The sequence below is a fragment of the Pongo abelii genome, chromosome X (genome assembly GCF_028885655.2).
Source record: "Pongo abelii isolate AG06213 chromosome X, NHGRI_mPonAbe1-v2.0_pri, whole genome shotgun sequence".
NCBI lineage: Eukaryota > Metazoa > Chordata > Mammalia > Primates > Hominidae > Pongo > Pongo abelii.
The window spans coordinates 54,710,627-54,854,805 of NC_072008.2; the positions used below are offsets into that span (position 1 = coordinate 54,710,627).

General features: G+C 42.0%; 1 protein-coding gene and 1 long non-coding RNA gene across 12 annotated transcripts; one reads left to right on the plus strand and one right to left on the minus strand.

Annotated features, from left to right (window-relative positions):
* Nucleotides 1–11,381: 11,381 nt before the first annotated feature.
* On the minus strand, nucleotides 11,382–28,608 carry LOC112130756 (uncharacterized). The gene is made up of 3 exons (XR_002912956.3): nucleotides 28,521–28,608; nucleotides 27,420–27,523; nucleotides 11,382–13,036 (listed from the first exon to the last, which is right to left on the minus strand). It is a non-coding gene; the product is annotated as an uncharacterized LOC112130756 (long non-coding RNA).
* A 99-nt stretch (nucleotides 28,609–28,707) lies between these two features.
* GNL3L (G protein nucleolar 3 like) lies at nucleotides 28,708–119,850 on the plus strand. Of its 11 annotated transcripts, XM_063721428.1 has the most exons (18): nucleotides 28,735–28,933; nucleotides 30,080–30,169; nucleotides 31,038–31,103; nucleotides 39,487–39,548; nucleotides 40,582–40,689; nucleotides 41,729–41,845; nucleotides 43,414–43,497; nucleotides 43,666–43,801; nucleotides 44,682–44,785; nucleotides 48,672–48,816; nucleotides 51,397–51,484; nucleotides 52,002–52,176; nucleotides 52,266–52,408; nucleotides 52,723–52,859; nucleotides 54,997–55,124; nucleotides 58,869–59,088; nucleotides 60,961–61,088; nucleotides 119,129–119,850. In XM_063721428.1, exons 3-17 carry the CDS (start codon nucleotides 31,085–31,087, stop codon nucleotides 61,041–61,043), a joined length of 1,749 nt encoding a protein of 582 aa, XP_063577498.1. In that variant the 5' UTR covers nucleotides 28,735–28,933; nucleotides 30,080–30,169; nucleotides 31,038–31,084; the 3' UTR covers nucleotides 61,044–61,088; nucleotides 119,129–119,850. The 11 variants fall into 11 exon arrangements, with proteins under 11 accessions (XP_063577494.1, XP_063577496.1, XP_024096245.1 ...); XM_063721424.1 differs by lacking the exon at nucleotides 30,080–30,169 and having other exon boundaries at nucleotides 28,708–28,820; XM_063721426.1 differs by lacking the exons at nucleotides 30,080–30,169; nucleotides 119,129–119,850 and adding an exon at nucleotides 67,771–71,922 and having other exon boundaries at nucleotides 28,708–28,820.
* The last annotated feature ends 24,329 nt before the right edge of the window (nucleotides 119,851–144,179 follow it).

Below are 144,179 nucleotides of genomic sequence, written 5' to 3' on the forward strand. Positions count from 1 at the left end.
CTAGGTATATACCCCAGAGCAGCAGTTCTCACAGTGTGATCTGGGGATCCTGTGGAGGGGGGTAGTGGGGAGAACCAAAACCATAATATAGTAAGATGTTACTTGCTTTTTTACTCTCATTTTCTCAAGAATGTAGAGTGGAGTTTTCCAGAGGCTACATGACATGTGATATCACAACAGACTGAATGCAGAGGCAGATATGAGAATCCAGCTGTCTTCTATTAAGCCATACAGTAAAGAGATTTACAAAAATGTAAAACAATGCCACTCCTTACTAAATTCTTTTTGTTTTGAAAAACAGTCATTTTTCGTAAAAATATATTGTTAAGTGTAATTGGTTTATTGTTATTTTAATGTATTTAAACTTTTTCAGCTTTAATTTCAAATACAGCAAATATCAATTGATATAAACCACATAAATCAAAGCTCTTTGGGGTCTGCAATGCTTTTTAAGAATATAAAGGGGTCCTGAGACCAAAAAGTTTGAGAACTGCTCCTTAAAGCAACCCTTGCACATGTATGTGTATTGGGAGTCATGTACAAGAATGTTCACAAGTCTGTTTGTAATAGCAAGAAACTGGAAACAAGAGTAGATAAATACACTCATACTTTTTTTTTTTTGAGATGGAGTTTCACTCTTGTTGCCCAGGCTGGAGTGCAAGGGCGCGATCTCGACTCACTGCAACCTCCGCCTCCTGGGTTCAAGCAATTCTCTGCCTCAGCCTCCCGAGTAGCTGGGATTACAGGTGTCCGCCACCACGCCTGGCTAATTTTTTGTATTTTTAGTAGAGACGGCTTTGACATGTTGGTCAGGCTGGTCTCGAACTCCTGACCTCAGGTAATCCACCCGCCTCTGCCTCTCAAAGTGCTGGGATTACAGGTGTGAGCCACCGCTCCTGGCCCACTCATACATATTCACACAACAGAATACTATAAGGAAATTTTAAAAATGAATGAACTGTAGCTACATGTATCAACATGGATGAGACTCAGGAGACCTAATACTGATTCAAAAAAGTCACAGAAGAATATGTTTATATAAAGCTGAAAACCATGCAGAATTAAACAGTATGTGGATGCAGTCATATATTATAAAACAAGAAAAGCAAGGAATGAAAAACGAAAAATTCAGGATGGCAGTTACCTGTCACAGAGGTGAAGGAGATATGACTGGGGAGAGTCATACAAGGAGTTTTGTCATTAGTAAATGATCTCTTATTGAAGCTAGGTGATAGGGACACAGATTTTTAAAATTGTTTATTCAAACTGTACAGATATGCATATTATAAAATTTATAATGTATATCATGAAGAACAAATATATTAATTAATTTAAAAAATATGACTAATTGCCTAGAGGGCTGGAGGGAGTGTAGATTGTTATAGGATCCTCACTGAGGTTAGAGGGAACACTTCCTCCCACCCCAGTGAAGTGGGGTTATGTGTGTATGCAGTTCTCTTGAGAAACATGGCTGTGAAGGGAAACAGATCCTAGGGAGATAGCATGATCATAGGAAGAGGGTCAAATAATGATTTTTTTTTTAAGATGAGAGATGTTGAACTATGTTTTCTTCTGGGAATGATCCAGTAGAGAGAGAGAGAGAGAGAGAGAGATAGAGAGAGAAAGGCACTAACACAAGGGAAAGGAAAGGTTGGGGTTGGGATCTAGGGTACTGAGCCTCAGAGGGTCCCTGGACCCTTAATTGTAACAGGAAGGAATGAGAAAAAGACAAATGCAAATACAGGTAACTTTACAGATTGAGTGGTGGGAAGATAAAGGCCCTGTAAAAAATTCTCAATGTTTGATGCCTTCTATTTTGTCACTGATGCATGAAGTAAGGTCATTTGCGATAGAGAAAATAGAGGGCCAGGTGCAATGGCTAATGCCTGTAATCCCAGCACTTTGGGAGGCTGAGGCGGGAGAATGGCTGAGCCCAGGAGTTGGAGACCAACCTGGGCAACATAGTGAGACCTGTCTCTACAAAAAATTAAAAAATTAGCCAGGCATGGTGGTGCCTGCTTGTAATTCCAGCTACTTGGGAGGCTGAGGCAAGAGGATCCCTTGAGCCCAGGAGGTTGAGGCTGCAGTGAGCCATGATTGTGCCACTGCACTGCAGCCTGGGTGACAAAGCAAGATCCAGTCTCAAAAAAAAAAAAAATAGTCTTTCTTAATAGCATGGTTGATAGAAATTTGTTTTTTACTATTGACAGTTTAGCAAAGTTTCAGTTTCATATAATAATAATATTTTATACATGTTTAGGACTGCTATCAAATTTGGGAAAACCCTTGTCTAGTTTCTTTCATATATGAGCTGTAAGATTTCAGGACATTATAATTTTTTTGTAGAATGACAAATCTTCAGTACTATGATTGTTCACTGTTCATTAAACAGGGCCTTGGAAGAGACCTGTGCAAAGGAGGGGCCCTGAAGCTTAAGCTTCATTGATTTCTATGTAAATCTACCTCTGGCCTCTTTAAATTACCTCCTCTTCCAGGAAGCTTTCTCTGATTTTCCCAGGCCGAGTTTTTCCCACAGGGCTTTATTTCTGCCATTTCCCCAGTCTCTCTGAGCTTTCCCAGTCTCTCTAAGCTAGGTAGGTCTGCCTCGTCTACTAGGAGGGAGCTCCAGAGTACAAGGAGTCAGGACACACTTACCCTAGAGACCGCAGTCTTCCATTAGTCTGTCAGCAAACCTTCAATTGAAGCAGTATGGCATTGTAGTCAAACATGTAGTCCTTGGAAGCAAGCATACTGGAATTTGGCTTTTTGTATCTTCAGTGCATGGGAAAGGATTCATCCCAATCCTTGGTTTATGATATACTCTCACCATTGGTCCAGGCAGGAGCTTCATTCACTCCTAGCTCCTCTGTGTGATGCTGGGCAAGTTATTCATTGTTTGGAGTCTCAGTTTCCCCATGTGTAAACTGTGGATGATAATAACACCTACTACATCAGAGCTGTGAGGTTCTGATGACATAATCCACGAAAAGGCATGCACAGGACATGGTGCCTAATGTTTAATAAATGGAGCTCTCCATGTGACTGGCACTCTATCATGAGTGTAGGATACAGTAAGGAATAACAAAGGCCTGGGCCTTGCCTTCCTGAATTCATAGTCTAGTGGGCCCCATATGGCCCAGTGCTCGCCCTGATATAGCCAAGAGACTTGTGAATGATTGTTGGATCAGAAAGATTTAATCCTTTTTTCTCTATTTTTGTCTCTCTCTCTTTTTTTTTTTTTTGAGACAGAGTCTCACTCTGTCACCCAGGCTGGAATGCAATGGCACAGTCTCAACTCACTGCAACCTCTGCCTCCTGGGTTCAAGCAGTTCTCCTGCCTCAGCCTCCCGAGTAGCTGGGATTACAGGTGCCCGCCACCACACCTGGCTAATTTTTGTATTTTTAGTAGATACGGGGTTTCACCATGTTGGCCAAGCTGCTCTCGAACTCCTGACCTCGGTGATCCACCCACCTCAGCCTCCCAAAGTGCTGGGATTACAGGCATGAGCCACGGTGCCCGGCCACTATTTCTCTTTCGTGTTTTTGTCTCTCTTCCTCCCAGTTAGCCATTACTGTCACCACCTCTCAGACATCCCGTATCTCTGTCTCTATTTTGCTTTTTCTTGTCTCTCTGTTTACAATTGTCTGCTTCTTTTTCCTGTCTCTCCTATTCTCTTTCTCAAACTCTCTCACCTCTCACTCTTGTTCTCTCATTCTATTAGTTATGTTGCTGGCTACCCTGTCTCCATCCTGTCTGAGTCTAACTCATGATCCTCATCTTGGTCCATGTCTCTGTCCTTATATATATGACCACATTGTTCTCCCTCATCTGTTTTTTTTTTTTTCTGAGACGGAGTTTCACTCTGTCACCCAGGCTGGAGTGTGGTGGTGTGATCTCAGCTCACTGCAACCTCCGCCTCCCAGGTTCAAGTGATTTTCCTGCCTCAGCCTCCCGAGTAGGTGGGATCACAGGCATGCACCACCACGCCCAGCTAATTTTTGTATTTTTAGTAGAGACGAGGTTTCACCATGTTGGCCAGGCTGGTGTCGAACTCCTGACCTCAAGTGATCTGCCTGCCTCAGCCTCCAAAAGTGCTGGGCGTGAGGCACCACACCCTGCCTGTTTCTAAATTTCTATGTGTTCCAGAATTTGTCTTTTCTGTTTTCCTTTCAATTTCCCTTGGCTCCTTGGCCTCTTTTATGTATTTCCAGAAGTCTCCATCACTCTGTCCCAATTTATCCTACCTCTGGCTGTCTCTCTCAGTCCTCATCTATTTGCGTTGCTGCATTCATCTGTCTCTGCTCCCCGCTACCACTGTCTTTCTCTATTCTCACCTTTCTGTTCCGATCTCTGTATCTCTGTCTTCATTTTTTCCCTCTTAACATTTACATTCTTGTTTCTGTCTTTCCCTCTCTCACACACACCCCTATGTTGGTCTTCTTGCCTCCTTCTCCCTGTCTGATTCTCTCTCATTACTCTATATCCAATTTTTACCTCTATTTCTCTGTCACCATCTCTCTTGTTGGGCTGTTTTCCTCATGTGTCTGACTCTTGTCCCCATCTCTCTGTCGCTAGGTGTGCTTCATCTGCTATCTTGTCCCCAGCTCCATGTCCTTTGTCTCTACCTGTGTCACTGACAAAGTAGTCAAGAGTATGGTCTCTGGTATTTGACTATTTATTTGGATTCCAGTCCTAGATGTGCTATTGACTTGCTGTGCCTCAGTGTCCTCATCTGTAAAATAGGGCTGATAATAGTACCTGTGCTTCATAGTGTTATTATGAGGATTAAATGAGTTAATACATATACACCTCTTAGAAGATGTTTCAGACAGAACAAACGCTCAAACATGTAGACTTTGACATCACTGACATTTTCCTCCCCATTGTCATCACCATCTCTGCTTCCATCTTTGTTTATCTAATCCTAGTCATTCCCCCTCCAACTACCTGGCTATTACTATTGCTTTTTCTCTCTGCCCACAATTGTTTTGTTTATAATTAATTTTATTTATTTATTTAGAGACGGAGCCTCATTCTGTTGCCCAGGCTGGAGTGCAGTGGTGCGAGCTTGGTTCACTGCAACCTCCGACTCCTGGGTTCAAGTGATTCTCCTGCCTCAGCCTCCCGGGTAGCTGGGATTACAGACGCGCACCAACATGCCAGGCTAATTTTTTTTATTTTTAGTAGAGATGGGGTTTCACCATGTTGGCCAGGCTGGTCTTAAACTCCTGACCTCAGGCGATCTGCCCGCCTCGGCCTCCCAAAGTGCTGGGATTATAGGCGTGAGTCACCGCACCCAGCCTAATTAATTTTATTTTAAAACAATTTTTAATTGAGGCATAATACATGTACATATTTTGGGGATACATATGATTTTTTATTTTATTTTATTTTATTTTTGAGACGGAGTCTCGCTCTGTCGCCCAGGCCGGAGTGCAGTGGCGCGATCTCGGCTCACTGCAAGCTCCGCCTCCCGGGTTCACGCCATTCTTCTGCCTCAGCCTCCCAAGTAGCTGGGACTACAGGCAGCTGCCACCACGCCCGGCTAATTTTTTGTATTTTTTAGTAGAGACAGGGTTTCACCGTGTTAGCCAGGATGGTCTCAATCTCCTGACCTCGTGATTCGCCCGCCTCGGCCTCCCAAAGTGCTGGGATTACAGGCGTGAGCCACCGCGCCCGGCCTGATTTTTCTTTTTAAGATGTAGTTTCACTCTGTCCCCCAGGCTGGAGCGCAATGCTGTGTTCTCCACTCACTGCAACCTCTGCCTCCCAGGTTCAAGCGATTCTCATGCCTCAGCCTCCAGAGAAGCTGGGATTACAAGTGAGTCACCATGCCTGGCTAATTCTGTTTTTTTTTTTTTTCTTGAGACTGAGTCTTGCTCTATCACCCAGGCTGGAGTATAGTGGCGTGATCTTGGCTCACTGAAACTTCTGCCTTCCTGGTTCAAGCGATTCTACTGCCTCAGCCTCCCAAGTAGCTGGGATTACAGGTGCCCGCCACCACGCCCAGTTAATTTTTGTATTTTTAGTAGAGAAGGGGTTTCACCATGTTGGCCAGGCTGGTCTCAAACTCCTGACCTTGGTGATCCACTTGCCTTGGCTCCCAAAGTGCAGGGATTACAGGCATGAGCTACTGTGCCCAGCCTAATTTTGGTATTTTTAGTAGAGATGGTATTTCACCATGTTGGGCAGGCTGGTCTCGAACTCCTGACCTCAGGTGATCCATCCACCTTGGTCTCTCAAACTGGTGGGATTACAGGTATGAGCCACCACGCCTGGCTGGGGTACATATGATTTTTATCAATGTTTATTATTTTTTCAGATAGGGTCTCACTCTTTTGCCCAGGCTGGAGTGCAGTGGCGTGATCTTGGCTCCTATAGCCTCTACCTTCTAGGCTCAAGCCTTCCTCCCACCTCAGTCTACCAAGTAGCTGGGACTATAGGTGGGCACCACCATGGTCTGGCTAATTTTTTATTATTTATTGTGGAGATGGGGTCTTGCTATGTTGCCCTGGCTGGACTCCAACTCCTGGACTCAAGCAATCTACCCACCTTGGCCTTGGCCTTCCAAAGTAGTGGGATTACAGGCATGTGCCACTACACCCATCCACATATGATATTTTAATACGTTTATACAATTTGTAAAAATCAATCAGTGTGACTGGGATATCCATCACCTTAAATATTTGTCTTTATGCTAGAAACATTTGAATTATTCTCTTCTAGCTATTTTGAAATGTGTAATAGGTTACTGTAAACTAGTCACCCTACTGATCTATCGAACACTAGGTCTTATTTCTTCTATCAAATAGTATATTTGTACCCATTAATCTCTCCCTCATTTTTAATGTAGCTGCTTCTCTGACCCCAATCTCTTTCTGTCTCTGTCCCCATCTCTTTATATCTCTCCCTACATTTCTGCCTCATTTCAGCCAGTCCCTCATTCTCCATTTTGCTCACTTCATCTTTCCATATATCTGTCTCTATCCTTCTGTTTCTTCATATTTATACAAAGAAATATTTGAGACAGGGTCTTACTCTGCTGCCCAGGTGGGAGTGCAGTGGCACAATCTCGGCTGACTGCAGCCTCAAACTCCCAGGCTCAAGCAATCCTCCTACATCAGCCTCACAAGTAGCTGGGGCTACAGGCATGTGCCACCACACCCAGCTAATTTTGTCTTTATTTTTGTAGAGACAAAGTCTCACTATGTTGCCCAGGCTGGTCTTGAACTCCTGGGATCAAGTGATCTTTCCGCCTTGGCCTCCCAAAGTGCTGGGATTACAGGTGTGAGCCACTGTGCCTGGCTTATTTAAAAATTTTTTTTTTTTGAGAGATGTGGTCTCATTATGTTGCCCAGCTTCGTCTCAAACTCCTGGGCTCAAGCGATCCTCCCACCTCAGCCTTCAGCCTCCCAAAGTGCTGGGATTACAAGCACGAGCTACAGCACCCAGCCTCCTATTTGTTTTTTTTTTGACACAGGTCTAACTTTGTCACCTAGGCTGGAGTGCAGTGGCGTGGTTGTGGCTCACTGCAGCCTGGACCTCCTGGGCTCAAGTGATCCTCCTGCCTCAGCCCGCTAAGTAGCTGGGACTACAGGTGCACACAAACATGCCCGGCTAATTTTTTGTATTTTGTAGAAATGGGTTTCACCATGTTGCTGAGGCTGGTCTCGAACTCCTGGGTTCAAGTGATCTGCCCACCTTGGCTTCCTAAAATGTTGGGATTACAGGCATGAGCCACTGCACCTGGCCCTCCTTCTGTTTCTTTATCTCCATTTTTTACTGTCTGTTCTCACCCTTCAAACCCTATTTCTTGGTCTCTGTCTTTCTGTCCCTCTATAGATCTTTATTTACTTACTTAATCTTATGCTGTTTCTTTGTCCCCATCTCCTTGTGTTTTCCTCTGGCTGCTCTGGACAATTTAGATTGGAATTGTTTTGGTAGATAATGTGGAGCTATAAAAGGGTTCAAGAGGAAGAAGTAGGCCTGGCAAGAGGTGAGTGGCAGGGTGTGGAATTTCATGGGTCTGCCAAATCCTCCTGAAAGACGTGGCCTCTGAGGTCAAGGTTAGCATAAACCCCCTCAACTCAGTCTCCTGAAAGACAAAGAATGCTGCATTTATTGGGAGGACCAGGAAGGGGTATTTTTCTGAGTGAAATTCCATCCGGAAGCTGGAATCCAGAGCATTTCCTGTTGTAATGTTTCTTCCAGACTTGGAGAGTCTGAACTTACCACGTAGCATGTGCACTCCATGCATATGCTTCTACAGCGAAAGACAGGGATGCATACAGAATCCTCTACCCTTAGAGACCCAGATGTGTGCAGAGACATAGAGACACACATGGAATCAGACTCTCACAGATGCAGATACTCAGAGACATGGAAAAGCACACAGAATGAATCACCCGCTGGCAGAGATGGAGACATGCATAGGGACATTGAGAGACCCCCGGAATTACCCCCTCTCAGCTCAGGAACTGTGTGAACAGATACAGAAGAATAGCTACACAGAGGATAATTTAACCAATTCCCTTTTGAAAAATTGTTCTTGCCGGGCGTGGTGGCTCACGCCTGTAATCCCAGCACTTTGAGAAGCAGAGGTGGGTGGATCACCCAAAGTCAGGAGTTTGAGACCAGCCTGACCAACATGGTGAAACCCTGTCTCTACTAAAAATACAAAATTAGCCGGGCGTGGTGGTGCATGCCTGTAATCCCAGCTACTAGGGAGGCTGAGGCAGGAGAATCGCTTGAACCTGGGAGGCAGAGGTTGCAGTGAGCCAAGATCGTGCCATTGCACTCCAGCCTGGGCAATAAGAGCAAAACTCTGTCTGAAAAAAAAAAATTGTTCTCTTTCAGTCTTATATTTTCATATAAACAGAAGCACAGTAGAGCATCATGTATAAACATACACATTCCTAGAAGTATGCATAATCACATACAGTCACAAATATCCAAAGTCACAGAGAATCCCATTCCTTTGCTGGAAGTACAAAGGTAGGCAAACTCCCTCTGTTCCCCAAATGACAGGCATGCTGCTCCTCTGCTGCCCTCCTCTCTGTGAAGCCACCATCAGGCACTCAAGTCAGAAACCTGACCATTAGGAACTAGATGGGCTGGGTGCGGTGGCTCACGCCTGTAATCCTAGCACCTTGGGAGGCCAAGGAGATGGGGGATCACTTAAGGTCAGGAGTTCAAGACCAGCCTGGCCTTGAACGTGGTAAAACCCTGTCTCTACTAAAAATACAAAAATTAGCTGGGTGTGGTGGTGCTGTAGTCCCAGCTACTTGGCAGGCTGAGGCAGGAGAATTGCTTGAACCCAGGAGGAGGAGGTTGTAGTGAGCCGAGATTGTGCCACTGTACTCCAGCCTGGGTGACAGAGTGAGAGTACGTCTGAGAAAAAAAAAAAAAAAGAAATATAAAATAAGAAAAATGGTATCTGAAGAAATAGAGAATTTGAATAGACCACTAAGTATTAATGAAATTAAAATCGGCTGGGCACGGTGGCTCACGCCTATAATCCCAGCATTTTGGGAGGCTGAGGCAGGTGGATCACCTGAGGTCAGGAGTTTGAGATCAGCCTGGCCAATATAGCGAAGGCCAATATAGCGAAACCCCATCTCTACTAAAATTACAGAAAATTAGCTGGGCATGGTGGTGCTTGCCTGTAGTCCAAGATACTTGAGAGGCTGAGGCAGGAGAATTACTTGAACCCAGGAGGCAGAGGTTGCAGTGAGCCGAGATTGTACTATTGCACTCCAGCCTCTGTGACAGAGCGAGACTCCGTTTAAAAAAAAGAAGAAAGAAAATAAATTAAAATGGTAGTCAAGGATGTCCCCCCAAATTCAGGCCAAGATGGTTTACAGGTGTATTGTGCCAGATTCTCAAGAGAACCATTAATTCTCTTCTTGCAGAAATTATTCCAGAAAATAGAAAAGGAGAGAAAGCTTCCTGGCTCACTTTATCACTCTAGTACAATCTTGAAATCTTGATTCTAAAACCCGATAAGGACAACAGAAGAAAAGAAAATTTTAGGTTCATTTCACTTACAAATATAGATGCACAACTTTTTTTTTTTTTTTTTTTTTTTTGAGACAGAGTCTCGCTCTGTCGCCCAGGCTGGAGTGCAGTGGCGCGATCTCGGCTCACTGCAAGCTCCGCCTCCTGGGTTCACACCATTCTCCTGCCTCAGCCTCCCGAGTAGCTGGAACTACAGGCACCCGCCACCATGCCCGGCTAATTTTTGTATTTTTAGTAGAGATGGCGCTTCACCGTGTTAGCCAGGATGGTCTTGATCTCCTGACCTCGTGATCTGCCTGCCTCGGCCTCCCAAAGTGCTGGGATTACAGACGTGAGCCACTGTGCCGGGCCAGATGCACAACTCTTAACTGCCTGGGCAACATGGTGAAACCCCACCTCTAAAAAAATAATAATAAGGCCGGGCACAGTGGCTCACGCCTGTAATCCCAGCACTTTGGGAGGCTGAGGTGGGCAGCTCACTTGAGGTCAGGAGTTTGAGACCAGTCTGGACAACATGGTGAAACCCCATCCCTACTGAAAATACAAAAATTTGGCTGGGTGTGGTGGCTCACGCCTGTAATCTCAGCACTTTGGGAGGCCGAGGTGGGCGAATGATGAGGTCAGGAGATTGAGACCACGGTGAAACTCCGTCTCTACTAAAAATACAAAAAATTAGCCGGGCGCAGGGGCGGGCACCTGTAGTCCCAGTTACTTGGGAGGCTGAGGCAGGAGAATGGCGTGAACCTGGGAGTCAGAGCTTGCAGTGAGCCAAGATCACACCATTGTACTCCAGCCTGGGCGACAGAGCGAGACTCTGTGTCAAAAAAACAAAACAAAACAAAACAAAAACAAAAATTAGTCAGGTGTGGTAGTGGCCACTTGTAATCCCAGCTACTTGGGAGGCTGAGGCATGATAATCGCTTGAACTTGGGTATCAAAGGTTGCAGTGAGCTGAGATTGTGCCACTGCACTCCAGCCTGGGCAATGCAGCAAGACTCTGTCTTAAAATAATAATAATAAAAAAAAATTAGCCAGGCATGGTTGTGTGTGTCTACGGTCCCAGCTACTTAGGAGGCTGAGGAGGGAGGATCATTTGAGCCCAGGAGGTCAAGGCTGCAGTGAGCCGAGGTGATGCCACTGTACTCCGACCTGGGAGACAGAGTGAGACCCTGTCTCAATAAACAAAACAAAACAAAACAAAAACAAAAACAAACAAAAGAAGAAAATACAGGCCAGGAACAGTGGCTAACACCTGTAATCCCAGCACTTTGGGAGGCTGAAGCGGGAGGATCACTTGAGCCCGTGAGTTCAAGAGCAGCCTGGGCAACAAAGCGAGACTCTGTCTCTATGAAAAAAAAAAAAAAAAAAAATTAGCCGGGTGTGGTGGCATGCCCCTGTAGTCCCAGCTACTCCAGAGGCTGAAGTGGGAAGATTCCTTGAGCCCGGGAGGTCAAGGTTGCAGTGAGTTGTGATCATGCCACTGCACTCTAGCCTGGGTGACAGAGTGGAAACCTTGTCTCAAAAAAATAAAAAAGAAAAAGGTAATTAAAAAAAGATACTTAAAATTAATCAGCAGACCAAAATATAAGCTTTTCTAAATGTCAGGATAATTACAAAAACAAGCAAACAAAACAGACTATATAGTGAAATGCTTTTAATATATAAACATATAGAAAGACATTAAAATAATATGACAGGCCGGGTGCGGTGGCTCACGCCTGTAATCCCAGCACTTTGGGAGGCCGAGGCGGGCAGATCACGAGGTCAGGAGTTTGAGACCAGCCTGGCCAACATGGTGCAACCCCATCTCTACTAAAAATACAAAAATTAGCCAGCTGTGGTGGCATGCAGCTGTAATCCCAGTTACTTGGGAGGCTGAGGCAGGAGAATTGCTTGAATCAGGGAGGTGGAGGTTGCGGTGAGCCAAGATCGTGCCACTGCACTCCAGCCTGGGTGAAAGAGCAAGACTCTGTCTCTAAAAAAATAAAATAAAATAAAATAATATGGCAATACTATCACTAAACATCTTTCATATATATAAATACAAACTGTCTTAGCTCAAGTGTTTAAGGAAAAATATTTTTCTATTGGATCACTGAGCAAAATTCAACACTAAAACAAATTGACTCAGAAAGGCTAAAAATACAAGAAAGGGCAAAGGCGTACCAATAAAAGGCAAACAAAAAAAGCAAAAATGTTGCATCTTAATTTCCGGTAAGTTAGGAACTCATAACAAAAAGCATCGACAAGGTCATCAGAAACAAGGGAAGACTGGGAAACTGTCACAGATTGGAGGAGATATGGCGACTAAATGCAATGTCACATCTGAATTGAAGCCTAGGATAGACAAAGGATATCTAGTGGAAAACTGGTGAAATCTGAATAAAGTTTGGATTTTAGTTAATAGTAACACACCAATGTTAATCTCTCAGTTAGCTCAGATGAAGGTAGTCATACAAGATGTTAACATGAGGGGCAACTAGGTAAAGGGTGTATGGAAACCCTGTACTATCTTTGCAACCTTTCTGTAAATCCAAAATTAATCAAAAATAAAAAGTTTATTACAAAGAAGCATTGAGACAAAAAAGGCCACTGATATGGTTTGGCTGTGTCCCCACCCAAATCTCAACTTGAATTGTATCTCCCAGAATTCCCATGTGTTGTGGCTGGGACCCAGGGGGAGGTAATTGAATCAAGGGGGCCGGTAGTTCCAGTGCTATTCTCGTGACAGTGAATAAGTCTCATGAGATCTGATGGGTTTATCAGGGGTTTCCACTTTTGCTTCTTCCTCATTTTCTCTTGCCGCCACCATGTAAGAAGTGCCTTTTGCCTCCTGCCGTGATTCTGAGGCCTCCCCAGCCATGTGCAACTGTAAGTCCAATTAAACCTCTTTTTCTTCCCAGTTTCAGGTATGTCTTTATCAGCAGCGTGAAAATGGACTAATACAGCCACAATCCACAATGAAGATATAAAGTTACTAATATTTTTGTACCACATGAAATAGCAATTTTCACAAAGCTGAAATAATAAGATACAAGGAGAAATAGATTATAAATTGAAACACACTAAGAACAGGAGAAATTAAACTTACCTTTCTCATTCCGAACAGAGCAAAGGATCAAAAAACCTAGTAAGAACCAGAAAACCTAAACAGCAAACTCAATATTAGGACAAGAAGAAAATCTCAATAAATTCCAAAAAGTAAAACCAATATAGACAATGTTCTATGATCACAATTGGATAAAACTAGAGATCAGTGTAAAATGGATCTGAATACGTGAAAACTCTCAAACAACTCTTGGGTCAAGGGGAAACTCAAGCTGGTTTCAGTGGCTCATGCCTGCAGTCCCAGCACTTTGGGAGGCTGAGACGGGGGGATCACTTGAGGCCAGGAGTTTGAGACCAGCCTGGGCAACACAGTGAGATCCCTGTCTCTACAAAAAATAAAAAAGTAGCTGGGTGTCGTGATGCATGTCTGTAGTCCCAGCTACTTGGGAGGTTGAGGTAGGAGGATCCCTTGAACCCAGGAGTTTGAGGCTGCAATGAGCTACGATTGCACCACTGCACTCTAGCTAGGGCAACAGAACAAGACCCTGTCTCAAAACAAACAAATGAACAAACAAAAAACAAACCAAAATTGCTGAACTTCTAGACAATAACGGCAATAAAAACATTCCGTATCAGAATCTATGGATACAGCTAAGGCAGTGGTCAGCGGAAAGTTCATAGCCTTAAAATACTTATATTACAAACAAAAAAACTAAATGAATAAGCGTCAGATTGAAAAAGTTAGAGAAAGACAAAACAAATACAGGGAAGCAGAAGGAATGAATTAACAAAAATAAAAGTTAAAATAAAGGAGTTAGAAAATAGACAACAGTAGGACGAATAAATGAGTGGGTTGATTCTGTAAAAAAGAATTATATAAGCTATTAGATAACATAATCAGGAAAAGGAGAAAGCACAAATATACAAAATAAATGAAAAGTTGCAGATAACTATAGTAAGAAGACATTTTAAATATCACAAAACACAACTCAATAGAAATTGTTTAAAGAACTGGAAGAAATGGATAATGTCCTAGGAAAATGTAATTTACAAACTGACCCTAAAAGACAAGTCCATGTAGATCAATTTTCTTTTCTTTCTTTCTTTTTTTTTTTTTTTTTTGAGATGGCATTTTGCTCTTGTTGCCCAGGCTGGAGTGCAATGGCAGGATCTCGGCTCACCGCAACCCCCGCCTCCCGAATTCAAGCGATTCTCCTGCCTCAGCTTCCCGAGTAGCTGGGATTATAGGCATGTGCCACCAAGCCTGGATAATTTTGTATTTTTAATAGAGACAGGGTTTCTCCATGTTGGTCAGGCTGGTCTCGAACTCCCGACCTCAGGTGATCCACCCGCCTCAGCCTCCCAAAGTTTTGGGATTTCAGGCGTAAGCCACCGCACCTGGCCTTGTAGATCAATTTTCATGGAAATAGAGAAAGTTATAAAGAGCTCCCCAATTCCTCAAAGCACCAGATAGACCAAGATCCTTTCACAAGGGGAAGTCTTTTCACACTAGAAAGCAGATAATTCAAATACTATTCTTATTTTCCTGAGCCTAAGGAAGGAACACTTTAAAAATGTTTTTATCAAGTGAATAATAACACTGATACCAAGATCTGACAAAGATTCCACAAGAAAAAGAAAACCATATAGACTAATTCTCACTTAGGAATATCGGCACAATATCCTAAATATTAACAAATAGAATCCATGACTGTGTGGGTTTTATTGCAGGAATGCAAGAATTGTTCAATATTAGGAAATCCATTAATATAATCTAACCTATTATTAGATCTAAGTAAAAAATCCTATCATTTTATTCAGAGATACCAAAGAGTTGTTTGTCAAAACTCAACACCCATTCTTTTATTTTTCTTCTCCTTCAGTAACTTTGGTATCAACACCCATTCTTTATAAAAACATTCAATAAAAGAGGAATATGTGGTTTCTTCCCTGATATATTTTTTATCTCATTCTCTATAGATAGATAGATCCCCCAAATCCAGCATTTCACTTAACCAGGAAATACCACCAGTATTTATATGCTAAAATCAGAAACCAACTAAGGGTACCTACTCTCTCCACTACAATTTAGCATTTTATTGGAGGTTGTCTGGGCACTGGGGCTCACGCCTGTAGTCCTAGCACTTTGGCAGGCCAAGGCAGGTGGCCAGGAGTTTGAGACCAGCCTGGCCAACATGGTAAAACCCCATCTCTACTAAAGTTGCAAAAATTAGCTGGGTGTGGTAGTGCACACCTGTAATCCCAGCTACTCAGGAGGCTGGGGCATGAGAATCACTTGAGCCTGGGAAGTGGAGGTTGCAGTGAGCCAAGATCGTGCCACTGCCCTGTGGCCTAGGTGAGAGAGAGAGACTCTGTCTTAAAAACAAAAAACAAAAAAAAAATTGCATTGGAGGTAGTAATCATTACAATTAGAAAAGAGAAATAAATTAAATATACAACTGAAATGGAAGAAGTAAAGCTATCACCATTTATAGATGATCAGATTGTATAGCCACAAAACCCAAACAAACCAATAGAGAAACTACTACAAACGAGAATTCTGTAAGGTAGCAGGATATAAAATTAATATATAGAAATCATTCAGTTAGAAGATATATGGAAGAGAAGGCTCCATTTATTAGAGCAACAAAAAAGATAAAATACCCACAAACAACCTTAACAAGAAATGTCTAAAACCTTAATGAGAAACATTCGTAACACTCTGAAGGAACTAATGGAAAGACATGCCATGTTCTCAGATGGGAAGACTTAAAATCATAAAGATGTCAAATTAATTTATAAATTTAGTATAAGCCCATTATCATTTTTTGGCTGCACTCGGTGGCTCATGCCTGTAATTCCAGCACTTTGGGAGGCCGAGGTGGGCAGATCACGAGGTCAGGAGTTCGAGACCAGCCTGGCCAATATGGTGAAACCCTGTGTGTACTAAAAATACAAAAATTAGCTGGGTGTGGTGGTGGGTGCCTGTAATCCCAGCTACTTGGGAGGCTGAGGCAGAAGAATCGCTTGAAGCCAACAGGCGGAGGTTGCAGAGAGCCGAGATCGCACCACTGCACTCCAGCCTGGGCGACAGAGCGAGACTCTGTTTCAAAAAAAAAAGCATATCATTTTTTTTTCTTTTTCTGAAACTAGATAAGCTGATTCTAAGTTCATATGGAAAAATAACAAGCAAACATAGCCAGCATACCTCTGAAAAAAAAGAACGATGATGGGGGACTACTGCCACAATAATGCTCTGTTGTAAACCAAAGTGAATAATTATGTACCAAAACTTAGAGTCTATGGGTCAGCTGGGAGGTTCTATGATCTGGACTAGGCTGTGTTAATCTCAACTGGGCTAGCTTATGTGTCTGCACCAAGTTGGTGGCTTGGCTGGAGGTTGGTTGGCTGCTATAGGACACATTGGCTGGGATGACCAAGCTCATTTCTACTTGTCTCTCACATCTCTCCAGGAGGCTAGTTTGAATATGTTCTCACAGCTGTGGCAGGGGTCCAAGAGAGGAATCAGAATATGCAAGAGCTTTTTCAAGTCTTTGCTTATATAAAGTTTGCTACTATCCCATTGATTAAAGCAAGTTGTATGGCCAAACTCAAGAGTCAGTGTGGGAAGGTACTACCTTTACCAAAGTTAGATAAAGAGACACATGAAAAATTGGGGTCATTAATGCAATCTATCACAAAACTATGACTCAGTATCTAGAATCCATGAAAGAAAACATAAATTTATTTATATAAATATAAAATCTGCAGCTGCGTGTGGTGGCTAACGCCTGTAAGTTCCAGCACTTTGGGAGGCCGAGGTGGGCAGGTCACCTGAGGTCAGGAGTTCGAGACCAGCCTGGCCAACATGACGAAACCCCATCTCTACTAAAAATACAGAGGCCGGACATGGTGGCTCACGCCTGTAATCCCTACACTTTGGGAGGCAGAGGCGGGCAGATTGCCTGAGGTCAGGAGTTCCAGACCAGCCTGGCCAATATAGTGAAGCTCTGTCTCTACTAAAAATACAAAAAATTAGCCGGGCATGGTGGCAGGCATCTGTAATCCCAGCTACTCAGGAGGCTGAGGCAGGAGAATCGCTTGAACCCGGGAGGCAGAGGTTGCAGTGAGCCGAGACCATGCCACTGCACTCCAGCCTGGGCAAGAGAGCGAGACTCCGTCTCAAAAAAAAACCAAAACAACAAAAAACCAAAAAAACAAAAACAGAAGTTAGCTGGGCGTGGTGTCAGGCGCCTGTAATCCCAGCTGCTCGGGAGGCTGAGGCAGGATAATCGTTAGAACCCAAGAGGCAGAGGTTGCAGTGACCTGAGATTGCACCACTGCACTCCAGCCTGGGCGACAGAGCAAGACTCCATCTCAAAAAATAATAATGAATAAATAAAATAAAATTTGCTTTGGAAAAAAGTCCATTAGCAGAGTCTGAAGAATGATGAACTGGGGAAAAAATTGACAGCTGAGATCATTGACAAAGGTCTATCTCTCTATTTATTTAATTTTTTTTTTTGAGACGGAGTCTCACTCTGTCGCCCAGGCTGGAGTGCAGTGGCGCGATCTCGGCTCACTGAAAGCTCCGACCCCCCAGGTTCACGCCATTCTCCCGCCTCAGCCTCCCGAGTGGCTGGGACTATGGCGCCCGCCACCACGCCCGGCTAATTTTTTGTATTTTTAGTAGAGACGGGGTTTCACTGTGTTAGCCAGGATGGTCTCGATCTCCTGACCTTGTGATCCGCCCGCCTGGGCCTCCCAAAGTGCTGGGATTACAGGCGTGAGCCATTGCGCCCAACCTATTTATTTAATTTTTAAAACTTGTATTTAAAGGAGTAGAGTTTATGATCTAATTATATAACAAAGTTCTGAAATGAATGAAAGGCCAGAGACCAAACAGAAAAAGGGACAGAGGACATAAATAGATAATTAATAGAAAAACACATAAAAAGTCCCTTAAACACATGAAAAAATTATCATCACTCATAATAAATGAAAATCAAAACTACACTGAGATACCATTTTTTTTCTTTTTTTCCTTTTTTTTTGAGATAGTTTTACTCTTGTTTCCCAGGCTGGAGTGTAGTGGCTCTATCTCGGCTCACTGCAACCTCTGCCTCCTGGTTCAAGCAATTCTCCTGCCTCAGCCTCCCAAGTAGCTGGGATTACAGGCATTCGCCACCACGCCCAGCTAATTTTGTATTTTTAGTAGAGACGGGGTTTCCCCATGTTGGCCAGGCTGGTCTTGAACTCCTGACCTCAGGTGATCTGCCTGCCTCGGTCTCCCAAAGTGCAGGAATTCCAGGCGTGAGCCACCGTGCCTAGCCTGAGATACCATTTCTATCCTATCATTGTCAAAAATCCAAAAGTCTCACAATACACTCCGTTGCTTGTGAGGCTGTGGTGAAACAGATACAATCACATTTGGCTGGTAGAAATGCAAAATGATACAACACCTGTGGAGGCAATTTTGGCAATATCTCCCAAAGTTACAAATGTAATTCTTGGAATTTATCCTACAGAAATATTTGCATATGTATGAACTATCTATCCTTTGTGGCACAGTCATTAAATAAATGTGCACATAACATACATTCACATTACCTAATACTCTGAGGTAGTAGTCCTATGTGCTTTCATACAGAAAGCTTTGTACTTTCATGCTTTCTACTTATCAGAAACTCTCTAGTGCTCTGATAGGGAAAGACCTCCAGGATGTATTAATTAATTAATTAATTAATTAATCTATTTATTTTGAGACGGATTCTAGCTCTGTCACCCAGGCTAGAGTGCAGTGGTACAAACTCGGCTCACTACAACCTCTGTCTACTGCGTTAAAGCGATTCTCCTGCCTCAGCCTCCTGAGTAGCTGGGATTACAGGCGTGTGCCACTACGCCTGGCTAATTTTTGTATTTTTAGTAGAATCTGGGTTTCACCATGTTGGCCAGGCTGGTTTTGAACTCTTGACCTCAGGTGATCCGCCCACCTTGGTCTCCCAAAGTGCTGAAATTACAGGCGTCAGCCACTGCACCTGGCCTCCAGGATGTATTATTAAGTGAAAAAAGCAATATGTATAACAATATACATAGTATGGCACCTTCTGTGTAAGGCAGAAGGTGGAACATGCTATACATTTATATTTGTTTGCATCTGTATAAAGAAACACTAGAAGAAGACAAAATAAACTAACAAAACTGATACCTGTGGGGGTGCGGGGGAACTAGGTGGACTAGATGGGGATAAGAAATCTCAAAGTATAATTTTTAAATAGTTTCAATATTCAAAATATGTGTTTTATCTATTACAAATGATATATTCAGGCTGTGCGCGGTGGCTCATGCCTGTAACCCCAGCACTTTGGGAGGCTGGGGAGGGTGGATCACTTGAGCCCCGGAGTTCAAGACCAGACTGGCCAACATGGTGAAACCCATCTCTGCTAAAAATACAAAAATCAGCCGTGCATGGTGGCACACAGCTGTAATCCCAGCTACTCGGGAGGCTGAGGCAGGAGAATCACTTCACCCCAGGAGGCAGAGGCTGCAGTGAGCCAACATCACGCCACTGCACTCCAGCCTGTGTGACAGAGCGAGACCTGATCTCAAAAAAAATAAAGTTCACAAAGTAACAAAACTTGAAGGCAATTAGAAATCTAATAAACATACAATTCTTTTTTAAAACTTACTTGTTAATGTATTTTAATGCATACGTAATTCCTGAACACATCTGGAGGATTTTTTTTGTGTGTTTTTTTTGCGACGAAGTCTTGTTCTGTTGCCCAGGCTAAAGTACAATGACGCCATCTAGGCTCACTGCAACCTCTGCCTCCTGGGTTCAAGTGATTCTCCTGCCTCAGCCTCTCGAGCAGCTGGGATTACAGGTGCCTGCCACCATGCCCAGGTAATTTTTGTATTTTTAGTAGAGATAGGATTTCACCATGTTGGTCAGGCTGGTCTTGAACTCCTGACCTCAGATGATCTCCCCGCCTCTGCCTTCCAAAGTGCTGGGATTACGGGCATGAGCCACTATGCCCAGTCATGGAGTATTTTATCGCAAATTCCAGACCTGAGGTAATCTCACACATAAAAACCATGTTTCTCTAACACACTTTTTTTTTTTCAAAAAAAGCATAATTACAATAATGTTGACATACCCAACATTTTTTTTTGTGTGTGAGACATTGTCTAGCTCTGTTGCCCAGGCTTGAGTGCAGTGATACGATCTGGGCACACTGCAACCTCCGCCTCCCGGGTTCAAGCAACTCTCCTGCCAAACCCTCAGGAGTAGTTGCGATTACAGGTGTGCACCACCACGCTTGGCTAATTTTTGCATTTTTTTTTTTTTGAGACGGAGTCTCGCTGTGTGGCCCAGGCTGGAGTGCAGTGGCACAATCTCGGCTCACTGCAAGCTCCGACCCCCCAGGTTCACGCCATTCTCCTGCCTCAGCCTCCCAAGTAGCTGGGACTACAGGTGCCCGCCACCATGCCTGGCTAATTTTTTTGTATTTTTAGTAGAGACAGGGTTTCACTGCATGAACCAGGATGGTCTCAATCTCCTGACCTCATGATCCACCCGCCTTGGCCTCCTGAAGGGCTGGGATTACAGGCGTGAGCCACCGTGCCCCGCCTAATTTTTGTATTTTTAGTAGAGACGGGGTTTCACCATGTTGGCCAGGCTGGTTTCGAACTCCTGACCTCAGGTGATCCACCCGCCTCAGCATCCCAAAGTGCTGGGATTACAGGCGTGAGCCACTGTGCCTGGTCTAACATACCCAGCATATTTAACATTTATTCCTGAATATCATCTAACACCCAGTCCATGTTCTACTGTCCTTCATTATCTCAGAAATACCTTTTTTAGCCTGGCCAACATGGTGAAACCCCGTCTCTACTAAAAATACAAAAATCAGCTGGGCATGGTGGTGTACCCCTATAATCCCAGCTACTCAGAAGGCTGAGATGGGAGAATCGCTTGAGCCTGGGAGGCAGAGGCTGCAGTGAGCCGAGATCTTGCCACTGTACCCCAGCCTGGGTGACAGAACAAGACCCCATCTCAAAAAAAAAAAAAAATCTTTTTATACTTCATTGGAATCTGGTTGTTAACAAGACCCACACATTGCATTTGTTTGCTTTATCTCTGAAATTTCCTTTCCTTTTTATTTCTTTTTAATCTTTTTTTTTTTTTTTTTTTTTTGAGACGAGGTCTCGTTCTGTCCCTCAGGCTGCAGGGCAGTGGTGCGATCTCGGCTCACTGCAAACTCTGCCTTCCGGATTCAAGTGATTCTCCTGCCTCAGCCTCCCCAGTAGTTGGGATTACAGGCATGTGCCATGATGCCTGGCTAATTTTTGTATTTTTAGTAGAGATGGGGTTTCACCATGTTGGCCAGGCTGGTCTTGAACTCCTGACCTCAAGTGATCCACCCGCCTCGGCCTCCCAAAGTGCAGGGATTACAGGCATGAGCCACCATGCCCAGCTTTATTTTCTTTTTAATCTGTAATTTTCCCTCTCTTTTCTTCCTTCCATTTATTTGTTGAATATACTGGCTCATTTGTCCTGTAAAATTTCCCAAGTTCTTGCTTTGGTGTATTGTTTCTCCCGGTATCATTTAACATGTTCCTCTTCCTATATTCCCTGAATTTTTTGTAAATGAAGTTAAATAGAGATGCTTGATTAAATTGTTTCCTTTTTCCTCCTTGTTTAAAAGTATACTTCATGAATAGTGCTGTATACTTCTTATTGCACAACATAAGAAGACGCATATATCTTGTTTTCTGTCTTTGATGATAAGTTTGATGAGTAGGGTCAGATGGTATCAGCCTAATTCCTGTGTTATAATTCCCCAAATGTTTTTCACCTATGGTTTTAGCAGCCATATTTTTTCTTAAATCCATTATCTCATTAGGGATTGAATTGTAATACTGCCATTTCTCTTGCATTTATAAGTTGTGAGTCTTCCATAAAGAAGTTCTTAACCTGCAATATGATTCATGTGGGAAGGCAGGAATAATGCCAGATTTTTTCCATTTGTTGATTAATTATCAGCAGAATCAGCTGATGCCTTAGCAACATCCAAGATAACCAATTCATTTTTATTTATTTATTTTTTTTTGAGACAGTCTTGCTGTCACCCAGGCTGGAGTGCAGTGGCGCAATCGGCTCACTGCAACATCTGCATCCCGGGTTCAAGCGATTCTCCTGCCTCAGCCTCCCAAGTAGCTGGGACTACAGGCGCCCACCACCATGCCCAGCTAATTTTTGTATTTTAGTAGAGATGGGGTTTCACTACGTTGGCCAGGCTGGTCTTGAACTTCTGACCTTGTGATCTGCCCACCTCGGCCTCCCAAAATCCTGGGATTACAGGTGTGAGCCACTGTGCCTGACCTCATTTTTATTTTTTAAAATATACAATTCTTAAGAGAAAACTTTAATAAAGAACACAGAAGAAGATGAACTGAAGAAATGAGGGTATGTTCCATGTTGTTGGATGGAATGAGTAATTATTACAATGATGGCAGTTCCTCCAAATTAATCTATAAATTTAGTGTGATCCCAGTGAAAATCCCAGTTGGATTTTTGAAGACCTTGATAGACTCATTTTAAAATTTATGTGGCAATAGATCTAAGACACCTAAAAAGAACACTAAAGAGGAGGAAATGCTCCATGTGATATTTAGACACATTACAAAATACTGAAACCAAGGTGGTATTAGCCCAAGGACACAAAAAGACGTATGTGTGTTTACGTGTGTATGCATAATAACATATGATAATGGTGGCATGGCAAATCAATGGGAAAAGGAGGAATTGTTCAGTATTTGATGGTGGGAAATCTGGCTCACCATGTGGAGAATAATAAAACTACATCCCCATGTATTACCACATATGAGGGTGGAATCTAGATGGATTAAAACCTATTCCACCTATTAGACTGGCAAAAATTAGCCATCTTGGCCGGGCGTGCTGACTCATGCCAGTAATCCCAGCACTTTGGGAGTCTGAGGTGGGTGGATTGCTTGAGGTCAGGTGAAACCCCATCTCTAATAAAATACAAAAATTAGCAAGGCATGGTGGTGGGCGCCTGTAATCCCAGCTACTAGGGAGGCTGAGGCAGCAGAATTGTTTGAACCCGGGAGGTGGGAGTAGCAGTGAGCCAAGATCGCACTACTGCATTAAGACTCTGTCTTAATATATGTGCTGCCGAGGAGAGCAGAAGAGAGACTCTGTCTTAAAAACAAAAAATAGCAAGCTAGAGAATGTCAAGTGTTAGTGAAGATGTGGGGATACAGAAATCCTCACACATGGTGAAAGTGTGAACTGATACTGCCATCCCAGAGAACCATCTAGAAGTATTGGTGTTCTTAAGTCAAACTAAGTATATGCATACTTTAGAATGTAATCATGTGGCTCTTGAGTGTATGTTCCAAAAGAAATCCTCACACAGGTCAATAAGGGAATATGTACAAGGATGTTCACTGAAGCATTATTGGAGAGCTGGAGGAAATCTATGCAGTGAAGGCACAGTATGGTTACCATGAGCAGATAGAAGCAATGGATGAGGTCAGGTTGGGCGCAGTGGCTCACGCCTGTAATCCTAGCACTTTGGGATGCCGAGGTGGGTGGATCACCTGAGGCCAGGAATTCAAGACCAGCCTGGCCAATATGGCAAAACCCCATCTCTACTAAAAATACACGGGCATGGTGGTGGGCGCCTGTAATTCCAGCTACTCGGGAGGCTGAGGCAGGAACCCGGGAGGCAGAGTTTGCAGTAAGCCCAGATAGTGCTACTGCACTCCAGCCTGGGCAAGAGTGAGACACCGTCTCAAAGAAAAAAAAAAGAAGCAATAGATTAGATGTACACACAGCAATATGGATAGACCTTAAAAACACTAGGCTGCATGGAAAACAGAATGAGTTTTTTTTTTTTTTTTTTTTTTTTTTAGACAGAGTCTTACTCTGTTGCTCAGGCTGGAGTGCAGTGGTGTGATCTCAGCTCACTGCAACCTCTGCCTCCCAGGTTCAAGCGATTCTCGTGCCTCAGCCTCCCCAGTAGCTGGGATTACAGGTGTGCGCCACCACACCCGGCTAATTTTTGCATTTTAGTAGAGACAGGGTTTCGCCATGTTGGCCAGGCTGGTCTTGAACTCCTGGCCTCAAGCAATCCGCCTGCTTCAGCCTCCCAAAGTGTTGGGATTACAAGCATGAGCCACTGCACCTGGCCAGAATGAGATATTTATGTAAAAGAAAAACAACAAGTACAAAGTATGCTCAATAGTGAGACAATCATATCATGTGCCTCTTGAGGTGACACAATACAAAATAAAGGATATCCCCTATGTACTGTTCTTGCTAAAAATATTTATTCTAAATCTATTCATGTGAAAAGAACAAATGAATCCAGAATATGGGACATATTATAAGACAATTGGCCTGCACTCTTCAAAAACATGTCATTTGAAACAAAAAATATAGGGGTATTATTCTAGATTAAAAGAGGTTAAAGGGATATAACAACCAAATGTAATACATAAACGTCAGGCGTGGTGGCTCATGCCTGTAATCCCTGCACTTTGGGAGGCCAAGGTGGATGGATCACTTGAGGTCAGGAGTTTGAGTCCAGCCTGGCCAATGTGCAGAAACCCTGTCTCTACTAAAAATATAAAAATTAGCCGGGCATGGTGGCGGGCGCCTGTAGTCCCAGCTACTCGGGAGGTGGAGGCAGGAGAATTACTTGAACCCAGGAGGCAGAGGTTGCAGTGAGCCAAGATTGCGCCACTGCACTCGAGCCTGGGCAACACAGCAAGACTTCGTCTCAAAAAAAAAAAAAAGAAATATAATACATAAACCTTGATTAGATCCTGGGATCAAAAAATGAAAGCTTTATTTTGGGGATAATTGGGCGGACATGTGAATATGGGCTCTACGTGATGGCATTATTGAATTATAGTTAAATCTTCTTAGGTTTGATAATGGTATTGTGGTTATGTAGGATGATATTTGGTGAAGTATAAGCGTATATGGGCTTTCATTATACCATTCTTTCAACTGTTCTGAATCTGGAAACAATATAAAATAAAAATTTGGCTGGGTACAGTGGCTCACATCCACAATCCCATCACTTCAGGAAGCCGAGGCAAGCAGATTGCTTGAGCCCCGAGTTCAAGACCAGTAAAAAAATCTTTTTTTTTTTTTTTTTGAGAGAAGTCTCATGCTTGTCCCCCGGGTTTGAGTGCAATGGCTTGATCTTGGCTCACTGCAACCTCCGCCTCCCGGGTTCAAACGATTCTCCTGCCTCTGCCTCCCAAGTAGCTGGGATTAAGGCGCCTGCCACCACACCCAGCTAATTTTTTGTACTTTTCTTTTTAGTAGAGACAGGGTTTCACCATGTTGGCCAGGCTGGTCTCGAACTCCTGACCTCAGGTAATCCGCCCGCCTTGGCCTCCCAAAGTGCTGGGATTACAGGTGTGAGGCACAGTGCCCAGCCGAGACCAGTAAAAACATCTTTAAAAATTAGCTGGGCATGGTGATGTGCGCCTGTAGTTCCCCAGCTACTCGGGAGGGTGAGGTGGGAGGATCCCTTGAGCCCAGGAGGCGGAGGCTGCAGTGAGTGGAGGTCACGCCACTGCACTCCAGCCTGGGCCACAGAGCAAGACCCTGGCTCAAAAAAAAAAAAAAAGGAAATACACATAAAGCAATAATACGTATTTCGTAAGAATGCATATATGCAAAAATATGCATAAAACACCTTTGAATGGCTGCCTATATGAGGGAAATGTAAGTGGGAAGTAGAGATGAAAGAGATTTTAAAAAATAACACAATCTCTCACTAAAGTAATAAATATTCATCAAATACATGGAAAACACAGAAAAGTACAAGGAAGAAAATTAAATTCACTGATAATGTCACTTTGATTTGTTAGAAATGCAAATCCTGGGCCCTAAACCAGACTTACTGAATCAAAACTCTGGGCATGAGGCCCAGTAATTGGTGTTCTAACAAGCCCTCCCAGTGATTCTGATGCTGGGGAAAGTTAGAGAACCACTAATCTAGATTTAACTATTATTAACATTTTGTTTCAGATCCTTGTAGTCTTTTAAAAAATATGAAATATTTCAGACATACAAATAAGTATAGAGAATATAACAAAAACCCACGTACCTACCACCTAGCTTAGAAAGTAAAATATTAGACAAACAGTTGAAGTTCCCTGTGTATCTCTCTCTCATTCTGTTCTTTTGTTTTCTTCCCCAGAGGTAATCAGTACTCTGGATTTGGTATTTCTCCTTAAAAATTATCGTTGGCTGGGGGCAGTGGCTCACACCTGTAATCCCAGCACCGTGGGAGGCCAAGATGTGGTTGGATCACTTGAGCTCAGGAATTCGAGATTAGCCTGGGCAACATGGCGAAACCCTGTCTCTACAAAAAATACAAAAATTAGCCAGGTGTGGTGGTACATGCCTGTAGTCCCAGGTACTTGGGAAGCAGAGGTGGGAGGATGGCTTGAGTCAGGGAGGTGGAGGCTGCAAGGAGAGGAAATCAAGCCACTGCACTGCAGCCTGGACAACAGAGCAAGATCTTGTCTCAAAAAAATTATTGTTTATATATCTATATAATCTATAAGCAACATTGTTTGCTGTTTTCTAGATTTTAAAACTTTATATAAATGGTTTCATACTTTATGTGTCCTTCTGCAATTTGTATTTTATCTCAGTATTTTGTTTTTGAAATTTAGCTGGGTCAATGCATACAACATGATTCATCCTTTTTCATTATAGTATTCTGCATAGTATTCTGTCATATGGCTATACCATAATTTACTTATTCATTCTCCTGTTGGTGGAATTTTGGGCTGTTCTCATTTTTTTCTCTATTACAAACAGTTCTGCAATGAACATTCTTCCACATGCTCATTGAGCAAATGTATAAGAATTTCTCTAGGAGTCAAAGTTTAGGGGTAATCTCTATCCATCTATCTACCTATCTATTAATCAATCATCTCCAATACTAGAACTGCTGGGTCCCAGGGTCATCTTCAGCTATTCTGGATACTTCCTAATTGTTTTCCAAAGTCGTAATAACTAGTTTCCACAAGATTTCATTGTATTTTTTCCCTTATATCTTGTGCATTTGGGATTTTGTTTAAAAAGTCCTTCCCCAGTCACAAGTCACAAAGATATTCTCCTGCATATATTAACTTCATAGTTTTACCTTTCACATTCACAGTCTACCCTCTTAGGTGGAATAAACAGAGATCCAGTTTTATATTTCTTTTCATGGAGAGCCAAATTTCCCAATGCCATCTACTAAACAGCCCATTTCCCATTTTTTGTGGTGCAGGCCTGTAAACTCACCCATTTAACAAACAGTTGTTGAAGCCTGCCTCGTACCAGTCTTGTGCTGGGTGTTGTTGAAAGCTTGAAGATACATGGCCCCTGCTCTCAGGGAGTTCACCCTCCTGTGGAGACACAGTCACATAAACAACTACAGTATTGTGATAAGTGCTAGCTTAGCTGTATAGGTAAGGTGCTCTGGGTTTCTAACTCATCTGGGAAAGTCAGGGAAGGTTTCATCGAAGTGACAAGAGTTAGGTCTTAGAGAAACAGAAAAAAATTGCAAATGCAGGGGGAAAGGTGAAAGTGGTCAGGGCTGGTTTGGGGGCCACAGGAATTTCATGTGTCTCTAGGATGAGAGGTTAGAAGCCCTCCAACGATGTAGAGAGGTAGTGAGTCCTGTTTATGTAAGGGATAAAGGGACAGAAGGAGTCATTTTCAGCCCGTCTGTACTTGAAGTGGAGAAACAAACCCACCCTCGGAGGCACAGAGTTCCACCTACTCTGTGCCCCACCCCAGGGTTTAGGCTTGAGGAGGAGGAGGAGCTGGAATTAAACCATCAAGAAGAAAACATTTGCAGACTAATATTTACTATTTTGTGGGGGGAGACCTCACCTCCCAGCCAGCTCCTTGACACGGCTTCAGAAACCCCTACTTGCCCCACTCCAGAGATATAAATTCATTCCCTTCTGCAGACGCTGCTCCGGGATTGAGGGAGGGATGGAGTAGGAGGGGAAGAAGGCAAAAGGGTGGGAGATGCTTCTAGTTGTTCTGGCTCCTGCTCCAGCTCGGGTTGGGTATGGCCATAGATCTGAACGTATGCAGAAAAAGCTGGGAGTGCTCAGGGATGGTCTGGGGCTCAAGGACCCGGGAAGGTGGTTGGGAACAGCTAATCAATTCACTTCAGGTGGGGAATACTCGGCCAGACATGTGACCCAGGCGGCCATTTTCTCACACTCTGCTGTCGCCATCTTCCAGGCAGACAAAGACACCATCCCCCACCCTTGTCTGATTCGGGCGTGGTGACTTCCTGGTTATTGAGATTTGGGAGCACGCATATTTAACCCCAGACAGATGCCCGCAGACAAAATTTTGGCTTGCAAGTAAGGTATATGGCCGCACCAGTAGACCCGCCGCTTTTTCCCGGTCACTTCGCCGTCCTCCTCCCTCCTCCGCTATTTCCTTACCAACGGGGCAGCCAGGAGGCGGGGCCAGCGTGGTCGCGAGGAAGGGACGGGCGGGCGTGAGCTGTCAGTCAGAAGCTCAGCCCCCCCCCCCCCCCCCGGGAGACCGCACGGTGGGCGGAGTCGGGCGCCGCCGGCCTGGGATCCGGAAGTCGGAGCCTAGCTGCGCGAGAGTTTCTGCTCACCCAACCGAGTTGTCTTGTTGCCCTCGCTTCTCAGATCCCCGCCGGAAGTGTAGGTAAGAAACTTCTTTCGTCTTTTCTCACAGTGTGCGCTTACCTAGACGGCCGGGCAGTTAGGATCGTCTATTGGATGTGAAACCAGAGATGCCCGCCAACCTGGAATAGAGAGGTAAACAGCCGGATCCCTTCCAGGGTAGAAGGGCCCGGAAGAGGGGCAGGGATCGCGGCACACGTGGAGACGCGCCGAATTGCCTTTTCGCGGAGTGGAGTTTGCCGGGAGAGGAGCATTGCCCCATCCCACCTAGAAAGGTGTAGACCCGGGACACACTGTGTAGCGAGGCACAAACTTCACTTGGGTGGTGAAGCGTTGATCGTCCTCAAGATAGTGAGGCTCCATTCTGCATTCACCCTGTATAGACTGGAGTCGACCCACCAAAGGCATGGGGGACATCCACCCCAGCCGTGTAGAGACATCTCCCTCCACCCAGCTGAGCAGTGCAGACTTCTCCCGACTTAAGGCACTTCCTTGGCTTGGCTCTAGACAGCCGCCTCGAGGCACCTCCTCAGGACAGACAGAGGCTTTGATGTATCTGCCCCCATACCAGTATAGAGGAGCTTAGAAACATTTAATATACAGAGGGAGGGCACCTCCTCCCCATTCGCGTAAACCTAGAGCCCTCCGTATCGCTCCCCAACTCACCCGTCCCCAGAGTGGTTGCGGTTACAGGCCTCAGCCTGTGGACAACTAAGCTGATTGATTGCCCCCTCCTCTTAGGTTGGAGTGAGTCCCCATTATGGAGAATCAGACCTGATCCCTACTTCCGTAGCCCCCGTTTTACCGAATGTGTAATTTTTCGAAGCACCCAACGTGCTTCGAAGCAAACAGGAACAGACCTTAATCCATGAAGAGACAGTGAGGGCTGCCCCTTGAGGGGCCGTGGGGGTAGAGGGGTTCAGATGTGTTCCTCTCCCTTTGAGGTAGACACAGATCATCCCCCTACCTCCCCTACCTCCCTCAAAGATTTAGAATCACTAAATGAAGCAAAGGAGATACCCTGTAAGGAGCAGATATGCAGGTCTCCCTCCCTGTAATGTTGAGAGGGAGTGACATCGCTGATTACCTGGCAGTTCAGTGCGTATGGTCTCTCCCCTTTACCCAAGGTAGTGGAGCTCAGATCTGTTTCTCTCCACCAAGGGTAGAATCACAGACGCCCCTACCCCCAAGTATTAGGGCTGATCTATTAATTTATAGCTGCGTTGCCAGCCCCCTCCACACACCACCCATGCAGAGAACCAGAGCCCCTATTTCTTTCAGTGTTAGTATGCCGCTGACTTCAACCAGCATAAAAGATGACAGCTGTCACAGTCCACCTCCCATAGAAGGGTCCAGAATAGCTCACTGCAGGTAAGGTGCAGACCCGCTTATTCAAAGCTGCATAGTTGTGGAATCAGACATATCGATCCTGTACCACAGTCCTCTCCAGGGTAAAGAGACGCAGGACCCATCCCCACAATCTAGAGATAAACAGATCTGTGATTCTTTTCCCATGCAGCAGAGATGCACACAGCCACTTTGTGGGTTTCCCCAGTTTCTCTGCACCCCAGAGTAGAGGGACAGATGGCAATCCCCCCAACCCACATCACCAAGGTATAGACCCCAGGCATATGCAGGCACAGATTTTTACCCCCTCCTCCAAGATTTTGTACTTATTTCAGTCCATATAGACACTCAGGTAAGAATCCCTGTTCTCAGGCCCCTTTTCCCCAGGGTAGACTCCTGGGATCTATTTACGCCCTTCCCCACCACCTCTCCCAGGGTAGATGAGATATGGAATCCCCTACTTGGGAAAAGAGGCACTATTATCACCCCATATAGAAATAGACCATCCTTGCATGTCCCTTTCCCCTCAGTGTGGAGGTGTTGAGCACTAGTCCCCTACCTAGAATATAACACTACCGTGTGGAGGAATAAAGACCAAAAACCCTATCTGACCCCATTTGATCCCACTGGGCTCAAAGCCCAGTGGCTTTGAGCCACTGACTCCACCCGGGATGAGGTTGAGACCTATTCCTCCCTTTGGGTAGTATGACACTGCCTTCTCTGTGTGGACTCAGCCACATGCGGCTTTAGCTCCAGCTTCTCCCAGTTTTCCTAATTATTACGCCTTCCTCATAATGTTCTTTAACATTTTACCTTTAGGGGACTTAGGAGGGGGCTTGTGGCATTGTGGTTCCCAGCTGTCTCCAAATTGCTTCTTCTCCCATTCTGACAGGAAGAGAGCAAGCAGATTTGAACCTATCTGCTTTCAAGCTGGTCATCATGATGAAACTTAGACACAGTGAGTTTCCTTTACCACCCCTCCCAATCCTGTGCTTTTAATGAATATTCATAGAATTTCACAGCAACTTTTTGTTTTTTTGGTTTTTGTTTTGAGATGGAGTCTCGCTCTGTCACCTAGGCTGGAGTGCAGTGGTGCAATCTCAGTTCACTGCAACCTCCGCCTCCCGGGTTCAAGCATTTCCTGCCTCAGCCTACCGAGTAGCTGGGATTATAGGTGTGTGCCACCATGCCAGGCTACTTCTTGTATTTTTAGTAGAGATGGAGTTTCACCATGTTGGCCAGGCTGGTCTCGAACTCCTGACCGCAAGTGATCTGCCCGCGTGGGCCTCCCAAAGTGCTGGGATTATAGGCATGAGCCACTGCGCCCGGCCTTCACAGCAACTTTTAAAAACTGTTGAATATGTTTCACATCACTCAGTCTGGATCTTTTTCATATGGTATCATTGCTGTCCTCCTGACTTCCTTGTAAGAGAATGTTTCCATTATGCCCCATTCTTAACTTACAGATGAGGAAACTGAGGCTTAGCAAGGTTAAGTGACTTGATCTGAGGTGAATTGCGATAAATAACATATCACACTGCCTGTAACCCCGACATGTCCTAACATTTTTCTCTATCAGTTGGTACCATAAGTTGTACTAGTGGTTAAGAGCGTGCCTGTAATCCCAGCTGCTTGGGAGGCTGAGGCAGGAGAATCGCTTGAGCCTGGGAAGCAGAGGTTGTGGTGAGCCAAGATCATGCCACTGCACTCCAGTCTGGGTGACGGAGTGAGACGCTGTCTCAAAAAAAAAAAAAAAAAAAGAAAAAAACCAAAAAAAGAAAAGAAAATGATAACATTTGGATAGCACACTGGCACTGGGCAGGCTGGATGAGGATTGTGCAACCCAGTGGCTCTGTTTTCTGTGTGAATACTGGCCCTGCCAGTGGACAGCTTGGTGGGAAAAAAATACATTTTTTATATAATCATAAAAATGTCATCAAGAATCATACTGTTAATACCAAAAGCAAATAATCATACTTTTATTTTATTTTATTTTTTATGTTTTTTTGAGATGGACTCTTGCTTTGTTACCAGTAGAGATGGGGTTTTGCCATGTTGGCCAGGCTGGTCTCGAACTCCTGACCTCAAGTGATCCGCCTGCCTTGGCCTCTCAAAGTGCTGGAATTGCAGGCGTGAACCACCATCCCCGACCAAATAATCATATTTATAAGTAACACAAGAAAGGTGGTAATTATACTTTATTTAGGAACATCTAATACTAGATGATAAAAATATTGATAGTGATGGAAAAGACAAAAATTACCTGGTTAAATAAAGTAAGATATATGCATACTTAAGAATTCTGGCTGTTTAAAAGATAAAGAAGTATTGTATAGAAAGATTATATGGAAAAACTGTATTGTGTGGAAAGACTATTAGATGGAAAGATCTTCAGATTTGCTAACTGAAAGAAGTTGGCCAACAGGACTACAGTATGTTATCTTTTATGGAAGAAAATGGGAGGAAATAAGAATATGTATTGCTATTTACATAAAGAAAATGATACACAATAAACTGATAAAGTGGTTTCTTGTGGCAGTGAGGGGACTGCAATGGATAGGGACAAGCATGGGAGGGAGACCTCTCAAAATAACACTTTTTGTTTTGGAATCATATGACTATCACCTGTTAAAAATAAAGAATAATTCTACACATTTACATTAGTGAGGAAAATGGTAAAAATTAAATAGAAAAACTTCCTATGTGCACACAAAACCAAGACCTTCACTGGTAAATTGCAATTAATGATCAGACTAACTGGGATGATTGCTGGGAAAGATGGGGGGAGGTACCGTGTGGTGCAGCTGTCTGCACTCTGGGCTAGGGATATCTTGGACCCAAATGATATTAAGTCTGGGAAGGTTTTCGAGGAGTGCTAAAGAGTGTTCAAATGCAGTTTTAACTGTTGTGCATTCTTTTAAATTTTTAATTTTTTTCGAGATAGAGTCTCACTCTGTCGCCCAGGCTGGAGTACAGTGGTGTGATCTGAGCTCACTGCAACCTCCGCCTCCTAGGCTCAAGTGATTTTCCAGCCTCAGTCTCCTGAGTAGCTGGGATTACAGGTGTGTACCAACACGCCTGGCTAATTTTTTTGTATTTTTAGTAGAGACGGGGTTTTGCTATGTTGGCCAGGCTGGTCTCCAACTCTTGACCTCAAGGGATCCACCCACCTCGGCCTCCCAAAGTGCTGGGATTACAGGCACGACCCACTGCGCCTGGCCGCTGTTGTTCATGTTTGAGTGGTTATTTTTTAAGGGGGGAGTGTTCTATCACTTAGAAAGTTTACAACTGGCCGGGCGAGGTGCCTCACGCCTGTAATCCCAGCACTTTGGGAGGCCTAGGCGGGCGGATCACTAGATCAGGAGTTCGAGAGCAGTCTGGCCAATGTAGTGAAACCCCGTCTCTACTAAAAATACAAAAATTTAGCCGAATGTGGTGGTGTGTGCCTGTAATCCCAGCTACTTGGGAGGCTGAGGCAGGAGAATTGCGTGAACCCGGGAGGCGGAGGTTGTAGTGAGCCGAGATTGCGCCATTGCACTCCAGCCTGGGTGACAGTGCGAGACTTTGTCTCAAAAAAAAAAAAAAAAAAAAGTTTACAACTATTGGTGTTGGTGGCACAGGTGTATACTCCATGGAACTTGCCTGCCTGCCTGCCTGCCTTGTCTGCCTGCTGGTCAGTTATCAAACACTGATAAAGATGTCATAGTAGGGCAATGGAGAGGCAAAGGAATTGCGGCTTTTTGCAGGAGTGCAATTGTAATAACAGACTGTGGGATGCTAGCTGGACAGGAAGGGAAGAAGGATGGCTGACAAATAAGGAACTGAGTAGAACGTTCAAGTCTCTAGGAGGTTGGACAAATGAGCTTGAAGATAGGAGAGAGGGGTGTCTGAGACTGCTTTCAGAAGTCCAAGCAGTTGCAGGTGGTTCCCCCATAGGTGTAACCACAGGAATGGATGGGTGAGTGGCTATGATTGAGTGGAGATCCTTGGAGATGAAGATGTCAAGGAAGTGGGAAACCTAGATTGTTGGAAGGGTTGCCCAGTGATCTCCAAAGTCACCCAGGTTGTTGGTGGCAGGAGTTGGGTCAAAAGAAAAGCAATGAACCAGGTGCTTCAATAGATGAGGAAAAGTAAGTCATAGATGACAGGCATAGCAGCCTAGTTGGGGCCTCAAAAAGAGCAGGGTTTTTATCTTATCCCCCTCCACACGTTTTTGAGATGGAGTCTCACTCTGTCACCCAGGCTGCAGTGTGGTGGCGCTGTCATAGCTCATTGCAGCCTCGACCTCCTGGGCTCAAGTGATCCTCCTGCCTCAACCTTCTGAGTAGCTGGGACTACAGGCATTTACCACTATGCCCCACTATTTTTTGTTTTTCAGTAGAGACGAGGGTCTTTCTATGTTGTCCAGGGTGGTCTTGAACTGCTTAGCTCAAACAATCCTCCCATCTTGGCTTCCCAAAGTGCTGGGATTACAGGCGTGAGCTACCAAATCTGGTTTTTTTTTTTTTTCTTTTCTTTTTAACGAGGGAAAAATAGTCTCAGCTTGGCACTGGTGAGTCTGGACGACTACGTTCTCTACCTACTGACCCCAGGATAAACATGTGCCAGTGAAAACAACAACCACCTTTTGAGAGGGCTGCAAGTGAAGCATTGTCCTTGGGAGAGCCAAGTATCAAGGCAGGAGCTTGGAGAATTGATCCCAGGGAGAGGTTGTTAGGGGGGAGTGCTGATCACCCAGGTGGGAGTTTCAGAGAATGTTGTGGGAAATTTGATGCTACGGCAGAGGAAGGATGAGGGGAATGAAGTCAGTGGCTGTACAGGGACATCTGTGGGTGACAGTATGGGAGATGAGGGATTAACGAATACAGAGATCTGCTTTTGAGTACTGATGAATTGGTGATTTTAGGCCTAGATGATGTTGGTGGATGCATTGAGGCTCAGAGAGGTTTTAAAAAATTCTTCAAGGTCATATAGCTAGGTAGTTGAGCCAGAGTAAGAATGTCTGCTGGTTGTAAAATGGTAGCTGTTTTTTCTCTGGAGTTGTTGAAAAACCTATGAGCAGAGGCTCCTGAGTGCTGGGAGGGATGACTGACTGCACCCCCTTCTCCTTTTTCCCTCCCCCCTTCTCTTCTCCCCTCTGAAGCACATTCTTTTTCTCTCCAAGTGATGTATTTTCTTTCATTGTGTGCTTGTATCCATTGCAGGTACTCAGTTTCCAGGGAAGTTAGGCAGATGGAAATTGTTGAGTAAAATGTCCAGACCCGGTTCGTTCCAAACCTCACATTTTTTTGTTGTTGTTGTTGCAACATGAGTACTTTAGAAGAAAGGAGACTGGGGGTCTGTTTTGTGTTTATTTAAACTGTGTTTATTTAAATTCGATCCATTCACATTTGTTAGTTTATGTCTGGTCAGATTTCTACCGTCTTATTTTTTATTTATTTATTTTTTGAGACGCAGTCTCGCCCTGTCACCCGGGCTGGAGTGCAATGGCGCGATCTCAGCTCACTGCAACCTCCGCCTCCTGGGTTCAAGCGATTCTCTTGCCTCAGCCTCCCGAGTAGCTGGGATTACAGGTGCCTGCCACCATACCCAGCTAATTTTTGTATTTTTAGTGGAGACAGAGTTTCACCATGTTGGCCAGGCTGGTCTCGAACTCCTGACCTCGTGATCTGCCCACCTCAGCCTCCCAAAGTTCTAGGATTACAGGTGTGAGCCACCGTGCACGGCTCTCTACCATCTTATTTTATATTTATTATTTATTTTGTTTCCTCTTATTCCCTTATTTGTGTTTTGCTAACTTGATGAAGTTTTTAAACAATCCTCTATTGGTAATTAAAGTTATGTTGGTAATTGTATTCATATTTATATCAAACATAATTAATTCTGTATTTATCACTTTACCAAAGTTAAATAATGACTATTTTGTAACCTACCCTTTCAAAATGAAACCTTTAGCATGCTTTCATGCTTTTGCTTTTCCAACCCCCATTACTTGATTCCTGGATTTTGTTGAAATAATTTGGTATTTCAGTTCTGAGCTATTTCCTTATGATATGCTTCTTGGATTTTAAGAATCCTTTTTTTGTTGTTTTTTTGAGACAGGGTCTCACTGTGTTGGCCAGGCTAGAGTGCAGGTGTGATCATGGCTCACTGCAACTTCCACCTCCTGGGCTCAAGTGATCTTCCTGCCTCAGCCTCCTGAGTAGCTGGGACAACAGGCATGTGCCATCACACTTGGCTAATTTTTTTTTTTTTAAGAAGAGTCTTGCTATGTTGCCCAGGCTGGAGTGCAGTGGTGCGATCTTGGCTCACTGCAACCTCCACCTCCTGGGTTCAAGCAATTTTCCTGCCTCAGCCTCTCGAGTAGCTGGGATTACAGGCGCGTGCCAACATGCCCAGCTAATTTTTGTATTTTTAGTAGAGACGGGGTTTCATCATGTTGGGCAGGCTGGTCTCAAACTCCTGACCTCAAGTCAGGCACCCGGCTAATTTTTGTATTTTTAGTAGAGACGGGGTTTCACCATGTTGGGCAGGCTGGTCTCAAACTCCTAATTTTTGTATTTTTAGTAGAGATGGGGTTTCACCATGTTGGCCAGGCTGGTCTTGAACTTCTGACCTCAAGTGATCCACCCGCCTTGGCCTCCCAAAGTGCAGGGATTATAGCTGTGAGCCATCGCTCCTGGCCTCAGTGATAAGTTTTAGTAGATTTCCTGCCCACCACTATTTGTTTCCTTTAGCTTGGGATCTTTATACTGATTTAATTTTTATTTTGCCAGTAGTTTTATCCAAAAGGAAAAACAGGGCCAGGCGTGGTGGCTCATGCCTGTAATCCCAGCACTTTGGGAGGCCAAGGTGATCCAATGACTTGAGGCCAGGAGTTTGAGACCAGCCTGGCCAACATGGCGAAACCCCGTCTCTACTAAAAATAAAAAAATTAGCCAGGCACAGTGGTTCACGCCTGTAATCCTAGCTACTCCAGAGGCTGAGGCAGGAGATTTCCTTGAACCCGGGAGGTGGAGGTTGTAGTGAGCTCAGGTGGCACCACTGCACTCCAGCCTGAGCGACAGAGCGAGACTCTGTCTCAAAAAAAAAAAAAAAAAACAGAAAGAGAGAGAGAGAGAGAGGGAGGGAGGGACGAAAGAAAGAAAGGAAGGAAAGGAAAGAAAGAAAGACAGGTGGTAATCTTTGCTCACCTGAAAATGTCTTTTTCTTACCTTCACATAGTAAGAGTGATCTATTGGTTAGAATTTTATCCCTTTATCTTTGGAGTTCAGAAATTTCATCAGGATGTGTCCAGGGTATGTCTTTTTGGTTGTTAATATATATATATATTTTTTGAGACAGGGTCTCTGTTGTCTAGGCTGGAGTGCAATGGTGCCATCATAGCTCACTATAACTTTGAACTCCTGGGATCAACCAGTCCTCCCGCCTCAGCTTCCTGAGAGCTAGGACTACAGGTGCACGCCACCATACCTGGTTAAACTTTTTTTTTTTGTATAGACAAGGTCTCACTATGTTGCCTGGATTAGTCTCAAACTCCTAGTGTAAAGCGATCCTCCCACCTCAGCCTCCCAAAATGCTGGGATGACAGGGTGAGCCATGGCACCCAGCCTTGGTTGTTAATCTTGCTGCTGCCTGTGTCTTTCCAATCTGAAACCTCAAGCCTATGTTCAACTTAAGGAACTTTCGTCTGTTATTTCAGAAAATTATTGCTTCTCCATTTGTACCCTTTTCTCTTTCAGGAACTCCTGTTGTTTAGATTTTAGCTCTCTTGGCTCTGTTGTCCATTTTTTCTTTTATATTTTTGCTCATCATTTCCATTTCTTTGAATTTTTGCTCTAAGTAAGCCCCCTCCTTTGGTCTTCCAGCTTATTAATTTGGTTGTTAGTGATGTCTTTTTTGTTTTTCACTATTTCTATTGAATTTTTTTAAGAGACAGAGTCTCACTATGTTGCCTAGGCTGTTCTCAAACTCCTAGGGTCAAGTGGTCCTCTTGCCTCAGCCTCCTAGCTAGCAACAGGCAGGTGCTACTGTGCCCAGCTTAAGTTTTGACTGTTAAAGCAGTCTGTGTTTGTGTATTTTTTTAAGAGATGGAGTCTTGCTATGTTGCCCAGGCTGGATTAGAACTCCTGGGCTCAAGGGATCCTCCTACCTTAACCTCCCATGTAGCTGGGGCTACAAGCATGTGCCACGGCACCTGGCTTTTGAATTTTTATTCAATGTCAAGTTTTGGGAAATCTTTTTTTCTCACACAGTTCTTTTGAAGTATCTTCTTGATTCTCCTTGAGAATTTGCAGTAGCTCGAGGCTAACCTGGCTAACATGGCAAAACCCCATCTCTACTAAAAATACAAAAATTTGTATTTTTGTATACGAATACGGGAGGCTGAGGCAGGAGAATCGCTTGAACCCGGGAGGCAGAGGTTGCAGTGAGCCCAGATCACACCACTACACTCCATCCTGGGCAATAGAGCAAGAGTCGGTCTCAAAATAAAAAGAATTTGCAGTAGAACTTAAGTTCTGTTTCCTACATTAACTCTGCAGTGGGAGCCAACTGATGTGATTGTGGAGCCTGTTCTCTGTGTGGTATTCTTGAGCTGCTCATATAATATATTTGTTTGTGTATGTCCTGACCTTCCAGAAACTCCTGTCTCTCTAGGAATTCCTTGAACCCCTATGAAGGTGGTAAGAATTAAAGGGAGCCATTCTTCCCAATAGGCCAACTGTGAACGGGATGAGAGATGGGACTTCTTATTGAAGAAGGGGAGAGGCCTCATAAGTTCCTGGGCTTTGCTAGGAACTCCATGATTGGAGAAGTGGTAGATCTCTCCTTTTTGTATCTGAGGGAGGCGGCAGCATTTTGGCTGAGTAGGTCAAGTCACTTTGGAGGCAATGGCCTGAGCAGGGTCAGCAGGAAGGATAGTTCTTTCCCCACATATTGAGGGCATCTGCCCAGGCTTAGTGGGCTGGGACTCCTTAGATTACCTTCTCATGCTGCCAGCTCCCTCACCTCAGCCTGGCACTTAAATTGTTGAGTTTCCCCCAGTAGGAAGTTCTAGGGGAAAGAGGAGTCACAAGCACATATTCAGGTTACTCTCTGTACAGAATTCCTCTCAGAATTATTTGAATTTGCAATGAAATAATGTTGCAAATATTATATCCAGTACTTCTCTGATACTATTGCTGCCGTCCGCATCTCTTGTCTTCTGCTGGATCTAGACAGACATGGTATCTGAGGCTTCCTAGCTAGGTTCCCAATGTGGCCTGGCCTTGATTCAGGTGTCAACAAATATCGTGTAGATGGATGACGGCTCTTTTCTTTCTTTTTTTTTTCTTTTGTAGAAAATAAAAAGCCAGGTGAAGGTTCCAAGGGCCACAAGAAGATAAGTTGGCCCTACCCTCAGGTAAGGTATGCCTGTTGTTGAGGGTAAGGTCAAGTACAGGTTGCTTGTGCTGGGAGAGGCCCACTAAACCCAGTAAATATTGGGTGACTCTGGATAGAGTGCCACAATGGAGTCAGTGGATCTGGCTTTCGCTCCCTCTCTGGGTGGCCACAGCAGAGAATCAGCAGCATTTTTCCCAAGCCATATGCAGCTTCGTGCTTGATTTACCTTGGTAGGGATTATCATTATCCCCATGTTTTAGTTGAGGAAACTGTCCGTGAGAAAGTTCCTAGGTTCAAGGTAACACAACTGGGATTTGAGACTGTCTGATTCTCGAGTCCCTGTTTCTTATGGAGAAGAGGGAGGCCAAAACATCATCTTTGGTTCCTGGATCTCCTGGTCCTGCTTGGAAAGGTGTGGGTAAGTAAGGCTTGGGAAAGAGCAATGAGAAGAAGGTATAGGCCAGAGAAGGCTTGGGTTCTCACAATTTAGTATGGGTGAAGCTCTCAAACTTTAACCAGTCCTCTAGAATCACCTGGAGGATGGGGGAGAACATCGATTGCTGGGCCCCACCTCAGAGTTTCTGATTCAGTAGGTCTGGCATGGCATCCCATGATTTGTATTTCTAGCAAGTTCCCAGGTGCTGCTGCTACTGCTGGTCTGAGGACCACTCTTTTGAGAGTCACTTATCTAGAAAGGTTTTCCCTGGGCCTTGGGAAACCTTCCCAGCTGCCTGTCCCCTCTGAGCGGTCTCCTGTCAGTCCCTGCCTAGCTATGGGAGAGAGGACCTCTACCCAGCCAGATGGGCAGATCTTTGGGGATGGAGCCCATTTTGCCTCTCTCCTTTCTTTGTCCCCACAACTACACTTATCTGAGAAGCTGTAACTCCTGCTGCTCACCTTGGGAGTGAGAGGATGAGAGGATGAGAGGATTGAGAGATAGAAGGGGCATTTATGAGGGGATGTTGTCTTCCTTCTAGGGCTTCTTGCTGCCTTTTTGAGGTGATTTCCATGGGTTCATTACCTCTGTTTTTTTTCTCTTATGTGGTGGCCAGCCTGCAAAGCAAAATGGGAAGAAAGCAACCTCCAAAGTGCCCTCTGCACCTCATTTTGTTTACCCCAATGATCATGCCAATCGAGAGGGTGAATTAAAGAAGAAGAGGGTAAGCTTTTTGCCTTGGTGGGGAGAGAGAGGGCCTGCCTTGAATGCCAGGTCCGCAGAAGTGCTGAATGGAAGGGCAAAGGCAAGAGTTGTTAGGGTTGATGAGGCTATTTGTGGAAGCCAGGAGAGAGGGAGGTTACCATGATACTGGATTTATGTCTGCATTTGTTCACCACCCAGTCCATTGCTGTCTGGCTTATGCTTCCACTGCTCTGCTGACACTACCCCTGCTGGCCTCATCAGCACCTTCCCTGACATCACATTCATGAATAGTGTTCTTCCCTCATCTTATCGGAATGCTCAGCATTTGAGGCTATGCTTTCTTTGAAGCATGTGAACTTTCTTGTCATCTCACTCTCCTGGATGTCTTTCTTCTTCTTTGACTAGCCACTGACAGTCTCTTTTGCCACTTTTTCCTCTTTCTTATCTTTTTTTTTTTTTTTTTTTTTGAGATGGAGTTTCACCTTGTTGCCCCGGCTGGATTGCAGTGGTGTGATCTTGGTTCACTGCAACCTCTACCTCCCGGGTTCAAGCGATTCTCCTGCCTCAGCCTCCTGAGTAGCTGGGATTACAGGCGCGCACTACCACGCCCAGCTAATTTTGTATTTTTAGTAGAGACGGGGTTTCACCATGTTGGTCAGGCTGGTCTTGAACTCCTGACCTCAGGTGATCCACCTGCCTCGGCCTCCCAAAGTGTTGGGATTACAGGCGTGAGCCACCCTGCCCGGCCTTCTTCCTTATCTTTAAATGATGAAGCATCCCAGGACCTTAGCTTCTTTCCATTTCTGGTCTTAAGTGGTTCCACCTGCCTAGGATACATTCTCTCTGCTTTTTATACCCTCTTTTCTCTGCAACTCTTTTCTTCCTTTCATCTCTCTTTTTCTTCTTCTCAAACCCTCATCTCCTGATGTCATATCTTCCCTCTCCCTGGGCCCTGCTTCTCCCACCTCTGCCATGTCACGCCATTTCCTCTGTCACCCATCCCTCCCTTAGGCTGCAGACCCAGTCAGCTCCAGTACCAGTGTGTGTTCACTCGTTAGGTTGAGGAGATGATGGAGAAGCAGCAAGCTGCCCGGGAGCAAGAAAGACAAAAACGCAGGACCATCGAGAGCTACTGTCAGGATGTCCTAAGACGCCAGGAGGAGTTTGAGCATAAGGTAAGAGTGCAGCCCTTGCCCCTGGATAGGTTTGCTCAAAGCGTCTTTTGCCGTTTTTCTGTGAAAGGGAAGAAGGAAGGGTGTGAAGTTGTTGGAGGGGAACAAAGGAATCAGTGTAGAGAGGATAGAAAACCGTGGGGACGGAGGAAGGGAGGGAGGGAGGGATAGAGGGAGATAAAGGGCCATTTTGAGCCTTACCCGTGACTGGACACCTCTGGAGAGCTCCTCTCTCCCAAGGTTGAGCCTAAAGACTGGAGCTGGTGGTGGGGTCAGGGGCTGGGAGAGTTACATGTGACCAGAAGATGGAGTTGGGGGAGAGGGAGCGAGAGTATGAGGAGAGGATTGAGAGACAGAAAGGAGCATATGTGAGGGGATGTTATCTTCCTTCTAGGGCTTCTTGCTGCCTCTTTGGCAGGTGTTCTTGTCTCACACACAGAATACATGCTTGCCAGCTCATACTCCCTTTTCTGACATGCAGTATGTATGCCTCCCCCATCCTGTGTCCCTCATAGATTGTTTTTTTCACACCTCCCTCCTCCATCCCTCCCTTTCACACCCATGTGCACGCTCAGGTCTCCACCTGGTGCTCGAGCACGCACATACACATAGGCGCACACATGAACCATGGGGTTCTGTCCATTTTTCTTCCACTTCCCAGCTTTATTGTTTGGTCAAAGCTACTTTTTGGTGGCCTGAGACTCACATGATTTTTTTTTTTTTTTATTATTTTACTTTAAGTTCTAGGGTACATGTGCACAACGTGCAGGTTTGTTACATATGTATCCATGTGCCATGTTGGTGTGCTGCACCCATTAACTTGTCATTTACATTAGGTATATCTCCTAATGCTATCCCTCCCCCCTCCCCCCACCCTACAACAGGCCCCGGTGTGTGATGTTCCCCTTCCTGTGTCCAAGTGTTCTCATTGTTCAATTCCCACCTGTGAGTGAGAACATGCGGTGTTTGGTTTTTTGTCCTTGTGATAGTTTGCTGAGAATGATGGTTTCCAGCTTCATCCATGTCCCTACAAAGGACATGAACTCATCATTTTTTATGGCTGCATAGTATTCCATGGTGTATATGTGCCACATTTTCTTAATCCAGTCTATCATTGAACATTTGGGTTGGTTCCAAGTCTTTGCTATTGTGAATAGTGCTGCAATAAACATATGTGTGCATGTGTCTTTATAGTAACATGATTTATAATCCTTTGGGTATATACCCAGTAATGGGATGGCTGGGTCAGATGGTATTTCTAATTGTAGATCCTTGAGGAATCGCCACACTGTCTTCCACAATGGTTGAACTGGTTTCCAGTCCCACCAGCAGTGTAAAAGTGTTCCTATTTCTCCACATCCTCTCCAGCACCTGTTGTTTCCTGACTTTTTAATGATTGCCATTCTAACTGGTTTGAGATGGTATCTCATTGTGGTTTTGATTCGCATTTCTCTGATGGCCAGGACTCACGTGATTTTTTAAGCCTCCTGTAGTTTCCAAAGCCCTGCTTCTCTTTCTCGCTCTCTCCCCCTCCTCCCCTGGACCATTCTCTTTTTTTTTTTCTCCTTTAGGAGGAAGTTTTGCAGGAATTAAATATGTTTCCTCAGCTGGATGACGAGGCCACGAGGAAGGCTTATTACAAGGAGTTCCGTAAGGTACAGGGTTCCATTTTTTCAGGCTTTTGGGGGAGGGTTCCAGTCCAGCCCTTTTTCCTCTCCATTTCTGTTTTTTCCTGACTGAGATGGAGATTTTTGTTTCACGGGCCTGCGTCACTGCCACCCTATCCTTTCCCTGCCCTCATCCCCTGGTCCTCTGCCCTGCAGGTGGTGGAATACTCTGATGTGATTCTGGAAGTCCTGGATGCCAGAGACCCATTAGGCTGCCGCTGCTTCCAAATGGAGGAGGCTGTCCTGCGAGCACAAGGCAACAAGAAACTGGTCCTAGTCTTGAACAAGATTGGTGGGTGTTAGGCAGGATTGGGTGTGACAGGGAAGGTGGGCAGGCCATCTTTAATGTCTAGCTTGGACCAGACACTGAACCCAGCAACTCAGTGATACTCATAATAGTCATGCAAAGTAGAAATTTTTGTTCCGACTTTCAAAGCCTGTATCACAGAGTATGGTACAAGTTAGGTGTGGAGTCCAAGCCTGTCTGCCTTTCAGTCCCCTGTTCTTGCCATTTTGAGCCTTCTCTGTTTTTGGACAACCCTGGAGAGTTCCTCCTCCCTCAACTCAAAGACTAGGGCAGAGGAGCACATGGTCTCAGGAGTCACTCATGTCTGGGGTTCAGCCCCCCACCTGTCCTGATTCTTTTCTCTGAGACACTGGATAAGTCATGCCACCTCCAAGAGCTCCTGTTTCTCTAGCTGTAAAATGGGCCATGGGTATCCCAACTTCACAGATTTGTTGTAAGAATTAATGATAAAATGCTTGGTACATGATGGTCAGTACTTCACACATGATAGCCATTCTTTTTAGTGTTATCTTTGACATTTGGCCCAACCTAGAATGATCCAGAGAGGGGATAGGAAACACAATATTTGGGGGATCTCTGATGCTCCTGGCGCTGTTTTGGAAAGAGAACATTTGGGACCAGATAGCTAGTTTGTCCATTTTCCCTGAGGAAACAGAGGCCCCCTCAGGGAGGGCTAACGCATCCCATAGACCAGACTGTCCTTTCTAACTCCAACCTGCGGACTGGATGGGAATGACAGGGCCAGTTGGGAGACCTGTTGATGGTAGGTGGGCCTAGCTTTGGGTACGGGTGGAGGTGTCTTTGGAGGGAACCATGGAGGTGTTGTTCTGCTTACCAGCCCCATCCGTTCCTATATTTAACCCAGACCTGGTCCCCAAGGAGGTTGTGGAGAAATGGCTGGATTACCTTCGGAATGAGTTGCCAACCGTGGCTTTCAAGGCCAGTACCCAGCATCAGGTCAAAAACCTGGTAAGCCTGGGGCTAGGGTCATCTAGCCGCTTTCAGGGTAGTTTGGAGCCAGAGCTGGGAGGGTCGTGACTTGGACTGGGACCTCCAGCCCTTTAGTAATTGAACTGGGCCTTCAACTTTGAGCTTTTTGCTCCACCGAGTGACTTTTTTTTTTTTTTTGAGATGGAGTTTCACTCTTATTGCCCAGGTTGGAATGCAATGGTGTGATCTCGGCTCACTGCAACCTCCACCTCCTGGGTTCAAATGATTCTCCTGCCTCAGCCTCCAAAGTAGCTGGAATTACAGGCACGCGTCACCATGCCCTGCTAATTTTTGTATTTTTAGTAGAGATGGGTTTCGCCATGTTGACCAGGCTGGTCTCGAACTCTGACTTCAGGTGATCTACCCGCCTCGGCCTCCCAATGTGCTGGGATTACAGGCATGAGCCACCATGCCTGGCCAGTGACTTCTTAATATTAGTTTCACTTGACTTCTTCCTGTATTATCACTCTTCAGGAAGCATTTATTTTTTTTTCAGTTGTAAGGATAAAACATAATGTCTATAGGGAATTTGTAAAATACAGTTAACTGCTTGTTTGTTTTTTTATTTATTTGAGACAGAGTCTCACTCTGTTTCCCAGGCTGGAGTGCAATGGCATGATCTTGGCTCACTGCAACTGCTGCCCGCCAGGTTCAAGCAATTCTCCTGCCTCAGCCTCCTGAGTAGCTGGGACTACAGGCATGTGCCACCATGCCTGGCTAATTTTTGTATTTTTAGTAGAGACGGGGTTTCGTTGTGTTGGCCGGGCTGGTCTCAAGCTCCTGACTTCAGGTGATCCACCCGCCTTGGCCTCCCAAAGTGCTGGGATTACAGGCGTGAGCCACCACTTCCGGTCTAACTTTATTTTTTATTTTTTGAGACAGTCTCACTTTGTCACCCAGGCTAGAGGGCACTAGCACCATCTCGGCTCACTGCAATCTCTGCTTCCTGGGTTCAAGTGATTCTTGTGCCTCAGCCTCTAGAGTAGCCAGGATTGTGGCTAAGTTTTATGTGTTTTTTTAAGTAGAGATGGGGTTTCACCACGTTGGCCAGGCTGGTCTCGAACTCCTGACCTCAGGTGATCTACCAGCCTTGGCTTCCCAAAATGCTAGGATTATAGATGTGAGCCACTGTGCACAACCAACTACTTGTTAACTTTAAAAAATATGTATACCTCCAATCATTTTTCTCTTTGAAACAAATCACAGTTCTTCCCAATTATATCATTAATAGAGAAATATGTATGCTTTGTAAAATATTAATACAGAAACTGATTGTTTCTGGGAGAGAAATTGGATACTAAGGGACTTTTTTTTTCAATTTTGCATTGGATGTTAAACGTATTTAAAAATAAAGTAGAAAAAATAAAATTAACTGCAGATAAAGGTTAAATACCCTTTCACCAGTCTCCCTAATTCTAGTCTCCTTTATTCATACCCAGAGGTAACTACCATTGACAATTTGGTGTGCATTCTTCCAGACTTTATTTATTTTAGATACAGGGTCTCAATTGGTCATCCAGGCCTCAGTGCAGTGTCGTGATGATAGCTCATTGCAGCCTCAAACTGCTGGGCTCAAGCCATCCTCCTGCCTCAGCCTCCTGAGTACCTTGAACTATAAGTGCATGCCACCATGCCAGGCTAATTTTTATCTTTTTTATTTTTGTAGAGATGGGGGGGGTCTTGCTTTGTTGCCCAGGCTGGTCTCGAACTCCTGGCCTCAAGTGACCCTCCCATCTCAGCCTTCCAAAGTGCGGAGATTACAGGCGTAAGCCACTGCACTCGGCCTTCTTCCAAATGTTATTCTGTGCTTTGGATATACATAGAAGTGTATATATAAAGAGGGAATACTGTTTGGAAGTATTATGTATATCATTCTGTGGCTTAGTTTTTTTTTTTCTTTTGGACATCTTTATATAGAGATGTGCCTTTTCGATGCTGAATACAATTAGTTTCCAGTTTTTTATCGTTATAACCTGGGCTTCCACAAATACCCTTGCACATGTCTCCTTGGCACATGGGCAAGTGTGTGTTTGTAGGTGAGGTAGAGAAAGGGAGTGGCTGGGTCATAGCCTTTCTGCATTTTACCTTTACCTAGACACTGATGAATCACCCTCCATGATGGCTGTACCAATTTATACTCCCACCAGTGGGGTAGATGAATGTGTGAGAGGGCCTCTTTTCCGACACCCTTGGCAACATTTGATAGCATTAAACTTTTAAACCTTTCAGAAACATGATACCTTATTTACATTTTCTTGGCCTTTTTTAAATTTAAATTTTAATTTTTTTTGAGACGGAGTTTCGCTCTTGTTGCCCAGGCCAGAGTGGGATGGCACGATCTCGGCTCACTGCAACTTCTGCCTCCCGGGTTCAAGTGATTCTCCTCCCTCAGCCTCCCGAGTAGCTGGGATGACAGGCATGCGCTACCACGCCTGGCTAATTTTGTATTTTTAGTAGAGACAGGGTTTCACCATGTTGGTCAGGCTGGTCTTGAACTCCTGACCTCAAGTGATCCACCTGCTTTAGCTTCCCAAAGTGCTGGGATTACAGGTGTGAGCCACCGTGCCCAGCTTCTTGGCCTTTTTGATGGCAAAAATAGAAGCCGCCTTTTCTTTCTTTTTTTTCTTTCTTTTTTTTTTTTTTTTTTTTTTGAGATGACATCTCACTCTATCGCCCAGGCTGGGGTGCACTGGTGCAATCTTGAGTCACTGCAACCTCTGCCTCCTGGGTTCAAGTGATTCTTCTGCCTCAGCCTCCCGAGTAGCTGGGATTACAGGTGCGCGCCACCACACCCAGCTAATTTTTGTATTTTTAGTAGAGACGTGGTTTTGCCGTGTTGGCCAGGCTGGTCTTAAACTCGTGACCTCAAGTGATCCGCCTGCCTTGGCCTCCCAAAGTGCTGGATTACAGACATGAGCCACAGCACCCGGCCAGAAGCCACCTTTTCTAACAGCTGTATTTCATTTGTATTCCACCTTAAGGCTACAGCTTTTTAACCTGTTTCTTATCGATGGATCTATAGGCTAATTGCAATTTTGTGATATTGGAAACAATGCTGTGGCTGGGCGTGGTGGCTCATGCCTGTAATCCCAGCACTTTGGGAGGCCAAGGTGGGCAGATTGCTTGATGCCAGGAGTTTGAGACCAGCCTGACCAACATGGTGAAACTCTGTCTCTACTAAAAATACAAAAGTTAGCCGGGTGTGGTGGTGCATGCCTGTAGTCCCAGCTACTTGGGATGTTGAGGCATGAGAATTGTTTGAACCCAGGAGGTGGAGGTTGCAGTGAGCCAAGGTTGCGCCACCACACTCCTGCCTGGGTGACAGAGTAAGACTCTTTCTCAAAGAAAAAAAGTAAGGGAAGAGGAGGGAGGGAATTCTGGGCAGGGGAGGTGGCATCAGGAGTAAAAGTTGGGATGGCCTTGTCCTGTGTGAGGAATTGAGGGAGGGTAGGCTGTGGGCCAGGCTCCCTCTCATCCCTGCGCAGGCAGGGAGGGTGGGCATCCCTGTTGTGCACACAGGGCACTGAGGCCTGGAGAAGGGAAGCAGGCTTTGCTGGACATAGGCCCGTGAGAAGTAGACGTGGAGCTCAAACCTGGCCTATTTAGAGCCAGGATGCCATCCTGCCACTGCCGAGGGAGGCAAGTGACATGTGTCGAAGCAGAGGCAGGGGCAGAGAAGACTGGAGACACAAAGACAGTGGAGGGGAATGGGGAAGTGACACGTGTTCAAGATCTGTGTGAGAAGCCTTCCGTTTCAGGCTGAGGAGCTCAGTGATCATAGGGAGGCCCTGAAAGTTGGAAATCTGGGCTCAGACCCCATCTGCTACCTGATGTCTCTCCTGTAATATTCCTTTTTTTTTTCCAGAATCGTTGCAGCGTGCCAGTAGATCAGGCCTCTGAGTCATTGCTGAAAAGCAAAGCCTGCTTTGGAGCTGAAAACCTCATGAGGGTTCTGGGGAACTATTGCCGCCTTGGTGAAGTGCGCACCCACATTCGTGTGGGTGTTGTGGGTAAGACCTGCTGGGTGGTCATGGGGCCCAGGCTTCTTTCTTGGGCGGACACTTCACTGGGGGAAAGGATCCTGGGAGCTTCATTGTCTTTTGGGGGAAGAGAGGAGTGGTTCAGGAAGGGTTTCGTGATTTGTAACTTGGATGAGTGGGCATCACTGTGTATTGAGTATTAGATCCGTGGAGCAAATGCAGGGTGCCAAGCTTGGAGTTGGTACCATCTCATCCTATCAGAGCTATGGGAGGGTGGGATGACCATCTACCTTTTACGGATGTGAATTCTAAGTGAGGCCCAGAGAAGGGCAAAGGGACTTTTGGAGCTCAGCCCTGTGCAAGACAAGGCAGAGCTGAGGATCAAACCTGGGCCTTTCTGGAACACAGGTTCCTGAGGGAGGGATGATGGGAATGGAGTAGGGAAATTGAGAGAGGCAGAGATAGATCACCAGAGAGAGAATGTGAAGCCATGTGAGAAAGACATTGGAGAGAGAACTAGACACTGAGAAGGTATAGCTACGCATACCGGGATAGATACAGAAGAAGACACAGAGAATGCACTGGGAAGCCAGATGGCAGGATTGGTGGGGAATGGAAAGAGGAGACAAATTTACATGATGGAGGCATGTAAAGAGGGAGATACAATCAGAAACACCAAAAGGGACATAGAAACAGACATGTGTACAGAGATCTGCCGAGGGAGACATAGGAAGGGTAGAGATAACCCATGTATGTAGAGAGGCAGACATGTGTTCCCAAAGAAAGAATGAGAGAGACAAACACACTATAGGGATAGAGACAGATTCAGAGAGAGATATACATGGAAGCAGACTGGACAAGGCTGTAGGTACAGAGGAACACATACACATAGCTCTTAAGTACACATACAGATCCACAAACATATACACAGACCCACGCTACAGACCCAGAGATCCAGAGGAGACACATCTAGAGAGACAGAACCAGAGTCAAAATGCATGTATACTAAGCCCTTCCCACACACACCTATCCCAACGCTGCTCCCCCAACGCGCATAGAACCACAAGGAGGGCTGGATGTAGCAGCTCATTCATGCCCGTAGCCCCAGCACTTTGGGAGGCTGAGGCGCACAGATCACTTGAGGTCAGGAGTTTGAGACCAGCATGGCCAACATGGCGAAACCCCATGTCTACTAAAAATACAAAAATTAGCTGTGTGTGGTGGCGGGCATCTGTAATCCCGGGTACTCGGGAAGCCGAGGCAGGAGAATCACTTGAATCTGGGAGGTGGAGGTTACAGTGAGTTGAGATCCTGCCACTGTTGAGATCCAGCCTGGGCAACAGAGCGAGACTCCGTCTCAAAAAAAAAGAAGACACGCATGTGCCCACATACACTTTGACCCTCGAACATAATCACATACCCAGAGTCACAGAGGGATACAAATACACAGACATGTCACGTTGAGGCAGGTATGTGTACCTGTACAGAGAGAAATAGAGACATACAGAGAGGAGGTTAAGGAGGCGCAGCCAGGGAGAGAGTAGAAGAGACACCGTGAGACACACACAGAGAGGCATCCATGAAGTGACCAGCCCACAGAGATGAGGAGCATGGACAGAGGCTGACAGGAGTTGGCATGGAGGAATTACAAATAGAGGCAGGATTGGTGGGGTGGAGAGAATCAGAGAAAAGAACAATGGCCAGAATGAGAGACAGACAAATTGGCAGAGAAAGATACAGAGACACAGAGAGAAACAAAGATAAGATAGAGAAAGAGACTGAGTGGGAGAGAGACAAGAAAAGGAAAAAGTGGTGATACTGAGAATGGGAATGACAGAGAGAGAGAGAGAGAGAGAGAGAGAGAGAGAGAAAGAGAGAGAGAGATGTGTAGAGACTTCCATGCATGATGATATTTAGAATGAGAATGACCTAGAGAGAGGGAGGGGGGAGAGAGGTGTGCAGAGGCTTCATGCACGAGAGGTATACTTAGACATATACTTTTTTTTTCTTTAGGCAATCAGCTTTCTCGGGTTGAAACAAGCATATGCTTGAGACAATAGTACACACATGTAAATTGAGCACATACAGAAAGAGAACGGTGAGAATGAGGCCCAGTGAGGGGAAACACAAAGACATCCACAGGCTGAGAATGGCTGACAGATGCCCAAACAGCAAAATACACACCTCAGGTAGACAGCTGCACAGAGAGACTGGCATCTGGAGATGACCTCCATCCCCATCCATGGAATGATACACCCAGACAGGTTGTTCTCTGTTTCTTAGACATTTTTTGATGTCCACCTTCTGTTGGATTGTGCCACTGAGGCCTTGCATTGAGGACCTCTGCCTGGCTGATTGTGGGTGGGAGGTTGGTGTCACGTCTAGAAAGAGGGACATACCTATCTAGCATGCTCACAAATGGAGGGGAGAGGTAGAAAGGCCCTGTAGGGGCTTTGTCAGGGCCTGGGGTGGGAAGGGAGGAGGCCAGGCTCAATTTTTTGGCTTTCCTATGGCCTGGTTACTGCCCCTGGCTAGGCCTCCCTCACACAGGCTGGCCTGAGTGTTCCTGAGGGCCTCTTCTGCCCTGAGCCATCTGCTGCTACTTTGTAGGTCTTCCCAATGTTGGGAAAAGCAGCCTGATCAATAGCCTGAAGCGCAGCCGCGCATGCGGCGTGGGAGCTGTTCCTGGAATTACCAAGTAAGCACCTGCCTGCTCCTCCACTCCACAATTCCTTGACCCTACCATTTCCCCCCAACTCCCATGCCTTCAGCCCCTGTCCCTTTCCTTATCATGGACCATCCCCTGATGCTTTCCCCAGGCATGGGAGTCTCATAGCCCTCATTTTCCTGATACACCGTAGGTGTAGGCCAGGTCCCCACATGGGTGGTTCCCATTAGCGCCTTGAAGCTTCTGAATAACGATGCAAGATTGGGCTACTAATGGGAGCTCTGTTGACTGGATGAAGCAGCTGAGGCTTGGAGAGTCAAGCTTGCCCAAGGTCTTGCAGCTCAGTTCCCAGTGGCAGAGGATAGATTAGAATCAGCCTCAAGTCTGTAGAGCCCCAGTCACCCCTCCTCCAGCTCTACATCTCTCCACCTTCGTCTCTAATACACCCTCCCCTCACTCCTTTACACTCCCACATCCCAGGCCCACCTTTGTGATTGGGGCCTCTATGATGCCAGGTACATCCGGGCTTTCTTCTTCCCCGCCCCAGATTCATGCAGGAGGTCTACCTGGACAAGTTCATCCGGCTGTTGGATGCTCCAGGCATTGTCCCAGGGCCCAACTCAGAAGTGGGCACCATCCTGCGTAACTGCGTCCACGTGCAGAAGCTGGCAGACCCTGTGACCCCAGTGGAGACCATCCTGCAGCGCTGCAACCTGGAGGAGGTCCGCAGCAGAGCCCTGGCTGATGCCCTGCCCTACTCCAAGGGCCCTTCATTCCTCCTCATGACTTCTCTCCTTCCTCCCTTCACCAGATTTCCAATTATTATGGTGTCTCTGGGTTCCAGACCACTGAGCACTTTCTGACGGCAGTGGCCCACCGTTTGGGGAAGAAGAAGAAGGGAGGCTTATACAGTCAGGAACAGGCGGCCAAAGCTGTCCTAGCTGACTGGGTGAGGTGAGGAGGGGGTTAGGGGTAAGGGTGAGGCTCGCTGGGAGCCTGGTTCCCTAAAGGGGCTCATCTGTGCTCATTGCCGCTGGGGCAGCTTGACTTCCTGGGTCTTGGGGCAGAGGATGGCCTAGGTGCCAGGTCATGTTCTGCTTGAGACTTTATGCCCAGTGATTATCCAGCAACTCAGTGCCTTCTTGTTCAGAAACCACTGTCTGGGTTTTCTTGTTCCGTTGCTGTTTCTGGCCTGCAAACTCGTCTCTTGGATTGTCATTGGTTCTCTCAGTGACAGCACCACTAATCTCCCCTATCTCCCAATGCAGTGGGAAGATCAGCTTTTATATACCACCACCAGCCACTCACACTCTGCCCACCCATCTCAGTGCTGAGATCGTTAAGGAAATGACTGAGGTCTTTGACATTGAGGATATTGAGCAGGCCAATGAAGACACCATGGAATGTAAGTGTGGGCAGGGTGGGTGCACTTGGTCTTGCACTAGTGGGGCCACACAGACCTGACAGCAAATCTCACGTTTGACCTCCCGCTTCCTTGGCCCTACTTGGGCTTTGGGCAAGTTGCTTAAGCAGCTTGAGGCCTAATTTCTTTTCTTGCAAGGTGGGGAATTCTAATCTGGCCCTGGCAGAGCGGGTTGGGGGAGGGTGGTTGTGAGCTTTTGGTAAATACGAAAGAAAAAGTTCCTGGTACCCATTGAGGTGCTCTGGAAATGTGAGGCTCCATTCCTGTCTCTTGCGACCTGGAATGGACTGAGACGTTCTCTCAAAAACTCTCTAATGTTGCCTTAGGCTTTTTCACAACCATTTCAGGTCCACTTCTAGATTTTCCTTCTTACCCCCATCGGTGAGTAAGGTACCCAAATCACAGAAAGCTGATATTTGCCAAAAGGATGTCAGCAGAGGTGGCCTTTGACCCAGTTCTCCTGCCCTGTTGAAGACTCTTCCAGCTCAGAGGAGCTGGGTGTCCAAAAGTATAGACTGCCTGGATTCAAATACGAGCTTTGTTTCCTTTACTGTGTGATGCTAAACAAATTACTTCACTTCTTTGTCTCAATGATTTCATCTGTAAAATGGGGACAGTAAGTCCACCCAATAAGGTAGTTATGAGGATTTATTTAATAATGTAAAAGACATTTAGAACAACAGTGCCTAGCATATAGTAAATAGATGCTCAGTAAATGTTAGTTTTTATTAAGATGATTATTTGCTGGGGAACAGAGATGTGACTCTCAGAAACTCCTGAGAATGTTTACTCTCTTCAGATATTACTCTCTGCAGCCCTGGCTTGTGGCTCCCTGCTTCATTCTCTACACTGCCTAAGAAAGGTATCCAGTGCCTTCTGGGCTTCTCTATAGACATTATGGGGTAGTTGAGGAAGCCTTGGCTAGCCTGGCTTCTAGATTCTCTGTTTTTTCTCTTGAGGTCTAGTAGTTTTCCTTCTCTGGGTCTTTTAGTGTCCTTGTATTACACATGAGGTTAAGAGGACTTGCCTGCTTTCTAGTTTGTATTCCATGTGGCTTTGGGCAAGTCAGCCCCCTTTCTGAATTTGTTTCCTCTTTTTGTTTTTTTTTTTGAGGCAGAATCTTGCTTTGTTGCCCAGGCTGGAGTACAGTGGTATGATCTGGGCTTACTGCAATCTCTGCCTCCTGGGGTCAAGTGATTCTTGTGCCTCAGCCGCCTGAGTAGCTGGGACTATAGGTGTGCACCACCATGCCTGGCCAATTTTTTTTATTTTTAGTAGAGATGGGGTTTTGCCATGTTGGCCAGGCTGGTCTCGAACTCCTGGCTTCAAGCAATCTGCCTGCCTTGGCCTCCCAAAGTGCTGGGATTACAGACATGAGCCACTGTATCTGGCCTTAGTTTCCTCTTCTGTTAAGTAGGGCAGTTGAGAGGGGTTTGAGTTTATGTTCTTATGATGATGCTTGACCCGGGCTGGATGTGAGGGCAAGAGGTGCTCCATCACTGAGAATACATTTTGGCAAAAGACTGAGGTCTGAGAAATTGAGAAGACAGTGAGGAACAGGTTTAGTGGTGAAGGTTTCCTGGAGGAGTTGGCCCTAGTGCTGGATCTTGAAGGGTGAGTAGGGATTAGAAGGCCGAGGGTAGGGAATAGGGGCACAATTATAGAAGCAGGCATGAGGGTAGTGGGGCACAGGGCAGTGGGCACATCTGAGGGTTGCAGTAGAGGCCAGCTCCAGGCAAGGGGCCAGAGAGAGGAGGAGAAAGTCTGGTCCTGGGGAGGGAATCCCAGTGCCTGCCATTTACAGAGCAGCATCTTGGGCCAGAGCATTACAGACATCTGCCATGTGTCACAGCAGCCCAGTGTGAAGAGGGCTTGTGGAATTCCCATTTTCTAAATGAGGAAGCTGAAGCTCTGAGTCCAGCTCCCAGCAAGTGAATGTCCTACTGCAAAACCCTACTGCTTTTAATTCTTGGTGATGTGGCCTCTCAGCAGGAGTGAAAAAGTTCCTGCACCTGACTCCCCTGGGAAGCATCCATGTATCCTTTTCACTGAGGCCTGACCAGGGGGCTGGCGACAGAGGGGAGCCAGGGCCCTGACAGTGGTGTTGGTTGTGTTAAAGGCTTGGCCACCGGAGAATCTGATGAGCTGTTGGGTGACACGGACCGACTTGAAATGGAGATCAAGTTGCTCCATTCTCCGATGACGAAAATAGCAGATGCCATTGAAAATAAAACCACCGTGTATAAGGTACCTGTCATCTTTGTTCATGCAACCCTCTTCATTCCCCAGGGCTCTGGGAAGTGGTCAGTCCCTTTTACCTGCCTTTCATGTGGTGAGATGTGGGTGGTTCACTCGCTTTCTGTGGGCTTCTGGATGCCTGGCCTAGTGCATCCTTTATCAAGCAATGACAGGTCGGAAGCAGGCATGCTCTCTAAGGCAGCTTTCCCAGCCCTGGTTCTAGCCCATAGAACAGGTATCACTATCTAGCCACCCAGTTGTCCAACTTGCAAACGACTCTTTCTTCCCCCTAACTAGTATCAGGATTTTATTTTATTTTATTTTATTTTTTTATTTTTTTTGAGACAGAGTCTCACTCTGTCACCCAGGCTGCAGTGCAGTGGCGTGATCTTGGTTCACTGCAACCTCTGCCTCCCAGGTTCACGTGATTCTCCTGCCTCAGCCTCCCAGTTAGCTGGAATTACAGGCGTGCGCCATGACACCCGGCTTAATTTTTGTATTTTTAGTAGAGACAAGGTTTTGCTATGTTGGCCAGGCTGTTCTCGAACCCCTGACCTCGGGTGATCTGCCTGCCTCGGCCTTCCAAAGTGCTAGGATTACAGGCATGAGCCACCATGCCTGGCCTGGGATCTTATACTCTGTCAGTCAGCAAGACCTATGTCTTCTCCCTCCTAAATCTTGACAAGCTTTTCATCCTTTTCATCCCTACCATTCCTGTAACCCTAAACTAAGCTTCCAGCCCTCACTTACTTGGACATATGTCCCAAGGTTTCTTTCTTTCTTTTTCTTTTTTTTTTTTTGAGACGGAAACTCGCTCTGCCACCAAGGCTGGAGTGCAGTGACGTGATCTCAGCTCACTGCAACCTCTGCCTCCTGGGTTCAAGCAATTCTCCTGCCTCAGCCTCCGGAGCAGCTGGGACTACAGGCGCCCACCACCATGCCCGGCTAATTTTTTTTTTTTTTTTTGTAGAGATGGAGTTTCACTATGTTGGCCAGGCTGGTGTTGAGCTCCTGACCTCAGGTGATCCACCTGCCTTGGCCTCCCAAAGTGCTGGGATTACAGGCGTGAGCCACTGCACCCGGCCGTGTCCCCTCGTTTCTAATGGCCCAGTCTGATCATGTCACCTCCCCTGCTTAAACTGATTTCATGGCTCCCCAACACCTACACGATCAAGTCCATATGCCTGTGGCCTGCTATTGAAGATCTGCAGGGCATGATATGATGACTCCTAGAAGTTTTTTCAGCCTCTTCTTCTGCCAGTCCATCCCCCATCTCTGCCCTTGAGGAGTTCATATTTTAGTGGGTTTCAGACACAGACATCCGCACTGTGATGGGAGACACATAGGGTGCGGATAGGGGTCGAGGTTGGGACAGCATGGATCCAAGGACCCTAACCTGTACTACCTGTGGGTCAAGGAAGTCTTGCTTGAGTCATGTATTAGTCCGTTTTCATACTGCTATAAAGAACTGCCCGAGACTGGGTACTTTATAAATGAAAGAGATTTAATTGACTCACAGTTCAGTACGGCTGAGGAGGACTCAGGAAACTTACAATCATGGCAGAAGGTGAAGGGGAAGCAGGCACCTTCTTTACAAAGTGGCAGGAAGACGAATGAACACAGGAGGAACTACCAAACACATAAAACCATCAGATCTCATGAGAACCCACTATCATGATAAGAGCATGGGGGAAACCACCCCCATGATTCAATTACTTCCATCTGGTCTCTCCCTTGACATGTAGGGATTATGGGAATTATGGGGTTTACAATTCAAGATGAGATTTTGGGTGGGGACACAGCCAAACCCTGTCAAGCCACGTCTTGAAAGCTGAGGAGTTCTGTGGGCAAGGGGGTCAGCAGCATGTGGTCCAGGACCCAGCCATGTCAGCCAGGCTGGTCTCGAACTCCTGACCCTAAGTGATCTGCCCTCCTTGGCCTCCCAAAGTGTTTGGATTACAGGTGTGACCCACTGCGCCCAGCCAGAGACAGACACTGTTTTTGGTACTCAGGTGTGCTCTGTGTTTTTTCAGTGTTCAGTCAGGAATGACCCCTCCCTATCAGTAGTATGTTGACCACCACTATCGTCCCTAACCTCAGTCACTCATCCTTCATGTTTCTGATGGTTAGTTACCATACTCTGATTAGTGGTATAGATCATTGTACCTTCTTTAGCCTGGTTGTTTCCTGAAGACGGAACTGAGGCCGGACGCGGTGGCTCATGCCTGTAATCCCAGCACTTTGTGAAGCCAAGGCAGGTAGATCACCTGAGGTCAGGAGTTCGAGGCCAGCCTGGCCAACATGGTGAAACCCCGTCTCTACTAAAAATAAAAAAAATTAGCCAGGTGTGGTGATGCACACCTATAATCCCAGCTACTCGGGAGGCTGAGGCAGGAGGATTGCTTGAACCTAGGAGGCATAGGCTACAGTGAGCCAAGATCATGCCACTGCACTCCAGCCTGGGTGACAGAGCGAAACTCTGTCTCACAAAAAAATAAAAAATAAAAAAGATGGAATGGAGTCACTCATTTCTCTGTCCCCAGCATTGCCCCACACAGAGCTGGACACAAAGTAGATGTCAAAAAAAAATTTTTTTTTTAAGACAGGGTCTTGCTCTGGCACCCAGGCTGGAGTGCAGTGGTGTGATCTTGGCTCACTGCAGCCTTGAACTCTGGGCTTAAGCAATCCCCCCACCTCAGCCTCCCAAGTGCCTGGGATTACAGATGCAAGCCACCATGCACAGCTAATTTTATTTTTATTTTTATTTTTTGAGACAGGGTCTTGCTCTGTTGCCCAGGCCGGAGTGCAGTGGTGCAGTCTTGGCTCACTGCAACCTGCACCTCCTGGGTTCAAGTGATTCTCCTGCCTCAGCCTCCCAAGTAGCTGGGATTATAGGCACCCCCCACCATGCCTGGCTAATTTTTGTATTTTCAGTAGAGAAAGGGTTTCACCATATTGGCCAGGCTGGTCTCGAACTCCTGATCTCAAGTGATCTGCCCGCCTCAGCCTCCCAAAGTTCTAGGATTACAGGAGTGAGCCACTGCGCCCAGCCTCCCAGCTAATTTTTAACAGAATTGTTTGTAGAGACGAAGGTCTCATTTTGATGCTTAGGCTGGTCTCAAACTCCTGGGGTCAAGTGATCCTCCTGCCTTGGCCTCCCAAAGTGCTAGGATTACAGACCTAATCCTAGTGAACCACTGCATCCGCCAGAAATTTTTTTTTTTTTGAGACAGTTTCTGTTACCAGGCTGGAGTGCAGTGGTGCGATCTCGGCTCTCTGCAACCGCCGCCTCCGAGGTTCAAGCGATTCTCTTGCCGCAGCCTCCTGAGTAGCTGGGACTACAGGCGTGTGCCACCATGCCCAGCTAATTTTTGTATTTTTAGTAGAGACGGGGTTTCATCATGTTGGCAAGGATGGTCTCGATCTCTTGACTTTGTGATCCGCCTGTCTCAGCCTCCCAAAGTGCTGGGATTATAGGCATGAGCCACCGTGCCCGACCTACCTTTTCATTTTATTCTTGTAAAAGCCATGCAAACTGCCCCTTATCCACCCCCCATTTGACAGATAGGAAACTGAGGCTAAGGGTTAACTAAGCACCTGCTGGAGTGTGGTGGGGCCAGAATTGGAGCCTAGTTCCACATGGCTCCAGGCTCCTGTTCTTACCCAAGCCTGTGTCCCTACCTTTTCTGCAGAAGTCTTTGGAGGTTCTCTGGGGGTTAAGACCTCATCGTTATGTTTTCTGTCTCTCCCTAGATTGGAGATCTCACTGGGTATTGCACCAATCCGAACCATCATCAGATGGGGTGGGCTAAACGCAATGTGGACCACCGCCCTAAGAGCAACAATATGGTGGATGTCTGCTCAGTGGACCGCCGCCCAGTGCTGCAGAGGATCATGGAGACGGACCCCCTGCAACAGGGCCAGGCTCTGGCATCTGCCCTGAAAAATAAGAAGAAGATGCAGAAACGTGCAGGTGGGAGCCCCTGACGAACCCTGTGCTCTAGAAAGGGCCCACATGGGATCTTTTTTTGTTTTTTTTTTTTTCTGGCTCACTGCAGTCTCCGCCCCCTGGGTTCAAGCGATTCTCCTGCCTCAGCTTCCTGAGTAGCTGGGATTACAGGCACCTGCCACCATGTCCGGCTCATTTTTGTATTTTTAGTAGAGACGATGTTTCGCCATGTTGGCCAGGCTGGTCTCGAACTCCTGACCTCAGGTGATCCACTTGCCTCGGCCTTCCAAAGTGCTAGGATTACAGACGTGAGCCACTGCACGTGGCCCCACCTGGGATCTTGATTGGGGCTCCTGAATGAGTATCTCTCTATGTCCAGCTCCAGTCTAGGGTTGGGGGCAGGGATGAGCTAGGAGGCTCAACTACTAGCACAGTGGTTCTCAAACTTCAGCTCGCATCAGGATTCCCTGGAGGGTTTGTTAAAACACAGATTTCTGGGCCCCTCCCTCATAGTTTCTAATTGAGTAGGTCTTCTGTGGGGCCTGTTAGAATTTGTATTTCTAACAGGTTCCCAGCTGATGCTATTTCTCTGGGGATCACACTGGGAGAACCACTGGCCTGCCTAGTCTATGTATCAAATAACGACCATTTATTTATCAGGTACTCTCTATGTGTTAGGTATCTTGCAGGCTATATATCAATGGGCAATATACTCAAAATCCTGCAGGTACAAGAGGATATACAGTAAAATCTCTCCCACCCGCTAGTCATCCAGATCACCCCCTCGTCAGCCAGTTAGTTTATTGTGTCTTTCCTGAGACACACAAGCAAATATCTATATATTCTTTATTCTCTTTTTCCACACAAATGCCAATCTACTGGACACATGGTTTTGCCCTATCATTTTTCCACTCACTATATCTTAGGAATATGTCTATGTTAATACACAAAAGAACTTCTTCCCCTCGTTTTAATGGTGGTACATTGTGTAGCTGGCCCATTTGGGTTTCCATGCTGTACTTATTTTTGCTAACTCATTGCAAAAGTCTTACCCTTATTTGATAAGTGAGAAAACTGAGGTCCAGAGACATTAAGTGACGCACTGAAGGTAAGACAACTTGTAGTTGATGGAGCCAAAATATAGACTTTGGGTTGATTGACCCCATCGGCCCTATTCTTTGAACTAGATTGTGTTCTGTAACCAAACATACACAGTCAGACATTCACTCTTGGCCTGGCTCCACACTGAGTCCTGGGAATTCATATGAATTGCCTTTGAACTCCCAGTCTTATTAGGGAGTGAGGAGGAGACAAGAAAACAGACCTTGGCAGCATGAGCACATAGTAATCACATTGAAGACCCAGCAAGCACAGTGAGGGAACCTAACCCAGCCTGGGGATGGTGGTTGGATAGGGGTGATCAGAGAAGGCCTCCTGGAGGAGGTGAAGTCTGGGGGGCATCCTGAGGAACAACAGGGTGTGTCTGGGGGATGGGAGGTGTGCGTGGTGAACGTTCAGGCTTATGGTGAACATACGGCCATGTTGCCCTTTGCTGTGAGAGCTTTGTTTTGAGGGTAATGGTAGAGCACTGAGTTTGACACACTTAAAGAAAATTATTGCTTTGGTATTTGGACAAAAGTACTTGGAGCCCAGTGAGTCTGAAACCCTGAGATAGAAGCTGTGTTGGGATGATCATTTCACAGATAGAAAAATGGATTGTCTACCTGTGAAGCTGAGCAGTGGCTTCCAGCACTCACCAGTTTTGTGGTGGTGTTTGGGGGTAAGTGAGCCAGTTCAGGAGCTTGGTGTAGACCAAGGTAGATGTAGGCCAGCGTCAGCAGGCCTCCTGGTGGCAAGCCAGCCACCAAAAGATTGCCTGTATTTCTCCATTTGCAGATAAAATCGCCAGCAAGCTATCTGATTCCATGATGTCTGCTCTCGACCTCTCTGGCAATGCTGATGATGGTGTTGGTGACTAATCGACTGATCTCACTTCCCTTCCGCTCCAAGCACCAGTTCCGGTGGTACGGGGGAATACCAGTGAAATAGTTTGGTTCTCCCTGAAGCATCTGCATATTGAAAGAACGCTTTCCCCACTATGTGTCTTCTCCCCCTCCTCCAGTAAAAACAGTCCTGGCTAGGTGCTGTGGCTCACGCCTGTAATCCCAGCACTTTTGGAGGCCGAGGTGGGCAGATCACCTGAGGTCAGGAGTTCGAGACCAGCCTGGCCAACATGGTGAAACCCCGTCTCTACTAAAAATACAAAAAAAATTAGCCGGGTTTAGTGGCAGGTGCCTGTAATCCCAGCTACTTGGGAGGCTGAGGCAGGAGAATCGCCTGAACCTGGGAGACTGAGGCAGGAGAATCGCCCGAACCTGGGAGGCAGAGGTTGCAGTGAGCCCAGACGGCACCATTGCACTCTAGCCTGGGCGACAACACGAAACTGTCTCCAAAAAAAAAAAAAAAAAAAAAAGTCCCAAGGGGCTGCAGCTGCCAAATCCGATACCCTCTATTTAATCCCTACTCTGTTTTACAAGAGAAATAAAAGAAGTATCAGCAGAGCTCAGGTGCTAACACCTGTTGAGGGCTGACCTACAAAACTCTGCCTACGAAACTCTCTTAGACAGGTGAATATGCCACTAGAAGTTAGGTTGCTGGTAGACCTGGGGGTCCCTGTGGGAGGGTGATGGTTTCTTTACCACCCCACAGGAGATTTCAGTGGCAAGGCATGCCTGCAGTGGGCTTTGGGCCATGCATCTTCCAAGTCCATAGGTCTTCACCTGGGTGGCAGTGAGAGAAAGTAGAAAGTACTGAGCCTTCTGTGTCTCTGGAAGGTTCTAGGGATAGGGTAGAGGGAAGAAGAGAACAAACAAGCCTGGCTTGTGCTGAAGTATGGTAGGCACTACCCTGTTTGCGTGAAGAGAAAACAAAGCACCTGTTAGGGAGGCTTTAGGGGGAAGCCCCGTCTTGGGGGTATTTCTGGGCAGATTGTGAATTGGTGGAATCTCTTTAACTGAAGTACTCTGGCTGGACCCTGCCCTTGTGGTGTGACCATGTCTCCTATTGCACCAACATTTGAATTCCATGGCTCAAGAGGGTTCTGGTACCATTTATTCACAGACTGTATCCTCGAGAGAGCTGCTATATATGGGAGTATACCAGCCAACTCCTTTTCCAGTGTCTGTAAGTCATCTCATTAAAGTATAATTAGCTATCTCCTCTGGGAGATCCTACCCCATCAGACAAGGGCAGTGAGCCCAAGCAGTGCCAGAGGCCCTCAGAAAGGGATTAGGGTAGATGATTGCAACTGAAACACAATCTTCTTTCTTTGCCAGGGTATTTTGGGGGTTTTGCCCACAACTTCACTTCCCAGCAATTTACTTGAGTTGACACATTTGAAGTGGGTGGGCATAGCATTACTGCAGTCTTGGACATCTACCCCAAACTTCCACACCATCCTTCGACCCACAGCTGCACCTTTATTTATTTATTTTGCTCTGTTGCCCAGGCTGGAGTGCGATGGCGTGATCTTGGCTCACTGCAACCTCTGCCTCGGGTTCAAGTGATCCTCCTGCCTTAGCCTCCCAAGTAGCTGGGATTACAGGCACCCGCCACCACGCCCGGCTAATTTTTGTATTTTTAGTAGAGATGATGTTTCACCATGTTGGCCAGGCTGGTCTCGAACTCTTGACCTCAAGTGATCCACTCGCTTCGGCCTCCCAACGTGCTGGGATTATAGGCGTGAGCCACTGTGCCCCGGCCCCACAGCTGCATCTTAACCTTGCCTTTGCTTCTGCCTCTCAAGCTGGTACCTCCTAATTTACATCCTAAGAGTGGAACCATGTGACAAGGACTGGAGTGCCATTGGCTGCGGGCTGTTCAGGCAGGGAAGTACAAGACCACTCTTGTATTCAAGGGCAACCAAAGGAGAGAATTACGTACTTGTTGAGTACAAACTGCACCAAGCCCTGGAGATCCATTACCACCTTTAACCCTCAATGCAGCTCTGCTAGTAAGGGATTTGTCTCCCCAAATGAAAAAAAGAAGTAATCTCAGAATGTTGGCCGAGCATGGTGGCTCACACCTGTAATTCCAGTTATGCAGGAGGCTGAGGCAGGAGAATCACTTGATCCCAGGAGGCGGAGGTTGCAGTGAGTTGACATCACACCACTGCACTCCAGCCTGGGGGACAGAGTGAGACTTCGTCTTGAAAAAAAAAAAAAAAAAAAGTTGACAGGATGGCCAGACCCAAGTGGGCATATTAAGTGGTGGTGCTAGGATTGGAACCCAAGCATGATTAAAACCCTATGCAGGCCCTTTCCTCTATATTGTACTGCCTCCTTAACAAAGGAAGATTGATTAAGCCCCTACTTTGTGCCAGTCTCTATTATCAAGTCCTTTAAACGCATTTTTTCTTTTTTGGTTTAAAAAACTCTTTAGTTTTTTAAGCTACTAGTTTTTAGTGTCTTGCTAAAACTACACTCAGTGCTGTTGAATAGGCCACAACTTATTTCACACTATCTCATTGAACTCTCCTGGTATGTGATAGTGTTATAATGAAAAATTGCATACCAGGACAGCTAAGTCTATTTTGCAACCATACAGCGTTTCATAATTTAGCATTTAAAATACAGACAGTCCCCGACTTTTGGTGGTTTGATGTGGGATTTTTGGTGGAAAAGCAGTATACATTCAGAATGCACCTTTACTTATGATGGGGCTACTTCCTGGTAAACCCATTGTAATTTGCAAATTACGGGTTTATCAGGAGGTGGCCCCATCGGTAATGGAGAAGTGCTGGGAGGTAAATATTAGAAATGGAAGTATCTAAATGAGTAAGAAACAGCATGGGAGCATAATTTGGCCAAAATCAATCAGAACTAAAGTAGTCATGTCGGTAAGAATTTGGGACTGCAGGCTGTCACCTGTAATCCCAGCATTTTGGGAGGCCAAGGCAGGCAGATCACTTGAGGTCAGGAGTTCAAGACCAGCCTAAACAATATGGCGAAACCTCATCTCTACCAAAAAAAATACAAAGATTAGCTGGGCATGGTGTCTCATGCCTATAGTCCCAGCTACCTATGGGGCTGAGGCAGGAGGATCTCTTGAGCCCAGGAGGTCGATGCTGCATTGAGCCGAGATTGTGCCACTGCACTCCAACATGAGCAACAGAGTGAGACTGTCTCAGGGAAAAAAAAAAAAAGAGGAAAACAAAAAAGACGTTGGGAGTGCAGTTTCTCTACCTACAGCATATCTCAAAGGTTTTTTTTAAAAAAGTATTTTCTTAACTTTTTACCTTCATTTTTCAAAACAATTAGGGTATAATTTACATATAGTAAAGTTTACTCTTTATAGTTTTAGTTATGTGAGTTTGTACAAACATATACAGGAGTGAACCACTACCACAATCGAAATATAGTTGCATCACCCCCCTAAAACTCTCCAGGCCCTTTTGTAGTCAACTCCTACCCCCAACCCTCAGATTCTGCTAACCACTGATTTGTTTTCTGCCCCTATAGTTTTGCTTTAGCATGACTGTCATATCAATAGAATCATACAATGAGTAGGCTTATTTTATGCCTTCAGGTTTTAAAAATTATAAACATTTACATTACAGTAAAATTCACTCTGGTGTACAGTTCTATAAAGCTCTGATAAATGTGTAGAGTTGTGTAACCACCAATGCAACCAAGGTACAGAAAAGTCCTCTTAGCCTCTCCCTACCAAATTCATTCCTGCTACTTTGTAGTCAAAACCAGTCCCCTACACCCAAACCCTGGCAGTCACTGGTTTTTTTCTTCGTTCTTTTTTTTTTTTTGAGACGGAGTCTAGCTCTGTTTTCCAGGCTGGAGTGGTGCAGTGGCGTGATCTCGGTTCACTGCAACCTCCGCCTCTAGGGTTCAAGCGGTTCTCCTGCCTCAGCCTCCCGAGTAGCTGGGATTACAGGCGCCCGCCACCACGCCCAGCTAATTTTTGTATTTTTAGTAGAGATGGGGTTTCACTGTGTTGGCCAGGCTGGTCTCGAACTCCTGACCTCATGATCCTCCTGCCTCAGCCTCCCAAAGTGCTGGGATTACAAGAGTGAGCCATCGCGCCTGGCCTTTTTCTTTGTTCTTATATTTTTGTCTTTTTTTTTTTTTTTTTTTTTTTTTTGAGACAGAGTCTCTTTCACTGAGGCTGGAGTGCAGTGGCGTGATCTTGGCTCACTGCAACCTCTACCTGCCGGGTTCAAGCGATTCTCCTGCCTTAGCCTCCCGAGTAGCAGGGACTACAGGTGCTTGCCACCATGCTGGGCTAATTTTTGTATTTTTAGTAGAGGCGGGGTTTCACCACACTGGCCAGGCCGGTCTTGAACTTCTGACCTCAAATGATCCACCCACCTCGGCCTCCCAAAGTGCTGGGATTATAGGCATGAACCACCGTGTCCGGCCATATATTTTCGTCTTGAAGAATGTTATATACATGAAATTATATGGTATGTAGCATTTTGAGAGCGACTTCTTTTGCTATGAGTAATACATTTGAGATTCATCCATATTCCTCAGTATATTAATAGTTCTTATTTCTGAGTCACTCCATTGTGTGGATTTACTACTGTTTATTCCCTAGTTGAAGGATGTTTAGGATCTTTGCAGTTTTGGACAATTACAAGTAAAGCTGCTATAAACATTTGTATGCAACATTTTGTGTTTTCATTTATCTATAGTAAATACCTAGAGTTGGATTGCTGGGATATATGGTAAGCATATGTTTGACATTTTAAGAAACTTCTGAACTGTTTTTCAAAGTGGCTCTACCATTTCACATTCCCATCAGTATGAAAGTTTCAGTTCCACATCCTCTCTAGTACTTGGGGGTGTCAGTTTATTTTTTTAAGTTTTAAATTTTTTAATACATTTAAATAGAGATGGGGTCTCACTGTGTTGACCAGGATGGTCTTGAACTGCTGGCCTCAAGTGATCCTCCCATCTAGGTCTCCCAAAGTGCTAGGATTACAGGTGTGAGCCACCATGCCCGGCCAGGTTTTTTGACATTAGGTATGTGGTGGTATCTCATCGTTTTTATTTGCATCCTCTAATGATTTGAGCATATTTTATATGCTTATTTGCTATCTACATATCTTCTTTGGCAAGGTGTTCACATCTCTTGCATATTTTGGATTGTTTTATTGTTTTTGAGTTTTGAGGATTATATGCTGGATACAAGGGTGTTTTTTTTTTTTTTGAAACAGAGTCCTCACCCAGGTTGGAGTGCAGTGGTGCAATCTCGGCTCACTGCAACCTCCGCCTCCTGGGTTCAAGCAATTCTCATGTCTCAGCCTCCTGAGTAGCTGGAATTACAGGTGCACGCCACCATGCTTGGCTAATTTTTATATTTTTACTAGAGACAAGGTTTCACCATGTTGGCAAGGCTGGTCTTGAACTCCTGACCTCAAGTGATACACCCGTCTTAGCCTCCCAAAGTTCTGGGATTACAGGCAGGAGCCACTGTGCCTGGCCAGTATCTTGTCTTCTCATTCTGTAAACAGTGTCTTTTTTTTCATTATGGGAAAGCTTTATTGACACATTTGTTTTTATTTTTAAAAATTATGATAAAATACACAGAACATAAACGTTACCATCTGATATGGTTTGGCTGTGTCCACACCTAAATCTGGAATTGTAGTTTCCATAATCCCCACACATATGTACCGCATTTTCTTTATCCAGTCTGTCGTTGATAGACATTTAGGTCGATTCCATGTCTTTGGTATTGTGAATAGTGCTGCAGTGAACATATGTGTGCATGTGTCTTTATGGCAGAATGATTTATATTGTGCATAACCAAAACTGTACTTATTAAACAATAACCTCCCAACCCCTTCTGCCCACAACCTCTGGCGACTGCCATGCTACTTTCTGTCTCTGAATTTGAATACTCTGATGGTCATATAATATTTATCTTTTTGTGACTGGCTTGTTTCACTTTGCATAATGTATTCAAGCTTAATCTATGTTGTAGCCTGTGTCAGAATTTCTTTTCTTTTTAATGCTGAGTATTATTCTATTGTATATATATACCACATTTTATTTATCCATTCATCCACTGATGGACATGTGCATTGCTTCCACCTTTTGGCTATTGTGAAAAATGCTGTTATGAAGATGGGTATGGAGATCTCTCCCCTGTTTTAGAGACAGGATCTCACTCTGTCACCCAAGCTGGGGTGCAGTGGTGTGATCATAGCTCACTGTAGCCTCGACCTCCTGGGCTCAGGTGAACCTCCCACCTCCGCCTCTTGAGTAGCTGGGACCACAGGCATGTGCCACTATGGCTGTTAAATTTATCAATTTGTTCTTCTATGGATCATGCTTTTTGTGTTACATCAGAGGAGTCTTTGCTTAACATGAGATGACAAAGGTTTTCTCCCATGTTTCCTCCTAAAAGTTTTATGTTTTAGGTTTTACATTTAGGTCTATGATCCATTTTGAGTCAATTTTTGTATATGGTACAAGGTATGAATCTATGCTTTTAAAAAAAATACGGTTACCCAGTTTTTCTAGCAGTATGTGCTAAAACTTTGCTAAAGTCACTTAGTTCTAGTAGCTTTTTTTGCAGATTTAACCAGACTTTCTACATAGACAATCATATCTTCTGTGAATAAACATGGTTTTATTTCTTCATGTCTAATATTTATGTCTGCATTTTTTTTTTGTCTTTTTGTAGTCGCTGGGACTTCCAGTACTACACTGAGTAAGAGTGGTGGCCGGGTGCGGTGGCTCACGCCTGTAATCCCAGCACTTTGGGAGGCTGAGGTGGGCTGATCACCTGAGGTTGGGAGTTTGAGGCCAGTCTGACCAACATGGAGAAACCCCGTCTCTACTAAAAATACAAAATTAGCTGGGCGTGGTGGCGCATGCCTGTAATCCTGGCAACTCAAGATGCTGAGGCAGGAGAATCACTTGAACCCAGGAGGCAGAGGTTGCAGTGAGCCGAGATCGCACCATTGCACTCTAGCCTGGGCAACAAGAACGAAACTCCATCTCAAAAAAAAAAAAAGAATGGTGAGCACAGGCATCCCTGTCTTGTTTTTGACTTTGGGGGAAAGTATTCTTTCTGCCTTTAACCATTAAATATGTTAGATTTTTGTATTGCCCTTTACTAGTATGAGGTGCTAAGGGTTTGTTTTAGGAATGGATGTTAGATTTTCTTGAATGTTTTTATGCATCTATTGAAATGATTACATGGTTTTTCTTTTGTGGTTTGTTTTAAATGTAGTTTTAATAAATTATATTGATTTATTTTCTTATGATAAACCAATCCTGCATTCCTGTGATAAACCCCACTTTGTCATGATGTATTATTCTTTTTTTTTTTTTTTTTTTTTTTTTTTTTTTTTGTGAGACAGAGTCTCACTCTGTCACCCAGGCTGGAGTGCAGTGGCATGATCTTGGCTCCCTGCAACCTCTGCCTCCCGGGTTCAAGTGATTCTCCTGCCTCAGCCTCCTGAGTAGCTGGGACTACAGGTGCGTGCCACCACACCCGGCTAATTTTTGTATTTTTAGTGGAGACAGGGTTTCACCATATTGGCCAGGCTGGTCTCGAACTCCTGACCTTGTGATCCACCTGCCTTGGGCTCCCAAAGTGCTGGGATTACAGGCATGAGCCATTGCACCCAGCCTATTCTTTTAATATATTGTTGGGAAGTTATATTAGTTTCTATTGCTGCTGTAAAAAATTAGCACAGACTTTGTGGCTTAAAACAACACAAATCTATCATCTTACACTTCTAGAGGTGAGAGGTCCCAAATGAGTTTCACTGGGCCAAAACTGGTGTTGTCAGGGTTACACTCTCTCCAGAGACTCTAGGGGAGAATCCATTTCCTTGCCTTTTTCAGCTTCCAGAGGCTGCTTAGATTCCTAGAATAATGGCTTCTTTCCTCATCTTCAAAATAACTATGTAGTATCTTTTTTTTTTTTTTGAGACGGAGTCTCACACTGTCACCCAGGCTGGAGTGCAGGGGCCCGATCTCTGCTCACTGCAACCTCTGCCTCCCGGGTTCAAGCGATTCTCCTGCCTCAACCTCCCAAGTAGCTGAGATTAGAGGCATGCGTCACCATGCCCGGCTAATTTTTTGTATTTTTAGTAGAGACGGGGTTTCACCATGTTGGCCAGGCTGGTCTCGAACTCCTGACCTCATGATCCATCTGCCTGGGCTTCCCAAAGTGCTGAGATTATAGGTGTGAGCCACGACGCCTGGCCAACAATGTAGTATTTTTTTCTCTTTTCTGAACCTCTCTTCCAATCCTTATATCTTCTCTGACTCTGATCTTCCTGCCTCTCACTTAAAAGGACTCTTGTGATTACTTTGCATGCGTTGGGATCATCTAGGATAATCTCCACATCTCAATATGTTTAAGTTAATCACATCTGGAAAGTTCCTTTAACCATGTAAAGTAACATATTCAAAAGTTTTGGAGATTAGGATCTGTAGATCTTTGAGGATGGGAGGCATTATTCAGCCTACTGCAGATGTAATTTGATAAATTTTTGCTTAGAATTTTTGCATCTACATAAGGATATTGGTCTGAAGTTTTCTTTGGTTTAATGTCTTTATCTTTGGTATCAGGGTAATGCTGACCTCATAGAATGGGTTGGGAAGTGTTTCCTGTTTTTGGAAGAGTCTGTGTACAATTGGTATCATTTCTTAAATTTTAGAGTTTACCAGTAAGTTTTATTTGTGGGAAGGTTTAAGACTACAATTTCAATTTTTAAAATATATAGAGGGCTATTCAGGTTATATTTCTTCTTGTGTGAGGATTGGTAATTAGTATTTTAAAGAAAGTTCTTCATTTCATGTAGTTTATCAAATTAATTTTTGTAAAGTTGTTAATATCCTCTTATCATTTTGTATAAATTGTTAAAACGATTCTAAAATTGATAAGAAAATGCAAAGTAGTTAGAATGTAGTCAAAACAACTCTGAAAAAGGAACAAAGTTGGAAGACTAACACAATGTGATACCACTTTTGTCATTCCTGATATTAATAGTTTGTGCCTTTTTCCCCTTGATCATCTGGCTAAAGATTTATCAATTGTATTGATCATCTCAAAGAATCACATTTTGGTTTAATTGATTTTCTCTATTTTCTGTTTTCTAATTCATTGGTTTCTGCTTTATCTTTATTGTTTCCTTTTGCTTATTATCCAAAAAGTTTATGATTTTTGTGTTACTTAGAACTGTGTTATTTAACTTCCACATATTTGGACATTTTCCAGAGATCTTTCTGCTATTGACTTCTAATTTAATTACATTACGGTAAGGGAATGTACTTTATATGACTTGAATATGTTAAAACATATCAAAACTTGTTTCATGGCCCAGAATATGGTCTGTATTGGTAATATGTTTCATGTGCACTTGAGAAGAATAAATTTTGCTGTTGAGTAGTCTTCTATAAATGTCAACCAAGTTAAGTTGGTTGATAGTGTTTTTCATGTCTACTATATCCAGGCTGACTTTATGCCTACTTGTTCTATCATTTATTAAGAGAGGACTATTGAAGTCCCCAACAATAATTGTGGGTTTGTCTGTTATTTTTTGTAGTTGTATCAGTTTTTATTTAATTGATTTTGAACCTTTCATGCTAGGTGCATAGACCTTTAGGATTGTCATGTCCTCTTCATTAACTGACCCCACTATCATTCTGAAATGAACTTCCTTATATTCTTTGTTCTGAAATGCATTTTGTCTAATATAAATATAGCTGCTGCAGTTTTTTTTGGCTAGTTTAACTATGGCATATCTTTTTCTTCCTTTTACTTTTTATGTATTTGTGTGTTTATGTTTAAAGTGCATTTATCATAGGCAGCATATAATTGGTTCTTGCTTTTTTATCCAATTTGACAGTCTCTGCCTTTTAATTGATGTTTGGATCCATTTACATTTAATGTTATTATCAGTATGGCTAGGTTTGAGTCTATCATCTTGCTATTTGTTTTGTATTTGTTCCATGTATGCTTTGTTCCCTTTTCTCCCTTTTTCTGCCTTTTGGATTACTGTTTTTTTAAAATGATTCCATTGTTTGTTCTTCCTTGATTTATTAGCTATACCTCATTGTTTTATTATCTTAGTAGTTGCTTCAGAGTTTATAGTATAAATGTTTAACATCCTCCTCCTGGCTTTCATGCTAGTGTCATAAATTTTACTTGTAGATTTTATAAACCTTAAAATGCATTGTTGTTATTTTTGTTTATACTTTAAGTCCTCTTTTAAAGAGATTTAAATAATAGAAAATAATTATATACTCACATAGTTACCATTTCTGGTATTCTTCATTCCTCTGTGTGGCTCCAGACTTCTATAAGGTAGCACTTTCTTTCTGCCTGAAGAACTTTCTTTAACATTTTTTGCATTGTGAGTCTATTGGGCAATGAATTAATTCAGCTTTTGTATGTCTGAATGTATTTTTTTTGCCGTCATCTTTGAAAGGTATTTTTCTTACATATAGAATTTAAGTTGATAGGTTTTGTCTTTCAGTACCTCAAAAGCATTGTTTCATGGTCTTCTCAATTATGTTGTTTCTAAGATGTCATCCTAATTTTTTTTTTTTTTTGAGACGGAGTCTTGCTTTGTTGCCCAGGCTGGACTGCAGTGGCGCAATCTCAGCTCACTGCAAGCTCCACCTCCCGGGTTCACGCCATTCTCCTGCCTCAGCCTCCCGAGTAGCTGAGACTACACGCACCTGCCACCACGCCCGACTAATGTTTTTATATTTTTTAGTAGAGATGGGGTTTCACCGTGTTAGCCAGGATGGTCTCGATCTCCTGACCTCGTGATCCATCCACCCGCCTCAGCCTCCCAAAGTGGTGCTGGGATCACAGGTGTGAGCCACTGCGCCCGGCATTTTTTTTTTTTTTTGAGACAGGGTCTTGCTATGTTACTCAGCCTAGTCTCAAATTCCTGAGCTCAAGCAATCCTCCCACCTCAGCCTTTCGAGCAGCTGAGATTATAGGCATGCACTGCTGCACCTGGCTTGAGACATCTGATGTCATCTTAATTTGTTTCTTCTATAGATAATGTGTTTTTTAATCTTTATCTCTTTTGAGCAATGTAATTATAATATACATTCGTGGGTTTTTTTCTTTTATGTTTTTCTGCTTGGAGTTTATTGAACTTCTTGGATATTTAGGTTTATAGATTTCATCAACTTTGGAAAGTTTTTGGCCATTAATTTATCAAATATTTTTTCCTCTTCACCTGCTTTCCTCCTTCACGGACTCCAGTTACCTATTTTAAGCTGCCTGAAGTTGTCCCACAGATCATTGATGTTCTTTGGAATTTTTGGATTTTATTTTTTCTCTCTGTGTTTTATTTTGGGTAGTTTCTATTTTATGCCTTCAAGTTCACAAATCTTTTCTTCTGCATTGTCTAGTGTGCTGTTTGTCCCTCCAGTGTATTTCTTCAACTCAGACATTGTAGTTTTCATCTCTAGAAATTAAATTTGGGTGTTTAAAAATATTTTTTATTCCTCTATTTACCTGTTTGAACATACGGAATATAGATAACAAATGTTTAATGTACTTCTCTGCTAATTCTAACATCTTTGGAAGTTCTCAGTCAGCTTTGTTTGATTATTCTCATTATGGGTCATATTTTTCTGCCTTTTTTTTTTTTTGCATAACCAGTAATCTTTGATTTGATGCCAGGCCCTGTGAATTTTGCCTTTTTCATTGCTTGCATATTTTTATATTCTTATGAACTTTTGAGCTTTGTTCTTTGATGCAGTTAAGTTATTCCGAAACAGTTTGATCGTTTTGGGTCATGCTTTTATGATTTGTTAAGCAGGTTCAGGGCACAAGTTTTTCCAGTTTGGTTGGATCATATCATCTGTGAATAAAATGGTTTTACATCTTTCTTTACAATCGATGTGCTTTTCATTTCTTTTTCTCAACTCACTACACTGACTAGGACAGTGTTGTGCAGAAGTGGTGAAAGCAGACACCCTTGACTTATTTCCAACCTTAGGAGGAAAATACCGAGTCTCTTACTATTAAATATAATGTCTATTGTAGGTTTTGTAGATGCCCTTTATCAGGCTGAGGAAATTCCATTTTATTTTTAGTTTGTTGAGAAATTTTTTCATCATGATTGAGTGTTGCATTTGTTACATGCTTTTTCTGCATTTATCGAGATGATTATATAGGTTTTCTTTTAATTCTACCAATATAGCATATTGCATTAATTGATCTTTGAATGTTAAACCAACCTTATATGTTTGTGGAGTAAATAGCACTTGGACATAGTGTATAATACATTTCATATGCCCCTGGATTCATTTTGCTACTACTTTCTTGAGAATTTTTATGTCTATTCAAAAGGTATATTTGTATATAGTTTTCTTGTGATGTCTCTGTCTGTTTTTGGTATCAGAATAATGCTAACCTTATAGAATAAGTTGGGAAGTGTTACTTTCTTTTATTTTTTGGAAGAATTTGTGAAAGATTGTTATTGTTTATTCTTTAAATGTTTGTTACAGTTCAGCAGCAAAGCAAGCTGGGCTTGGGCTTTTCTTTGAGGCAAGATTCGTGATTCGGTATCTTGCTGAATTTCTATTAGATTTTCTATTTATTGCATTTCTTCCTGAGTTAGTTTTGGTAATTTGTGTTGAATGTATTCATATTTTTCAAGTTATTTAATTTGATGTCATAAAATTGTTCATAGAATTTGCTTATAATCTTTTTAACTTTTTTTCAGTAAGGTCAGTAGTGATATCTCTTATTTCATTCAGATTTGATAATTTGTGTTGTCTTTGTTTCTTGGTTAGTTTACCTAAAGTTTTGTCAAATTTATTGATTTTTTTGAAGAATCAGCTTTTGGTTTCATTGACTTTCTCTATTGTTATTCTGTTTTCTATTTTGTAGATTCCTGCTCTGATTTTCATTATTTCCTTCATTTGGTTTGCTTTGGGTTCAGTGTGTTCTGTTTTCATTTACTAAAGTACAAGTTTAGGTTATTGATGGGAGATCTTTCTTCTCTTGTAAAATAGATGAGTTTGTTCTGTTTTATTCAGCTCAATATATTTTAAATTTTCCTTGTGATTTCTTTTGTCCATGGATTACATAGAAGTATGTTGTTTAATTCCAAATATTTGTAGAATTTCCAAATTTCCTTCTGTTGTTGATTTATAATTTATCATTTTAATTTTTTGGATGAACGCACCTTCTATGATTTTAAATCCTTTAAAATGTATTAATAAGGCCGGGTGCAGTGGCTCACGCCTGTAATCCCAGCACTTTGGGAGGCGGAGGCGGGCAGATCACCTGAGGTCAGGAGTTTGACATTAAGTTCATTCACATTGTTGTGAACCATCAGTGCATCTATCTCCAGAACTTTTTCATCTTCACCAAATGAAACTCTGTACTCTCTAAACACTAGCTCCCCATTCTCCTTTCCCTCCAGTCCCTGGTAAACACCGTTTTGCTTTCTATTTTTAAGAATTTGACTATTCTAGGAATCCCAAATAAGTGGAATCATATAATATTTCTGTTTTTGCGACTGGCTTATTTCACTTAGCATAACGTTTTCAAGGTTCATCCATGTTGTAACAGTTCACAATTTCCTTCCATTTAAGACTGAATCATACTCCATTGTATATGTATCACCTTTTTCTACCCCACCTTTTGAAGTGTAATTGACAAGTAAAACTTGCATATATTCGAGGTGTACAGTGTGGTGCTTTGATATGCATATCCTTTGTGAAATGATTATCACAGTCCTGCTAATAACATCATTATCTCACATAGTAACTTTTTTTTTGTTTGGTGAGAATACTCAAGATCTCTTATAACAAATTTCAAATATACGTTATTATTAACTATAGTCATCATGCTGTACCATAGGTCTCTAGAAATTATTCATATTATAACTGCAAATTTGTACCTTTTGACTAACATCTTCCCATTTCCCTCACCACCTCCAGCCTCTGGTAACCACCTTTCTACTGTTTCCAAGAGTTTAACTTTTTAAGATTTCACTTAGAAGTGAGATCATGCAGTATTTGTCTTTCTATGTCTAAACTATTTTACTTAGCATAATGTCCTCCAGGTACCTATGTTGTCACAGATGGCAGAATTTCCCTTTTTTTTTTTTTTTTTTTTGGCAGGGTCTCACTCCCGTTGCCCAGGCTGGAGTGCAGTGGCATGATCTTGGCTTCCTGCAGCCTCGAATTCCCCAGGCTCAGGTGGTCTTCCCATCTCAGCCTCCCAAGTAGCTCGGACTACAGGCGTGGGCCACAATGCCTGGCTAATTTTTTGTATTTTTAGTAGATACAGGGTTTTGCCATGTTGCCCAGGCTGGTCTCAAACTCCTGGGCTCAAGCAATCTGCCTGCCTCGGCCTCCCAAAGTGCCGGGATTACAGGTGTGAGCCACCGCACCCGGCCCTTTGTGGTAGTATTATCGTGTATTACTTCTACATATGCTATAAAGACACACCAGATTGGTACTAGTTTTTCTTTAGTCAATTATCTATTAGAACAAATAGAAAAATAAAATTTATATTTACTTTCATTTATTCCATTTTTGGCATTTACCATTTTTGTGTGTGTGTATTCAAATTTCTGTCTGAAATATTGCTTCTGCTGGAAAAACTTCCTTTTACATCTCTTGTAATGAAATTCTGCTGGGATTTTTAGTTTTTGTCTGATTTATTTCTCCTCATTTATTTATACTTTTAATTATCATATAGTAACACTTACTCTTTTTGTGTACAGTTCTATGATTTTTGACAAATACATAGATATTTAACCAACACTACAGTTAGGATAAATTAAAAACTTCATCATTCCCAATAATTCCTTGTGCTATCCTTTTTAAGTCAAATCTTTGGCCATGTATAATGTGATCTTTTAACTAACTCTAATAGTTTTGCCATTTTCAGAATGTCATATACATGGAATCATAAAGTATGTAGGCTTTTGTTTAGCTTCTTTCACTTAGCATAATACATTTGAGATTCATCCATTTTGTTGCATGTATCATAGTCTTCCATTGTATGGCTATACTAGAGTTCATTAGTCAATTCAAGTGCTTTCCAGTTCTTAGCAGTGATGAATAAAGCTGCTATCAATATTTGCAAGCACATTTTTGTGTTAACCTAAGTTTGTATTCCATTTGGTAAATACCTAGAATTTGGATTTCTGGGTAGTGTATATTCTATGTTATTAGAAACTGCAAAAATGTATGGGAGTTCCAGTTTGTCTGCATCTTCACCAGCACTAACTAGTGTTAATGTTTTCTTTTAACTTTACCCATTTTAATAGTTCTGTAATAGTATCCTATTGTGGTTTGAATATGCATTTCTCTCATGACTAATGATGTTTGGCTTTTCATGTTCTTATTTGACATTCATACATAATCTATAAACAAGGATTTGTTTAAATATTTGGCTTGTTTTTAAAAAGTGGGTTGTTTTGTCATTATTTAGTTTTGTGAATTATTTATATATTCTACATATATGTCCTTTGTCCTATATGTGATTTGCATATGTATTCTATAAGTCTGTGGCTTGCTTTTTTATTCTCTTAACCATGTCTTTCACAGAGCAAAGGTTTTAAATTTTGTTGAACTTTATCTTTTTTTAATATGAATTGTTTTTGGTGTTCTATCTTAGAAATCTTCACTTTACCTGAAATCACAATTATATTCTCCTATGTTTTTTCTAAAGTTCTATAATGTTATATTTAAAAGTTAAGTCTATTACCATTTCAATTTCTTATATAAATTGTGAGGTTTTAAAATTAATTTAGTTTAAGTTTTTGAGACAGTATCTTGCTCTGCCGCGCAGGCTGGAGTACAGTGGCACAATCGACCTCCAGGGCTCAAGCTATCCTCCTCCCTCAGCCTCCCAAGTAACTGGGACCACAGGCATGCACAACCGTACCTGGCTAATTTATTTTAATTTTAATTTTAATTTTAATTTTTGTGGAGGTGGGGTCTTGCTATGTGGCACCGGCTGTTCTTGATCTTGAACTCTTGGGCTCAAGAGATCCTCCTGCCTCGGCCTCCCAAAGTGCTGGGATTATAGGCATCAGCCTCTACACCCAGCTAAATGGTGAGGTTTAGGTTAAAGATTTTTCTTTTAAAATGTGTTTGTTTGCTCACTGCAGCCTCCACCTCCTGGGTTCAATCGATTCTCCTGCCTCAGCCTCCCTAGTAGCTGAGACTACAGGCATGCACCACAACGCCTGGCTAATTTTTGTATTTTTAGTAGAGACAGGGTTTTGCCATGTTGGCCAGGCTGGTCTTGAACTCCTGACCTCAGGTGATCCACCAGCCTCGGCCTCCCAAAGTGCTGGGATTACAGGCATGAGCCACTGTGCCTGGCCTAAAGTTTTTTTTTTTTTTTTTTTATTATACTTTAAGTTTTAGGGTACATGTGTACAACGTGCAGGTTAGTTACATATGTATACATGTGCCATGTTGGTGTGCTGCACGCATTAACTCGTCATTTAACATTAGGTATATCTCCTAATGCTATCCCTCCCGCCTCCCCCCACCCTACAACAGGCCCCGGTGTGTGATGTTCCCCTTCCTGTGTCCATGTGTTCTCATTGTTCAATTCCCACCTATGAGTGAGAACATGCGGTGTTTGGATTTTTGTCCTTGCGATAGTTTGCTGAGAATGATGGTTTCCAGCTTCATCCATGTCCCTACAAAGGACATGAACTCATCCTTTTTTATGGCTGCATAGTATTCCATGGTGTATATGTGCCACATTTTCTTAATCCAGTCTATCATTGTTGGACATTTGGGTTGGTTCCAAGTCTGTGCTATTGTGAATAGTGCCACAATAAACATACATGTGCATGTGTCTTTATAGCAGCGTGATTTATAATCCTTTGGGTATATACCCAGTAATGGGATGGCTGGGTCAAATGGTATTTCTAGTTCTAGATCCCTGAGGAATCGCCGCACTGGTTGAACTAGTTTCCAGTCCCACCAGCAGTGTAAAAGTGTTCCTATTTCTCCACATCCTCTCCAGCCCCTGTTGTTTCCTGATTTTTTAATGATCGCCATTCTAACTGGTGTGAGATGGTATCTCATTGTGGTTTTGATTTGCATTTCTCTGATGGCCTGGCCTAACCTTTTTAAGAATTTATTTATTTATTTATTTTAATTTTCTTTTGAAATTGAGTCTCACTCTGTCACCCGGGCTGGAGTGCAGTGGCGCAATCTCGGCTTACTGCAACCTCCGCCTCCTGGGTTCAAGTGATTTTCCTGCCTCAGCCTCCCGAGTAGCCAGGACTACAGGTGCGTGCCACCACACCTGGCTAATTTTTGTAGTTTTAGTAGAGACGGGGTTTCCCCATGTTGGCCAGGCTGGTCTTGAACTCCTGACCTCAGGTGATCTGCCTGCCTCAGCCTCCCACAGTGCTGGGATTATAGGTATAAGCCACCGCGCCTGGCCTAAACTTTTAATTTTTAGATGCAGTTGTACAAAACAATACTGAGAAATTCCATGTAAGCTTTACCCAGTTTCCCCCAATGGTAACATCTTGTAAAACTATAATACCGTATAACTAACAGAATATTGATATTGATAAAGTCAAAATACAAAACATTTTAATTTTATTTTTATTTTGGAGACAGGATTTCACTCTGTAACCGAGGCTGGAGTGCTGAGGCGCTATCTTGGCTCACTGCAGCCTTGAACTCCTGGGCTCAAGTGATCCTCCCACCTCGGCCTCTGGAGTAGCTGGGACTACAGGTGCATGCCACCACACCTGGCTAAAATTTTTAAATTATTTTTTGTAGAGACGGGGTCTTGCTGTTGCTTAGACTGGTCTCAAACTCCTGGCCTCAAGTGATCCTCTTGCCTCGGACTCTCACAGTGTTGGGATCACAGGCATGAGCCACTGTGCCCCATCAATGTTGCCCTTTTATAGCCACCCACTTCTTTGCTGTCATTACGCCCTCTTTAAACCCTAGCAACTACTAATCTACTGTGCATTTTGATAATTTTGTCATTTCAAGAATGTTATATTACTAGAGTCATATAGTAATCTTTTGTGATAGGATTTTTATAGTTAGAGTAATTCTTTGGAGATTCGTCCAGGTTGTTGCAACAAACAATAGTTTGTTCCTTTTTCTTACTGAATATTATTCCATGGTATAGATGTACAAGTTAGCTTAACCATTCATCTGTTGAAGGACATTAAGGCTGATTCCAATTTTTTACTGTTATCAATAAAGCTAGGATGAACATTTTTTTTGGTGCAGATTTTGGTATGAACATGTTTTAGTTTCTCTGGGATAAGTGCCCAAGAGTGGAATTTCTGAGTTATATAGGAGTAGCTTTATATTTGTTGTTTGAAGAAACTGCCAAACTGTTTTTCAGAGTAGGTGCTGTCATTTGGATGTTTGTTCTCCAAAACATCATGTTGAAATTTGATCCCCGGTGTTGGAGGTGGTGCCTAATGAGAGGTGTTTGGGTCATGGGAACAGTTCCCTCATAAATAGATTAAATCTCCCCCTTTTGGGGGCTGCTGAATGAGTTCTTATTCTGTTAGTTCCCAGGAGAGCTAATTGTCAAGAGCTGATTGTCTGGCACCTCCCCTCTCTGTTGCTTACTCACTTGCCTTGTGATTTCTGTACATGCTGGCTCCCTTTTGCCTCCCACCATGGGTAGAAGCTGCTTGATGCCCTCATCAGAATTAGATGTTGGTGTCATGTTTCTTGTACAGCCTGCAGAAGCATGAGTCAAATAAATCTCTCTTCTTTATAAATTACCTAGCCTCAGGTATTCCTTTATAATAATACAAATGGACAGTAGGTATACCATTTTACATTTTCACTGACAATGTATGAGTGATACAGTTTCTTTGCATCCTCACCAGCATTTGGTGTTGTCATTAGTTTTTATTTTAGCCATTCTATTAGATGTGTAGTGGTTCTAGTTTGCATTTCTTTTTTATTTTTTTGAGATGGAGTCTTGCTCTGTCACCCAGGCTGGAGTGCAGTGGCGCGATCTTGGCTCACTGCAACCTCCGCCTCCTGGGTTGAAGTGATTCTCCTGCTTCAGCTTCCTGAGTAGCTGGGATTAGCGGTGCGTGCCACCACACCCAGCTAATTTTCGTATTTTTAGTAGAGATGGGGCTTCACCATGTTGGCCAGGCTGGTCTCCAACTCCTGGCCTCAAGTGATCCACCTGCCTTGGCCTCCCAAAGTGGTGGGATTACAGGCATGAGCCACTGCACCTGGCTTCTAGTTTGCATTTCTCTAATGGCTAATGTTGTTGAACATCTTTTATGTATTTATCTGTCATCTGTATTATCTCTTCAGTGAAATGTCTGTTCATGTCTTCTGTATATTTTCTAATTGGATTTATTATTATTATTTACTCTGGAGTCTTGAGAGAGTTCTTTATGTATTCTAGATACTAGTCATTTGTTGAATGTGTGGTTTGCAAATAATTTCTCTCAGTCTATAGCTCGTCTTTTCATCTTCCTAATAGAGTCTTTCACAGAGCGAATGTTTTAAAATTTGATGAGGTCCTATTTATTTATTTATTTATTTATTTATTTATTTTTTTTGAGACAGAGTTTCGCTCTTGTTGCCTAAGCTGGAGTGCAATGGCATGATCTCGGCTCACTGCAATCTCCGCTTCCTGGGTTCGAGCGATTCTTCTGCCTCAGCCTCCTGAGTAGCTGGGATTACAGGCGTGCACCACCACGCCCAGCTAATTTTTTGTATTTTTAGTAGAGATGGGGTTTCACCATGTTAGCCAGGCTGGTCTCGAACTGCTGACCTCAGGTGATCCGCCCGCCTCGGCCTCCTAAAGTGCTGGGATTACAGGCGAGAGCCACTGCGCCTGGCCATTGATTTTTTTCTTTATAGATCATTGATGTCAAGTCTAAGAATTCTTTGCCTGGTCCTAGATTCTGAACATTTTGACCTATTTTTTCTATATGTTTTATGATTTTGGGTTTTACCTTTAAGTTTGCATCCATTTTGGATTGATGTTTATATAATTTTTTTTTTTTTGAGACAAGGTCTCACTGTCACCCAGGTTGGAGTGTAGTGGTGTGATCACAGCTCATTGCAGCCTCGACCTCCCCAAGCTCAAGTGATCTTCCTACTTCAGCCTCCCAAGTAGCTGGGACTACAGGCGCCTGCCACCATGCCTGGCTAATTTTTGTAATTTTTGTAGAGACGGGGTTTTGTCATGTTGCCCAGGCTGATCTCCAACTTCTGGGCTCAAGTGATCCGCCTGCCTCAGTCTCCCAAAGTGCTAGGATTATAGGTGTGAGCCACTGCACCCAGCCCAAATTCAACATCTTTTCATGATAAAAACTACAAAATTGAGTTTGGAAAGAACATACCTCAACATAATAAAAGCTATATATGACAGATCCACAGCTAGTATCATACTACAGTATTCTCCAGTATTTTCTTCTAAGGATTTTTTTTGTTTTGTTTTTTTTTTGAGAGCGAGAGTCTCTCTCTGTTGCCTAGGCTGGAGTGCAGTGGCAATCTTGGCTCACTGCAGCCTTTGCTTCCTGGGTTCAAGTGAGCACGTCTGGGTAATTTTTGTAGTTTTATTAGACAAAGTTTCACCATGTAGTCCAGGCTGGTCACAAACTCTTGGGCTGAAGTGATCTACCCACCTCGGCCTCTGAAAGTGCTGAGATTACAGGCATGAGCACTGCTCCTGGCCATGTTTATATTTTTTAAAATTTTTATGGATACATAATAGTTGCACATATTTATGTGGTACATGTAATTTTTGATACAAGCATATAATGTGTAATGATCAAATCAGGGTAATTAGGATATACATCACCTCAAGCATTTATCATTTATTTGTGTTAGGAACATTCCAATTATGATCTTATGAGATTGCCATCATATATGTGGTCCATGTTGACTGAAATGTTATGCAGCACGATTGTACATATATCATATTTTATTTCTTCATCTGTTGATTGCTCAGGTTGTTTTTTTTTTTTTTTTTTTGAGGGCAGAGCCAACATTAATTTATTTATGAGGGCAGACAAATTAAGTTTCCAACACATGAAATTTGGGGGACATTTTCAAACCATAGCATATGCCCTGAATCCAGGCAGAGAAAGTGTCCCGTCAGTGCACAAGTATTGTCACAGCTGCGTGCTCTGAATGCTGCAAGGTTTTGGAGAACGTTAAAGCTACTTTTTTTTTTTTTTTTGAGTTGGAGTCTCACTCTGTCACTCAGGCTGGAGTGCAGTTGCATGATCTCCGCTCACTGCAACCTCCGCCTCCTGGGGTCGAGTCTCCTGCCTCAGCCTCCTGAGTAGCTGGGATTACAGGCATGTGCTACCACACGTGGCTAATTTTTGTATTTTTAGTAGAGACGGGGTTTCACTGTTGGCCAGGCTGGTCTTGAACTCCTGATCTCAAGTGATCCACCTGCCTCAGCCTCCCAAAGTGCTGGGATTACAGGCATGAGCCACCGCTCCCAGCCAAAGCTACTTTTTAACTGGGTTCCTGATCTTTCTTGGCCTGTCTCTGCTCCCAGCCTGGCATTAGTGCTCCTGCCTCTGACCTCCTGCTTTGGCTCTCAGGCAAGACCAAGTCTAATCTCAGAAAGCTTGGTCTGATGCCCTGGGGTTAGTCCCTTGTCTTCCCCTCACACCCAGCCCCTCTCCTCACTTCCTGTGCACTAAGGGACACTCCTCATCTGACAAGCCTTGGTTTAGTGTCCCCATGACCATGCCCTGACCTGGGGCTCGAATGAAGGCTCAAATAAGTCAAGTGGCCTCATTCAGTTGTTCAGTAAATACTTTCTGAGCACCTGCTCTGTGCTCAGCCCCATGCAAGGCAGTGGTGACAGTGGGAAGACACTGGTGAATGAGACAGACGTGGTCCCTGTCCTCAGAAAGTTGCCACTCAAGTGGAAAAGTAAAGAAGAAAAAAAATAATAGTGCCTCCGGCTCCATGACGCAGTGGGTTGGGGGCCCCGGGCAGCGAGGATGGCACCAAACTAGTGTTTTGGGGTCAGGGAGGATTTACCAGGCAAAGTGAAGTCTAAGGCAACAACCTAAAGGAAAGGAGTAGTTAGCCAGGTGGTGGGCCAGGGATGCTGGGGAGTCACTGGAGGATTGCTCAGGTTGTTAATGTATATTGGCTATTGTGAATAATATACAATGAACATGGTAGTACAGATAGCTCTTCAATATACTGATTTAATTTCCTTTGAATGTATACCCAGTGATGGGATTCCTGGATCAAATGGTAATTCTGTTTTTAATTTTTTGAGGAACCTCTATATTGTTTTTCATAATGGCTTTACCAATTTCCATTTTCTTTTGTTTTAAAATTTGAGACGGAGTCTCAGGGTGGAGTGCAGTGGGGAGATCTTGGCTCATTGCAACCTCTGCCTCACAGGTTCAAGCGATTCTCCTGTCTCAGCCTTCCAAGTAGCTGGGACTACAGGCATGTGCCACCACGCCCAGCTAGTTTATGTATTTTTAGTAGAGACAGGGGTTCACCATGTTGGTGAGGCTGGTCTCGAGCTCCTGACCTCAGGTGATCCACCTGCCTCGGCCTCCCAAAGTGTTGGGATTACAGGCATGAGCCACCGCGCCTGGCCTCCATTTTCAGCAACAATGCACAAGGGTTCTTTTTTCACCAATCTTCACCAAAACTTATCTTTTGTCTTTTTGATAATTGATAGCATTTTGTTGAGAAATTTTGCATCTATGTTCATTGAGGATATTGCCTTGCAATTTTCTTCTCTTGTAGTGTCCTTATCTGGCTTTTTATTGGGGTAATTGTGGCCTCATAAAATGAATTTTGAAGTATTTTCCCTTTATTTTTTTTAGAAGATTTTGAGAAAGATTGGTGTTCTTTTTAAATGCTTGGTATAAATCACTAGTGAAACCATATGACCCTGGTCTTTTCTTTGTTGGGATATTTTTTGATTACTGATTCAGTCTTCTTACTAATTCTAGGTCTGGTCAGATATTCAACTTCTTCATAATCCAGTCATATTAAGTTTTTGTTTCTAGAAATGTATCCATTTCTTCTAGGTTATCCAATTTGTTGGCATGTAATTGTTCATAGTAATATCTTACAATCTTTTATATTTATGCAGTGTCAGTTGTAATATCTCCTCTTTCATTTCTGATCTTATTTAAGTCTTCATGTTTTTTCTTAGTCTAGCTAAAGGTTTATCAATTTTGCTTATGTTTTCAAAAAAACTCTTAATTTTGTTGATTGTTTCTATTGTTTTTCTAACATTTGTTCCATTTTTATCTCTAATCTGTGTTATTTTCTTCCTTCTACTTTTTGGCCTCAGTTTTTTCTTCTTTTTCTAGTTCCTCGAGGTGTAAAGTTAGATTGTTTATTTGATATCTTTCTTTTTTGTCAATGTAGGTATTTATTGCTATAAACTTTCTTTTTAGAACTGCTTTTGATGCATGCCATACATTTTTGCATGTTGTATTTCCATTTTTGTTTCTTTCAAGATTTTTTCTGGGTAAGGGGCTTCAAGATGGCTGATTAGAGGCATCTCCTACTACCCTTCTCCACTAAGTGGAACCAAAATAGTGAGTAGATAATCACACTTCAAATAGATCATCCAAGAGAGAATATTGGAATTTGACAGAAAAGTGACAGAAAACACCTAAAGCTAGGAAGGAGAAGGAAATGAAGCATCCTGCTGGGCCAAGATCACCTTGGGTCTGGGAGAGACTCTCCAATGCAGGAAAAGGATAAGTGAGAGACCCTAGCAGTCCTCATTCCCACCATGGACTCCTACAATCCTAGCTATGGGAGAGCCCCTTGACTCTTATGGGCCCTGAGACTAACATAGGGAGCTCCCTGGAAACTTCATGAAGGTTATTGCTCCAGAGGAAGCACTCATGTGGGGTCCCACAAGCCCCTGAGTCCTAAGCAGCAGCAGCAGCAGCAGCAGCAGCACAGTACCATTTTAAGAGCCCAGCCCACAGCGGACTGCATCCTACTCTGTAACCAGGGCTGAGGCAGCAATCCTGCACCCACTGCAGAGCGGTGCCTGTGTATTCTCACATACCCCAAGGACAAATTCCCCTCGGCAACCTCCATGGCTGCAAACTGCTGTGGGCCAAGACACAAGTAAAGCCAATACCCTCCAGCTTCTTACCTATGGCAACTAGGGAAAGCAACCTTGCCCTCCCCAGTAGCAGGGCCACAGTGCGGCTGCTGTTGCCTCTACCTGAGCATTCTGCCAACGGCCTGGGCCTCATTTCACCTCTACATACCACAGACAGCATCTATAGCACCATTGAGGTGCCTGAGGGCTCAGCTCAGCCCGGATCCAGCCCCCTTGTACCCGAGCAAACCATCCAGGAGGCTGAGAGTGGCCTGGCCCAGTCCACCACCAGTGGCACCTAAGCATTCCTCCTGGTATCTGAGATCGGGCCCACTCAACCTGCTGCTACCACCACCGCTGGCACCCACCTACACGACCCACCTGTAGGTTTGGAGACAAGGCCAACCAACCCATCACAGCCAGTTCCAACACCAGTGCTGACTGACTACTTGGGTTTCAGAGGGTTTTCCCACCACTTTGACTGCTGTCACCCATGCCATGAACACTGCCCAAGGGTTTGAGAACCTGCCCACTTACCTGGTCCACTGCTGCCATTCCTGGTACCTGAGCAAGCCATCTGGAGGTCAAGAGTCAGCCTGCCTGGACCCACTAACACTAGTGGCAGCATATGCTCCCACGGAGCCCAAGGACAGGCATGCTTAGCCCACCACTGCCACCATGAAATGTTCTGTAAATGTTTGTTAGGTATATTTGTTACAGAGTGCAGTTTAAATCCAATATTTCTTTGTTGGTTTTTCTCTCTGGGTGATCTGTCCAATGCTAAGAATATGGCATTGAATTTTCCTCCTATTGTGTTGGAGTCTATTCCTCACTTTATGCCTAATAATATTTGCTTTATTTATGTGGGAGCTCCAGTGTTGTGTTTTGGGTTTGGATAGAAATTTCATTAAACCTGTGTATTAATTTGAGATAATTACCTTTTTAAAAAAACTATAATAGGCCCTCCAAAACTTGAATATAGTATAGCTCCACTAATTTAGGTCTTCTTTGATTTCATTCTTCAGTGTTTTATAGTTTTCAGAATGTAATTCCTATACATGTTTTGTTAGATTTACATCTGAGCGTTAATTTTTGGAATAATTGTAATAGGGTATTTTTTTTTTTTTTTTAAGACGGAGTCTCACTCTGTCACCCAGGCTGGAGTACAGTGGCATGATCTCAGCTCACTGCAACCTCTGCCTCCTGGGTTCAAGCGATTCTCCTGCCTCAGCCTCCCAAGTAGCTGGGATTACAGGCACCTACCATCATGTCCGGTTAATTTTTGTATTTTTAGCAGAGATGGGGTTTCACCATGCTGGCCAGGCTGGTCTCGAACTCCTGACCTCAGGTGATCCTTCTGCCTCAGCCTCCCAAAGTGGTAGGATTACAGGTGTGAGCCACCATGCCTGGCCAGGGTTGTACTTTTAATTTCCGTTTCCACATGGTCATTGCTTTTATATAGAAATATAATTGAGTTCTGTATGTTTATCTTGTAATCTGTGATTTTGCTAAACTCACTAATGTGTACTAGGAGATATTTTGGTAGCTATTTTGGGATTTTCTATGTAGATTATCATGTCCTCTGCAAATCTGGACAGCTTTATGTCTTCCTTTTCAATCTGTATGTCTCTCATTTCTTTTTCTTGCCTATTGCACAGCTAGAACTTCCAGCACAATGTTGAATAGAAGTGGTATGAGAAGACATCTTTGCTTTGTTCCATATCTTAGGGAAAAGAATTCAGTCTTTTACCATTTTTTGTAATGTTAGTTGTATGTTCGTTTTTAGATGCTCTTTGTGAAATTAAAAAAAATCCATCTATTACTATTTTTTCTGAGAGCTTAAAAATTCTCATTCATAGGTATTCAATTTTATCAAGTGCTTTTCTGCATCAGTTGATATGATTATATGATTTTTCTTTTAGTTTAGTATGTTGACATGGTAGATTCCACTGATGGATTACAAATATGGAACCAGGCCGGGTGTGGTGGCTCACGCCTGTAATCTCAGCACTTTGGGAGGCTGAGGCGGGTGGATCACTTGAGGTCAGGAGTTCGAGACCAGCCTGGCCAATGTGGTGAAACCCTGTCTCTACTAAAAATACAAAAACTAGCCAGGTGTGGTGACACACGCCTATAATCCTAGCTATTTAGGAGGCTGAGGCAGGAGAATCATTTGAACCTGGATGGTGGAGGTTGCAGCGAGCCAAGATCGCGCCACTGCACTCCAGCCTGGGTGGCTCAAAAAAAAAAATAAAAAATAAAAAAAAGTGGAACCAGCCATATCGGCAATGCTTTAACTTTATTCCTCAAATTTTATTATGCTTTATTTTATTTTTTATTCAATTCAATTTTTTTGATATCCTTTTAAAATACTTCCTCTTTGACCCATGTATCATTTTCAAAATGGGTTGTTTAGTTTCCAAATGTTTGAAGATATTCTTGTTATTTTTTGATATTGATTTTTTCTTTTTTTTAATTTAAAAAATTTTTGTGCGTACATAGTAGGTATATATGTTTATGGAATACATGAGATGTTTTGATACAGGCATGCAGTGTGAAATAAACACATCATGGAGAATGAGGTATTCATCCCCTCAAACATTTATCCTTTGAGTTACAAACAATCCAATTACACTCTTTAAAATGTACAATTAAGTTATTATTGACTATAGTCACCCTATAAATAGACGGAAAAATAGTCTATTATTGACTATAGTCACCCTATAAATAGTTAGATGGAAAAAATAGTGTAACTACCATCGACTATAGTCACCCTATAAACAGATGGAAAAATAGTCTATTTTTTTTGTCCCATTAACCATCCCTACTTCCCCTCCCAATCCCCCATTACCCTTCCCAGCCTCTGGTAACCATCCTACTCTCTATGTCGATGAGTTCTATTGTTTTGATATTTAGATCCTGCATATAAGTGAGAACATATGATGTTTATCTTTTTGTGCCTGGCTTATTTCACTCAACATAATGATCTCTAGTTCCAGCCATATTGTTGCAAATGACTGGATCTCATTCTTTTTATGACTGAATAGTACTCCATTGTGTATGTGTACCGCATTTTCTTTATCCATTCGTCTGTATAGACACTTAGGTTGCTTCCAAGTCTTAGCTATTGTACACAGTGCTCCAACAAACATAGGAGTGCAGATAGCTCTTCCTTATACTGATTTCCTTTCTTTTGTGTATATACCCAGCTGTAGGATTGCTGGATCGTATGTTGGCTCTATTTTTAGTTTTTTGAGGAACTTCCAAACTGTTCTCCATAGTGGTTGTACTAATTTAAATTCCTACCAACAATGTGCAAGGGTTCCCTTTTCTCCACATCTTTGCCAGCATTTGTCATTGCCTGTCTTTTGGTTACAAGCCATTTTATTTTTTTATTAATTATTTTTTTTTGAGACACAGTCTTGCTCTGTTACCCAGGCTGACGTGTAGTGGTGCGATCTCAGCTCACTGCAACCTCCGCCTCCCAGGTTCAAGCAATTCTCCTGCCTCAGCCTCCCAAGTAGCTGGGATTACAGGCACGTGCCACCATGCCCAGCTAATTTTTGTATTTTTAGTAGAGACGGAGTTTCACCAGGTTGGTCAGGCTGGTCTTGAACTGCTGACCTTGTGATCCGCCTGCCTCAGCCTCCCAAAGTGCTGGGATTACAGGCGTGAGCCACCGCGCCTAGCCCACAAGCCATTTTAAATAGGGTGAGATGATATCTCATTGTAGTTTTGATTTGCATTTCTCTGATGATGAATGATGTTGAGCATCTTTTCATATACTTGTTTGCCATGTGTATGTCTTCTTTTGAGAAATGTCTATTCAAATATTTTGCCCAATTTTGATCAAATTTTTAGTTTTTTTCCTGCATCAATTGATATGATTGTATGATTTTTCTTGTTTAGTCTGTTGACCTGGTGGGTTCCATTGATGAAAGAGTTGTTTGAACTCTTTATATATTGTGATTATTTAATCTCTTGTCAGATGGGTAGTTTACAAATATTTTCTCCCATTCTGTGAATTGTCTTTTCACTTGTTGATCATTTCCCTTGCTATACAGAAGCTTTTTAACTTGATGTGTCTTATTTTTGCTTTGGTTGCCTGTACTTATTGGGTATTATTCAAGAAAATTTTTACCAGACCAATGTGCTTGAGATTTTCCCCAATGTTTTATCGTAGTAGTTTCATAGTTTGAGGTCTTAGATTTATTTATTCATTCATTCATTCATTCATTCATTCATTCATTCAGTCGGAGCCTTGCTCTGTCGCCCAGGCTGGAGTGCAGTGGCACGATTTCGGCTTGCTGCAACGTCTGCCTCCTGGGTTCAAGCGATTTTCCTGCCTCAGCCTCCTGAGTAACTGGGACTACAGATGCACACCACCACAGCTGGCAGATTTTTGTATTTTTAGTAGAGATGGAGTTTCGCCACGTTAGCCAGGCTGGTCTTGAACTCCTGACCTCAGGTAATCCACCTGCCTCTGCCCCACAAAGTGCTGGAATTACAGGCGTGAGCCACCGTCCCCAGCCTGAGGTCTTAGATTTAGAATTTAATGTATTTTGATTTGATTTTTGTATATGGTGAGAGATTGGGGCTCAGTTTCATTCTTCTTCATATGGATATCCAGTTTTCCCAGCACCATTTATTGAAGAGACTGTCTTCCCCCTAGTGTATGTTTTTGGCACCTTTGTCAAAAATGAGTTCACTTAGGCGGGGCGCAGTGGCTCGCTCCTGTAATCCCAGCACTTTGGGAGCCCAAGGCTGGCAGATCACTTGAGGTCAGGAGTTTGAGACCAGCTTGGCCAACATGACAAAACCCCATCTCTACTAAAAATAGAAAAATTAGCCAGGTGTGGTGGCAGGCGCCTGTAGTCCTAGCTACTCAGGAGGCTAAGGCAGGAGAATTGCTTGGACCCAGGAGGTGGAGGTTGCAGTGAGCCCAGATCACACCACTGCACTCCAGCCTGGGTGACAGAGCGATACTTTGTCTCAAAAAAAAAATTTGAGTTCACTGTAGGTGTGTAGATTTGTTTCTGAGTTCTCTACTCTGTTCCTTTGGTCTATGTGTGTGTTTTTATGCTAGTACCATGCTGTTTTGGTTACTAAAGCTCTGTAGTATAATTTGAAGTCAGGTAATGGGATTCCTTCAATTTTGTGTTTATTTTGCTAAGGATAGCATTGGCTATTCTGTGTCTTCTGTGGTTCCATATAAATTTAAGGATTTTTTTTTCTATTTCTGTGAAGAATGTCATTGGTATTCTGATAGAGATTGCATTGAATCTGTAGATTGCTTAGGGTAATATGGACATTTTAATAAAATTGAATCATCCAATCCATGAACATGGAATATTTTTCAATTTTTGGTGTCCTCTTCAATTTCCTTTAACAGTGTTTTATAGTTTCCATTATAGATATCTTTCACTTCTTTGGTTAATTCCTAGGTATTTAATTTTATTTGTGGCTATTGTAGATGGGATTACTTTTTTACATTTCTTTTTCACATTGTTCACTGTTGTCATATAGAAATGCTACTGATTTTTGTGTGTTGATTTTGAAACCTGCTACTTTTCTGAATTTGCCAGTTCTAATAGAGCTTTCTTGTGGAGTCTTTAGGTTTTTCCAGCTATAAGACCATATCTCCTACAATGAAGAATAATTTGATGTCTTCCTTTCCAATTACAATGCCCTTTATTTCTTTCTCTTGTTTGATTGCTCTAGCTAAGACTTCCAGTATTATGTTGAATAACAGTGATGCAAGTGGGTGTGCTTGCTGTGTTCCAGATCTCGCAGGAAAGGCTTTCAGTTTTTCCCCATTCAGTATGATACTAGCTGTGGGTCTTTTGTATATAGCTCTTATTATGTTGAGGTATGTTCCTTCTATACCCAATTTTGTGGAGTTTTTATCATGAAAAGATGTTGAATTTGCCTGGGCGCGGTGGCTCATGCCTGTAATCCTAGCACTTTGGGAGGCTGAGGCAGGTGGATCGCTTGAGCCCAGAAGTTGGAAACCAGCCTGGGCCACATGGCAAAACCCCTTCTCTACAAAAATTACAAAAATTAGCCAGGCATGTGGCAGGTGCCTGTAGTCCCAACTACTTGGGAGGTTCAGGTGGGAGGATCACCTGAGCCCAGGAGGTTGGGGCTGTGATGATTCGTGATCATGCCACTGCACTGCAGGCTGGGTGACACAGTGAAACCCTGTCTCAAAAAAAAAAAAAAAAAAAAAAGATGTTGAATTTTATCAAATGCTTTCTAAACATCGATTGAAATGATTTTGTGGTTTTGTTCTTCATGCTGTTGATGTGATGTACCAGAGTAGTTGATTTGCATATGTTGAACCATCCTTGTGTCCCTCGGATGAGTGTCACTTGGTCATGATGAATGATCTTTTTAATGCGTTGTTGAATTTGGTTTGTTAGTATGTTGAGGATTTTTGCATCAATATTAATCAGTGATATTGTCCTATAGTGTTTTTTTCTTTTTCTGACGTGTTTTTGTCTGGTTTTAAGATCAGGATAATACTAGCTTAATAGAATGAGTTTGGAAGTATTTTCTCCTCCTCTATTTTTTGGAATAGTTTAAGTAGTATTGGTGTTAGTTTTTCTTTAAATGTTTGGTAGAATTCAGCAGTGAAGCCTTCAGGTTCTGGGCTTTTCTTTTCTGGGAGAGTTTTTATCACAGCTTTTATCTTGTTACTTGTTATTGGTCTGTTCAGGTTTTGGATTTCTTCTTGTTTCAATTTTGGTAGGTTCTATGTGTCTATAAAGTAATAATTTCTTCTAGATTTTCCAATTTATTCACATATAGTTGTACGCAGTAGTCACTAATGATCCTTTGAATTTCTGTGGTATCAGTTGTAATATCTCCTTTTTCATCTCTGATTTTATTTATTTGGGTCTTTTTTTTTCTTAGACTAGCTAAAGGTTTGTCAATTTTTATCTTTTCCCAACTTTTTGTTTCATTGAACTTTTATATTGTTTTCATTTCATATTTATTTATTTCTGCTCTGGTCCTTATCATTTCTTCTACTAATTTTGTTTTTGGTTTTCTCTTGCTTTTCTAGTTATTTAAGATGCATCAGTAAGTTGTTTAAGTTTTTCTTCTTTTTTCATGTAAGCACTTATAGCTATAAACTTCCCCTCTTAGCACTGCTTTTGCTCTATCCCAAAGGTTTTTGTATGTTGTGTTTCCATTATCTTTTGTTTCAAGAAATTCATCAATTTTCTTCTTAATTTCCTCATTTACCCAGTGGTCATTCAGGAGCATATTGTTTAATTTTCATGTCTTTATATAGTTTCCAAAATTCCCCTTTTTATTGATTTCTAGTTTTATTCCATTGTGGTCAGAGAAGATGCTTGATATTATTTCAACTTTTTGAATGTTTTAAGACTTGTTTTTTGACCTAACATAACATATGGTCTTTCCTTGAGAAAGATCCATGTGTTGAGGAAAAGAATGTGTACTCTGCAGTCACTGGATGAAATGTTCCATAAATATTTTTAGGTCCATTTATTCTATACTGTAGATTAAGTCTGATTTTTTTTGGTTGATTTTCTCTCTGCAAGATTTGTCCAGTGCTAAAAGTGGGATGTTGAAATCTACAGCTATTATTGTTTTGGAGTCTGTCTGTCTTTTTTAGCTCTAATAGTATTTGCTTTATATATCTGAATGCTCTAGTGTTGAGTGCGTATATATTTAAAATTGTTATATCCTCTTGCTGAATTGACACCTTTGTCATTACATAGTGATCTTCTTTATCTCTTCTTATAGTTTTTTTGTCTTGAAATCTATTTTGTCTGATATAATTATAGCTACTCCTACTCCTTTTTGGTTTCTGTTGAGATGGAATATCTTTTCCCATCCATTTATTTTCAGCCTATGTGTGTCTTTATAGGTGAAGCATGTTTCTTGTAAGCAACAGATCATTGGGCCTTTTTTTAAAAAAAATCTATTCAGCCACTCTGTCTTTTGATTGAAGCATTTAGTCAATTTACACTCAATGTTATTGATAAGTAAGGATTTACTCCTGCCATTTTGTTACTGGTTTTTTGGTTGTTTTGTGGTGTTCTTCTTTCCTTCCTTCCTGTCTTCTTTTTAGTAAAGGTGATTTTCTCTGGTGGGATGATTTAATTTCTTGCTTTTTATTTTTTGTGTATACATTGTATGTTTTTTGATTTGAGGTTACCACAAGGCTTGTAACTACCTTATTAACCCATTATTTTAAGCTGATAACAACTTAACACTGTTTGCCTAATTAAACAAACAAGCAATCGAAATGAAAACTAATAAAAACTCTACACTTTAACTTTGTCTCCCTGCTTTATAACCTTTTGTTTCTATTTATAGCTTGTACTATGTCTTGAAAAGTTGTTCTAGTTATTATTTTTGATTGGTTCATTATTTAGTCGTTTTACTTACGATAAGAGTAGTTCACACACCACAGTTACAATGTTATAATATTCTGTGTTTTTCCGTGTACTTACTATTAGCAGTGAGTTTTGTACCTTCAGATAACTTCTTATTGCTCATTAGTGTCTTTTTCTTTCTGACTGAAGTACTCCCTTTAGCACATCTTGTAGGACAGGTTTGGTGTTGATAAAATCCCTCAGCTTTTGTTTGTCTGGGAAAGTCTTTATTTGTTCTTCATGTTTGAAGGATTTTTTTTTTTCGCTGGATATGCTATTGTAGGGTAAAAGTGTTTTTTGTTTGTTTGTTTTTCCTTCAGCATTTTAAATAATCGTGCCACTCTCTCCTGGCCTGGAAGGTTTCCACTGAAAAGTCTACTGCTAGACATATGGGAGCTCCATTGTATGTTCTTTGTTTCTTTTCTCTTGCTGCTTTTAGAATCCTTTCTTTATCCTTTGGGAGTTTGGTTATTAAATGTTGTGAGGTTGTCTTTTTTAGGTTAAATCTGCATGGCGTTGTATTCCCTTCTTGTACTTGGTATTGATATATTTCTCTAGGTTTGGGAAGTTCTCTGTTATCCCTTTGAATTAACTTTCTACTCCTATTTCTTTCTCTACCTCTTCTTTAAGGCCAATAACTCTTAGATTTGCCCTTTTGAGGTTATTTTCTGGATCCCTTAGGTGTGCTTCATTGTTTTTTATTCCTTTTTCTTTTGTCTCCTCTGACTGTGTATTTCCAAATAGCCTGTTCTCAAACTTACTAATTATTTTTTCTGCTTGATCAATTCTACTATGACTGTGATGCATTCTTCAATATGCCACTTGGATTTTTCAACTCTAGAATTTCCGCTTAATTTTTTAAAATTATGTCAATCTCTTTGTTAAATTTATCTAATAGAATTCTGAATTCCTTCTCTATGTTATCTGGAGTTTGAGTTTGCTCAAAACAGCTGTTTTGAATTCTCTATCCGAAGGGTCTCATATCCAGCATTGGTGCCTGGTGCCTTATTTAGTTCATCTGGTAAGCTAAATGATCTAATGAACCCTGGTGATTTATTTAGTTCATTTGGTGAGGTCATGTTTTCCTGGATGGCCTTCGTACTTGTATATGTTCATCTGTGTCTGGACGTTGAAGACTTAGGCATTTATTGTAGTCTTCACAGTCTGGACTTGTTTGTACCCATCTTTCTTGGGAAGGCTTTCCAGATATTTAAAAGAAGTTAGGTGTGATCTAAGTTGTATCTGCTTTAAAAGGCACCTAAGCACAGTAACGCTGTGGTTCCTGCAAACTCATAAAGGTAGCACCTTGATGGCGTTGAACAATATTCTGAGGAATTCTCTGGATTAGTAGGCAGAGAGTCTTGTTCTCTTCCCTTACTTTCTCCTAAACAAACAAAATCTCTCTCTGTTCTGAACCACCTAGAGCGGGGGGTAAAGTGACAGAAGCACCCCTGTAGCCACCACCACTAGGACTGTGCTGTGTCTCGCCCAAGGTTTACTGTAAACACTCTCTGGCTACTGCCAATGTTCGATCAAGGCCCTGGGGGCTCTACAATCAGCAGGTGGCAAAGCCACCCAGGCTTGTGTCCTTCTCTTTAGGGTAGTGAGTTACCCCAGGCCCTGGGCAGGTCCATTGTTGCCACTGGGGAGCCAGGGACTGGAGTCAAAAATCTTAGAAGTCTACCTGGTTGACTTCTAAGATTTGAGCTGGCACTCAAACCACAAGACACAGTCCTTCCCACTCTTCCCTCTCCTTTCCAAATGCAGAGTAGCCTCATCCCATAGCCACTGTCACCATAGGCCCGTGGAAAGTACTGCCTATGTTCCCTTATGGCCCAAGGTCTCTTAAGTCAGTTTGTGGTAAATGCTTCCTGGCCTAGGACTCACCCTGCCCTCCCCTCTGGCAAAGGGCAGGTCCAGAAATGCCGTCCAAGTCATATCCTGGAATTGAAAACCCCAAGAGCCTGCTTGGTACTCTGCCTCCCTGCGGTGGAGCTGGTATCTAAGGTGCCAGACAAAGTCCCCTTTACTTTTCCCTCCATTTTTCTCAAGAGGATCCTTGCTCCATAGCCACTACAGTTGGTAATGTGCTGAGTCTCAGCTGAAGCCAGCAAGTCTCAGAGTCTCACCCAAGGCCACTGACATAGTATCTGGGTATCACTGCTGGTTATTCAGGGCCTGAGGGCTCTTCCATTAGCAGGTGATTAATGGTGCCAGGACTGGGTCCTTCTCTTCAAGGCAGTGGCTTCCTTTCTGGCCCAGGGTGCGTCTAGAATTGTTGTCTGGGAGCTAGGGCCTGGAAAGGGGGCCTCACAACTCTGACTTATGCCGTATCTTGTGTGGCTGATCTGGTTTCTAAGATGTAAAGTCAAGTCCTCCCCACTCTTCTGTCTCCTCTCCTCAAATGGAAGGAAGGCATCTTTTTTGGGGCTGCAAGCTGTGCAGCCTGGGGTGAGGGGAGGGTGATGCCAGCACTCCCTTAGCCATCCAGGCTGGCATCGTAGTAGGTCCTGTGCCCCCCCGCCCCCATCCCGTGGCCTTGGGCCCAGTTTAGCACTTGGACTTGCCTAGGTGTTGCAGTCCTTGTGGCCTAGACTGCCTTTCAAGTTTATCTGTGGCCCCAGAACACTTTAGCCCATGGTGGCTAGGCTTGCAGGAACTCAAATTCTGACTCCTGGGATCATTGATTCCCTCTGACTAGGGCTGATTGAAATGCAGCCTCTATGGGTGGGCATCAGCTGAGTTTGGTCTGGTTTTGCTTTCTGCTATAATAGGGTAGCATTGAGTTCAATGCCTCACAATTGCTGCACTCTCCCTGCCGCCAGCACACAGGAATGCTTTCTACACCCCGCTGCCACTGCTGGGGGGATGGTGGAGGGGTGGTGTTGGTGCTTCAGGACTGTTTTGCTACCTTTTCAGTTCCTGTTTCAGCAATATGAAATTAAAACCAGGTACTGTAAGTGCTTACCTGATGTTTTGTTCTTATGAAGGTATTCTGTTGTGTGTAGTTAGTTGTTAAATTGGTGTTCTTGCAAGGGGGACAATTGGTGGAGCCTTTTATTCTACTATCTTGCTCCACCCCCTTACTATAATTATTGCTATATTAGGTAATAAGTTCATCACTTAATTTTTAATTTTCTATTTATTTCCTCTGTTTTCTTTTTCTCTGCCTTCCTCTGTCAACAAATTCTTTTAGTTTTCCTTTATCTGAAACAGATTTTCTCTGAGGAGGAGTATTTAGGAAAGCACAAAGTCAACAGGAGTGACAAAAACAAGGGTCACTTGAGGTATTTGAAGCCTCTGGCACCAATAGCTACAGCACACATAAAAGAACCCAACTCCTAATCAGACTAACAAATTCTTATACTAAAGATATTTTACTTTAGCTTGTATAACTTGATACCATATATTTGTCTTTTAACAAAAAAATTAGAAGGCACATCAAAAAGCAAGCAAAAGCAGTCTCAAAGGACCAAGCAAGTATCAGAACCAAACTCAGATATGATACAGATATTGGAATTTCAGACAGGACCTTAAAATATTTATGATTAATATATTGAGGGCTATAATGGAAAAATTAGAAAACATGAAATTGGTAATATAAGTAGATTGGTAATATAAGTAGAGACATATAAATTCTTCAAAGGGATGAAAATGAAATACTAAGAATCTAACAGAAATGAAGAATATTTTAGATAGATAGGCTCATCAGTAAATTCATTATGGCTGGGTTATTGAACTCAGTGAGTTTGAAGAGATGTCAATAGGTAATTCTAATATAAATTGCAAGATATAAAAGGATTTTAAAAACTCAGAACATTCAATAACTGTAGACTACTTCAAAAAGATGTAGCATGAACATAATTGGAATATGAGGAGAAGAAAGAGAATGGAGCAGAATAAATATTTGAAGTAACAATGGCTGAGAAATTTCCAAAGTTAATGACAGGCACCAAACCAGAGATCCGTAATTCTCAGAGAATAGCAAACAGAATAAATACCAAAAGTTAACCAAGGATATGTCATATTCAAACTGAAGGAAACTAAATACAAGGAGAAAATCTCAAACCAGAGGATAATAAAAATCGTTTCTATAGGGAACAAGAATAAAAGTTACAGCAGACTTCTTTTCAGAAATAATGCAGGCAAGAAGAGTATGGAGTGAAATATTTAAAGTACTGAGATTCAAAACTCACCAACCTAAAATTTTATATCCAGTGAAATTATCCTCCCAAAGTGAAGAAGATATACTTTCTCAGAGTCAGAGGAATATAGAAATTTATCAGCAGCAGACATACCCTTCAAGAAATGTTAAAATATTTTCTTTAGGGAGAAGGAAAATGATATAAATCTGAATCTTGAGTCTACATATACAGGAAATTATCTATCTATCTATCTATGAGAAATCTGTGTGCTATAATCATTTTTCCCCTGTAGCTGAGTTTGGTTTCTCTTTTGCTGATTTTCAAGACTTTGCCTTTGGTTTCAGCAGTTTGACTATGATAAGTTTGGGGTTCTTGTGAATTCTTGAATTTGTAAATTTCTTTGTTTCCAAATTTGGGAAATATATATCCATTATTTCTGAGTGGTTTTTTTTAAGCTCTCTCTTTATTCTCTTTTCCTTTCAGGAGTCTGATGACATTAATGTTATATATTATTGTCTCTTGCTATAGTTCCACAGGTTGCTGAGGCTCTCTTCATTTTTCTGAGTCTGTTTTCTCTCTGTTTCTCTGATTGGATAATTTCTACTGTTCAATGTTTGAATTCCCTGATACTTTCCTCTGTCCCCTCCATTTTTTCTGTTGGGACCATTCATTGAATTTTAAAATTTTCGTTAATGTATTTTTCTATTCTAAAATTTCCATTTTCTTCTTCTTCATATCTTCTATTTATTTGTAGAGGCTTTATATTTCTTTGATGAGACTTTCTATTTTTTCATTTGTTTCAAGCACATTCATAATTGGGTGTCAATTGTTGACCAAATTTATGATGGCTAATTTAAAATCTTTCTCAGATAGTTAAAAAATCTCTGTTATCTTGGTGTTAGCATCTAATGGTTGTCTTTTGCATTCAGTTTGAATTATTTCTGGTTCTTGTTATGATGAGTAATTTTTTATTAAAATCTGGACATTTTGGGGATTATGTTATGAGACTCTAGGTTTTATTCCAATCTGTTTTTTTTTTTTTTTTTAAGACGGAGTTTTGCCCTTGTTGCCCAGGCTGGAGAGCAATGGCGCGATCTTGGCTCAGTGCAATCTCCGCATCCCGGGTTCAAGCGATTCTCCTGCCTCAGCTTCCTGAGTAGCTGGGATTACAGGCATGTGCCACCATGCCCAGCTAATTTTGTATTTTTAGTAGAGAGAGGGTTTCTCCATGTTGGTCAGGCTGGTCTCGAACTCCTGACCTCAGGTGATCTGCCTGCCTCAGCCTCCCAGAGTGCTGGGATTACAGGTGTGAGCCACTGTGCCTGGCCCCAATTTGCTTTATCTGGGTTCCTGTGACTACTCTGCTGGTTGAAGTGGGTGGGGATGCACTGCTTCATTACTGCCAGATGTGGGAAGAAGTCTAGGTTCTCCACTTGGCCTTCATTGACACCCAAGGGGAGGCTCTTTATTATTGCTGGGCAAGGAGGGGACTTCTGTCTCCCTACTTAGGCTTTCACTTATACCTCTCTAGTGGGAGACGTTGGAGTTCCTTGTTACTGCTACTCACATGTAAAATGGTACAGCCACTTTAGAAAACAGTCTGGCAGTTCTTCAAAAAGAGGTACCATAAGTCCCAGCAACACCACTACTAGGTATAAGCCCAAGAAAAATAAAAACATATGTCCAGACAATAATTTGTACACCAATGTTTGTAGCAGCATTATTCATTGTAGCTAAAAAGTGAAACAATTTAGTTGTCAACTGATGAATGGACAAACCAAATGTGGTATATCCATACAATGGAATATTATTCAGCAATAATAGGAAATGATGTATTGATCATGCTACAACATGGATAAACCTTGATACATTAAGCTAAGTGAAAGAAGGCAGTCACAGAGGACTAAATATTACATGATTCCATTCATATGAAGTGCCCAGAATAGGTAAGTATATAGGAACATAAAATAGATTCATAGCTGTCTAGAACTGGGGGGTGAGTTGGGGGCATATGAGAAATGACTGCTGATAGGTATGGAGTTTCTTTTGGGGCTAATGAAAATGTTTTAAAATTGATTGTGATGGTGGTTGCACAATCCTGGAAATATACTAAAAGCCATTAATGTGTATACTTTAAATGGGTGTATTATATGCTATGTGATTTATATTTCAGTAAGGATTTACAAACAAGAAAAGAAAACCCAGAGAACTTAACACGCTGTATTTCCTCAGGTTCCAACATCTCTAGCCAGTATGCTTTTTTCTCTCCACCTTTCAGAGCCTTCTTATCTTTGTTTTATGTATAATATCTAGGGTTTTTAGTGGGATGAATAGAGAAAATTGCATTTAATTCATCTTGTCCTGTTAGCAGAAGTCATTTGTTTTCAAAATTACCTTTTAACTTCTAAAATTAGCTTATTATAAATTTTTTGTTTATTGTCCTATAAACTTTAACACATACGTAGATTGGTTAACAGATATGTGTTAATCCTGGTTACCACAACCAGGATACAGAACAGTACTATTAACCCCAAAACTGCCATGTGCTCTTTCTTTGTAGTCATGGCCTTTCCTCATTTCTAAATTCTGACAACCACTGGTCTGTTTTCTGTTACTATATAAATGGAATTATAAAAAGAATAAGTGATTTTTGAGAGTAGCTTTGTTTATTCAGTGTAGTGCCTTTGAGATTCATTGAAGTTGGTTTGTGTATCAATAATTTGTTTTTTTCTTCTGGATTAGTATTCCATTATATGGATATACATACCACAGGTTGTCTATACATTCGGTCATTAAAGGATATTGGGTTATTTCCATTTTTGATGATTATGAATGGACTTCTTAAAAACATTTGTGTACGGGCTTTTTATGTACATAGTTTTAATTTCTCTAGGGTAAATACTTGGTATGGGATTTCTGGGTCATATGTTAAGTATATGTTTAAGTTTATAAGGAACTGCCAAACTGTGTTCCAGAGCAGTTCTACCATTTTTCATATCTGTCAGCAAGGTTTGAGAATTCTAGTTCTCCTGCATCTTCACCAGCACTCGATATTGTTATATTTTTAAATTTTAGGTATTGTCGTAGTATATGTCAGTAGTTATTGTACTTTTAGCTTTTATTTCCATAATGGCTAATTATGGTGAATATCTTTTCATGTGCTTATTTGCCACACTATAGCCTTTGTGGTCAAGTGTCTGCTTGGGTCTTTTGCCCATATTTAAACTGGGTATGATTTAAACCTCCATGATAACCTGCCTGCTGGTATCATGGAGGAGGTGCTTTAGAGTTTGTGAGTCTGTCCACCACAATTATACCTTTGAATAATCTATCCCCACTTTTTAGTGCAAACAGGACCCATAACTTGTGTCTAACTAGTAGAATATGACAACAGTGATGGGATGTCACTCCCACCATTAGGTTATATTACGTAAAACTCTGTCTTGCTGGATGGAGACTCTAGAGACTTTTCTTGGCTTGATGAAATAAGTGGCCATGTTGGAATAGCCTGTGTGACAAGGTACTTCAGGTAGTCTCTGCAGGTGGCTTTTAGGAACTGCAGGAGGCCTCTTGTTGCTAACAGCCAAGAGCCAGCAAGAAGCCAGGGCCCTCAGTCCTACTGACACAAGAAAACAAAGTCTGCCTACAATCTTAGCAAACTTTGAGGTGGATTCTTCCCCAGTCATGCCTCCAGATGATAAGGCAGGTTGGCTGACATCTTGATTTCAACCTTGTTAAATCCTAAGCAGAGGACTCAGATAAACTGTTCCTGCAATCCTGACCTATAGAAATTGTAAGATAATAAGTGTGTAGTATTTTAAGCTGCTAATTTTGTGGTAATTAATTTGCTATGCAGCAATAATAAAACAATATAAGCCTAGAACATCTTGCTCTGTCAGAAAGTAAGAAGGGACTCAAATAACTGTAAGCTATGACAAAAGGACCCTGAAGTAAATTTGAAGGTGCTCTCACTAGCCATATCTGGGACAATATGAGAGTCAAAATAAATAATAGTATTAATATAACTCCTTGAATAAAATGGGAAATAATGAGTTCACATTTATATAAATAAATAACCAATCAATCAATGGAAAGAAGAGAAAGCTCTTCCTTGCTACTATAAGGACAACTAATTAATATAGAAGAAATAATATAATTAGAAAATATTTATTTTGCAATCATCATAGTAATAGTTAATTCAGGCAGAAACATCAATAATTGCTAAAACTAGGGGTGAAAGTGGGATGATAAATGAATATTTATATAGCTTCAAAGTATCTTTCCACAAACTAATTAATTACAAAGGTAAAAGAATAAATTTACAGTGGAAAATCTGGAAGGTATCACCAAGAAATCAAACTTAACGTTAGCAGCAATTGGACATATTGACATTTGTACTTCTGATATGATGTACTGTGAAGGGTACAACATCACTTTCATAGTATTCCTGCCAAACATGCTTAACCTGCATCTAATCATGAGGAAGCATCAGACAAATCTTAACGTTTTGCCCTTTTGCCATTATTGCAATAGTTGGTGAAACTTGAATGTACTCTCTGGGTGAAGAATACATGGGAGTTGTTGTATTTATCTTGTAGTTTTCCCTCTGTAAGTTTAAAATTGTTTCCAAATAAAAAATTTAAAAAGTGGCCAGGAGTGGTGGCTCATATCTGTAATCCTAGCACTTTGGGAGGCCAAGGGAGGTAGATATGTTGAGCCCAGGAGTTCGAGGCCTGGGCAACATGGTGAAACTCTGTCTCTACTAAATATATAAAAATTAGCCAAGTGTGGTGGCATATGCCTGTAGTCCCAGCTACTTGGGAGGCTGAGGTGGGAAGATCACCTGAGCCTGGGGAGGTCGAGGCTACAAGTGAGCTGTGATTGTACCACTGCACCCCAGCCTGGGTGACAGAGTAAGACCACCTCTCAAAAACACAAAGAAATTTAAAAAGGAAATATGTGCCAGGCACTGTCCCAGGTAGTAGAATACTTCTGGCAACAAAAACAGACAAAAATTCCTGCTCTCATGGATTTTACCTTTTAGTGGGAGGAAATGAACACTAAATAAATCATTATACTGTAGTGTGAATAAGAAAAAATATTTAAAAAATCATTATATCAAGTCATTTGGGAATAAATGCAATGATTAATAATAAACCAGAGGAAGAGCATAAGAGAGTGACTCCAGGACCTAGCTATGTGGGCTGATAGGTGCTCTATTTAAATTAGGCTAGTCAGCAAAGGTCTCTTTGAGAGGTAATGTTTGAGTGGAGACCTAAAAGATAAAGATTCAGTTATGCAAAGGTCTAGGGAAAGAGCACTCCAGGCATAAGAACCAGCAAGTTCAAAGTTCAAAGGACCTGAGGTGGGAATGAGCTTGGAATTTTTAGGAGTACCCCCTGGGATTATGAAGGTAGTTTAACATTGACTCCAACATTAAAAACAAAAACAAAAACAAAAACAAACAAAAACAAAACAAAACAGGTGAGAATTTAAAGCTATAGAGTATGAACAGCAGAACTCTGAAATTTGACTTCTGGGTTCAAATCCAATTTCTGCTACCAGCTATGTGACTCTGTGAAAATGCCTTAACCTTTCTGTGCCTCAGTTCCCTCATTTGTACATGAGAATTAATAATAGCTCCAACTTAAATAGGTTACTTGGAGAATTAAACGGATGAGTGCATGTAAAATGCTTAGGACAGTGTCCAGTGTGCTAACCCAGTATATATTAGAAATTATCTTAACTGATTTGGCCTGGGCTCATTAACTGCCTGGTTGGTGTGTGTGTGGCAGGATCCCAGGAAGTATAGTTTGTCTGGTTGTATGTTTCTGAGAGGGGACAGAGGAGCCCAGTCCTAAGAAATGTGACGTTGCACAGTAAGGGATGAGGGCTGCTTCCTGCTCATTCCTAGCCCCTACCAAAACCAGGTCCTGTGAAAGGGATTCTATCAGGTGTGACCCATTGAATAAAACAGGAAACCATGAATTCCCATTTGCGTACATAAATAAAGGCACAGTCAAAATCCCTTATTGAAGCCTAATTCTAATTTTTTATACTTAACCTAGACCCAAATTCAACTCATGTTTGAGCTCTTCTAAATAAAAGCCATTCCTAATCTTTGTCCTGTATACAAATGAAGTCCTAACCCTTTGTCCAACCAAATCCTGACCACTTCTCCAATCAGAGGTCTGCTGCTGGCTCCAAATCTAGCCTAGATCCAAATTTCACTCCAAGAGGTCCAAACTTGGCCCCCTCTTCGGCCCCCTATCTTCACTTAATCTGTTATGGGCCTTGACTCAGGCCCCGTTACAGCTCTGGTCTCAATCTTGGTGCTGTACTGGATAACTGTGCTGATCTTAGAAACATTTCTTATGAGGCACTCAGATTCCTGCCTTTCATTCCTAACATTTTTTAGGGGAACCATCGTGTTGGGGTGAATGAAATTATCTTGGGTGATGAGAGATGCTACTTCCATAATTTATTAGGGCCTGATCTTTCACTTATTTATTATTATCCCCTCAATGTGCTATTCCTTTTTGTCTTTGCTCACGTTCTTCTCTTTAACTGCAATGCCTCCTCTGCTCCTGATCACCTCCCCAAATCCTTTAATGATCAACTCTTGATGCTATATCTAGTGATACTATACTTCCCTTAGGACATGTTTTTGGGCCAGTGGATTCTATACCAATGTCCTTTGGACTTGTACTCACACTTTGTTTTACATCCTGATTTTTGGTGGAAAATTTCTATATAGGAGAGGCTGATCATTGGCATTCTGGGTGAATTGGTTCTTGAAAGTACATTTGCACAGCACTTTACCAGAAATTGAGAAAACAAATTTTCTAAATCAGATAATTTCAGGTGGGCTTCCATTTTGGGGAGCAGGATAACCTGAATGACTTTTCTGATTTAAACAACTAAAATTTTTAATAGAATATAAAGAAAATTAGATAGTTTAAAATGCCCTGTTGAACTACCATTAGATTAAGAAGCAGATAAATCCTCAAAACAAGGTAGAGTATATGCATACAATGAGATTCTACTGAGAATTAAAGAGGACAAATGATGGAAACATGCCACAACATGGATGAACCTCAGAAACCTCATGCTAGGTGAAAGAAGGCAGGTACAGATGAGTGTATGCTATTTGATTCCACTTAAATGAACTTCAAGAACAGGTAAAACTAACCTATGGTATTAGAAGTCAAGATAGTGTCTACACTTAGGGAGTAGGACTGGGAAGGGGCATGAAGGAAACTTCTGAGAGAAATGTTCTATCTCTCTCTTTTTTTTAAGAGACCGGGTCTCACCCTGCAGACTGGAATGCAGTGGTGCGATCATAGCTCATTGTAACCTCAAACCCCTGGGCTCTAACAACCCTCCCACCTTAGCCTCCCAAGTAGCTGCGACTACAGGTGTGTGCCACTATGCCAGGCCATTTTTTTTTTTTTTTGAGGCGGGGTCTCAGTCTGTCACCCAGTATGGAATGTAGTGGTGCGCTCTTGGCTCACTGTAGTCTCTGCCTCCCGGGCTCAAGTGATCCTCTGACCTCCGCCTCCCAAAGTGCTGGGATTATAGGTGTAAGCCACCATGCCTGACTGTTCTATATATCTTGTTCTGAGTGATGAAGATTTCTTTCTTTCTTTCTTTCTCTCTCTCTCTCTCCCTCTCTTTCTCTCTCTCTCTCTTTCTTTCTTTCTTTTTGTATATTTGCAAATTCATACAGCTGTTATTTGTGCTTGGAGCCTACCCAAAGTCGGAAATGTAGTAGGAGAACCCCTGAGCAGAAAAAAAATGAAATTTCTAAAGACTGCACCTTAGTGTAAAGGTAAAGGAGAAGTAAACCCTGTCAAGCAGAAGGGCAGAAAGAAAAATTGCTCATTTTGACTTTGTTGCTGAATTGAAAGAAAAAATTTCCCTATTGTAGCAATGGGCACACCTAGGACCCAGATCCTGGATTTTAAGTATTACTTCTGACTAAAAAGGACTCAGAATGCCTTGGAATAATAGCTGATTCCAGGGCTGGATCAGGGAAGTTATAAGGCTGGAACATCTTGTGGTGGCAGAAAGTAAGGAAATGTCCTCCAGATGGTAGGTGCATGTCACAAGGACATAGGAGTCACCTTGAAGGAGTTTCCACTGGTCAGATCTGAGGCAATTTGATCATCATAATAAATAAAAATGTTAACAGATTATAACCATTGAATAAAATATTGGGTTCTATGAGTCTGCTCCAATAAATAAATAAATAAATAAATGCAAGTCACGTGTAGCTGGTGGCTACCTTATTGCATAGCACAGCTCTAGAGAATCTCACATATTTACATGAGGAGTCATGTATAAAAATGCCTATTGTAACATTGTTTGTAATAGAAAATTAGAAGCAATATAAAAGTACATCAGAAGTAGAATGAATAAATAAATAAAATTGTGGTTTATTTAGACAATGAAGCACATACAGCAGTGAAATGAATAATTTACTTTTACATGGGCCAACGTGTATGAAGCTCAGAAACATGTTAACTGAAAAAGCAAGTCATAAAAGAAAACATAAAATAATCTTTGATATAAAATTCAAAAACAGGCAAAACAAGTTATATAAGGATACAAACATAGCTAACAAATTAAATAGAAACAAGAAACTACAAAATTTAGGGTAGTGGTTGTTTTTGTATAGAGGGAGTGCTGTGTGTATTGGGAAGGGCTTTTAAGGTAATATGTACCTGGGTAGTCATGTCTTTACTTTTTCTTTTTTTTGCCTGGCACTTTCCACATGGAGATACGTGTCATTATTTTTAAATTGCCTTTATATATGACACTTTAAGTTTTTAAATTAAAATTTTTTATTGAGGTGAAGTTCACATAACCATAAAACTAACAATTTTATTTATTATTTTTTATTTTTCCGTAAGTTATTGGGGTACAGGTGGTATTTGGTTACATGAGTAAGTTCTTTAGTGGTAATTTGTGAGATTCTGGTGCACCCTTCACCCAAGTAGTATACTCTGCAGCATATTTATAGTCTTTTATCCCTTGCCCCCCTCCTACTCTTTCCCCCGAGTCCCCAAAGTCCATTGTATCATTCTTATGCCTTTGCATCCTCACAGCTTAGCTCCCACATATCAGTGAGAACATACGATACTTTGTTTTCCATTCTTGAGTTACTTCACTTAGAATAATAGTCTCCAATCTCATCCAGGTCACTGCAAATACTGTTAATTCATTCCTTTTTAGGGCTGCATAGTATTCCATCATATATACATATACCACAGTTTCTTTATCCACTCGTTTATTGATGGGCATTTGGGTTGGTTCCACGATTTTGCAGTTGTGGATTTTGCTGCTATAAACGTGTGTGCAAGTATCTTTTTTGAATAATGACTTCTTTTCCTTTGGGTAGATACCCAGTAGTGGGATTGCTGGATCAAATGGTAGTTCTACTTTTAGTTCTTTAAGGAATCTCCACACTGTTTTCCGTAGTGGCTGTACTAGTTTACATTCCCACCAGCAGTGTAGAAGTGTTCCCTGTTCACTGCATCCACACCAATATCTACTGTTTTTTGATATTTTGATTATGGCCATTCTTGCAGGAGTAAGGCAATATCTCATTGTGGTTTTGATTTGCATTTCCCTGATCATTAGTGATGTTGAGCATTTTTTTCATGTGTTTGTTGGCCATTTGTATATCTTCTTTTGAGAATTGTCTGTTCATGTCCTTATCCCGTGTTTTGATGGGATTATTTTTTTTTTTTCTTACTGATTTGAGTTTTGTAGATTCTGGATATTAGTCCTTTGTCAGATGTATACATTGTATAAATTTTCTCCCACTCTGTGGGTTGTCTGTTTACTCTGCTGACTGTTCCTTTTGCCTTGCAAAGCTCTTTAGTTTAATTAGGTCCCAGCTATTCATCTCTGTTTGTATTGCATTTGCTTTTGGATTCTTGGCCATGAAATCCTTGCCTAAGCCAATGTCTAGAAGGGTTTTTCCAATGTTATCTTCTAGAATTTTTATAGTTTCAGGTCTTAGGTTTAAGTCCTTAATTTATCTTGAGTTGATTTTTGTATAAGGTGAGAGATGAGGATCCAGTTTCATTCTCCTACATGTGGCTAGCCAATTATCCCAGCACGATTTGTTGAATAGGCTGTCCTTTCCCTGCTTTATGTTTTTGTTTGCTTTGTTGAAGATCAGTTGGCTGTAAGTATTTGGGTTTATTTCTGGGTTCTCTATTCTGTTCCATTGGTCTATGTGCCTATTTTTATACCAGTACTACACTGTTTTGGTGACTATGGCCTTATAGTATAGTTTAAAATCAGGTAGTGTGATGCCTCCACAGTTGTTCTTTTTGCTTAGTCTTGCTTTGGCTTTGTGGGCTCTTTTTTGTTTCCATATCAATTTTAGCATTGTTTTTTCTAATTCTGTGTGGAATGATGGTGGTATTTTGATGGGATTGTGTTGAATTTGTAGATTGCTTTTGGCAGTATGGTCATTTTCACAATATTTATTCTACCCATCCATGAGCATGGGATGTGTTTCCATTTGTTAGTGTCGTCTGTGATTTCTTTCAGCAGTGTTTTGTAGTTTTCCTTGTAGAGGTCTTTCACATTCTTGGTTAGGTATATTCCTAAGTATTTTATTTTTGCAGCTATTGTAAAAGGGGTTAAGTTCTTGATTTGATTCTCTGCTTGGTCGCTGTTGGTATATAGCAAAGCTATTGATTTGTGTACATTAATTTTGTATCCAGAAACTTGGCTGAGTTTTTTTTTTTATCAGTTCTAGGAGCTTTCTGGAGGAGTCCTTAGGGTTTTCAAGGTAAACGATCATATCGTCAGCAAACAGTGACAGTTTGACTTCCTCTTTAGCGATTTGGATGCCTTTTATTTCTTTTTGTTGTCTGATTGCTCTGGCTAGGACTTCTAGCACTGTATTGAAGAGGAGTAGTGAGAGTAGGTATCCTTGTCTTTTTCCAGTTCTCAGAGGGAATGCTTTCAACTTTTCCCCATTCAGTATTATGTTGGCTGTGGGTTTGTCATAGATGGCTTTTATTACACTAAGATATGTCCCTTGTATGCCGATTTTGCTGAGAGTTTTAATCAAAGTGATGCTGGATTTTGTCGAATGCTTTTTCTGCATCTATTGAGGTGATCATGTGATTTTTGTTTTAATTCTGTTTATGTGGTGTATCACATTTATTGACTTGTGTATGTTAAATCACACCTGCATCCCTGATATGAAACCCACTTGATCATGCTGGATTATCTTTTTGATATGTTGTTGGATTCTGTTAGCTAGTAGTTTGTTAAGGATTTTAGCATCTATGTTCATCAAGGATATTTGTCTGTAGTTTTCTTTTTTGGTTATATCCTTTCCTGGTTTTGGTATTGGGGTGATGCTAGCTTCATAAAATGAATTAGGGAGAGTTCCTTTTTTCTCTATCTTGTGGAATAGTGTCAAAAGGATTGGTACCACTTCTTCTTTGAATGTCTGGTAGAATTCTGCTATGAATCTGTCTGGTCTTGGACTTTTTTTTTGTTGGTAATTTTTAAATTACCATTTCAGCCTCGCTGCTTGTTATTGGTCTGTTCAGGGTATCTAATTCTTCCTGATTTAAGCTAGAAGGGTTGTATTTTTCCAGGAATTTATCTACCTCTTCTAGGTTTTCTACTTTATTTGCATAAAGGTGTTCATAGTACCCTTGAATGATCTTTTGTATTTCAGTGGTGTCAGTTGTAATATCTCCTGTTTCATTTCTTAGTGAGGTTATTTGGGTTTTCTCTCTTCTTTTCTTGGTTAATCTTGCTAATGCTCTATCCATTTTATTTATCTTTTCAAGGAACCAGATTTTTGTTTTATTTATCTTTTGTATTTTTTGTTTGTTTGTTTCAATTTCATTTAGTTCTGCTCTGATCTTGGTAATTTCCTTTCTTCTGTTGGGTTTGGGTTTGGCTTATTCTTGTTTCTCTAGTTCCTTGAGGTGTGAACTTAGAATGTCAGTTTGTGCTCTTTAAGTCTTTTTGATGTAGGCACTTAGGACTATGAACTTTCCTCTTAGCATTGCCTTTGCTGTATCCCCGAGGTTTTGATAGGTTGTGTCATTATTCTCTCAGTTCAAAGAATTTTTAAATTTCCTTCTTGATTTCATTTTTGACCCAATGCTCATTCAGGAGCAGATTATTTAATTTTCATTTATTTGCATGGTTCTGAAAGTTCCTTTTGGAGTTGATTTCCAGTTTCATTCCACTGTGGTCTGAGAGAGTGCTTGATATAATTCTGAAGTTTCCTTTTGGAGTTGATTTCCAGTCTTATTCCACTGTGGTCTGAGGGAGTGCTTGACATAATTTCAATTTTCTTAAATTTACTGAGGCTCATTTTATGGCCTATCATATGGTCTACCTTGGAGAAAGTTCCATGTGCTGTTGAATAGAATGTGTATTCTGTGGTTGTTGGATGAAATGTTCTGTATATATCTGTTAAGTCAATTTGTTCCAAGGTGTAGTTTAAATCCATTATTTCTTTGTTCACTTTCTGTCTTGATGACCTGTCTAGTGCTGTCAGTGGAGTACTGAAGTCCCCCACTATTATTGTGTTGCTGTCTATCTCATTTCTTAGGTCTATTAATAATTGTTTTATAAATTTGGGATCTCCAGTGTTAGGTGCATATATGTTTAGGATTGTGACATTTTCCTGTTGGACAAGGCCTTTTACCATTATATAATGTCCCTCTTTGTCTCTTCTAGCTGCTGTTGCTTTAAAATTTGTTTTGTCTGTTATAAGAATAGCTATCCCTGCTTGCTTTTGGTGTCCATTTGCATGAAATGCCTTTTCCCACCCCTTTACTTTATGTTAGTCCTTATGTGTTAGGTGAGTCTCCTGAAGGCAGCAGATGGTTGGTGAGTTCTTATCCATTCTGCATCTTTTAAGTGGGGCATTTAGGCCATTTACATTCAATGTTAGTATTGAAATGTGAGGTACTGTTACTTTCATCATGCTTTTTGTTGCCCATGTACTTTGATTTTTTTGTTTTTTGTTTTTGCTTTTTAACATGTATTTTTGTTTTATAGGTCCTGTGTGATTTATGCTTTAAAGAGGTTCTGTTTTGATGTGTTTCCAGGATTTGTTTCAAGATTTAGAGTTCCTTTTAGCAATTCCTGTAGTGGTGGCTTGGTAATGGTGAATTCTCTCAGCATTTGTTTGTCTGAAAATGACTGTATCTTTCCTTCATATATGATGCTTAGTTTTGCTGGATACAAAATTCTTGGCTGATAATTGTTTTGTTTGAGGAGGCTGAAGATAGGGCCCCAATCCCTTCTAGCTTGTAGGGTTTCTGCTGAGAAATCTGATGTTAATCTGCTAAGTTTTCCATTATAGGTTACCTGGTGCTTTTGTCTCGCAGCTCTTAAAATTCTTTCTTTCATCTTAATTTTGGATAACCTTATGACAATGTGCCTAGGCGAGGATCTTTTTGCGATGAATTTTCCAGGTATTCTTTGTGCTTCTTGTATTTGGATGTCTAGGTCTCTAGCAAGGCCGGGGAAATTTTTCTTGATTATGCCACTGAATATGTTTTCCAAGCTTTTATGGTTCTCTTCTTTCTCAGGAACACTGATTATTCTTATGTTTGGTTGTTTAACATAATCCCAGACTCCTTGGAGACTTTGTTCATATTTTCTTATTCTTTTTTTCTTTGTCTTTGTTGGATTAGGTTAATTCGAAGACCTTGTCTTTGAGCTCTGAATTTCTTTCTTCTACTTGTCCAGTTCTATTGCTGAGACTTTCCCAGAGCATTTTGCATTTCTAAAATTGTGTCCAAACTTTCCTGAATTTTTGACTGTTTTGTGTTTAAGCTATCTATTTCTTTGAATATTTCTCTCTTCAATTCTTGTATCATGTTCTTGGATTTCCTTGCATTGGGTTTCGTCTTTCTCTGGTCCCTCCCTGATTAGCTTAATAACTAACCTCCTGAACTCTTTTTCAGATAAATCTGGGACTTCTTGGTTTGGATCCATTGCTGGTGAACTAGTGTGATTTTTTGTTGGGTGTTGAAGCGTCTTGTTGTGTCATATTACCAGGGTTGGTTTTCTGGTTCCTTCTCATTTGGGTAGGCTCTGTTAGAGGGAAGGTCTAAGGCTGAAGGGATGTTCCCTTGATGTATTAGTCTCCCCCTTTTCCTATGGATGTGGCTTCCTATGAGTCGAAATGCATTGAATGTTGTCTGTCTTCTGGGTCTAGCTACCCAGCGAATCTACCTGGCTCCCGGCTGGTACTGGGGGTTGTCCGCAGAGTCATATCATGTGAACATGAACCATCTGTGGGTCTCTCAGCTGTGTATACCAGCGCCTGTTCCTGTGGAGGTGGCAGGGGCGGGGTGGGGGGTGTGCAATAGATTCTGTGAGGGTTCTTAGCTTTGTTGGTTTAATGCTCTTTTTTTGTGCTGGTTGACCTCCTGTCAGGAGGTGGTGGTTTCCAGAAAGCATCCACTGTAGTAATATAGACAGGGACCAGCAATGGGCAGGGCCTTAAAACTCCCAAGATTATATAACCTTTGTCTTCCACTACCAGGGTGGATAGGGAAGGACCATTCAGGTGGGAGTGGGGCTAGGTGTGTCTGAGCTCAGACTCTCCTTGGGTGGGTCTTGCTGTGGGTCTGTGGGGGATGGAGGTGAGATTCCCAGGTCACTGGAGTTGATTACCTAGGAGAATTATGGCTGCCTCAACTGAGTCATGCAGGTTGTCAGGGAAGTGAGGGAAGGCCAGCAGTCACAGATCTCACCCAGCTCCCAGCAAACGAAGGGCCTGTCTCATACCCACCATGTCCCCACAACAGCCCCAAGTCTGTTTCCAGGCGGAGGACATGACAGGCTTGAAAACTTGCCCCCGGCTAGTCACCTTCCAGCTGTGATAGAAAAGGGCTTGGTTCTTCCCCTGCTTGTGGAGTCTGCACACTGGATTTGCGCCCTCCCATGAGTTCTGATCAGGAGGCTTCTTGCCTGTTCAAATTGTTACAAAGTTCATCTAGAGATTTCCTTCTCCCTGTGGAGCTTTACCCCCTGCTCCTCTGGTCACCATCCCGATGGATCCCTGTGGTGCCAGGCAGGAATAGCCTGTGAGGCTATTCCTCACAGCCAGCTCCCCAGGCCTTTCTGCTGCTTCCTCTACCCCTATATTTCACTCGGCTCTCTAAATTGACTCAACTCCAGGTAAAGTCAGAAACTTGTCCTTCAAACAGACCTTCAGCTTCTCCAGTGGGAGTGTGTGTTCAGGAGAGGAGGGTCTCCCTTTCCCACTTCAGCTGTTTGGGCACCCACAGTATTTGGGGTGTCTCCCGGGTCCTGCAGGTGCAGTCTGCTTCCTTCAGATGGTCTTTGGGTCCTCTTGGGATTGCTGGTTTGTTCTTGCAGTTGATCTGGAGCTGAAATTTACAACGTGAGCTTCCACAAGCTGCTCTGTCCAGAGCTGCAATCTAATCCTACCCTCTGTCTGCCATGATTGCCAAACACCTGAAACTAGTTTAAAGTGTCCTCTTCAGTGGCACTACTGTGCAACTACTCCATCTATCTAGTTTCACAACATTCTCATCACCCCAAAAGAAAACCCTATTACCATCAAGAAATCAATTCCCATTCCCCACTTCCCCAGCATCTGGAAACTACCAATCTACATTCTTTTTCTATGCATTTATCTGTTCTGAATACCTCATATTAAATAGAATCATTAAATATGTGATCTTTTGTGTTTAGCTTCTTTCACTTAGCGTAATGATTTTGTGGCTCATCCATGTTGTAGCATGTATCAGTTTTTCATTCCTTTTCATGGCTGAATAATATTTCATTGTAAGTAAATACCACAGTTTGTTTCTCCATTCATCTGTTGATGGACATTTGGGCTCTTTCCACCTTTTGGCTATTGTGAATAGTGTTGCTATGAACATACATGTACATGTATTTGAGTACTAGTTTTCATTTCTTTTGGGTAAATACCTAGGAGTGGAATTGCTGGGTCATATGGCAACTCCATGTTTAACTTTTAGAGTAACTGTCAAACTGTGTTTCACAGCACCTTATATGTGTACTTTACAATAAAAAAATTTTAAAAACCCAATGAAAGGCTGGAGATGTTGATGGAGTTAACTGGAGATGAAGTCTTCCCCTTTATCTCTACTAAGTATTTCCACCTCTGCTTTTCATCTAGTCTGTGCATTTTCTTTACCTTCGAAAACAGATGAAGGGAATTTTCCCAGAAGCCAGTACTTACTTTCTTTTTTTTTTCTTCTGAGACAGAGTCTCACTCTGTTGCCCAGGCTGGAGTGCTGTGGCGCAATCTCAGCTCACTGCAATCTTTGCCTCCCGGGTTCAAGTGATTCTCCTACCTCAGCCTCCCGAGTAGCTGGGATTACTGATGCCCACCACCACTCCCAGAAGCCAGTACTTCTGAATCCCAGGAGAAGCCTGTGTCAACAGCTTTTCTGAAACCTGGAAAATATAACTGAAAAAGTAAAATATTTCCAGCAAGCATTTGTTATGTGCCAGGCAGTCTGTTAGCTGTTTCACGGATGTCATCACTTTGAAACTAATCAACTCTCCTGTGATTTTAATATTATCATGGTTTCAGTTCGTCTCTCTTGTGGTATCTAGCACAGAGCTGGAGGAACTCATTGAATGATATGGCTGGATAGGCAAGAGGTGGTGAATAAGAGGTTCAGTGTTCTCTGGGCACAGTGAGAAGGTCTGGCAAGGGCAATGCCCGCCATATGGGCACCACAAGCAGGCTACAGAAAGGGTTCTTCTTCAAACTGATATTCTTTAAATATTTGTTCAGCATTTATTTGGCAGGAGAAAGGAAAAACCAATTTTTTAAAAATAAAAATTGCATACCTTTCTGCATGTTCAAAATAAGGAACATATTATATGTACCAAACAGCATAATATTTTAACTTATTTGGAATTGCCTTTCATTTCATGGTTTTTCCATTTCTTGTAATTGGAGTGCGTTAGTCACTCACACTCACTAAGGGGAAAAGTAACTAACTGCCCGTGGATAGAGACAGGAAGTCTTGTTTAAATATATTTGAAAAGTATTTTGGCAAAATTATTTCTACTTTTAAGTAGTTTTTGTTCCTGTTTTAGTTTTTTTTCCCCCTGAACCTAGCAACTCCTTAACAGGCACATTAAAATATTTTTATTTTGATAATAAACTAGATGACTTGTTGTAGACCGCCTTACACTGTGCATTATTCAGTTTTAGGCTTTGAGAGTAAGGCTACTGCTAACCCTGGCTCCTTCTCCCCAAGTCAGCTGGATAGTGTTAGCCTCAGGGCCTGGGGGGTATGAGTGTGCACAATTGCAAAAATATTCCATAAATAGTATGAGCTTGTAAGGGGTTTGTTACTATTGTGTTTATTTCCATGTCAGTTAACTTTGGTAGAGAGGATGGGACCAATTTTTGCTTCACCAGTTAGTTGAGAAGTTTCTTATAGAAATCTGAGTTAATTAGCAGAGATTTAATCCCATGATATTGTTTCCTTTTGTGTAGTGGGAAGCAACTGGCTAACTGGTCCACTACTTAAACTGGCTTGTTATTTGTGTGGGAAAAGGAAAAGGTCATTCTTAACCAAGAAGGAGGCTGTTCTTTAGATTTCAAGTCCATGTGCCAAGAATCTGGGGAAAGAGAAAACTTCTGTGCTTGTGCCTGGATCCCATCCCCTTCTGTTTCTTCAGCTACTTCACCAATTATCCCTTTCTTTTCAGAAGTTTCAACTTACCTTCTATTAGCATTGGAGGATGTTCAATATTTTTCCATTGGAAAAAGGAAACCCACATCCCTTTGGCTACTTCCCCATAACCCTTCTCCTTCACACAAAACAATTTCTTGAATGAGTTGTCCACACTTATGTTTCCTCACCTTTTACCCACTCATCAACCCACTGTGATTTGGCTTTTCCCTCTGCCCCTCTACTATAATTGCATCTACCACCATCAACCAACTATCTCTTACTTGTTAAATTCAGTGGCTTTTAGCTGTGTTTTCTCTCTCCTTGTCACCACATTTATCTCTGTTGACAATTTCCCCCCCCCGCTAGAAACTTACTCTGGCTTTCAGAAACTTCTCTGGTTGCTGGGGTCTGAATGTGTACTCCCTTCCCGCAAATTCATATGTTGAAACCTAACCTCCAAGGTGATGGAATTAAGAGGTAGAGCCTTTGGGAGGTGATTAAATAATGAGGAGACCTCATAAATGGGATTAGTACCTTTATGAAAGAGGCCTGAAGGATCTTGTTTGCCTCTTCCACTGTGTGAGAACACGGCTAGAAATCACCATCTATGGGGAATGAGCCCTCACCAGACACTGAAATTGCCAGCACTTGGATCTTGGACCTCTACACCTTCGGACCTGTACAAAATATGTTTCTGTTATTTATAAGCTATCCAGTTTATGGTATTTTGTTGTAGCAGCCCAAACAGACTAAGACACTGATTCTCCCACTATTCCAATGGGTCTCTTTCAGTCTTCTTCATGGGCCTTTCTCAGTCTCTTTTATATATTCTTTTCCTTCCTATTCTCTAAATTTGAGTACTTTAAAAAAATTTAGCTCTCAGTTAAAAAAATCTCATTTATTCCCCTGGCTTTCCCATGCTGGAGAGGCCACATATAGGAGCTGGCTTCAGTTATCATCTGTATGCTGATGGCTCCTAGATCTTTCCCTCTTGCTCATTCCTCCCTCTTGAGCTCTAGACATTTATATTTGAAGGCCTCCTGATTATCTGCCCTGGCAGTCTTGCAAGTATCTGAAACTCAACATATATTAAACTCTGCTTATCATCTTCATCCCCCTAGTCCTTCTAAACTTGCTCCTCCTCCTGGCTTTCCCAAGTCAGCAAATAGCCCCTCTCTCTGCTCAGTTATCCAAACAGAAACTTGAGCATCAGCCTAGAGTCAGCCCTTTCCTTCGAAGTCTTATTAATTTTCTCTTTTCAACAGATCCATGTTCTAGGTGATGTGGTAATCTTGCCTCTAGTCATTTTCCCTACAGTAAGATTGATCTTCTTGGAGTCTAGTTCTGATCACATGACTTCTATGCTCAAAAGTAAGCACTAGATCACAATAGAAAAATGGATAAAGAACACAAATAGACAATTCCCAGAAGAAACACAAATGGACTGGGCTGGGCATGGTGGCTCATACCTGTAATCCCAGTGCTTTGAGAGGCTGAGGCAGGAGGAGTTGGAGCCCAGGAGTTGGAGACCAGGCTGGGCAACGTAGTGAGACACCATCTCTACAAAAAAATTAAAAAAAAATTGCCAAACATGGTGGCATACACCTGTCATCCCAGCTACTTGGGAGGCTGAGGCAGGAGGATCCCTTGAGTCCAGGAGTTCAGGTCCATAGTGAGCTATGATTGTGCCATTGCACTCCAGCCTGGGTGGCAGAGTGAGACCCTGTTTAAAAAAAAAACCCACAAATGGGCAATAAATATCTAAGAAGGGGCTCAATCTCACTTATAATAAAAATTAAAGCACCATGATACCAGTTTTCACTTGCCAGATTTGCTAAAACCTAGGGTTAGTGAGGGGAAATGGATACTCATACACAGATGGTGGGAGTGTAAACTGGTAGAACCTTTTGGAGGCAATTTGGCAGCATGTATCAGAATATTAAGCATGTATACCCTTTGATGCACTTTTAGATTTTATTCTACAGAAATATACAAGTATGTGTGTATATATATATATATATATATATATATATATATATACACAAAGACATTTATTACATTATTGTTCACAATAAGGAATTGGAAATAATCTAAATATCAACAATGAAATTATTAAGTAATGGTATATACAACATATACATAAAATTACTAAGCTGCTTTTAAAAATAATAAAGTGTCTGTTTAACACGACATGGAAAGATGATGACAATTTATTAAGCAAAAAGAGAAAGTTTCACAATAGTATGTTAATCTCATTTCTGTAAATAATTATTTTTTGTTTATATAAAAACTTTTGGAAATATAGGTACAAACATTAACTGTGGGTGTAGGAGTTACAGGAGTAGGGAGGATGGGGGCTTATACATTCTGTTTTGCACAATTCTTTTTTTTTTTTTTAATTTTTAAAGACAAGGTCTCACTGTATTGCTCAGGCTGGTCTTGAATTCCTGGGCTTAAGCAATCCTCTTGCCTCGGCCTTCCAAAATGCTGGGATTATGGGTGTGAGCCACTGTGCCCAGCCTGTTTTACACACTTCTATACCCTCAATTGAGGATGTTTTGTTTCCTGAGGTAGAGATATGATATGGGGATGGAGTTAGGTGGGAAACAGATCTAGGGATATGGATGTTACCTGGTGCCAATTATAATCTGGGAAGTCCACAGAAAGACTGAGGCAGCCATTAGCATTGCTAGAGGATGATGCAGATTATAGTGAACCAGGCACTGGTACAAAGAAGTTAGATTTTTTGGGGTGCTATTCGCTAGCAGAAACATTAAGGCCCCAGGTTTTTTCCACCTTTCACTTGGCTATTTGAAATATGTCTGCCTGTTTTATTTATTTATTTGTTTTTATTTTTTGTGGGTACATAGTAGGTATATATAATAATGGGGTACATGAAATTTGCTGATACAGGCTTGCAATGTGTAATAATCACATCATGGAAAATGGGGTATCCATCCATTCAAGCATTTATCCTTTGTGTTACAAACAATACAGTTATACTCTTTCAGTTATTTTAAAATGTGCAGTTAAATTATTAGAGACCATAGTCACCCTGGTGTGCTATCAAATTCTAGATCTTATTCATTCTTTCTATTTTTATTTTGTACCCATTAACCACCCCAACTTCTCTCTCACCACCCCCCACACCCCCATTACCCTTCCCAGCTTCTGGTAACCATCCTTATACTCTCTCTCTCTGTGGGTTCAATTGTTTAATTTTTAGCTCCCACAAATAAGTGAGAACATGCAATGTTTGTCTTTCTGTGCCTGACTTATTTCACTTAACATAATGGCCTCCAATTCCATGTTGTTGCAAATGGACTGGTTCTCATTCTTTTTTAATGGCCAAACAGTACTCCATTGTGTGTATGTACCACATTTTCTTTATCCATTCATCTGTTGATGGACACTTAGGCTGCTTCCAAATCTTAGCTATTATGAACAGTGCTGCAACAGACATGGGAGTGCAGATATCTCTTCCTTATAATGATTTCCTTTCTTTTAAGTACATGCCCAGCAGCGGGATTGCTGGATCATATGGTAGCTCTATTTTTAGTTTTTAAAGGAACTTCCAAACTGTTCTCCATAGTGGTTGTACTAATTTACATTCCCACCAATAGTGTGTGAGGTTCCCTTTTCTCCATATCCTCTCCAGCATTTGTTATTGCCTGTCTTTTGGTTAAAAGCCTGTCTGCCTTTTTTGTAGGTGAGCTTCCTCATGTTTTCACAATGGCTGTCACAGCTCCAGACAACACATGAAGAAAGCTGTGTCCAAAGAATAAAGTGGACCTTCCTTTTTCTATGTTTCTTTTAAAGATCAAGAAAAACTTTTCTGGGAGAAAAACTTTATTAGTCAGAGTCCTGGCAGGAAACAGATCGCTACACAATGACAGGTTATCTTTTTCATAAATGGCTGCAGAAATCTCACTCATCCCACATACTTTAATACAATGAGACCTTATCATTTCCCCATTAAGAGGTGAAGTCAAGTTCTCCTCTCTTTGAATATGAGTGGGCTTGTGAATTTATCAGTCATTAGCGTATAGCAGAAATGATGGCTGTGTGACCTTTTAGGCTAAGTCATATAAAATGATGCAGCTTTTGCCTGATTAATTGGAACACTTATACTTGTAGCCCTGAGCTGCCATGTAAGAAGTCCAACTGAGACAGTCATGCTGTAGAGACCAAATGTAGAAACTCTGGTCAACAGCTCAGTTGAGCTCTTAGCTGACAAGCAGTATCGACTATAAGCCATTTGAGTGAGCCTTCTTGGACATCCAGTACAGTTAAGTTTTCAGATGACTGCAGCCCAAGCTGACATCTAACTACAACTGCAAGAAAGACCCAAAGAGAACATTTTCCACCTGAGCCCTTCCCAAATTCCTGACTCAAAAATTGTGAGAAAAATAAAATGATTGTTTTAAACCACTAAGTTTTGGGGTATTTTGTTACACATCACTAGTAATTGGAACACACACAGCCTGAGCAACATGGCAAAATCCCATCTGTACAAAAATTACAAAAATGAGCCGGGCATGATGGCCTGCACCCATAGTCCCAGCTACTTGGAAGGCTGAGGAGGGAGAATCGCTTGAACCCAGGAGGTTGAGGCTGTAGTGAGTTGTGCTCACCCCACTGCACTCCAGCCTGGGCAACAGAGAGAGGCCCTCTCTCGATAAAAATAAATAAATAATTGTAGGAAAATCATTTTGGATTTCCATCCACATCTCAGTTTTCATCACATGCACACCAGTTATCTTCCTTGGTGTAAAATGACAGGAACCATGTAAAAAATTATTGTATTCTTATCTGGTTGCTTTTTCAGCAGTTTCTCTTGTGGCACACATACATTTATACTTTAATTGCCTAATATAATCTCAACATACAAAGCACACAAAGATTTTTATTCCACTTTAGTTTTAGAGTGCTTATCATATTTGACAGAGTGGCACCCTGTCTCTTAAAAAAATTATACCAATTTTAATAGATATGTAGTGATTTGGTTTGGATTTGCATTTCTCTAATGACTAATAATGTTAAGCATTTTTTCACGTGCTTATTGTTTATTTGTATGTCTTTTTGTTGAGAAATATCTAAGTCCTTTTCTCCTTTTAAAATTGGGTTGTCTTTTTGTTGTTGAGTTGCAGGAATTTTTATTTTTATTTTATTTTATTTTTTTTGGAGACGGAGTCTCGCTCTGTCGCCCAGGCTGGAGTGCACTGGCATGATCTTGGCACACTGCAACCTCTGCCTCCTGGGTTCAAGTGATTCTCCTGCCTCAGCCTCCTAAGTAGCTGGGACTACAGGCATGTGCCACCACGCCCGGCTAATTTTTATATTTTTAGTAGAGATGGGGTTTCACTATGTTGGCCAGGCTGTTCTTGAACTCCTGACCTCAGGTGATCCACCCGCCTCGGCCTCCCAGAGTGCTGGGAGTACAGGCATAAGCCACTGCACCCGACCGAGTTGCATGAGTTTTTAAATACTATGAATATTAAATACTTATCAGATACATAATTTACAAATATTTTCTTCCATTCTGTGAGGTTGTCTTTTCACTTTCTTGATAATGCCCTTTCATGCATGAAATTTGTAAACTGATGAAATCTAATTTATTTTTTTCTTTTGTTGCTGTTTCATATGTTTTGGTATCATATTCTAGAAACCACTGCCAAGTCCATTGTTATGAAGATTTACCCATATGTATTTTCCTAAGGGTTTTATGGTTTTAACTCTTACATTTAGGACATTGATCCATTTTGAGTTAATTTTTGTATATGATGTGAGGTAGGGGGTCTGACTTCATTCTTTTGCATGTGAAAATTCAGTTGTCCCAGCACCATTTGTTGAAGAGACTTTTCTTACCCTATTTAATGGACTTGTCACCTTTGTCAACAATCAATTGGTCATAGGTGTATGGGTTTGTTTTTGAACTCTTAATTCTATTCCAATGGTCTATATGTCTATCTTTATACTAGTACCACACTGTTTGGATCACTTTAGTGGTAAGTTTTGAAATCAGGAAGTATGAGTCCTCCAATGTTCTTTTTCAAGATCATTTTGACTATTAAGGGCTCCTTGCAATTCCATATGAATTTGAAAATTGGCTTTTCCATTTCTGCAAAAAAAGGATGTTGAAATATGTTTTTTTTCCTTTGAGACGGAGTCTCACTCTGTCGCCCAGGCTAGAGTGCAGTGGCATGATCTCAGCTCACTGCAACCTCTGGTTTCCAGGTTTAAGTGATTGTCCTGCCTCAGCCTCCTGAGTAGCTGGGATTATAGGCATGTGCCACTACACCCGGCTAATTTTTGCATTTTTAGTAGAGATGGGGTTTCACCATGTTGGTCAGGCTGGTCTTGAATTCCTGACCTTGTGATCGGCCTGCCTCGGCCTCCCAAAGTGCTAGGATTACAGGCGTGTGCCGCTGTGCCCAGCCAGGTGTTGAAATTTTGATAGGGATTGTTTTATATCTGTACATCCTTTTGGATAGTATTGATGTATTAACAATATTAAATCTTCCTGCCCATTAACATGGCACTTGTCTTTTCATTTTTTTCAGGAATGTTTTGTAGTTTTCAGTGTACAAGCCTTTCACATTTTTGGCCAGATTTATTCTTGGTTATTTTATTCTTTTAGATGGTGTTGTAAATTGAATTATTTTCTTAATTTCCATTTTGGATTGTGCATTGCAGGTATATAGAAACAACTAATTTTTTGTATGTTGATCTTATACTCTGTAACTTTGCTGAATTTGTTTATATACTCTGGTAGCTTTCTTGTGGATTCTTTGGGATTTTTTTTTTTTTTTTCCCTTGAGACAGGGTCTCACTCTGTCACCCTGGCTGGACTGCAGTGGCGTGAGCTCAGCTCACTGCAGCCTCGACTTCTCGGGCTCAAGTGATCTTCCTGCCTCAGCCCTATGAGTAGCTGGGATCACAGGCATGTGCCACCACGCCTGACTAATTTTTGTAGTTTTTGGAGAGACGGGGTTTTGCAATGTTGCCCAGGCTGTTCTCAAACTCCTTGGCTCAAGCAATTCACCCGCCTCGGCCTCCCTAAGTGCTGGGATTATTATCCTGGCTGGGCGCAGGCATAAGCCACTGCATCCAGACAGGATATTCTATATAGAGGATCATGTCATCTGTGAATAGAGATAGTTTTACATCTTCCTTTCTGTATTGTTTGCTAGGGCTGCTATAACAAAGTACCATAGGCTGGGTGGCTTAAACAACAGACATTTATTTTCTCACAATTCTTTTTTTTTTTAATTATTATTATTATTATACTTTAGGTTTTATGGTACATGTGCGCAATGTGCAGGTAAGTTACATATGTATACATGTGCCATGCTGGTGCGCTGCACCCACCAACTCGTCATCTAGCATTAGGTATATCTCCCAATGCTATCCCTCCCCCCTCCCCCCAACCCTGCAACAGTCCCCGAAGTGTGATGTTCCCCTTCCTGTGTCCATGTGTTCTCATTGTTCAATTCCCACCTATGAGTGAGAATATGCGGTGTTTGGTTTTTTGTTCTTGTGATAGTTTACTGAGAATGATGGTTTCCAATTTCATCCATGTCCCTACAAAGGACATGAACTCATCCTTTTTTATGGCTGCATAGTATTCCATGGTGTATATGTGCCACATTTTCTTAATCCAGTCTATCATTGTTGGACATTTGGGTTGATTCCAAGTCTTTGCTATCGTGAATAATGCCGCAATAAACATACGTGTGCATGTGTCTTTATAGCAGCATGATTTATAGTCCTTTGGGTATATACCCAGTAATGGGATGGCTGGGTCGAATGGAATTTCTAGTTCTAGATCCCTGAGGAATCGCCACACTGACTTCCACAAGGGTTGAACGAGTTTACAGTCCCACCAACAGTGTAAAAGTGTTCCTATTTCTCCACATCCTCTCCAGCACCTGTTGTTTCCTGACTTTTTAATGATTGCCATTCTAACTGATGTGAGATGGTATCTCATTGTGGTTTTGATTTGCATTTCTCTGATGGCCAGTGATGGTGAGCATTTTTTCATGTGTTTTTTGGCTGCATAAATGTCTTCTTTTGAGAAGTGTCTGTTCATGTCCTTCGCCCACTTTTTGATGGGGTTGTTTGTTTTTTTCTTGTAAATTTGTTGGAGTTCATTGTAGATTCTGGATATTAGCCCTTTGTCAGATGAGTAGGTTGTGAAAATTTTCTGCCATTTTGTAGGTTGCCTGTTCACTCTGATGGTAGTTTCTTTTGCTGTGCAGAAGCTCTTGAGTTTAATTAGATCCCATTTGTCAATTTTGGCTTTTGTTGCCATTGCTTTTGGTGTTTTAGACATGAAGTCCTTGACCATGCCTATGTCCTGAATGGTAATGCCTAGGTTTTCTTCTAGGGTTTTTATGGTTTTAGGTCTAACGTTTAAGTCTTTAATCCATCTTGAATTGATCTTTGTATAAGGTGTAAGGAAGGGATCCAGTTTCAGCTTTCTACATATGGCTAGCCAGTTTTCCCAGCAACATTTATTAAATAGGGAATCCTTTCCCCATTTCTTGTTTTTCTCAGGTTTGTCAAAGATCAGATAGTTGTAGATATGTGGCATTATTTCTGACGGCTCTGTTCTGTTCCATTGATCTATACCTCTGTTTTGGTACCAGTACCATGCTGTTTTGGTTACTGTAGCCTTGTAGTATAGTTTGAAGTCAGGTAGTGTGATGCCTCCAGCTGTGTTCTTTTGGCTTAGGATTGACTTGGCGATGCGGGCTCTTTTTTGGTTCCATATGAACTTTAAAGTAGTTTTTTCCAATTCTGTGAAGAAAGTCATTGGTAGCTTGATGGGGATGGCATTGAATCTGTAAATTACCTTGGGAAGGATGGCCATTTTCACGATATTGATTCTTCCTACCCATGAGCATGGAATGTTCTTCCATTTGTTTGTATCCTCTTTTATTTCCTTGAGCAGTGGTTTGTAGTTCTCCTTGAAGAGGTCCTTCACATCCCTTGTAAGTTGGATTCCTAGGTATTTTATTCTCTTTGAAGCAATTGTGAATGGGAGTTCACTCATGATTTGGCTCTCTGTTTGTCTGTTATTGGTGTATAAGAATGCTTGTGATTTTTGTACATTGAGGTTGTATCCTGAGACTTTGCTGAAGTTGCTTATCAGCTTAAGGAGATTTTGGGCTGAGATGATGGGGTTTTCTAGATATGCAATCATGTCATCTGCAAACAGGGACAATTTGACTTCCTCTTTTCCTAATTGAATACCCTTGATTTCCTTCTCCTGCCTAACTGCCCTGGCCAGAACTTCCAACACTATGTTGAATAGAAGTGGTGAGAGAGGGCATCCCTGTCTTGTGCCAGTTTTCAAAGGGAATGCTTCCAGTTTTTGCCCATTCAGTATGATATTGGCTGTGGGTTTGTCATAGATAGCTTTTATTATTTTGAGATATGTCCCATCAATACCTAATTTATTGAGAGTTTTTAGCATGAAGCGTTGTTGAATTTTGTCAAAGGCCTTTTCTGCATCTATTGAGATAATCATGTGGTGTTTGTCTTTGGTTCTGTTTATATGCTGGATTACATTTATTGATTTGCGTATATTGAACCAGCCTTGCATCCCAGGGATGAAGCCCACTTGATCATGGTGGATAAGCTTTTTGATGTGCTGCTGGATTCTGTGTGCCAGTATTTTATTGAGGATTTTTGCATCAATGTTCATCAAGGATATTGGCCTAAAATTCTCTTTTTTGGTTGTGTCTCTGCCCGGCTTTTGTATCAGGATGATGCTGGCCTCATAAAATGAGTTAGGGAGGATTCCCTCTTTTTCTATTGATTGGAATAGTTTCAGAAGGAATGGTACCAGTTCCTCCTTGTACCTCTGGTGGAATTCAGCTGTGAACCCATCTGGTCCTGGACTTTTTTTGGTTGGTAAGCTATTGATTATTGCCACAATTTCAGCTCCTGTTATTGGTCTATTCAGAGATTCAACTTCTTCCTGGTTTAGTCTTGGGAGGGTATATGTGTTGAGGAATTTATCCATTTCTTCTAGATTTTCTAGTTTATTTGCGTAGAGGTGTTTGTAGTATTCTCTGATGGTAGTTTGTATTTCTGTGGGATTGGTGGTGATATCCCCTTTGTCATTTTTTTATTGCATCTATTTGATTCTTCTCTCTTTTTTTCTTTATTAATCTTGCTAGCGGTCTATCAATCTTGTTGATCCTTTCAAAAAACCAGCCCCTGGATTCATTAATTTTTTGAAGGGTTTTTTGTGTCTCTATTTCCTTCAGTTCTGCTCTGATTTTAGTTATTTCTTGCCTTCTGCTAGCTTTTGAATGTGTTTGCTCTTGCTTTTCTAGTTCTTTTAATTTTGATGTTAGGGTGTCAATTTTGGATCTTTCCTGCTTTCTCTTCTGGGCATTTAGTGCTATAAATTTCCCTCTACACACTGCTTTGAATGTGTCCCAGAGATTCTGGTATGTTGTGTCTTGGTTCTCGTTGGTTTCAAAGAACATTTTATTTCTGCCTTCATTTCGTTATGTACCCAGTAGTCATTCAGGAGCAGGTTGTTCAGTTTCCGTGTAGTTGAGCGGTTTTGAGTGAGATTCTTAATCCTGAGTTCTAGCTTGATTGCACTGTGATCTGAGAGGTAGTTTGTTATAATTTCTGTTCTTTTACATTTGTTGAGGAGAGCTTTACTTCCAAGTATGTGGTCAGTTTTGGAATAGGTGTGGTGTGGTGCTGAAGAAAATGTATATTCTGTTGATTTGGGGTGGAGAGTTCTGTAGATGTCTATTAGGTCCACTTGGTGCAGAGCTGAGTTCAATTCCTGGGTATCCTTGTTGACTTTCTGTCTCATTGATCTGTCTGATGTTGACAGTGGCGTGTTAGAGTCTCCTATTATTAATGTGTGGGAGTCTAAGTCTCTTTGTAGGTCACTCAGGACTTGTTTTATGAATCTGGGTGCTCCTGTATTGGGTGCATATATATTTAGGATAGTTAGCTCTTCTTGTTGAATTAATCCCTTTACGATTATGTAATGGCCTTCTTTGTCTCTTTTGATCTTTGTTGGTTTAAAGTCTGTTTGATCAGAGACTAGGATTGCAACCCCTGCCTTTTTTTGTTTTCCATTTGCTTGGTAGATCTTCCTCCATCCTTTTATTTTGAGCCTATGTGTGTCTCTGCACGTGAGATGGGTTTCCTGAATACAGCACACTGATGGGTCTTGAGTCTTTATCCAATTTGCCAGTGTGTGTCTTTTAATTGGAGCATTTAGTCCATTTACATTTAAAGTTAATATTGTTATGTGTGAATTTGATCCTGTCATTATGATGTTAGCTGGTTATTTTGCTCATAAGTTGGTGCAGTCTCTTCCTAGTCTCGATGGTCTTTACATTTTGGCATGATTTTGCAGTGGCTGGTACTGGTTGTGCCTTTCCATGTTTAGCGCTTCCTTCAGGAGCTCTTGTAGGGCAGGCCTGGTGGTGACAAAATCTCCCAGCATTTGCTTGTCTGTAAAGTATTTTATTTCTCCTTCACTTATGAAGCTTAGTTTCGCTGGATATGAAATTCTGGGTTGAAAATTCTTTTCTTTAAGAATGTTGAATATTGGCCCCCACTCTCTTCTGGCTTGTAGGGTTTCTGCCGAGAGATCCGCTGTTAGTCTGATGGGCTTCCCTTTGATGGTAACCCGACCTTTCTCTCTGGCTGCCCTTAACATTTTTTCCTTCATTTCAACTTTGATGAATCTGACAATTATGTGTCTTGGAATTGCTCTTCTCGAGGAGTATCTTTGTGGTGTTCTCTGTATTTCCTGAATCTGAATGTTGGCCTGCCTTGCTAGATTGGGGAAGTTCTCCTGGATAATATCCTGCAGAGTGTTTTCCAACTTGTTTCCATTCTCCCTGTCACTTTCAGTTACACCAATCAGACGTAGATTTGTTCTTTTCACATAGTCCCACATTTCTTGGAGGGTTTGTTCGTTTCTTTTTATTCTTTTTTCTCTAAACTTCCCTTCTCGCTTCATTTCATTCATTTCATCTTCCAGGGCTGATACCCTTTCTTCCATTTGATCACATCGGCTCCTGAGGCTTCTGCATTCTTCATGTAGTTCTTGAGCCTTGGTTTTCAGCTCCATCAGCTCCTTTAAGCACTTCTCTGTATTGGTTATTCTAGTTATACATTCTTCTAAATTTTTTTCAAAGTTTTCAACTTCTTTGCCTTTGGTTTGAATATCCTCCCGTAGCTTGGAGTAATTTGATCTTCTGAAGCCTTCTTCTCTCAGCTCGTCAAAGTCATTCTCAGTCCAGCTTTGTTCCGTTGCTGGTGAGGAACTGCGTTCCTTTGGAGGAGGAGAGGTGCTCTGCTTTTTAGAGTTTCCAGTTTTTCTGCTCTGTTTTTTCCCCATCTTTGTGGTTTTATCTACTTTTGGTCTTTGATGATGATGATGTACAGATGGGTTTTTGGTGTGGATGTCCTTTCTGTTAGTTTTCCTTCTAACAGACAGGACCCTCAGCTGCAGGTCTGTTGGAGTACCTGGCCGGCCGTGTGAGGTGTCAGTCTGCCCCTGCTGGGGGGTGCCTCCCAGTTAGGCTGCTCGGGGGTCAGGGGTCAAGGACCCACTTGAGGAGGCAGTCTGCCCGTTCTCAGATCTCCAGCTGCGTGCTGGGAGAACCACTGCTCTCCTCAAAGCTGTCAGACAGGGACATTTAAGTCTGCAGAGGTTACTGCTGTCTTTTTGTTTGTCTGTGCCCTGCCCCCAGAGGTGGAGCCTACAGAGGGAGGCACGCCTCCTTGAGCTGTGGCGGGCTCCACCCAGTTCAAGCTTCCTGGCTGCTTTGTTTACCTAAGCGAGCCTGGGCAATGGCGGGTGCCCCTCCCCCAGCCTCACTGCCCACTTGCTGTTTGATCTCAGACTGCTGTGCTAGCAATCAGCGAGACTCCGTGGGCGTAGGACCCTCTGAGCCAGGTGCGGGCTATAATCTCCTGGTGCACCGTTTCCTAAGCCCGTCAGAAAAGCACAGTATTCGGGTGGGAGTGGCCCGATTTTCCAGGTGCAGTCTGTCACCCCTGGAAAGGGAACTCCCTGACCCCTTGCGCTTCCCGAGTGAGGCAATGCCTTGCCCCTGCTTCGGCTGGCGCACGGTGCACTCACCCACTGACCTGCGCCCACTGTCTGGCACTCCCTAGTGAGATGAACACGGTACCTCAGATCGAAATGCAGAAATCACCCGTCTTCTGCGTCGCTCATGCTGGGAGCTGTAGACCGGAGCTGTTCCTATTTGGCCATCTTGGCTCCTCCCCTTCTCACAATTCTTGAGGCTTGAAGTCTGAGATCAAGGAGTTAGCAGGAATGATTTCTTTTTTTCTTTTTTTCTTTTTTTTTTTTGAGACAGAGTCTCGCTCTTTTGTCCAGGTTGGAGTGCAATGGCGTGATCTCGGCTCACTGCAACCTCAATCTCCCGGGTTCAAGCGATTTTCCTGCCTCAGCCTCCCAAGTAGCTGGGATTACAGGCACCCACCACTACACCTGGCTAATTTTTTTTGTATTTTTAGTAGAGACAGGGTTTCACCATGTTACTCAGGGTGGTCTCAAACTCCTGACCTCAGGTGATCTGCCTGCCTCGGCCTCCCAAAGTGCTGGGATTACAGGCGTGAGCCATCGCGCCTGACAGGAATAATTTCTTCTGAGGCTTCTGTCTTTGGCTTGTAGATGTGTCTCCGTGTGTCTTTACATAGTCTTTTTTCTGTGTATATCTGTGTTCTAATCTCTTTTCATAAGAGCTTTGGCTTTGATACCATGCCATAATGAAAGTAGTTCTCTACCATTAGATATTTTGGTTATTTCCAATTTTCCCCTATTATAAGTAAGGTTACAGTAAATACTTAAACCAATCATATTGAAGTAGAGCCCATCTTAGTGAGCTCATTTTAACTTAATTACCTCTTTAATTACCCTATCTACAAATTCAGCTACATTCTAAGGTACTGGGGTTTGGGACCTCAATATATGCATTTTGGGGGGACAAAATTGAGCCCATAACACTTTCCAATTTGGATGCCTTTTATTTCTTGTTCCTGTCAGATTCCTCTGACTAGAACTTCAGTACAGCATTGAACAGCAGTGGTGAGAGAGGGCATTCTTGTCTTGTTCCTTATTTTAGGAAGAAAGCTTTCAGTCTCTCACCATTGAGTCAGTCTGATGTTAGTGCTGGGTTTTGTTTTTTTTTTTATAAATGCCATTTATCATGTAGAGGAAGCTCTCTTCTATCCCTACTTTTCTGAGAGTTTTTATCATGATAGGGTGTTGGATTTTGTCAAAGAGCTTTTCTGTATCACTTGGGATGATCATATGTGTTTCTTTGACTTTGTTCTATTAATGTAGTGTATTATATTGTTTGATTTTCTTATGTTCAACCTCCCTTGCATTCCTGGGATAAATTCCACTTGGATATGGTGTATAGTCCTTTTAATATGATGTTGGATTCAGTTTGCTAATATTTTATTGAGTACTTTTGCATATATATTTGTAAGGGATATTGGTCTGTAATATTCTTGTTTTTTTGGGCACAGTAGTATTTATTATAGCCTTATTTATAATAGGGGAAAATTGGAAATAACCAAAATATCTAATGGTAGAGAACTATTTAAATTATGGCATAACATCAAAGCCAAAAGTCATAGTTAAGAATATGGATAGATTTGATTATATTTCAATATTTTAAACCACTGTATCAAAATTTTTGGACAATGACAAAGCAGAAAAAGTTTTTATAACATGACAAAATATATGTATATATACATATATGTTTCAACACATATTTTTCCTTTTATTTTTAGTTGACAGGTAATAATTATACATATTTATGGGATACAGACTGATATTATGATACATGTATACAATGTATAATGATCAAATCAGGGTGATTAACATATTCATCACCTTAAAATAAATTTGTGTTGTAAACATTCAAAAGTCTCTTCTGACTTTTTGAAAATATACAATAAATTGTAGTTTAACCATATTAATTCTACAGTGCTGCAGAATGATAGAACTCATTCCTCATATCTAGCTGTAATTTCGTATCCGTTAACCAATCCCTCCCCAGTCTCCCCTCCCACTCCCAGTCTCTAATACTCACAATTCTACTCTCTACTTCCATGAACTCAAATTTTTTTTAGCTCTCACATATGAGTGAAAATATGCAGTATTTATCTTTCTATGCCTGACTTATTTCACTTGATATAATATGCTGTCGGCTTGCCCATGTTGCCACTAATGACAGGATTTCATTCTTTTTAAGGTTGAGTAGTATTCTATTGTGTATATATACCATGTTTTCTTTATCCATTCATCCACTGATGGAAACTTAAGTTGATTCCATTTTGACTATTGTGAATAGTGCTGCAATAAACATAGGGGTGCAGGTATCTTTTTGATATACTGATTTTGTTTCCTTTGGATAAATAATCTGGAGTTGCTGAATCATATGGTAGTTCTACTTTTAGTTTTTTGAGAAACCTCCACATGGTTTTTTATAATGTCTGCACTAATTATACTTCCACCAACAGTGTATAAGTGTTCCCCTCTCTCCATGTCCTTGCCAACATTTGTTATTTTTGTCTTTTTGAAAATAGCCATTCTGAGGTAATGTGATATCTCATTGTGGTTTTGATTTGCATTTACCTGATCATTAGTGATGTTGAGCATTTTTTCCATATGCTTGTTGCCATTTGTATGTCTTCTTTTGAGAAATATCTATTTAGTTCTTTTGCCCACTTTTCAATTGGATTATTTGATTTTTTTTGCTTTTGAATTGTTTGATTTCCTTGTATATTCTGAATTTTCATTCCTTGTTGGATGAATAGTTTACAAATATTTTCTCCTATTCTACAGGCTGTCCCTTCACTCTGTTGGTTGTTTTCCTTTGATGTGCAGAAACTTTTCAATTTTTTTTTTTTTTTTGAGACAGCATCTCACTCTGTTGCCCAGGCTGGAGTGCAGTGGCATGATCTTGGCTCACTGCAACCTCTGCCTCCCAGGTTCAAGCGATTCTCCTGCCTCAGCCTCCTGAGTAGCTGGGAGTACAGGTGTGTGTCACCATGCTCAGCTAATTTTTATGTTTTTAGTAGAGACGGGGTTTCACCATGTTGGCCAGGCTGGTCTCGAACTCCTGACCTTGTGATCCACCCACCTCGGCCTCCCAAAGTGCTGGGATTACAGGTGTGAGCCAGCGTGCCTGGCCAACTTTTCAATTTAATATTGTTCCATTTGTCTGTTTTTGCTGCCTGTGCTTTTGAAGTCTTAGCCGTAAAATCTTTGTCTAGACCAATGTCATGAAGTGTTTCCCCTATGTTTACTTCTAGTACGTTTATAGTTTTGGGTATTATGTTTGAGTCTTTGATCCATTTGAATTGATTTTTTGTATATGGCAAGAGATGGGGGTCTAGTTTCATTCTGCTGCATATGAATGTCCAGTTTTTCCAGCACCATTTATTGAAGAGGATGTCCTTTTCCCAATGTATGTTCTTGATATCTTTGTTAAAAATCTGTTGACTGTAAATATTTTGGTTTATTTCTGGGTTCTCTATTCTGTTCCATTAGTCTATGTGTCTGTTTTTATACCATCACCATGCTGTTTTCATTACTATAGCGTTGTAGTATAATTTAAAGTCAGGTAGTAGGATGCCTCCAGCTTTGTTCTTTTTGCTCAGGATTGCTTTGTTTATTTGTGGACTTTTGTGCTTCCATATGAATTTTAGGATTTTTTTTTAATTCTGTGAAGAATGTCATTGGTATTTTGATAGGGATTGCATTGAATCTGTAGATTGCTTTGAGCAGTATGGTCACTTTTACAATAGTAATTCTTCTGATCCATGAGCATGAGGTGTTTTTCCATTTGTTTGTGTCCTCTTCAATTTCATTCATCAGTGTTTTGTAGTTTTTCTTGTAGACCTCTTTCATCTCTTTAGTTAAATTTATTCCTAGGTATTTAATTTTTCTGTAGCGGTTGTAAATGGGATTGCTTTCTTGATTTCTTCTTCACATTGCTTGTTATTGGTGTATAGAAAAGCTACTGATTTTTATATGTTGACTTTGTATCCTGCAACTTTATGGAATTAGTTTATCAGTTCTAAGAGTTTTTTGGTGGCGTCTTTAGGGGTTTCTAAATATAACGTCATGTCGTCTGCAAAGAGGGACAATTTGATTTTCTCTTTTCTCATTTGGATGTCTTTTATTTATTTTTCTTGCCTGATTGCTATGGCTGGGACTTCTAGCACTATGTTGAATAAGAGTGGTGAAAGTGGGTATTCTTGTCTTGTTCAGTTCTTAGAGGAAAGGCCTTAGGCTTTCTTCCATTCAGTATGATGTTAGCTGTGGGTTTGTTGTATATGGCCTTTATTATGTTGAGGTATGTTCCTTTTATTCTTAATTTGTTGAGTTTTTATCTTGAAGGGATGTTGAATTTTATCAAATGCTTTTTCTGCATCTATTGAGATAATCACATGGTTTTTGTCCTTTCTGTTTATGTGATATATCACATTTATTGATTTACATTCATTTAACCATCCTTATATCCCTGTGATAAAGCCCACTTGATCATGGTGAAGTATTTTTTTGATGTGTTGCTGGATTTGGTTTGCTAGTATTTTTTGATATTTGTATCTAGGTTTATCAGTGATATTGCACTGTAGTTTTCTTTTGTGTGTGTGTGTGTGTGTCTTTCTGGTTTTGGTATCAGGGTAATGCTGGCCTTGTAGAATGAGTTAGAGAGAATTTCCTCCTCTTCAGATTTTTGGAATAGCTTGAGAATAATTGTTGTTAATTCTTCTTTATAAGTTTGGTATAAATCAGCAATAAAGCTATCTGGTCCTGGACTTTTCTTTGTTGGGAGACTTTGATTACTGATTCAATCTTGTTACTTGTTATTCTTCTGTTCAAGTTTTCTATTTTTTCTTGGTTCCCTATTGGTAGGTTATATGTGTCCAGGAATTTATCCATTTTTTTCTAGGTTTTCCAATTTGTTACCATATAGTTGTTTATTATAGCATCTAATAATCTTTTGTATTTTTTTTTTTGAGATGGAGTCTCACCCAGGCTGGGTGCAGTGACATGATCTTGGCTCACTGCAACCTCCACCTCCTGGGTTCAAGCGATTCTCCTGCCTCAGCCTCCCAAGTAGCTGGGACTACAGATGTGTGCCACCATGCCCGGCTAATTTTTGTATTTTTAGTAGAGATGGGGTTTCACCATGTTGGCCAGGCTGGTCTCAAACTTCTGACCTCAAGTGATCCGTCCACTTCGGCCTCCCAAAATGCTGGGATTACAGGTGTGAGCCACGGTGGCCAGCAGAAGTTAAACTCCTCATGTATTTCTGAAGTATCAATTGTAATGTTTCCTTTTTCTTTTCTGAATTTATTTATTTGGGTCTTCTCTCTTTTTTTTTCAGTTTTTCTAGCTAGTGATTTATCAATTTTGTTTATCTTTTCAAAAAACCAACTTTTTATTTTGTTGATCCTTTGTGGTTTTTTTTTAAGCCTGTATTTTGTGAAGTCCTGTTCTGATCTTTATTATTTCTTTCCTTCCACTAATTATGGTTTTGGTCTATTTTAACTTTCCTAGTTCCTTGAAATGCATCATTAGATTGTTTACTTGAAATTTATTTTTTTGATGTAGGCACTGATTGCTATCAAGTTTCCTCTTAGCAGTGTTTTGCTCTATCCCATAAGTTTGATATATTGCATTTCTATTTTCATTTGTTTCAAGATATTTAAAAACTTTTCTTCTTAATTTATTCATTGACTCAATGATTGTTTATTAGCATGTTGTTTGTTTCATGTGTTTTACTGTTTCCAAAATTCCTCTTATTATTTTTCTTTATTATTTTTATTTCAATAGTTTTTGGGGAACAGGTGGTGTTACAGGTGGTATTTGGTTACATAGATAAGTTCTTTAGTGGTGATTTCTAAGATTCTGGTGCACCCATCACCCGAGCCGTGTACACTGTACCCATTGTGTAGTCTTTTATGCCTCACACCCCTCTCTCCCTTCCCCCCAAGTCCCCAAAGTCCATTGTATCATTCTTATGCGTTTGTGTCATCATAGCTTAGCTCCCAATTTTAAGTGAGAATATATGATGTTTGGTTTTCCATTCCTGAGTTACTTCACTTAGAATAATGGTCTCCAACTCCATCCAGGTTGCTGAAAATGCCATTATTTTGTTCCTTTTTATGGCTGAGTAGTATTCTGTGGTGTGTGTGTGTGTGTGTGTGTGTGTGTATATGTATATATTCTTTATTTACTTGTTGATTGATGGGCATTTGGGCTGGTTTCATATTTTTTCAATTGTGAATTGTGCTGATATAAACATGCATGTGCAAGTGTCTTTTCATAGAGTGACTTCTTTTCCTCTGGGTCAGATTGCTGGATCAAATGGTAGATCTACTTTTAGTTCTTTATGTAATCTCAACACTGTTTTCCATGGTTGTTGTACTAGTTTACATTCCTACCAACAGTGTAAAAGTGTTGCCTTTTCAACACATCCATGCCAACATCTATTTTTTTTTTTATTTTTAAATTATGGTCATTCTTGCAGGAGTAAAGTGGTATTGCATTGTAGTTTTGATTTGCATTTTCCTGATAATTAGTGATATTGAGCATTTTTTCATATGTTTGTTTGCCATTGGTATATCTTCTTTTGAGAATTGTCTATTCCTGTCCTTAGCCCACTTTTTGGTGGGATTATTTGTTGGTTTTTTTTTTTTTCTGCTGATTTGTTTGAATTCCTTGTAGATTTTGGATATTAGTTCTTTGTCAGATGCATAGTTTGCGGGTATTTCCTCTCACTTTGTGGGTTGTCTGTTTACTCTTTTGGTTATTTCTTTTGCTGTGCAGAAGTTTTTTTAGTTTAATTAAGTTTCCTCTGTGTTTTTGTTGCATTTGCTTTTGGGTTCTTGGTCATTAACTCTTTGCTCTTTGTCTAGAAGAGTTTTTCTGATGTTATCTTGTACAATTTTTATGGTTTCAGGTCTTAGATTTAAGTTTTTGATCCATCTTGAGGTGATTTTTGTATAAGGTGACAGATGACGATCCCATTTCATTCTCCTCCTACATGTGGCTTGCCAATTATTGCAGCACCATTTGTTGAATAGGCTGTCCTTTCCCTACTTTATGTTTTTGTTTGCTTTGTCAAAGGTCAGTTGGCTGTAAGTGTTTGGCTTTATTTCTGGGTTCTCTATTCTGTTCCATTGGTCTATGTGCCTATTTTTATACGAGTGCCATGCTGTTTTGATGACTATAGCCTTGTAGTATAGTTTGAAGTCAGGTAATGTGATGCTTCCAGATTTGTTCTTTTTGCTTAGTCTTTCTTTGGCTATGTGGGCTCTTTTTGGGTTCCATATGAATTTTAGGATTGTTTTTTCTAGTTCTGTGAAGAATGATGATGGTATTTTGATGGGAATTGCATTGAATTTGTAGATTGCTTTTGGCAGTATGGTCATTTTCACAATATTGATTCTACTCACTCATGGGCATGGGATTTCATTTGTTTGTGTCATCTATGATTTCTTTCAGCAATGTTTTGTAGTTTTCCCTGTAGAGTTCATTCACCTCTTTTGTTAGGTATATTCCTGAGTATGTGTGTATATATATATATACATATATATATATATATGTGTGTGTGTATATATATATGTGTGTATATATATATATAATGTGTATATATATGTGTGTATATATATAATGTGTATATATATGTGTGTATATATGTGTGTATATATGTGTGTGTGTGTATATATATATATATAATTTTTTTGCAGCTGTTGTAAAAGGGGTTGAGTTCTTTATTTGATTCTCAGCTTGGTTAGTGTTGGTGTATAGTAGGGCTACTGATTTGTGTACATTGTTTTTGTATCCTGAAACTTTACTGAATTCATTTATCAGATCTAGGAGCTTTCTGGAGGAGTCTTTAGGGTTTTCTAAGTATAGGATCATATCATCAGTGAACAGTGACAGTTTGACTTCCTTTTTATCGATTTGGATGTCCTTTATTTCTTTCTCTTGTCTGATGGCTCTGGCTAGGACTTCAAGTACTATGTTGAATAGAAGTGGTGAAAGTGAGCATCCTTGCCTTGTTCCAGTTCTCAGAGAGAATGCTTTCAACTTTTCCCCATTCAGTATAATGTGGGCTGTGGGTTTGTCATAGATGACTTTTATTACACTAAGGTATGTCCTTTGTATGCTGATTGTGCTGAGGTTTTAATAATAAAGGGATGCTGGATTTTGTCAAATGCTTTTTCTGTGTTTATTGAGATGATCATGTGATTTTTGTTTTTAATTCTGTTTATGTGTATTACATTTATTGACTTGTATATATTAAACTATCCCTGCATTCCTGGTATAAAACCCACTCGATCATGATGGATTATCTTTTTGATATGCTGTTGGATTTGGTTAGCTAGTATTTTTTTTTTTTTTTTTTGAGATGGAGTCTCGCTCTGTCATCCAGGCTGGAGTGCAGTGGCACGATCTCAGCTCACTGCAAGCTCCACCTCCTGGGTTCATGCCATTCTCCTGCCTCAACCTCCCGAGTAGCTGGGACTACAGGTGCCTGCCACCATGCCCAGCTAATTTTTTGTATTTTTTTTAGTAGAGACGGGGTTTCACCATGTTCACCAGGATGGTCTCGATCTTCTGACCTCGTGATCTGCCCGCCTTGGCCTCCCAAAGTGCTGGGATTACAGGCATGAGCCACCGCGCCCAGCTTGGTTAGCTAGTATTTTGTCAAGAATTTTTGCATCTATGTTCATCAGGGATACGGTCTGTAGTTTTCTTTTTTGGTTATGTCCTCTCCTGGTTTTGGTATTAGGGTGATACTGCCTTCATAGAATGATTTAGGGAGGATTTCCTTTACTCTATCTTTTGCAATAGTTTCAGTAGGATTGGTACCAATTCTTTGACTGTCTGATCAAATTCAGCTGTGAATCCATTTGGTCCTCTACTTTTTTTTTGTTGGCAATTTTTTATTTTCATTTCAATCTCACTGCCTGTTATCAGTCTATTCAGAGTTTCTGTTTCTTCCTGGTTTAATCTAGAAGGGTTGTATGTTTCCAGGTATTTATCCATTTCCTCTAAGTTTTCTAGTTTGTGCATGTAAAGGTGTTCATAGTAGCCTTGAATGATCTTTTGTATTTTTGTGGTATCAGTTGTAATATCTCCCATTTCATTTCCAATTGAGCTTATTTGGATCTTCTGTCTTCTTTTCTCGGTGAATCTCATTAATGGTCTATCAATTTTGTTTATCTTTTCAAAGAACCAGCTTTTTGTTTCATATATCTTTTGTTTTTTTTGTTTAAATTTTATTTAGTTGTGCTCTGATCTTTGTTACTTCTTTTCTTCTGCTGGGATTGGGTTTGGTTTGTTCTTGTTTCTGTAGTTCCTTGAGGTGTGACCTTAGCTTGTCTATTTGTGCTTTTTCTGACTTTTTGATGTAGGCATTTAATGCTGTGAACTTTCCTCTTAGCACCGCTTTTGCCATATCCCAGAGGTTTTGATAGGTTATGTCACTATTATTGTTCAGTTCAAAGAACATTTTAATTTCCATCTTGATTTCATTGTTGACTCAAAGATCATTTAGGAGCAGATTATTTAATTTCCATGTATTTGCATGGTTTTGAGGGTTCTTTTTGGAGTTGATTTCCAATTTTGTTCCACTGTAGTCTGAGAGAGTACTTGGTATAATTTCGATTTTCTTTTGTTTTCTTTTCTTTTCTCCTTCCTTCCTTCTTTCTTTCTCTTTTCTCTCTCTCTCTGTCTCTTTCTTTTTTGAGACAGAGTGTCACTTTGTCACCCAGGCTGGAGTGCAGGGCGCAGTCTTGGCTCACTCTAACCTCTGCCTTCTGGGTTCAAGTGATTATCTGCTTCAGCCTCCTGAGTAGCTGGGATTACAGGCGTCCATCACCACTCCCGGCTAATTTTTATATTTTTAATAGAGACGGGGTTTCACCATGTTAGCCAGGCTGGTGTCTAACTCCTGACCTCAGATGATCCACCCGCCTCAGCCTTCTAAAGTGCTGGGATTACAGGCATGAACCACCTCTCCTAGCCTAATTTCAATTTTCTTAAATGTATTGAGACTTGTTTTGTGGCCTATCATATGGTCTATCTTGGAGAATGTTTCATGTGCTGATGAATAGAATGTGTATTCTAAAGTTGTTGGGGAGAATGTTCTGTAAATATCTGTTAAATCCATTTGTTCAAGGGTATAGTTAAAGTACATTTTTTCTTTGTTGACTTTCTGTCTTGATGACCTGTCTAGTGCTGTCAGTGGAGTATCAAAGTCCCTCACTGTTACTGTGTTGCCGTCTATCTCATTTCTTGGGTCTAGTAGTAATTGTTTTATAAATTTGGGAGCACTTATATATAAAAGTGCATATATATTTGGGATTGCGATATTTTCCTGTTGGACTAGTCCTTTTATCATTATGTAATGTCCCTCTTTGTCTTTTTTAACTGTTTTTGCTTTAAAGTCTGTTTTGTCTGATATAAGAATAGCTACTCCTGCTCGCTTTTGGTGTTCTTTTGCATGGAATATCTTTTTCCAACCCTTCACCTTAAGTTTATGTGAATCCTTATGTGTTAGGTGAGTCTCTTGAAGACAGCAGGTACTTGATTGGTGAATTCTTATCCATTCTGCCATTCTGTATCTTTTAAGTGGAGCATCTAGGCCATTTACATTCAGTGTTAGTATTGAGATGTGAGGTACTATTCTATTTGTCATGCTGTTGTTGCCTGAATATCTTGTTTGCTTTTCCATTGTGTTATTGTTTTATAGGCCCTGTGAGATTTATGCTTTAAGGAGGTTCTATTTTTGGTGTATTTTGAGGTTTGGTTTCAAGATTTAGAACTCCTTATAGCAGTTCTTGCAGTGCTTGCTTAGTAGTGGCAAATTCTCTCAGCATTTGTTTGTCTGAAGAAGACGTTAGCTTTCCTTCATTATGAAGCTTAGTTTCACTGGATACAAAATTTTTGGCTGATAATCATTTTGTTTAAGGAGGTTAAAAATAGGACCTCAATCCCTTCTAGCTTGTGGGGTTTCTGCTGAAAAATCTGCTGTTAATCTGATAGGTTTTCCTTTTTGGTTACCTGTTGCTTTTGCCTCACAGCTCTTAAGATTCTTTCCTTCATCTTGACTTTAGATAACCAGATGACTGTGTATCTAGGTGATGATCTTTCTGTGATGAATTTCCCAAGTGTTCTTTGAGTCTCTTGTATTTGGATGTCTAGATTTCTAGCAAGGCCAGGGAAGTTTTCCTTAAACTGAAATAAGTTTTCCAAATTTTAGATTTCTCTTCTTCCTCAGGAACACCAATTATTCTTAGTTTTTTTTAACATAATTTCAAACTTTTTGGAGGCTTTGTTCTTTTTTGGATTTTTTTTCTTTGTTTTTGTTGGATTGGGTTAATTCAAAAGTCTTCGAGCTGTAAAGTTCTTTCTTCTACTTGTTCTATTCTATTGTTGAAACTTTTCAGTGTATTCTTCATTTCATCGAATGTGTCTTTCATTTCCAGAAGTTGTGATGTTTTTTATTTATACTGTCTATTTCTCTGGAGATTTTCCGTCCATATCCTGTATTATGTTTTTAATTTCTTTAAGTCGGTTTTCACTTTTCTCTTGTGCCTCCTTGAGTAGCTTAATAATCAACCTTCTGAATTATTTTTCTGGCAATTCAGAGATTTCTTCTTGGTTTTGATCCATTGCTGGTAAGCTAGTGCGATCTTTTGGGTGTGTTATAGAACCTTGTTTTGTCATATTACCAGAAATGTTTTTCTGGTTTCTTCTCATTTTGGTAGACTATGTCAGAGGGAAGATCGGTGACTCAAGGGCTGCTGTTCAGATTCTTTAGTCCCATGGGGTGGTCCTTTGATGGGGTGCTCTCCCACTTCTCCTAAGGACAGGGCTTCCTGAGAGCGAGAGTGCAGTGATTGTTATTGCTCTTCTTCTACTGGGCTCTGGGCTGGTACTCGGGAGTGTCTGCAAAGAGTCCTATGATGTGATCCATCTTTGGGTCTCTTAGCCATGAATACCAGCACCTGCTACAGTGGAGGTAGCAGGGTAGTGAGGTGGTTGTAGTTTTGTTTAGTGTGCTGTTTTTCTCAAATCCTGTTTATGCTAGCCATGAAGTTGTCACATGGGCAGATTCTGGACCTCTGGTTAGTCAGAATGTTACAGGCAGTGGAATTAGCTATTATTGTCTCCTTCCTTGGAGTAGGGTTGTTCTGTTATGAGTTGTTTTAATGGCTTGAGTTGATTGGCCTTCAACCAGGAGATAGCTTTCAAGAGAGCATCAGCTGTGGTAGTATAGGGTGATACAAGCTTGCCTTAAGGTCACCTGGATAAGTATTCAGGTTTCTCAGGTGATGGGCAGGGCCATAGAGCACCCATGAGTTTTATGTCTTTTGTCTTCAGCTACCAGGGCTTGTAGAGAAAGAATATCAGGTGGGGGCAGGGTTAGGCACGTCTGAGCTCAGACTGTCTTTCAGGGGGACTTGCTGCGGCCAAAGAGAGGGATGGCAGGGGTGGTTCTCAGGCCAGTGGAGTTATGTTCCAAGGGGGGATTATGGCTACCTCTGCTCCTTCATACAGGTTGCCAGGGAAGTGGGGGAAAAGCCAGCAGTGACAGGCCTCACTCAGTTCCCACACAGCCAGCAAGGCCAGTCTCAGTCCCGCCATGCTCCCCCAACAGCCAACAGAGCTGAATTTATATCCAGGCCTCTGGTGTGCAAGGCTGAGATCTTGCCTCTGGCTGCAAAGCTTCCAGCTGAGAAAGCAAGCAGGGCTTTCAGGCCTCACTCCTTCCTGCCTTCTGCAGCTGGATAGATAATTCTTGGCTAACAGATTCTTTCAGCATTTAAAGTATGTCATCTTAGTGTGTTTTGGCCTTCATGATTTCTGGTGCGAAATCAACTGTCAGTTGTATCAAGGATCGTATGTAATGAGTCACTTCTTTCACTGCTTTCGAGATTCTCTTTGTCTTTGTGTTTTAACAGTTTGACTCTAATGTGTCTCAGTGTGTGCCTCTTTGAGAGTATGCTGCTTGGAGTTCATATAGCTTCTTGGATTTGTAGATTCTTATTTTCCTTTACATTTGGGAAATCCTTGACCATTATTTCTTCAAATATTATTTTGTTCTCTCTTCTCTTTCTTAGACTCAAATAATATGTATGTGGGTTAGCTTATGGTGTCCTATGGGTCCCTTAAGCTCTGTTCACTTTTATTAATTCTTTTTCCTTTCTTTTTTTTTTTTTTTTTGAGATGGAGTTTCGCTCTTGTTACCTGGGCTGGAGTGCAATGGCGCTATCTCGGCTCACTGCAACCTCCATCTCCTGGGTTCAAATGATTGTCTTGCCTCAGCCTCCCAAGTAGCTGGGATTACAGGCATGTGCCATCACACCCGGCTAATTTTGTATTTTTTTTGGTTTGTTTTTTTGAGACGGAGTCTTGCTCTGTCGCCAGGCTGGAGCACAGTGGCGCGATCTCGGCTCATTGCAACCTCTATCTCCTGGGTTCAAGCGAGTCTCCTGCCTCAGTTCCCGAGTAGCTGGGAGTACAGGTGCATGCCACCAAGCCTGGCTAATTTTTTTTTTTTTGTATTTTTAGTAGAGACGGGGTTTTACCATGTTACCCAGGATGGCCTTGATCTCCTGACCTTGTGATCTGCCTGCCTTAGCCTCCCAAAGTGCTGGGATTACAGGTGTGAACCATTGCGCCCGGCTCTATTTTTTTTTTTTTTGAGATGGAGTCTCGCTCTGTCACGCAGGCTGGAGTGTAGTGGCATGATCTCGGCTCACTACAACCTCTGCCTCCTGGGGGTTCAAGCGATTCTCCTGCCTCAGCCTCCTGAGTAGCTGGGATTACAGGTGCCTGCCACCATGCCCAGCTAATTTTTGTATTTTTAGTAGAGACAGGGTTTTGCCATGTTGGCCAGGCTGGTCTTGAACTCCTGACCTCAAGTGATCCACCCATCTCGGCCTCCCAAAGTGCTGAGATTATAGGCGTGAGCCACCACGCCCAGCTCCTTTTATTTTTCTTTTTGAGATGGAGTTTCGCTTTGTCAGGCAGGCTGGAGTGCAGTGGCATGATTTTGGCTCTGCCTCCTGGGGGTTCAAGAGCATCTCCTGCCTCAGCCTCCTGAGTAGCTGGGATTACACGTGCCCGCCATCATGCCCAGCTAATTTTTGTATTTTTAGTAGAGACGGGTTTGCCATGTTGGCCAGGCTGGTCTTGAACTCCTGACATCAAGTGATCCACCCATCTCGGCCTCCCAAAGTGCTGGGATTACAAGCATGAGCCACTGTGCCTGGCCAATTCTTTCTTTTCTCCTCAGACTTGATAATTTCGATTATCCTATCCTTAAGTTCACTGATTCTTTATTGTGCCATCTTAGATCTGCTGTTCGATACCTCTAGTCAGTTTTTCATTTCAATCATTGTACTTTTCAGCTCCAAAATTTCTGTTTGGTTCCTTTTTATGCTCTCTGTCTTTTAAATTGATATTCTAATTTTGCTCATATGTCATATTCCTAACTTCCTTTAGTTATTTGTTCATGTTTTCCTTTAGTTCTGTGAGCATATTTAAGTCAGTTGTTTTAAAGTGTTTGTCTATTAAATTTGATGTCTGGACTTCCTCAGGAATAGTTTCTGTCAATTTAGTTTGTTTCTGTAAATGGGCCATAATTTCCTATTTCTTTGTATGTTTTGTGATATTTTTTGTTGAAAGCTGTATGTTTGAATATCATAAAATGTTAAGGGGGTACATTAAATTCTCCTTTTTCCTCTGAGTTCGCTGTTTATTTAATTTATGTGAAGGCTATAGTAGTCCATTTGTTTAGTGACTTTCCCAAAGTACTTTTAGGAAGACCTTTTTTTTTGTGTGTAGTCATTGATATTTCTGTTTTTCAGTTTGTGCTCAGCTAGTGTTTTGATAGGATTTCCTTGAATGTCAGGAACTAAAAAAAAAAAAAATCAAAAAAATCAATCAAACAAACAAAAATTACCTCCCCCACCTCATCTTTGCAGAATCATTTTGTTCTAGGGCATTTTTTTTCAACACCTAACTAGGCTTGCACTAAGCATAGGACTCAGCCCGTGGTGAAACATTAGAGTTTTCACATGTTGTTTTTCTGAGGATGTGTCTTGTGTGGAGCATGCACATGGTCTTCTAAATCCCCCCATATATGTGGCTTCTTTTGAATATCCTAATTTCTCAAATAAACTCTCCCCAGCTCTTGCTCTCAGTCCTTAGGTGGTCTGTTTTGTTTTGATCATAATCGTTTCCCCTGAGATCTGCATATTGCTCATTTTTTCTTGCATTGATTTTGAGCTTGCCATTTTATAGCCTCGGTTTTGAGTGAAGTGAAACCCAGATGAATACCTTATGTCAGTCTTTTAGCCCCAAGGCAGGTTAGAACATACATACACAACAATATGCAAATAAGGTCTGCTCTGTTTCCTCCAGAATCAGGGACAAGTTTCCCGCATGAGAATGTGGACTTTCCTATTCAAGACCATGACTACACTGGAGAGGAGGTGGAGCAAGAGCAAGTAAAAATGCCATAAAACTTTCTTACCATTTTGAAGTTGCCTTTATCTTTCTTTTTTTCAACTTTTATTTTAGGTTCAGAGAGTACATATGCAAATTTGTTACATGGGTAAGTTGCATGTCACCGAAGTTTGGTGTACAAATGATCCCATCACCCAGGTAGTGAGCATAG

Coding starts and splice junctions, on each gene's coding strand:
- GNL3L (XM_063721424.1), top strand. Junction 43,802..44,681: donor CCTAGTCTTGAACAAGATTG/GTGGGTGTTAGG, acceptor TATTTAACCCAG/ACCTGGTCCCCAAGGAGGTT. Junction 48,817..51,396: donor CATTCGTGTGGGTGTTGTGG/GTAAGACCTGCT, acceptor GCTACTTTGTAG/GTCTTCCCAATGTTGGGAAA.